This window comes from Diabrotica virgifera, chromosome 6 (genome assembly GCF_917563875.1).
Source record: "Diabrotica virgifera virgifera chromosome 6, PGI_DIABVI_V3a".
Lineage (NCBI taxonomy): Eukaryota > Metazoa > Arthropoda > Insecta > Coleoptera > Chrysomelidae > Diabrotica > Diabrotica virgifera.
Genome location: NC_065448.1, coordinates 85,596,155 through 85,728,588, shown reverse-complemented (window position 1 = coordinate 85,728,588; position 132,434 = coordinate 85,596,155). Strand labels below are relative to the sequence as shown.

Genomic DNA, 132,434 nt, shown 5'->3' with positions numbered 1-132,434 from the left:
CGAAACCTAAGATTTAACCATCAAATATCAAATTTTTGAAATATTATACGAGGTATGTCAAAAAGTTTGAAATTCACTCAAGACTAAAGTAGCTTTATTTTTCACAATATTGAAAATTGCTATTATGAAAAGTTGTTAGGAATTAAAAACTATATTCTAGTATGCAATTACATTCTTCTAATTGAAAAGATTTTTTTTGAAAAATTATGGATAACTAACATTATTTTCAGTTATTTCAATTCAGATAACTCTTTTATTATTAATTTTACAAAAAAAACTGATTCTTAATGAAAAGTCTGCATGGTCTAAAACCTAAAATACAACCATCTTATGTCAAATTTTATCAACTTTATACGAGTTATGTCAAAAATATGAATTTCGCTCAAGAGTAAAATACGTTTATTTTTCAGAATATCGAAAATTGTTATTATGAAAAGTTATTTAGAATTAAAAACTATGTTTCAGTATGTAATTACATCCTTCTAATTGGAATATTCTGAACTATAAAGGTACTTTACTTTTGATCTAAATTTATCTTGTCTAAAGAGTTATCAAAATTGAAATAACTGAAAATAATGTTAATTATCCATAATTTAAAAAAAATTTGAATTAGAAGGATTGCACATCAGAATATAGTTTTTAATTCCAAACAACTTTTCATAATAGCAATTTTCAATATTGTGAAAAATAAAGCTACTTTACTCTTGAGTGAAATTCAAACTTTTTGACATACCTCGTATAACATTCATAAAATTTGATATCTGATGGTTGAATCTTGGGTTTTGGACCATGTAGAAATTTTTATAAAGAATAACTTTTTTTCGTAAAATTAATAATAAAAAAGTTTTCCATATGGATACAACTTACAGGGACATACTGTATATAATATTTGAATATTTTATTCGCTGTGTCTAGGTACACGCTAACGTGTACGCAAATAAAAAAGTTAGGTACACGCTTAAACGTCATTAAGTCAGTGACGTCACTATTTAGCATGCACTCTGACTGGGTTTTTTTGGTACACGCTAATTTGAGGAATTCAATAGGTGGTAAGTATCGCTTGTGAGGGTAAGTGTGGTTAGAATTTGTCTAATCACGTTGTGTTTACACTTGAACTTATTTTTTATTTGTTTAGTGTGTTTTTTTTAATTAACTATGGAGTATGGACAATCATTTACTTCTTTTAATGAGTTTAACAACATTCTAAAACAGTATGAAAAAGATAAGAGACAAAAATTCGTGATTAAGGGTAGCAGAAGTATCAAGATTAACATACAGGGCGATTGATTAGTGTGATAAAGCTCAATAGATCCGCTATAGTAATAGATAGCAATAAAAGTTAATAACAAAAATTGTAGCAAACTTTAAGCTTTATATTAGAAAATTAGTTAGAATTTTACCAAAGTAGCAAGTAGCAGACCAAACTTATGTTTTCTAAATGGAACAGCCTATATTTTATTTTATGTTCGAAATCTTCTTAACTTCCCCATCAAAAAACTATAAAGGTAATCGTAACAAGTTGTAACTCCCTGGATAAATAAAGATAAACACAACATCATTGATTTATAAACTGGTATAATTAACTTATGTATAAAAAGTATAAACAGTGTTTTGTACATGGCATGTCAACTAAATATTTATTTTGTCTACCTGAATATATACTTTTATATACACATTGATTTATAAGTTTGAAACATCTAAATAGTTCTGCTTCCCTTCCCCTAATAACAAATATGTTTCTATCAAACAAACACTAAACATATCAAAATAGCGTGTACCAAAATATACAGTCACTGCGCACGCTAAATAGTGACGTCACTGGTTGATGAAATTCAATTCGCGTGTACCTAACTTTTTTATTTGCGTACACGTTAGCGTGTAGTATCTGTAAGTATCGCGAGTCTCAGAGTGTGAGTGTGCATGGTTAGAATTTGTCTAATCGCTTTTATGTTTACACTTTAATATTGATTTATAAAGAGTTTCCTTATTGTTTACTTGTTTAGTGTTTTTTATGGAGTGTGGACACTGGACAATTATTTAGTTCTTTTAATGAGTTTAACAACATTCTAAAACAGTATGAAAAAGATAAAAGACAAAAGGTTTGTTCCAACATGAACTTTTGGACGGTCCAGAAACCGTCACGAAACTACTTGTACCGTTTGTTGTGCGCATGTTCGTAATTGTATCGCCCAGTTATCGTCCCATGACGGTAATCATATATAGTATTTTTACTACAAAAACGTTATTACGTAGGTCAAAATTTTTGACGTAAGAGAACTGTCAAAACATTAGAATGTGACTTTTCATTATTGCCATGTTTTTATAAAAGTCACATTCTAATGTTTTGATAGTTCTCTTACGTCAAAAATTTTGACCTACGTAATAACGTTTTTGTAGTAAAAATACTATATTTGTCATTTTTCTTGGTGCCAGCTTGTGTGCTTTTAGTCGATCAAAGGCTCAAAAACTTTAAAGAATTAAATCCTAGTGCGCAAGTCAGTCCAACCAGCACATTATAGGTTTGTTCCAACACGACCGAGAACCGTCACGAAACGGTAACGCTCCTGCGCAGTAAACAAAATCCGTTCCAACAAAAATATGATCGTCATCGGATCATCCTTCCCACTGTTCCAACAAGAATTGTGATCTTTTAGTGACGGTTTCGTGATGATCATTTCAGTAATCGGGAAATAGGGTTTTTCATTGATTGTCATTTGTTTCGAGCTTTTGTCATGTATCACATAGTATTAATATATCTACGGCATACGTCTTTAGCTTTTATCATTGGATATACCAACAACAATATACATATTGATAGATAAATCAGTTATCAGTCAGGTAACCGTTCCAACATCGGTTTCCAAATTACCGTCATGGGACGATAAATGGGCGATACAATTACGAACATGCGCACAACAAACGGTACAAGTAGTTTCGTGACGGTTTCTGGACCGTCCAAAAGTTCATGTTGGAACAAACCTTATGCATTTGCCCGATTACTGAAATGATCATCACGAAACCGTCACCGAAAGATCACAATTCTTGTTGGAACAGTGGGAAGGACGATCCGATGACGATCATATTTTTGTTGGAACGGATTTTGTTTACTGCGCAGAAGCGTTACCGTTTCGTGACGGTTCTCGGTCGTGTTGGAACAAAATTTATAATGCGTGATTAACGGTAGCCTGAAGTAATAAGATAAAATATACGGGGCGATTGATTAGTGTGATAAAACTCAGTAGATCCGCTAGAGTAACAGATATCAATAAAAGTTAGTAACAAAAATTTTAGCAAACTTTAAGCTTCATATTACAAAATTACTAAAATTAGTTAGAATGTATAAGGCCGCGTCCCACCATCAAATAATTTGATCAAACTGGTTTGAGCAAACTGAAAGTGACAGTTAGTGACGTCACATCCTGAGTGTTCATTGTGGATAATAATGAAAAATTTTAATTTTAAATAAAGTACAAACAAGTTAGACAACTCAATAGGGCTTTTCATTTACAGTCATTTGTTTCGAGCTTCTGTCATGTGTCACATAATATTAATATATCTACGTCGTACGTTATTGATATATACCCATGATACAAACCAAAGACGTATGACGTAGATATATGAATATTATGTGACACATGACAGAAGCTCGAAACAAATGACAATCGATGAAAAGCCCTATACAAAAAATTTGATCAAACTAGACTGATAGTGAGAGCACAGATTTTTAGAATTTCAAAAAAACTGTAATTGTGACGTCACTTTGACGTACTTCCGGAGTTTGCTCAAACTGTTTGATCAAATTATTTGATGGTAAGACGCGGCCTTTACAGGGCGTTCGATAATATAGTGACAGACCAACTTATGTTTTTTAAATGGAACACCCTATATTTTATTTTATGTTCGAAATCTTCTTAACTTTCATATCCATATCACCAAAATATAAAGGTTTATTATGTTATACAGGGTATTTACAAAGTTATAACCAATTTTCTATTAAAATCGTAACAAGTTCAACTCTCTGTATAAATAAAAATAAACACCACAGGTAAACTGGCATAATTAACTTACGTATAAAAATTATTTTAGCAGTATTTTTTATATATCATGTTAACTATGGTAGGGGAGCAAAGTATGCTAAATGTGCAGTCACTCGAGCGTTTTGCGGACCTATTGGGTTGTGAAGAGTAGGTTCTAAAACCAAAAAAAGTTAAGTAAAGTTTTCCATTTTAGTGGGCGCTTGCCACTTTTTAATTTAATTTTCCAGTTACAACAATCGTTTTTTCCGATTATAACGGCATCTATCCATTATTCGGAAAAATGTTTCGAATAAAAGTTGCTTATTTTTACGTAAGAAATCCAAATATGCAATAAAAAATTGGGGCTCCTATTTAAGATTTTAAAGTAACCCCCCACCCCACCTCCGTGGGGGGTCGTGTTTGGTGTCGTTTGATAGATTTTTTAAAAATATTTATTAAATATAAAATATAATAAATTAATATTAAATTATTATTGTTTTATAATATAAAATATTTATGTGTATTTTACAGTTTTTCGATCTGATGTTCATTTCGCGAAATATCGCGGGATTCGTATTTAAAATATTAAATTTACCCCCCACCCCTTTCCGTGGGAAATCGTGTTTGGTATCATTCGATAGATTTTTAAAAGATATTAAGCACATATTTTTTAGTTTTTCGATCTGTCATTCATTTTGCGAAATATTCGCTTTTCTCTTGTGAAACTTCGGGACTCACCGATTTCCTTACGCCCTGCTCAAATTGTCAGATTTTTGAAATATACAGTCTTTTGCATGTACTTAACTTACCTTATCTTAATCTGACAATTTCGAGTTTTTTAAGGATAGATTTTTTTTTTCGGGCCCCCCTTAACGAACTCCCCTGTGTTAAGAGCCAATATATGGTAGAGGTACATCTGCAGGGTACCAGGTTTCTCCCAATATGATAATCTGACGCGCTCGAGTAACTGCAAAAATCCCCGCTTGGGCTCCCCTATCATAACCTGAATATATACTTTTATATACATATATACATATTGGGGGCTATGATGTATCGTTTACGTAAAGTGATTACGTACATGTGTAAAGTTCAGAATTACGTACAGCTGGTTCCAAAAAAAACTGATACGACTCTTAAAGCGTATTTTGTAGAAAATTGAGCAGTGTACTTTCTTCTTCTTCTTCTTTTTGTTTGTGGTCTCGGTACAAGGCAATAACCAGCACGATTTATTGGCGATCTTGATGTAGTCTGGCTCTAACCCATATCAAAATCGCTGACTATGTTCTTGTAATAAGCCTTTGATGAGGTGTGATATAATGAATATGAGTTTAATTATATTTAATTTATTATATTTTGAAGGATAAATACTTATTATTTACATACTGTCACTGTCACTGCCAAATCTTAAAATTTTTCAGATAACTTCAACCTCAAAAAATGGTTGTTTGTTTGAGTATTTCATTATTTGTCTGTCATAATAAATATAATTTAATGTCATACCAATCATACACTGCTCAAAATGATCAAATCTTACTAAGAGTCGTATCAGTTTTTTTAGGAACCAGCTGTACATCAGATTACAGTCGTCAAAACAGAAGTGTGTAAAGTGGTATGATGTATCAAAAAAATTACGTATTATGTTATTTAGGGTTCTGTCATGTCCTGACTGTCAGTTAATTCATGTTAACCCAACTTTTTGCTTTGTTTTTAACATAGATTTATAATACTCTAGATTGCGCCTTACGATCTTAAAATAGGGCTTTTCATCGATTGTCATTTGTTTCGAGCTTCTGTCATGTGTCACATAATATTAATATATCTACGTTATACGTCTTTGGTTTGTATTATTGTATATACCAATAACGTATGTCGTAGATATATTAATAATATGTGACACATGACAGAAGTTCGAAACAAATGACTGTGAATGAAAAGCCCTATGGGTGACGGTTGCGACAGAGATAAATGAGCCTATTTGGTCGGTAGTCTCTTTCTAATTCAAGGGGAGTATCGACGACGTCACTATCCTACTCTGTCGTCGAGTATTTTTAGATGGTGTGACAGTTCGAGCGGATGGCGACGAGAACTAGTCGTTTGTCTTCGGACGTGGATAATCCTGGTTCGAATCCCATACCAATCTTTACTTTTTTTATTTTTAATTTAATCAATATTGCGTTTATTAGATATTATTATAGTATTTTTACTACAAAAACGTTATTACGTAGGTCAAAATTTTTGACGTAAGAGAACTGTCAAAACATTAGAATGTGACTTTTCATTATTGCCGTGTTTATAATAAACATAGCAATAATGAAAAGTCACAATCTAATGTTTTGACAGTTCTCTTACGTCAAAAATTTTGACCTACGTAATAACGTTTTTGTAGTAAAAATACTATACATCTCTAAAATAAATCTATGCAAAGAAATATATAACAAATAAGAAAAACTGTGTAGGTACCTATATATTTTTAAAAATATAAAAGCCAATGTTATTTTTTTTTAATAAGTTAATGGTAGAATAGTATAAAGTAATTAAAAATATTCGTAAAAAATTACCAATAATTAATATCAACATAATGTACCATCGATTTATTAATTGAATCGGTCATTTCAAAAACAACACGAGTCACATATTCCTAATTTTACAGAAGAGCAAAGAAAACTTAACTATATAGTCGAAAGATGGATGAAATGGATGACATCAAAATTCAGAGTTATATTGTAGTTTTGTTCCTAATGTTTTTACTGGACTGGTGTCGTTTTTGCACACAACGTTTATCTTAAAGGAGTCTATTCCTCTCAAAAAGTTATTTTCTCAAAATTGTGGACTTTGCTGTTTTTGAAATGACCGCGATTCAATTATAAGTAATTAGACATTATTTTTATTTATTAAACTATTGTTACAATTTTTTAAAAAAGTAGAAGCAAAACAAATATTATTCACATCATTCGAATAAGGACGAATTTATATTAATAACGAATGACTTTTAATTTACTATGCAGTTCACAAATTATGTATTCCAATATTAACTTACTATACATAGGTACATTTATTATCTGCTAGATTTACTTAGGTCCATTTTTCAGATGTAAAAATATCTAATAAACACAATATTGATTAAATAAAAATAAAAAAGGTAAAGTTGGTATGGGATTCGAACCACGATTATCCACGTCCGAAGACCTAAGACCATTTCTCGTTACCACCCGCTCCAACTGTCAACACATATTACTCGATAAAGTGGGATAGTCGCGTCGTCGATATTCCCCTTAAATTAAAAAGAGACTACCGACCAAATAGGCTCATTTATCTCTGTCGCAACCGTCACCCATTTTAAGATCGCAGGGCGCAATCTAGAGTATTATATATCTATGGTTTTTAAGTTTAATGGGTTATGTTTATATTTTGAAAAGATGAATTTTGTAAATCTGTTATTTATGAACTTAAATGCTGTGGCAGAAAGACATAATTTAAATCTAGAGTGACTTCAGTTCCTCTAGATGTTTCACGATAACGCTTTGGTTAAATATGAAAAACAGCGCTCCATGCCGCTTGTATCGGAACTAATTCCAAGCGGGAATTTCAAAATGTAATTTTTGTGGGAAGAAAATGTTAGGTTAAAATATTTGTATAGTTGAAAAAAAATAATTTGGTTTTAAAATATGCAAATTATTTTTAATTTCAAATATACAAAATACCATTTGGGAAAAAATAAGACATGACAACGTATTTTTATTTATTTATTTAATACCAGCAAAACCACTTTGTATATACTTTTTTACAAATCGTATCTTTACAAATGAAATTATTAATAGTTATCTTCCAAATACTTCTACAAAAGGGTAGGTATCTCAAATGATTGAAACATGTGTGCATCTCTACTTGTTGAGGACTTTCAACTAAAACAAAAAATTAATATAATTGATTTGATAATAACCATATTCATTTCACGTAAAATAATTTGTATTAATTATATATTTTCTGTAGGGGTTACTTACTTGGTCTTGGTGTTACATTCGTTTGCTTCCCTACACCACTAACTGTGTTATACTTGTTCTCTAATAACAACTCACCATGCAAAAATGTAATCTAGGAATTTGATCTTCCTAGGGATCTTCAAATCACATTCGTTTTGTTTCAAAAACTGTATTTGAATCCATTTTATCTAAATCAGGAATTTTTATTATTGCTAACAATAGAGAGTTATCAAGTAAAATTCTATCCATCCGTTATTTTGACACGTAAACGCTATTTTTTTACGGTATAAGTTTTAACTATGGAGACCTGTAAGAAGGAGTGGAAACGCAATGCATCGTTTGTGGGCTAACTTTTCAACCTCTAATTCAACTTTCAGCAATCGCCGCTAGAGGCGCAAGTGTTCGAATAGGTGCTACAAATACATTAGCTCTTATGGACTTATTTAATATTTAACTCATTTTATTTTTGTTTTTAGCGTAATTAGACATTAATTTATTGGTGGATTGTAGCTGAATATGTTTTATGCCAAAAATAAATTATTTTAACCTTATAACATATCGACGTGTGGTAAAAAGTGTATTCTTTATATACCATTGTAGATGGAGATGTGACATCAAATTTAAATTTGTCATTACTTTAATATGTAGGACAGCTTATTTTGAAGCGGAAATATTTTGTCACATTATCTAACTGCCACATTTATATACCAATGGTATTTCAACGGCAAAGTAATTTTTTAATATCTTTGTAACTGATATTAAAAAGTTTGTTAGTTGAAAAAATTGACTTAACTGTACGTAATTGTTTTTAAAAAGTTTAAAAAGTTATTTAAATAATTTGAAGTTTATTGATCAATTTTTTTTAATTAGGTATTCTTTTTATCAAAATTTAAACTGCTTTTTTTTAATACTTCATTTATCTATATTCTGAAAGCTTACCTATCAGATGTTTAAATTTAGTTAATAAAAATATATGTCTATAAACTACGCAGACGATAGTCTGACTTTTATAAAATTAATGTTAATTTTTGTGAAATATTTTGTCTCAAAAAATGCATTGTTTCGACAGAAAAACTTTCAAGATCGTCCTACTATTATCACTATAATTTTCAGGTTAAAATAAAAACCAATAATAGGCACAAATTTTATTTACACCGAAGGAAATAACATACAAACGAATAGGTTTAATCCACGAACGTTATAAATAACATAAAGACAAATCTTTATAAAAAGTCTTTATTAACTTCGTTAAGTTCCCTTTTGAATTTTTTATCGGAACGATAACTCGATATAAATCCCGGTACGAAGCAAGTTCTTTTAGTGTAAGCTTTCTTGGCACTCATATTTAAATAATATTAACCACCAAAACCAATAATCTTATATTTTTTTTATTTATTATTCATTTACGGACCGAAGTCCATTAGTACATGATACAATTAAAATTTTTTACAATTAAAATGTCACACAAATTAGAAAAATAAGATCTAGTAGATACAAAATTGGTAAATACATAACAAACAATAATAAAGAATAAACTTACTTGCTCTCATTCAACAATTGAGAGCTAGAACATTTTGAAATTGACAAATACAACTTATCCTAGAACAAAGACAATAACAGTAGTTGACAAATCAGTCTTGAAATTAGAACATTAAGTTAAGTATAAATATAATATATATATTAACTACGAATAATTAATTATTTTCGAAATTTTCACATTCACTCCAATGCAAAAGTAGCATCTATTTCTACGCCACCGCCGCCCTAGCGAGAAACCAAGCAAACAGGCAAAATTGTGTACAAAAATTTCAAGGTCGTCCTATCTCGATTCCTCTCCTCTGTGTAGGTCTCCATAGTTTTAACGTATATGTAATTTTAGAGTTATCAAGTGGTCGAATTCCTGCTTCACGTTAATAGTTGGCAGCTGTCAGTCAAATTTCGTATTTGACAGCAAAATAATTAAATTTGTTTAATTTTTTTTCTGCTTTTGTTTTCTTTCACCCAAGATACATAGTATTTTGTAATTTTGCCTTGTTTTGTACAATTTGGATTTCAAATTTTTGTAAAACATATGGAAGAGATCTTAGAACAGGCAATGTTACTTGAAGCCAATGACAATGATATAGAGTACTTAATACTAAATCTCGTTTTAAATGATGATAACGTTCAAAATCAAAATGTACATCCTGTCTTTAATTTCGATACCTTAGAACCTGAACAAGCCAAACAGTATTTTCGGTTTGAAAAACAGGATATTCCAAGGCTTGTACAATTGTTAGGGATACCAGATATAATTGTAACAGAAACTGGCCATACCTGTACTGGTAAGTAATGCTGAGAGGAACTAAAACTTTAAACTCAACCAAACCAAAACAGACAACCAAAACCAAGCCAAGAAAACAAAAACAAAACACCTTTTAACATACAGAAATAAAATTTCATAACACAACATATTTATTACATGAACATGACAGAACTGAAATGGCCGAGTCACTCCGAGTCTTGCCGAATTGGTGCGATTCGCTGCTAACGTTACCGTATTTCAAGCCCGCTATCCGACCTACCGTAACGGAGTACGTTAACGTTAAAATCATTTCCGTTATTCAATATTCATACTGCGCATGCTCCATTGCTAAAATAACGTTACCGTATTCTCCTCGAGTTACTTGATAACTCTCTAATCAGATAAACATTTTTACTGACATAAAGATAAAAGATAAAGGCATACTGACACTGACAATGATGACAATTGACAAATTATAATGACACTCAGACTCAGTGATATAGAAGAAATCTTCACTCCAGGTGCATGGCGACATCTCAAAAAACGTATCATTACTAAAAATGACATTTAATTTAGTATGACCTTGAGATACCTGCGTGAAACATCTAACTTCAGTTACGAGATGGATTACAAGACAACCAGTAATTTAATGTTTATATTTTGAAAATATGAATTTTGCAAATCTGTTATTTATGAACTTAAATTCTGTGGCAGACTAGAGTGACTTCAGTTACGAGATGGATTACAAGACAACCAGTAATCCGTTTGAAACAGACGACCAGGTTTTTATGAGATATTTCAGTGCCAAAAACTATTACTGTGAGATAAAAATTAATAAAACATTGTAATTACTAATAGATTAACGCCCGGTTTCATAATCAACTTAAAGTGAACATTAACTAAAGTTCACTTTAACGTTGACATTTACCCATATGAATTGCATTGACAAGGGTACCAACTTAAAACTTAAAGTCCACTTTAACTGATTATGAAACCGGGCGTAACAATCTTATATTTTTTATGTTTAGTTATAATGTTTAAAATTTAATGGACTATTTAACCTCATGTTGTAAGTTTTTATGCTTCTTTTATACAATGCTTTTTCATCTTAATTTCATTGTATTTATGGAGAAAATAATTATAAATTTATTTTAGACTTGATGAAACAAATAAATTTTGCGAAAGCTTGATATTAACACATTCACCGACACAACTGCATATGAAGTAACTTACTCCATAAGAAGATGTGCCTACATGTGAAGCGTGTCCGTGAATGTGTTAACAGAGTTTTTTTATCCTGCCCTTTAACTTAATGACTGCAACCTCAAAATACAGATAACAGACTAAGAATTCAGCTACTTCAACCATTTAGTGAAGATGTTTTGTTTACAAATCTATAAACATTATCAGTTTATCTACATTTCTGTATGCTATACCTACTAGAATTTTTACAGATTTGTAAACGAAAATGTCTTCAGTAAATGATGAAGTAGCCAGATTCTTTGCCTTTATTCTCCACCGTCTATATCAAATAAGGATCACTTGAAAGTGGTGGGTTTTTCAATCAATAGGTTTTTGACAAACTTAATGTTTTATGTTTATATTTACATTTTCAATGGTTCATTTGACTAGCTACATTACTTAAATCTTGTTAGTTAAAATCTTTTTAAGGCAACAACTGTTGCATTTTTATATCTCTATGGATGTTTGTTTCTTATCAAACTCATTCGTACAAGAACTGATGACGTTTACTAATTAGTAAACATCATCAAATATATAAGAGAAGGTTAGTGATGTGAGTTAATAGTAAAAATCAAGGTAGGAAGTATATATCGGCATGTCTCGCAATGACGATGAAAAAAAACAAAGTATGTATAAGATGGAATGCAACCATAGACACATGTTTCTGACTCATTACTCGTCATCAGTACTGTATAGCCAAGTTAGAATAGGTGTATGTTAGCTTGGGAAAAGATCACTACAGGAGCAATGCAACCAATTTGTAACAATAATGTTAGAAGACCTTGACGATTCCAGAGCAACAACTAATACATCCAAGGAAGAAGCTACAGCTACCTGAGGAAAGGAATGCCGAATGTTGGAAACAATCAATGTTTAGAGTTTTTCAAACAAGGAAAGGTTAACGCAGACGTATTCTAACTTGGCTATACTGTACTGATGAGTCAGAGACACGTGTCTGTCGTTGCATATCTTAAACATACTGTATTTTTTCCATCCTTGTTGGAAGACATGCTGATATATACTTCCTACCTTGATTTTACTGTTAAGTCGCATTAACCATGAGGAAGTGGTTCAAGCACTTAAAATAAAAAAAAGGAATCAGAGGATATTCCTGGGGAAGTGTGGAAGCCATTAGGAGAGACAGGAATAAGTTGGCTAACACGTTTATTTAATAGAATTATGGAAGTTGGACAAATGCTAAACGAATGGAGAAGCAGTATATTTGTACCTGTTTATAAAAAACAAAAAAAATACAATAATGAACAAACTACAGGGTCATAAAACTACTTAGACACATCATGAAAATATGGGAGAGGCACAGTAAGTACTCAGTTCTTATTTATACTCGTTAGTTTTGGATCAGTAAACAAGGAAACTGCATAGACCTGGATCCTGCGTACCAAAAAAGTTGATTAATAGCAAGCTGAAAATTTGTTAATAGGTTAACAGTGTCTAGTCAGACAAACTTTGATGTATGGGAACACTGGAACAGGGAAGTATTAATTGTGGAACAGGTTAAAAATTTGGAACGTTTTTGAAAACGTTCCATGTATTTTGTCTGACAGAACTTCCAATTGATTTGTTACCATTTCATTAAACTCTCATGCAAAAATCAGACTGCTGTTTAACACCAACTGGGCATTTTAATGTGTGGAACAAGAAGAACATGCCAAATGACAGGAATCATGTTGGTTAGTAATATCAGTCTGATTTTTACATGAGAGTTTAATGAAAGGGTAACAAATCAATTGGATGTTCTGTCTGACAAAATACACAGGAGTTTTAGTAATCTACGTTCCAAATTTTTAAACTGTTCCACAATTAAAACTTCCAGTGTTCGCGTACTTCAAAGTTTGTCTGACTAGACACTGTTAAGCTATTAACAAATTTTCAGCTTGCTATTCAACTTTTTTTTTGGTACGCGGGATCCAGGCCTAGCAGGGTAACATTCCCTGGTACTTACTGTATCCTGATGATGTAGTGTTAGTAGGAAATAGTGAAAGCTACTTAGAACAAAAACAAGAACTCACTTTATGATATAATATAGAAGTAGGTACTAAACAACTAATTAAACTAAAAATTAAATACAGGTATAACACACAAACAACTTGGTTTCACAAAATAAAAAATAACAAAATTGTTCTGAAGCTATTTCCTTGTGGCATTTTTATAATAATTAACTATTTTTAATGGGAAATAAGCCATAATTTTACAAAACAAAATGATTTTAATGACTCATAATAATGTTAATAAAATCATTTTTTAGTAAAGTTGTGGCTTATTTTCCATTAAAAATAGTTAAAAACGTTTTAATAACATAATAATCATTAATATCATAACATAACCTAACTAAACGGCAAATAATAATTTTAGTTTAGTTAGAAATGAAGTTTAAAAAATTACGTTTACGCGTGCGTTTACCTAAAAGAAATTACATACGAAGGTAGGCAACCGCTTGGATATCATTGATACATCATACCGATTTTACGTACATGTGTTATTGGAGATTACAGCCTGTAATTCGAGTTTACCGTACGTAATCAGCTTACGTAAAGATACATCATAGCCCCCATTGTTTTATTACAATTAAGTTTAAAACATCTGAATAGTTTTGCTTCCCTTCCACTTCCCTTGATAAAAATATTTTCTATCAAACAAACAACAAACACTAAACATATCAAAATAGCGTGTACCAAAATATAAAGTCATTGGGCACGCTAAATAATGACTTCACTGGCTTGATGAATTTTAATTCGCGTGTACCTAACTTTTTTATTTGCGTACACGTTAGCGTGTACCTAGACACAGCGTATAATAAACATTAAACATTGGGTGCATTCAGCAGACTCAATCGATGACTAATCGCTTAGTGATTTTCTGCTGAATGCCACATAAATTGTCGATTAGTTATCATTCGATGACTTATCGGTCGCCATTTTAAACATCGGTTTTGAAATATGATTACTTAGCAAATCAAAATAAGATTGACGTATGACGTGTGTCTAACACGTAAATTTTAAGTTATGTATCTTAAAAAAACATGAATTGAAGGCAAGGAAGGCTGAAAGGCATATAAATCACACTGATAAATATCTGAACTGCTTTGTTGGATTATTCGTATGTACCTATTAGGTTTACCTATGTCGCAAGAAATTCAAGAATTTGAAACTATGTATGAATTAAATGGGGTTATTTATAAATTACCATTTCATAATAATTCTCATTTCTGTTCTTGGGGTGTCTTTCACGTATTTGCAAATCATTTTGAAAAATGTGACAGTTGTCATAACCTTTTTCGTATGTACATGAAAGTATACCATTCAGAAGAATCGTTAGCGATTACACATCGCTAAGTAATCGATTAGTCATCGCAGTTTTCTGCTGAATGCAGCCATTACCTTCGAATATAAAAATTTTATTCTAACACCAAATACTATGGGTGTTTTTATATCAATGCTATGGACTATATAGTCAATAGTATTTGATTACACGCAAAAAGTTAGGTTAATGGAATAACTGACAGATCACAGATCTTCGGTCATTCCATCGAGATAACCAAAGATCTTATACTCATAGATTTGGCCCATTGGCCAACTCGGAAAAATAGCGTAACGCGGAGCAGTTCGGGTCGGTGGTCTATCTATCTCCCTCTACCGGCGCTTAGCTTTCTCTCTCTAGCATATGATGGCCGCCGCCCAAGGTTCATAAATAGACAGGTTGTATGGTAACTTTCCACCAATCAGCGTCGAGAATCTAATGGCGGGAGTGACGTCACCCAGAATGCTGCATTCAAATTCATTCACTTCACTCATTGAAATGAACTCGGAAAGTAGGAATGTATTGAAAATATGTATATTAAAAAAAATACGTTTGGATTTTTAATGACTATTTATTTCATATATTCTTTAAAAAATGCGGTAGATGCCTGTAGAGTTACAAAAATCATAGAATATAATTGCAATTAAATATATGCAGTGGAATAGCATTACTACATACTTAATTAAAGCAGACGTAGATTCTTTCTTGTGTATATATGGGACTAAATCATTAAAATATCCTAGGTATATTAATAATGGGTTGAATACAATTTACTTTTTTAAATGATTTTGAGTAGGTATATAATAATTTTGAATTGGGGATAATGCATGTAGTACATTATTATAAATTCCTCCTAACATGTAAAACATGGTGAAAAAGAGATTAAACTAAAGATTTATGTATCAAAATTAGTAGTTTTTCCCTTAAGAGCATCTAATTACGTTAGGTACTTGATTATAATACCTAAAACTATGAAAACATTATGATTCCATTCAATAGGTACCTGTGAAGTTTTACGTTAACAATAAATTATTGGCTCCGTGCGTCTCCCCTCTACGTACAGTCACGTGATACGCTGTCAGATTTTGTAAGGACGTTTTAACATTGAGTCTTATGGGATTATTTTGTTAAACTTGAATATTTTATTTTGTAGTGATAATAACCGAATACAATTGTTAGAATTCATTAGTTATTAATTTATACTGTAATTTATAGTGCAACAAAATATTTTCTTTTTCGTTAATAAATATTTATTGACATAAACTGCGATAGTGAGGTTATGCATACAAAATCAAACTGATAATCAATATTGGAAAGTGAAGAATTTATAGTGCGTTTTTATTTTCTGTTTATATTAATACATAATATCACTAGCGTGACACGAATTTTTTTTAAATGTCTCATTTAAACATACACAAAGCGTCCTTATAAAATTTCAAAAAACCGCCACCATGAGCAGGTCGGTCGATTTTGCTTTGACACTTTGTTAACGCTCGGAGCGAATAAAAAAAATACAATTTCAGTGCAATAAAGGGAATTTTCCCCATTTTATATATTCATTTAGTTTATAATTGTTTATTCAAACGATCTTCAGATGGCTGCAATCCAGTAAGTAAGTAGGTACTTAACGCAACCACATTAAAATGTATCTGAACACTTGTAAAAGAGTTTTGGGTTTAAGTTATTATACTAAAAACGCTTAATGATATCTATAGATACATTATATCTCGAGATATAAACACAAATTAAAACACTAACGATATTTAATAACAAAATATAGCCTCCAAACCACGTATCCTATTATGTTTACAAGCAATTCGTAAAATTGATCGTCTGGGTGACGTCACGATGACAATATTTCATTTGTCAATGTCAAAGTTACCATACAACCTATGGTATAGGGACCTTGGCCGCCGCCTGTGTGTCACTGTCGTTCCGTTACTCCCACCTCTTGGTAGATACGCTCACACTCGCACGACAGACAAAGATAGCTAAACCACCGTACTTGATATCGACGTTACACCCCGATTCATTGAGTGGCATATCCCTAGCCGAGTCTATTTTCTTTACATGTCTCTGGAGATAACTCCTATCTCGATGGGTCATTCCTATGGGTCATATTGAAATATACCAAAAATCTACTAAAAAATATTGCCTACTAGAATTTTTTAAAAAATATCAAAAATCTACCAAAAAAGTAGAAATCTACTAAATGTGGCAACGTTGCACTAACAGCTGTGGCGAAAACCGTCAAATCTCCTCTCCTCTACCCATGGCGCGCCATTTAAATTTATCAGATAAATGCACAAAACTGCCACTAACAGCGCTGGAGAAAGCTGTCAAATCCCCTCTACCCATCGGCTCATGGCCACATTGGCAATTAAAATTACCTTCGAATATAAAAATTTTATATTGGTGGCGTTCAGCGGCGAATGAGCATAAAGTGATCTGGTAGGATCACATCTCGCTCCTTCACGCTGAACGACCTTTGCGTTGTGCGCTACATCGAATGAACATCGAAATTCGATTCATTCGATTCGAAAATGTAGCGATTCGAAAAAAATTTTGATATTTTTTAAAAAATTCTAGTAGGCAATATTTTTTAGTAGATTTTTGGTATATTTCAATATGACCCATAGGAATGACCCATCGAGATAGGAGTTATCTCCAGAGACATGTAAAGAAAATAGACTCGGCTAGGGATATGCCACTCAATGAATCGGGGTGTAACGTCGATATCAAGTACGGTGGTTTAGCTATCTTTGTCTGTCGTGCGAGTGTGAGCGTATCTACCAAGAGGTGGGAGTAACGGAACGACAGTGACACACAGGCGGCGGCCAAGGTCCCTATACCATAGGTTGTATGGTAACTTTGACATTGACAAATGAAATATTGTCATCGTGACGTCACCCAGACGATCAATTTTACGAATTGCTTGTAAACATAATAGGATACGTGGTTTGGAGGCTATATTTTGTTATTAAATATCGTTAGTGTTTTAATTTGTGTTTATATCTTGAGATATAATGTATCTATAGATATCATTAAGCGTTTTTAGTATAATAACTTAAACCCAAAACTCTTTTACAAGTGTTCAGATACATTTTAATGTGGTTGCGTTAAGTACCTACTTACTTACTGGATTGCAGCCATCTGAAGATCGTTTGAATAAACAATTATAAACTAAATGAATATATAAAATGGGGAAAATTCCCTTTATTGCACTGAAATTGTATTTTTTTTATTCGCTCCGAGCGTTAACAAAGTGTCAAAGCAAAATCGACCGACCTGCTCATGGTGGCGGTTTTTTGAAATTTTATAAGGACGCTTTGTGTATGTTTAAATGAGACATTTAAAAAAAATTCGTGTCACGCTAGTGATATTATGTATTAATATAAACAGAAAATAAAAACGCACTATAAATTCTTCACTTTCCAATATTGATTATCAGTTTGATTTTGTATGCATAACCTCACTATCGCAGTTTATGTCAATAAATATTTATTAACGAAAAAGAAAATATTTTGTTGCACTATAAATTACAGTATAAATTAATAACTAATGAATTCTAACAATTGTATTCGGTTATTATCACTACAAAATAAAATATTCAAGTTTAACAAAATAATCCCATAAGACTCAATGTTAAAACGTCCTTACAAAATCTGACAGCGTATCACGTGACTGTACGTAGAGGGGAGACGCACGGAGCCAATAATTTATTGTTAACGTAAAACTTCACAGGTACCTATTGAATGGAATCATAATGTTTTCATAGTTTTAGGTATTATAATCAAGTACCTAACGTAATTAGATGCTCTTAAGGGAAAAACTACTAATTTTGATACATAAATCTTTAGTTTAATCTCTTTTTCACCATGTTTTACATGTTAGGAGGAATTTATAATAATGTACTACATGCATTATCCCCAATTCAAAATTATTATATACCTACTCAAAATCATTTAAAAAAGTAAATTGTATTCAACCCATTATTAATATACCTAGGATATTTTAATGATTTAGTCCCATATATACACAAGAAAGAATCTACGTCTGCTTTAATTAAGTATGTAGTAATGCTATTCCACTGCATATATTTAATTGCAATTATATTCTATGATTTTTGTAACTCTACAGGCATCTACCGCATTTTTTAAAGAATATATGAAATAAATAGTCATTAAAAATCCAAACGTATTTTTTTTAATATACATATTTTCAATACATTCCTACTTTCCGAGTTCATTTCAATGAGTGAAGTGAATGAATTTGAATGCAGCATTCTGGGTGACGTCACTCCCGCCATTAGATTCTCGACGCTGATTGGTGGAAAGTTACCATACAACCTGTCTATTTATGAACCTTGGGCGGCGGCCATCATATGCTAGAGAGAGAAAGCTAAGCGCCGGTAGAGGGAGATAGATAGACCACCGACCCGAACTGCTCCGCGTTACGCTATTTTTCCGAGTTGGCCAATGGGCCAAATCTATGAGTATAAGATCTTTGGTTATCTCGATGGAATGACCGAAGATCTGTGATCTGTCAGTTATTCCATTAACCTAACTTTTTGCGTGTAATCAAATACTATTGACTATATAGTCCATAGCATTGATATAAGGTTTGTTCCAACACGACCGAGAACCGTCACGAAACGGTAATGCTCCTGCGCAGTAAACAAAATCCGTTCCAACAAAAATATGATCGTCATCGGATCGTCCTTCCCACTGTTCCAACAAGAATTGTGATCTTTCGGTGACGGTTTCGTGATGATCATTTCAGTAATCGGGCAAATGCATAATGTGCTGGTTGGACTGACTTGCGCACTAGGACTTAATTCTTTAAAGTTTTTGAGCCTTTGATCGACTAAAAGCACACAAGCTGTCACCAATAAAAATGACAAATATATGATTACCGTCATGGGACGATAACTGGGCGATACAATTACGAACATGCGCACAACAAACGGTACAAGTAGTTTCGTGACGGTCTCTGGACCGTCCAAAAGTTCATGTTGGAACAAACCTATAAAAACACCCATAGTATTTGGTGTTAAATGGGTGCGTTCAGCGGTGAGTGATCAATTTACGCTACTGATACATCGAATGAACTGCTCTTTATATTCCGCTACATTTTTGCTCCAGTTTGTTTGTCAAATATTTTATTTAGCTGTCAAGAACTTAACCAAACTTTATTTTGTAATTTTGTCTACTCTAAACTCTAAAGAAAAAATAATTAATTATCATTCTGAAAACGTTCTGAATGAACATATTTTATTCAATCAATTGGGATTTTTTAAGATTTTAGTAAATTATACATATTACATAGAGGTGGTTTTACTTCATGTTAGAATTTGTTGGGTATACAGCCAACCCAGGGAAATACCCCTTTTTAGTTTAATTAATTATCAGATATCATCTAGCTACTGTTTTATTTTCTACCAGGTAACATTATATTATACAATAGATACCTTTATAAATCTGGTTCACTCAAAATAGGAACCAAAACTGTGCCAAAAGTACCTGTTTATTGCTTTTACGCATGCGTCATTTTATGCTACACTCAAAATATTACACTCAAAATGTGCTCCAAAAGATGACGACCGCTCCGCTACATTTTCGAATCGAATGAATCGAATTTCGATGTTCATTCGATGTAGCGCACAACGCAAAGGTCGTTCAGCGTGAAGGAGCGAGATGTGATCCTACCAGATCACTTTATGCTCATTCGCCGCTGAACGCCACCAATATAAAATTTTTATATTCGAAGGTAATTTTAATTGCCAATGTGGCCATGAGCCGATGGGTAGAGGGGATTTGACAGCTTTCTCCAGCGCTGTTAGTGGCAGTTTTGTGCATTTATCTGATAAATTTAAATGGCGCGCCATGGGTAGAGGAGAGGAGATTTGACGGTTTTCGCCACAGCTGTTAGTGCAACGTTGCCACATTTAGTAGATTTCTACTTTTTTGGTAGATTTTTGATATTTTTTAAAAAATTCTAGTAGGCAATATTTTTTAGTAGATTTTTGGTATATTTCAACATTTTCTTATGACTAAAATAAAATTTGCTTTTTAATAGTATTTACCCCATTTCTAAATTAATTTTTAGACATTTTGTTACAATTTCCCAATGTCATTACCGAAAATAAGATTCAGGGGTGGGATTCTGTGTACAATCGCTAACACCAGGTTTGTTCCAACACGACCGAGAACCGTCAGGAAACGGTAACGATCCTGCGCAGTAAAGAAAATCCGTTCCAACAAAAATATGATCGTCATCGGATCGTCCTTCCCACTGTTCCAACAAGAATTGTGATCTTTCGGTGACGGTTTCGTGATGATCATTTCAGTAATCGGGCAAATGCATAATGTGCTGGTTGGACTGACTTGAGCACTAGGATTTAATTCTTTAAATTTTTTGAGCCTTTGATCGACTAAAAGCACACAAGCTGTCACCAACAAAAATGACAAATATATGATTACCGTCATGGGACGATAACTGGGCGATACAATTACGAACATGCGCACAACAAACGGTACAAGCAGTTTCGTGACGGTTTTTGGGCCGTCCAAAAGTTCATGTTGGAACAAACCTACCGCCGACCGCTTTCTATCAATGTCAATATATTTGAATTTTTAGTTTGAATTCAAATATTTTCTTGTTTTACAAGTGTCACTTCAGCATCAACTAGCAAAACTAGAAAATAATTCAATTAAAACTAAAAATTCAAATATTTTCACGACAATTGACATCGATAGAAAGCGAAGTGTAGATATCTACAGTGCACGGAATCTAGCCCCAGGACGTAGATGATGAATATTAAACAGAAATGAAACTGGATTCTGGTGTAACAAACTTGCAGATTTCAAGTAGCAGTGCAATCAGTACCTATTTCAGGTGTTATTGAAGAGTTCTGGTATTCGGTGGTCGGTGAGCCTGTTAGAAGCTAACGATGGAAAACTAAAATATCTAAGGCCCGGTCTTTTCACCTCCGAATAAAAGTTATTCGGAGGTTATTTGACAGATTTATATGTAATCTGCCGGATAAACTTCCTAATAAATATTTATTCGGAGGTGAAAAGACCGGGCCTAATTATAATATATGTAACTTTGCAAAACAACAAATGTTGTGTTTGCGTGTTTCTAATGTAAAATGCGAAATAATTGTTTGAAGAATGTGATCCAGATATGCAGATGTTAAAATCAGTGGATGACAAAATATTATATATAAATATTAAATATGAAACTGATAAAAATTAATTATAGTTGGTCATTTTGTTCCCCAGTTAAAATATAAAAAAGTTTGGTTTTTGTTTACAAACAGTCATATTAATTTCTAGTTAAACTCCCTCTGTGGCTCAGTAGTAAGAGCGCCTACTTTTGGATCGAAAGGTCCGAATGGTCGTGAGTTTGAATTTCACCAGGGTAGAGAATTTTTCGTTTATTATAAATTAATAAATGAAAATAGTTTCTATCCTTGGGGGATCGGTACCCACCGGAGGGACCGCAGACGTTCGGATACAATTAGCGTCTCTGCAAAGACAATGACATCGACTTTCCAAAGTAACAAGACACTTACTCAACACACACTACACATAAAGTCTACTTTACACTACATGATTTATCACGTGATTTATCATATGATTTTGCCCATGACGAACCGCATGACAATGCTTATGATAAAACACAATGCTTATGGCAAAATCATATGACAAATCACACAGTGTAAACATGTAAATTTTACTCCATGACCAAATCATATGACAAATCAAATGATAAATCATGTAATCTAAAGTCGACTTAACACTAGCTACCTAATTGATAAAATCCACTGTACCATCACCATGTCAATGCCCATTAGTTGTCGAGGCATTAGCTAAATAAAAAAAATTTCTAGTTAGTCAGCTGTTATTTTTATTATAAAAAGTCATAAATTATATACAAATATATTAATAAAGTTTTATAGTATATTTTAGTTTTTGATAAGTAGATTTTAGTAAGCTAAACTTACAGTAGATTTTATAAATAAAATGTGGCAACGCTGTGTTAGTGGCAGTTGGCAGTTTTGTTTTGTGCATTTGATAAACTTCACAAACTGAAATGGCGGGTAATATGGATTTTTCAAAAAAGAAAACAAGATATTGTAGCTGTTGTATTGATTCATGTAAAAATATTGAATATAACAGTACTGGATGCAGTTATTATATTCGGAAACATTGCGTACATGTCCTGTATCAACTAAATCCTTTCCTTTTTTGGTGTTGCTGATTGAAATTGGATATCATGGGAAATAAGACTGAATCCAGTATAATGTTTAATATCCATTTTGATAGAATTCAAACAAATTACAATTCATACAAATTGCAAATTTTAATAATCAAAGCCAAGGTTCATAAATAGACAGGTTGCATGGTAACTTTCCACCAATCAGCGTCGAGAATCTAATGGCGGGAGTGACGTCACCCAGAATGCTGCATTCAAATTCATTCACTTCACTCATTGAAATGAACTCGGAAAGTAGGAATGTATTGAAAATGTGTATATTTAAAAAAAATACGTTTGGATTTTTAATGACTATTTATTTCATATATTCTTTAAAAAATGTGGTAGATACCTGTAGAGTTACAAAAATCATAGAATATAATTGCAATTAAATATATGCAGTAGAATAGCATTACTACTTAATCAAAGCAGAAGCAGGAGATTCTTTCTTGTGTATATATGGGACTAAGGTCCGGTCTTTTCACCTCCGAATAAATATTTATCAGGAAGTTTATCCGGCAGATTACATGTAAATCTGTCAAATAAACCTCCGGATAACTTTTATTCGGAGGTGAAAAGACCGGGCGTAAATCATTCAAATATCCTAGGTATATTAGTAATGGGTTGAATACAATTTACTTTTTTAAATGATTTTGATTGAGTAGGTATATAATAATTTTGAATTGGGGATAATGCATGTAGTACATTATTATAAATTCATCCTAACATGTAAACCATGGTGAAAAAGAGATTCAACTAAAGATTTATGTATCAAAATTAGTAGTTTTTCCCTTAAGTTTAACATAAGAGCATCTGATTACGTTAGGTACTGAATTATAATATCTAAAACTATTAAAACATTATGCTTCCATTCAATAGGTACCTGTGAAGTTTTACATTAACAGTAAATTATAAAAAAATACAATTTCAGTGCAATAAAGGGAATTTTCCCCATTTTATATATTCATTTAGTTTATAATTGTTTATTCAAACGATCTTCAGATGGCTGCAATATTGGTTATAATTTTATATGAAACAATTACATATAATAGATCTATTATCTATACTTAGACTTAATTAGATATATTGTTCAATAAGTCTAAGCAGTCTAAGCTGAAGAACCGCAAGAGACATTCCAGAACTGTAATGTCTCTATACAAGAATGTCCTTTACTATACAATACAGCAGAAAGAAAATCCAGTAAGTAAGTAGGTACTTAATACAAACACATTAAAATGTATCTTAACACTTGTAAAAGAGTTTTGGGTTTTAAGTTATTATACTAAAAACACTTATTGATATCTATAGATACATTATATCTCAAGATATAAACACAAATTAAAACAATAACGATATTTAATAACAAAATATAGCCTCCAAACCCCGTATCCTATTATGTTTACAAACAATTCGTAAAATTGATCGTCTGGGTGACGTCACGATGACAATATTTCATTTGTCAATGTCAAAGTTACCATACAACCTATGGTATAGGGACCTTGAATCAAAGCAGTAAGCACACAAAAATAAACAGAGGTAACCTTTAAAATGTTAAATAATTCATATAAACTTATTCTTTTTCTCAATGGTATCTTGCGTAAGCAGTCATCCAGTCTCACGAACTTATATATTAAATATTATAATTATAATGAATAAAATAAAAAACATAATTAATTTTACTATTAATTCTGTGTATTCGTTTAGTAATCAGGTAACAATAATATTTCAGTTCATAATTTGTGTCTTTCTAGATAAGTATCTATTTTTCTCGTTTTGTATATTTCACATACATAAATTTTATCAGAAAAGTATAAGTTTCAAACCGCGAGATAGCGCTACCGTCGAAACTCACAGCCACCTTTACTTTACAAGCCATGAAGTTGAAACTTGGCAACATCTAAGCGTAGACCGGTAGGGAATCCAACGATCTGTCAAACTATTCCAATATGTCTGGCGATTGGCATGCAATACATTGAAGGCATATGATAGTTAAGTAAAAAAATTCTTCTAATAATTTATTTAATCTGACTCATTTATATTGTCAATTCAGACGTATATTATACATTTTAAAGTAGAAGACTTTAAAATGATATCGCCAATATTTATGAGTTGCGTTCCTGGGACAACTTTACTAAAAGATAGTTCATTCGATTACATGAAATCAATCCCAACTCAAGAATATCCGTCGCAAAAAAATCATAGCATGTGATCTGTCTTTAAAAAGACAACCAAATGCAACGATGACAGTAAAATTCTCGCGTTAGAGATTCCGTAGTAAATCACGAGGGAAAACCAGGAAAAAACCTCGTGATACTATCCTGACATCGTAAGTATTTGGCCTTACATTTAATCTACCTTCAAAAAACTAATACCAAATTCCGACTTTAATATGTTTAAATTATAAATAATATTAATATTACATAGATATACAATAAGTAATACTAAAATATAAAATTTGTACTAACTCGATATGTTATTGACTTACTAATCGTGGTATTTTCTTTCTATTGACTTCCTCTTTCAGTATGGGTAACCACATCCTACTGCATTCTACCGAGGAATTTGCGACACAATTGGTTTCATTTAGCATAATTAGAGCCGCTTCTTTGATTTTTCTCTTTTTACTATCTGATTCTTTCAGGACTATACTTGAATCTCTCCACTGAACTCTATGTTCATTATCCCATGCGTGTTGACATATCTGAGATCTATCAAATTCTCTGTTTTTAATATAAGACTGATGTTCACTTATTCTAACGTTTAATGGTCTTGATGTTTCACCTAAATAAAATTGTTCGCATTCACAAGGTATTCTATAAATGCAATTCTTTGTTCTTTCTTGTTCATTGTTAGGTTTAGTTTTAGATAAAATAGATCTCAATGTGTTTGTTGTTTTGAATGTTGTTGAAATGTTGAATTTATTTCCTATCGTTTTAAGTTTCTCGGATAGTCCTTTTATATATGGTATTGTTATTTTCCTCGTATTAGTTCTTGTGAATGTTGTAGGATCTCGTTCTAAGTTGTTCTGTTCCATTCGATCTAATCTTGTCAATTCCTTATTTATAAACGATAAAGGATAATCATTTTTTAATAAAACAGATGTTAAAAATTGTTTTTCTTCTAAAAATGAATTTTCGTTAGAACAAGTAATTTTGGCTCTATCATATAAGGATTTAATGATTCCCTTTTTAACGTTGATGTTGTGATTTGATTTGTAATTGATAACAATCCTACCAGCAGATAAAGGAAATGCAACTGTAATAATGGATAAAATACAATATGAGGACAAAATTACAGATCTAATTACAAATGGACCTTATACCAAATTAACGAAGGATCCAACGAAGACACTGGAAAACAAAATTTATAAAACTTTATTCAAATTTAAAAATGATCTAACGTACTATCAAAGAAAATTAATGACACCTCATTACAGTAAGACACCACATTTTTATGGAGTGCCGAAAATTCATAAAGCGAACATACCACTTAGACCCATTTGTAGTACCATCAATTCTCCTTGTAGTGAACTCTCAAAATTTTTATTAAATATTATAAAACCATTTGCAAATAATAATGACACATTTATAAAAAATACACAACATTTTTTAAACAAATTAACAAATATTGAATTTAATCCAAATAATATTTTAGTAAGTTTTGACATAAACAGTTTATTTACAAATGTGCCATTAGATAAAACTTTAAACATAATTAAAACGAAGTTAGAAAATGATATTACATTGACAACTAGGACAAAACTAAATGTATCAGCTATAATGGAGTTATTGACATTATGTACTAATAATACCTATTTTCAACTAAATAATGAATTCTATAAACAAAATTTTGGTCTAGCAATGGGCTCTCCTTTATCTCCATTATTGGCTAATATATTTATGGAGGATTTCGAAACTAATATCATTTCTAAACAAAATTTAAAACCCACAGTATGGTGGAGATATGTAGATGATGTGTTTTCAATATGGCCTCATAGATCAGAATTGTTGGATACATTCCTGAATATTATAAACGATCAAGAAGAGACAATAAAATTTACTATGGAAAAGGAATACAATAACACTTTGCCTTTCCTCGATGTTTTAGTCTCAAAGAAGGATACTGGATATGAGACTCAAGTGTATAGAAAACCAGCACACACCAACAGATATCTCAATTACAAATCAAATCACAACATCAACGTTAAAAAGGGAATCATTAAATCCTTATATGATAGAGCCAAAATTACTTGTTCTAACGAAAATTCATTTTTAGAAGAAAAACAATTTTTAACATCTGTTTTATTAAAAAATGATTATCCTTTATCGTTTATAAATAAGGAATTGACAAGATTAGATCGAATGGAACAGAACAACTTAGAACGAGATCCTACAACATTCACAAGAACTAATACGAGGAAAATAACAATACCATATATAAAAGGACTATCCGAGAAACTTAAAACGATAGGAAATAAATTCAACATTTCAACAACATTCAAAACAACAAACACATTGAGATCTATTTTATCTAAAACTAAACCTAACAATGAACAAGAAAGAACAAAGAATTGCATTTATAGAATACCTTGTGAATGCGAACAATTTTATTTAGGTGAAACATCAAGACCATTAAACGTTAGAATAAGTGAACATCAGTCTTATATTAAAAACAGAGAATTTGATAGATCTCAGATATGTCAACACGCATGGGATAATGAACATAGAGTTCAGTGGAGAGATTCAAGTATAGTCCTGAAAGAATCAGATAGTAAAAAGAGAAAAATCAAAGAAGCGGCTCTAATTATGCTAAATGAAACCAATTGTGTCGCAAATTCCTCGGTAGAATGCAGTAGGATGTGGTTACCCATACTGAAAGAGGAAGTCAATAGAAAGAAAATACCACGATTAGTAAGTCAATAACATATCGAGTTAGTACAAATTTTATATTTTAGTATTACTTATTGTATATCTATGTAATATTAATATTATTTATAATTTAAACATATTAAAGTCGGAATTTGGTATTAGTTTTTTGAAGGTAGATTAAATGTAAGGCCAAATACTTACGATGTCAGGATAGTATCACGAGGTTTTTTCCTGGTTTTCCCTCGTGATTTACTACGGAATCTCTAACGCGAGAATTTTACTGTCATCGTTGCATTTGGTTGTCTTTTTAAAGACAGATCACATGCTATGATTTTTTTGCGACGGATATTCTTGAGTTGGGATTGATTTCATGTAATCGAATGAACTATCTTTTAGTAAAGTCGTCCCAGGAACGCAACTCATAAATATTGGCGATATCATTTTAAAGTCTTCTACTTTAAAATGTATAATATACGTCTGAATTGACAATATAAATGAGTCAGATTAAATAAATTATTAGAAGAATTTTTTTACTTAGCAACATGTTTGTTTTATTTTAATAGCATATGATAGTATAGTGTTATTTTAGTATTTTAAAGTAATTTTCGTATTTTATGTCCATGTAAGTATTGCTAAATACTTCTGTGACATAGTAACAAATATTGCTTACGTCAATAAACTTTAATAAGTAGTTAAAAAGTTTTAACTAAGTAATTTGGAAGATTGAAGAAAGCTAGGTTAACAAATTTTATGTTTTATAAGTTTAATAAAAAATAATATTGAGCATCCCTAAAATAGATTTTAGGTAAAATCATCGGGGTAATATATATTTTATTATTTTAGGTACTTAGTAATACCACATTGTATCTTAAATTTGAAATTTTAATTTAAATAAAGTATCCAATAAAATCGCTTGTGTGCAGTGTTGCCAGAGAAATTTTTGTAAATGCACCGGAATGACTGGAATAGTGACACAAAGTACTAAACCAACACATTTTGTACAAAAACTTAAAAAAACGTCGTTTAATATTATTTGAAGCAAATTTCTTATGTCACAAAATTTTAGGTTTTTACTTTAGGAGACTTTAGTATCAAAAGTTTGGTTGTTAATTGTATCAAATTGGTACAATTTTAACAACTCTGGCAACGCTGAATTGCCTGCCATACGTCCTGTCATTAAAAATCACGTGGTTTGGATTGCCTAAATTAGTTCTGACAGTTCTCATTTATTTTTAAATGTTTTTAAATAATATTCACTGTATTTACAGAAAAACTCAAACATTTTACAATATTTCGTGCTCCAAATTATAAAGAATATTAAAAGGTATGTATTAAGATGATTTTAGTTCAATATAATATATTTTTACATGATATATTTTATAGTATAATATATTTTTATATAAACTTACGTGCATATAGAAATGCGTCCACTTAAAATTTTTGTCATTTTTGATGTCTTATATTTACTAAACCTGTTGGCCGATTCAAGTGATTTTTTAATATGTTATAGCCTGATTCTTTAACAATACCGGTGTAATAATATTGTTGCTAAGCAGTTAATTTTTTATTGTATAACGGGCATTTATAAAATAGTGAAATTAAAACCCAACTATAGCCTCAGGTTTTCTTAACATTCTGTTTTTTATTCATTCGCTTATGGTGGATAATAAAAAAAAGTTAGCTACTTTAACAACTCGATAATATGTCTTTTATCAATACAGGGTGTTTCTAAATAAGTGCGACAAACTAAAGGGAAAGTAACAAAATGCAAAATTTTGACGCCTGTCAAAATTTTCAATGTATTTTAAATGTAATAATTTTTTTCGAATCTTGAAAAATCTAATAAGTGTTTGTTGCTGTTATCATGTTTGGTAATGAAAAGTTTACAACATGAAGGCTTTCATTTAAATTTTGAATTTGAGTGTGAATGTGGGGAAAATGCCTTTAAAGTTTATTCTGCTATTATAAAAATTATGTGTAATATTGTTTTAAATAATTATACAAAAAACAAAAATAGCAGCCATCAAAGTGATGAATTTTCAAAAAAGTATAAAAAGAAAAGTAATGCTAAGGGGAATAACAAAAAAAGAAAGTTATCGACTCTAAACCCCAACACTTCACATCAAACCATGTGAGAAATTGTTGTTATAGTTATTTCTAGCGATATTTGTATATAATTTAAAATAAGATATTATTTATTTAAAATAAAGTATTTTACACATATTCTTGTTATTGGTTTTTTTTTTGTATAATAATAATAATATAGTAAAACCCAACTATAGACTCTGGTTTTGTTAATAACATTCTGTTTTGTTTTGATTAATTCGCTTATGTTGGATAATAAAAAAAGTTAGCTAGCTACTTTAACAACTAGATTTTTGTTCTTTATCAATTCAGGGTGTTTCTAAATAAGTGCGAAAAACTTTAAAGGGAAAGGAACAAAATGCAAAATTTTGACGCCTGTCAAAATTTTCAGTGTATTTTAAATGCAATCATTTTTTTCGAATCCTGAGAAAACTAATAAGTATTTTTGAAAAATTTAAACGCTGAATGAAAGATTACTTTATTACCGAGGGCCGAAAGCCCCTTAGAATGAATGAAAAGTTGTTTTTGAATGACATATTTGAAACTAAAAATCACACTAAATTTTCTTAATTTTTCGCCCCTGTAACTTATTAAAATAAACATAGAAGTTTTTAAGGCCTTTCGGCCCTCGGTCCTAACGTAATCTTTCATTCTGCGTTTAAATTTTTGAAAAATACTCATTAGTTTTCTTAGGATTCGAAAAAAATTAATCCCATGTATATTCTTGTTATTGGTTTTTTTTTTGTATAATAAACGTTACTTACAAGGAAGTACTTTTAATTTTATTTTGTACAAACTTCTAATTAATACTATTTTCTTGTTCGACTCAAAAAATACTATAAATTTTACCAGAATTTCTACTTTAAAATTGTGTTTTCAAAAGCGGTAGTCCGAAAGTCGGACTACGCACGTCATCAATTGCGATGTTGCCTTTTTCTCTTCATGGCTTGTAAAGTAAAGGTGGCTATGGTCATTCCATGTCATTCATAGTTTGTGGTTACACCCCATACCACTAGATGGCGCTATTTTGTTTGCTTCGCCAATGGGAAATGTCAAGAGTTGTACGTATTACAGTCCATAGTATTTGGTTGTAGCTATCTTCATCGGAACGTATTAGTAACAAATACAAATAAATATTGTGATCTACAGTCTACAGTAAGAATATGTCAAGAGTGTTAGAAAATTTAACCATTAATATTGGAAACATAATAAAATACGGTTGCATGGTATACTGTACACTTCGCTTCGGTGGTGATTTTGTAATATGTTCGGGTCCTTCCATGGAACCGACTTTACATTCTGATGATGTTCTATTGACTAAGCACGTCTCACCACTAAGAGGAGGCTTAAACAAGGGAGATATTATCATAGCTAAATGTCCTACCAATCCCAAACAACAGATATGTAAAAGAGTAGTGGCCCTTCCTGGAGAGAAAGTAAAAATCGGCTTCAGAACTTACAAGCATGTACCTATTGGTCATGTATGGCTGGAAGGTGACAATGTCAACAATTCTTTAGATAGTCGATCTTATGGAGCTTTACCTCTGGGATTAATAAAGAGTAAGGCTTTATGCAAAGTGTGGCCTCTTCGAGACATTACTTTGTTCACTAAATGATTTATGTTATTTAGATCTTTTTTAAATAAATTATATAAGAAACGACAAATGAGGTAACTCTGAATCACCCAAAACTAGGTAGTTAAGTGATTAATAAACTATAAAACGTTTCGCAACTATGTGCCCATGTGTTTTTACCTTTGTGGCAGTCACTTTTGTGCTAAGCAATATAGCAAGCTTGCAGCATAAACATGGTAGTTTTTAGATTATATTGGTAGTATACATCGTATCTTGTCTTACCTTTTGTAAGTTATAATAACAACTTACAAAAAAAAACTAGAAATGTTTTAAACTAATTCTTCAATTATCGAATTATCTAGGTACATCCATAACGTAAAGGAAATCCACACATAATATCTAGGGTGCTCAGTAAAAAGAGTATAACGTCGGTGATGTGACAATACCTCCTATCTGACAATACCGTGAGTTTTTTAGGAGAGCCGAAAAAGTTTTTTTAGAGCTACCTCCTGTTTTTATAAGATACTTATTGATTTGTTTTGTATTAAAATCTACTATGTATTTACTATAATAATAAGTCAAAACTTACATATGAAAACAGTAAGTGACCCTAAAAAAGGTTTTTGTCTCTCCTAAAAAACTCACGGTATTGTCAGATAGGAGGTATTGTCACATCACCGACAATAAGTCAAATAAGGTCAAAATATTATTTTTGCTGAAAAAGACTAAAGGAATATATTATCTTTACCTTGGTATCAATAGAACAAGTCAATATGGTAATATAAAATAAATAAAATTATTTGGTTGTAGATAAAATTGGTAGGTACATAGTAGATACGGCACTAAATTATCGTTTTTTTTTCTTCTTCTAAAAAGTTGACTCAATTGACTTATACTATTTTTACCGAGCACCCTAGATACAGGTTCAAATAAAGATTTAATATAAAAATATTTACAAATATATATAAAAAATATGTATGTGCAATACTAGCTTCAAATTGGCTTTAACTTAAGGTGACCAACTGTACTCATTTACTGAGTTTTGTACTCTTTTTTTCCGCAAACCGTACTCTTCAAATCCTGTACTGTACTCTGAAAGTATGTACTTATTTTTATTTCTAACACAATTTTTGAGATTATTTTATTTCAATTTTATTAATTAAAAATTTAAAATTATTTTGACAGTGATTTGAATTTCACGCTCGCATATTGCTTGCCATTTCTGGCATGTCAGGGTTGTAAAAAGAGTTTCCGTTCATTGTAGTTTCTTTGAAGAAATTCGAAGAGTAAATTTATATTTAAACGAAGATAAAATTGAAGAAATGGAACGATGAGAAAATTGAACTTGACAAAAATGGGTAGAACTCTTTCTGCATTTTTGAGTAGAACATATCCCATATGAAAATTTAAAAGTTTTAATGGAAATTTCCTTATGTTGTTCAGGCACTAATGTTGCTGTTGAAAGGGTATTTTTACTAGAGAATGATTATTGGAGCAGTGAGAAATCACAACTTTCTGTAAAAACATTATCTGCCATCTTAACAGTCAAATTTAATATGCAAAATGAAAGTTGTTCAGATGTGGCTACTTTATTAGATGAACATCCTCATTTAGCAAAAAAATCCACTCCGAAGAAAAATATGTTTTTAAAAGAAAATGAAGTTTTTATTGCTTTTTTTTTCATCTATGAAATACTTGCAATGTGTACTCTTTTTGAAAAAAATAGTTGGTCACCTTATCTCACTACACTTAATGACACCCACAGTACACAAAAACTTAATGCTTAGAGCTGAGCTCACATTTTAAATTAAATTATATTCCTTACTGATGAAAACTAAAATATAGTTAGACTGAGCAGTTATTTTTTTATTGTTTGTTATTTTCATTGTTCTTTTTATTCAATTATTTTTCATCACAACATCAATCACTCTCAACACTTTCTTGGTTGTTTGTATTAATTATAATGGGGTGTTCTTCCAGTCTATCAATTATTCTTTCTCTTTTAACAATTTGATGACTTACTTTTCACAATGTGTTGTATTTAATTCTTCCATAAGTGCTTCAGACCACATAAGTATTCAATAAGATGTGACACTTTGCCTTTTTATTGAATTCCCTGCTACTTTTCTTATAGTCAGTAATTTGGTATCCATTCTTAGTTTATAAAATAAAGCAATGCAGCATTACAACTACATACACAAGAGTTTCATTCTTCTTCTTTAGGTACCATCTCCTCTAAGGAGGTTGGTAATCATCACAGCTATTTTCACTTTTGAGATTGCAGCTCTGAACAAGTTGACGGAACTGCAATTATACGACTTTTTCAGATTGTTGAGCCAGGAAATGCATCTTCTTCCAATACTTCGTTTTCCCTTCATTATGGTCTGTAGCAACACATATTTATTCCCTCTCATAACGTGGCCGAGATATTGTAACTTTCTTATTTTAATCGTATTCATGATTTCGTTTTCATTTTTCTGAGTCCTGTTCATTTTATTTTTAACATTCTTCGGTAGGTCCACATCTCGAATGCTTTAAGCCGATCGCTTATTTCTTTCTGTAAGGTGCAGGCCTCCACCTCATACAGCTACACCGAAAATACATATGAACGTAATATTCTTATTTTGAGTTGCAAACTAAGGTCTCTACTACATTCTGCATAGTGTTGGAAAATTCTCAAGAATGAAAAATCTGAGAATATTCTCGATATGGAGAATTTTCTGAGAATGAACCTTATGACGCGCTTGTGGATATTGTTAAAGATTAAATAGAGTATTAAAAATCATTAAATTATATACAAAATTATGAGACGAAACAACAGTGTTCTTTATACAGGGTGTCCCGAAAAGATTGGTCATAAATTATACCACACATTCTGCAGTCAAAAATAGTTCGATTGAACCTAACTTACCTTAGTACAAATGTGCGCATAAAAAAAGTAACAGCCCTTTGAAGTTACAAAATGAAAATCGATTGTTTTCAATATATCGAAAACTATTAGAGATTTTTTATTGAAAATGGACATGTATCATTCTTTCAGGAACAATTTAAAACAAAATTATAGTGAAATTTGTCCACCCCATAAAAAATTTATTGGGATTTTGTTCCCTTAAACCCCCCCAAATTTTTGTGTACGTTCCAATTAATTCATTATTGTGGTACCATTAGTTAAACACAACGTTTTTAAAACTTTTTTGCCTCCTAGTATTTTTTCGATAAGCCAGTTTTTATCGAGATGCGGCTTCTTTTTCAATATATTTACGTAACAATTTGATGGTGGTTTTGTTCCTTTAAACCCCCCAAATGTTTGTATACGTTCCAATTAAACTATTATTGTGGTACCATTAGTTAAACACAGTGTTTTTAAGACTTTTTCCTCTTAGCCTTTTTTTTATAAGTCACCTTTTATCGAGATGTAGCTTCTTTTTCAAAATATACCTAAAAATGTAAATTATAAATAAATTTTCAGATTATTAACAGGTCTCTATAACCGTACTTAACCATATACAAATATTTGGTGGATTCGACAAATATTCAAAATATCTCAATAAACACTGACTTATCGAAAAAGTACTAAGAGGTAAAAAAGTTTTAGAACCATTGTGTTTAACTAATGGTGCCACAATAATAATTCAATTGGAACTTACACAAAAGTTTGGGGGAGTTTAAAGGAACAAAACCCCATAAAATTTTTATGGGGCGCACAAATTTCACTTTAATTTTTTTTTAAGATGTTGCTGCCATAAACATTCCACATGTCCATTTTCAATAAAAAATCTCTGAGTTTTCGATATATGAAAAAAAATCGATTTTCATTTTGTAACTTCAAAGGGCTGTACCTTTTTTTGTGTGCACTATTGTATATAGGTAAGTGAGGTTCAATCAATCTATTTTTGACCCCAGAATCTGTGGTATAATTTATGATCAATCTTTTCGGGACACAATGTACATATACAGTGCGTCCATAAAGTAACGCATACATTCATTATTTCGTAAACCGGCGACTTCAATGAAAAATCCAGAAACAGGTCGATTTTTATTTTTAAATTACGATTTTTGGGCATATATATCATATACTAGCGATGTCATCCATCTGGGCGTGATGACGTACCTAATCGATTATTTTTTTTAAATGAGAATAGGGGTCATGTGATAGCTCATTTGAAAGGACATTCAATTCTCGATTTAGTAATATAAACTTTAACATAATTATTTATACAGGGTGTACAAAAAAAATTTTTTAATTAAAATAATCGAGACAAAAAGAAGAATGTATGTAATTTATTTCATTCAAAATACGTTTTAAAGTTGTCAGAAAACAAGAAAAAAAAATTATTTGACAAATAAATATTGTTTTTCGCTTAAATTCAATGTTAAAGCTGCCACCCACATGCCTCTAAAGAGGTTTGAACACTTCTTTAAGCCAAAATCAATGTTAATTTTTCAAATAAAATTTTTTTCTGTTTTCTGACAGCAGTAAAATGTTCATAAAATTAAATAAATTACATACTTACATTCATATTTTTGTGTCAATTAATTTAATTAAAAAAAAATTGGCCACCCTATATAAATAATTATGACAATGTTTATATTACTGAATAGAGAATTGAATACCCTTTCAAATGAGCTATCACATGATCCCTATTCTCATTTAAAAAAATTATCGATTACGTCATCACGCCCAGATGGAAGACACTATTATGATAATAGGTAAAAGGGGGAGAAGTGTACTTTTGAAGTGTGTAAAATTAAATTAAATTAGTAAATTAATTTTACACACTTCAAAAGTAACTTCTCCCCCTTTTACCTGTTGTCATAAGTGTGTACGAAACTTTTTCAGTCTTTACATTTATTATGATAATGATTGCCAAAAAATTTTAATTTAAAAACAAAAATCGACCTGTTTCGGGATTTTTTCTTAAGTCACCGGTTTACAAAATAGTGAATTTATGCGTTACTTTATGGACGCACTGTATAAGAAAATACAAAAACAACAGAAAACAAAATTTATTTGACAAAAAAAATGAAATTTTCTTAACAGCAAATACTGGATGTGGTGAGCTAATCAGAAAAAGATGAGGCCTCAGATTCACGATCTATTTCTATCATTAGCTCATCCTGGTCATCTAAATTCTGCATTTCAGTGTACTGATGAGAACTTGTGGGATTTTGTTTTCCACTAGTCGCCAGCTCAGTCATGGATTGGTCTACGTTTAACAATTTTAAATTGTGAGCAATAAAAGTTACCTTATCACCGAAAGTTCACCAGTAAGCCGGTTTCTTTTAGAGGAGTGGATAAACCCATAAGTACTGAAACTTCTTTCAGTCGATGCACTGGATGAAGGCATGCTTACCGTCATTGGACGAACCTAACAACTGTGTTGGCTGAAAAACAGTTGATAAATGTTTCTGTTGATCCTTTTTAAGTAATTGTCTCGCTCCCACTGGACATTTAACACATTTTACTAAATGTTTTGTCATTCTTGTTGCATTTTTCAAGTATTGACTATCATAAAATTTGCAAAAGTACTTGTTTTACCTTGTACAACCTGTCTACACTCTCGTACTCGCTGAACTTCGATCGACTTCGCGAGTAGTATAGTGAGCGTTTTAGGTTTTTCAGCAAATTATGCTTTACTTCGATCCATTCTAAATATTTGCACGTTAATATAGCGCCAAAACAATAAATACTGACACTGTAAACACCCTAGCTAGTGGTTCATGGGATTCCCCAGCCCCGGCTACTTAGATTTGGAATGTTCTCGCTCTCGAGAATATTCTCTTCTTCCATCACTAATTCTGCATAATACTTTTCTCATCTTGTTAAATGCTGCTCTAGCTTGTCCAATTCTCATCTTTATTTTTTCTGTATACTCGTTATTTTCATTGATAATTATACCAAGATATCTATATTTTTTAACTTTTTCTATTGGCACCCCTCTTATGTTTAAAATGCCTTGTTTGTGTGTTCTGGAAATTGTCATAAATTTTGTTTTATTAGCGTTAGTCCGCTTTCCTCACTAGCATTTACTACATTATCTAAGAGTACCTGTAGGTCTTGTATATTCTCTGCACTTAGTATAGTATCATCGGCATTTTTGAGGTTGTCAAGTGTCTAAATTGAAGTTTAAACCAAAGAATATACAGTACGCTGGAATAAGTCCAATTTTTAGCCAATAATCAAAACGCTCGGACAGGTCGATTTTTAAAGTAATCATAGTATATTACGGCATCAATGTTTCGAACTTTGCTCATTTAAAAGATCTTGAAATACTGATGACAAAAATGTGTAATACTTGAATCCTTTTTGAGAGTATTTTTGAAAAATTTAAACTCAGAATGAAATTTAAACTCAGAATGAAAGATTACAATATTACCGAGGGCTAAAAGCCCCTTAGAATAAACAAAAAGTTTCTTTTGAATGATATATTTTTAATTAAAAATCACACTCAATTTTATCTTTTTTTTTTTCACTCCTGTAACCTATGAGAATAAACATTATAGTAGAAGTTCTATTGGTTTAGAGTTTAGACCCTCGGCAATACTGTAGTCTTTCATTCTGCGTGTAAATTTTTCAAAAATACTTATTAGTTTTCTCAGGATTCGAAAAAAATTAATGCATTTAAAAATAATTCGACCGAAATTTTGCGCCTACGCTCTCAAAAAGGATTGAAGTATTACTTATTTTTGTAATCAGTATTTCAAGAGCTTTTAAATGAGGTGTCACATGATGTACATTCCCATTTAAAAAAATTAAAGTTATGCCTGTCACCTGAAGAGGGATCGCGCAAAGTTCGAAACACTGATGCCGTAATATACTATGATTATTTTAAAAATCGACCTGGGCCTCGATTTTTGACCCTTCGCTTCGCTATCGAACGTATTCGTTTTCTATACTAAACAGATACGAAGCGAATACGTTCGATAACGAAGCGAAGGGTCAAAAATCGAGGCCCTGTCCGAGCGTTTTGCTCATGTGCTTAAAATAAACAAGTCAATAGGGGGGGGGGGTAACACTTATTCCAGCGCACTGTATATGTCGTAGGCAAGTATGAAATGCAGGCATTCTTGCAAAAGACTAGTCATTTGCATAACGACTAGGCAGTTTATATGTTTTCATTTTTACGAAATGACTTCACACACTTTTAGGCACAGATCATATTATAAGTTTAGGTTATGTTGATTATTTTTGTTATTGTTTTATAATTTTATTTTATCATTTATGCAAATTAGTGCAATGAACACGTCGTATAGCTTTTCCAGTAAGTTCAGTGAAATAATGGTTTGAGTCCAAAATATTTAATTAAGTTCCTTATGTTTAGGCAATACGTAAAGTATCCTTAACAATAGTAACCTATACTTATTGTACGGTTATAGAGTATATTCCCATAGGTAAGCTGGTTAAGAGTAGATAACGATTTTTCATATGTAATTTAAAGTATTATCTGCATAAATGGCACAAAGAATATTTGCTACGAGAGGTATATGGTTCAAAATGCATACAGTATCACGACTAATAAGTTATGTTCACATACATGTAGAGTACTTACAGTTTTATTCCTTGATGACGTGTCACATCAGAGCTCTGATTGAATTCCATAATCCATTTGGTTCATTTGTAAGGCACTCACTAATACGCTAAATAAATCATCGTCGATAATACTGAGCAGATTGAATTATCTGAGCGGTATAAAACGATAGCAAAAAAAGCCGGTAAAATGCGGCCTTTTTACGAATAGCGGGAGCGTCGATAGGTTAGAGATGATTCTCGTTAGGAAGCTTTTGACGATCTGCCCCGGCGAGGGGTTCAAATGCGAGTCTCAACAATAACCTGGAGTTTCCAGAAAGGTTACATAAATACTACTTGAATTTTAAGTAATCAGTAGTACAGGGGCGTAACTAATTATTTTAGTGAGCCGTGTATAATATATTTATTGTACATATTGCCGGGGGCGACAGGCGAGAGAGATGGCCTATATCACCTCGAAGAGAGGGGATTGGCAAAGATGTGCACAACGATAAGAAATGTTTGAAGAAATTAGAGTTTATATACACAAGGGGTAACAACGATAAAATGGAGGAAAACGATAAGTTTTCCCCCTAGGGATAGATTTTAATCTTCCAGGGGAATCACAGCGATTTTCGTAATACCACGAAGAAAATCACCGTGAGTAGTGTGAATCTTGACAGTACGAACTAGACCATCCTTACCAGGCAATACATCTATTACCCTGGCAGTTGGCCATAAGAGTGGAGGAGTACCATCCTCCTTCAACAGAACCAAATCCCCGATCTTGACAGGGTCAGTAGGGTCGGTCCATTTATTTCTTTGCTGCAGGAGGCAAAGATAGTCTTTTTTCCACAATTTCCAAAATTGCTGTTGAATTTTACTAATACGCTGAAAAAGATTCAACCTATTTTCAGGTATCTCTGAAACACTTGGTTCAGGGGGCGCGGTTAAACTTCTTTGAACTAAGAAGTGAGCTGGAGATAGGAAAGCGAAGTCATTGGCGTCAGACGACATCCTAGTGATGGGTCTCGAATTTAGAATAGCCTCGATTTGGCATAATACTGTGTTAAACACTTCAAAGGTGAAGTGGGAATTTCCTATAATTCGATAGAGGTGATACTTCACACTCTTTATTCCTACCTCATGGAGGCCGAATTGATGGGGGTTGCGGGGAACACCCATCTTGAAAGTTATGGAGTTTTGAGTACAGAATTCCTTAATCTGTTCCGAATTATTTTGATTTAAGAAAAAATCATAGAATTCGCGCATTTCATTTTTTGCCCCATGGAAATTTGTGGCATTGTCGCTCCAAATAATACTGGGCGTGGATCTTCTGGCAATAAACCTTTTCAGAGTAAGAATATAGGCTTCTGCGCTTAATCCTGTGACGAGTTCGATATGAACACATTTAGTGCTCATGCAAATGAAATAGGCTACGTATGCTTTGTAAAGCGGTGCCTTCCTCAAATGTGAGGACTTAATTAAGAAGAACCCCCCATAGTCCACTGAGACGACTTGGAAGGGTCTAGTGGGGAGTACACGATCGGGATGCATATCTGCCATCTGTTGAACAGAATTGGGTGTCATGAATCGGAAACAGTTTACACACTTACGAATTAAGCGTTTAATCTGTCTTAATCCGTCAATTGGCCAGTACTTCATTTTGACATACGAAAGTACTGTTTGCGCGCCTGAATGTAATAACTTATGATGAGCTTGAGTCAAGATTAGTTCTACAACTCGACATTTAGAAGGAAGTAGAATGGGGTGTTTTTGATTATACGATATGGGGGCGTGTCGGAGACGTCCTCCCACACGAATCAGCCCATCATTATGTTGTAGGAAGGGGTTGAGTTTACGAATGGCTTTATTGGTCACGAGTTTAGCATTTTTCAATTCAAGAATCTCTTTTTTAAAGTAGATACTTTGGATATACCTGATGATCGCGTGATCAGCGATCTCCATTTCGGGTGGCGTCAATATATCCGTATCTCGTGGAGAGTTATTTATTTTCTTTTTAATATTACTGATGAATCTAAAAAGATAAGCGACAATTCTTTGAATTTTACGAAAAGAAGAAGATTTAGCGAATAGATTTTCAAAGGTGTCGTTGAGTTCGTGATTTGTTGCTATGTTTGAGACAACTAACTTCCTTAATTCAGGAAGATCATCCTGAAAATGAGGAATTTGATGAAGAGAAAAATCGATGGGATTGTCTCTAATAAAGCTAGGTCCGCATAACCAGTCTTCGGTGGTCTGGGGATTATCAAAGACATTTATCCCTCTGGAAGCGGGGTCAGCGATGTTTTCGTGACTTCTGACGAAATGGAAATCACAAGGAAAAGTTTCCAACAAGGAATTGACCTTTTGAATTCTGTTTTGTACAAAAATGTTCCAAATGTGTTTTTTAGAAAGTATCCAAGACAAGGCAATTGTAGAGTCAGCAAAGAGATGAGATGAAGATATACTCAAATTTTTCTTGAAGATGTGAAAAAGTCTATGAGCCAGAGTGACTCCCAACACTATTCCACAAAGTTCCAATTTGGGGATGGTGAGTTTATTTTTTAGCGGAGAAATTTTGTTTTTAGAAGCGATAAGCCGCGACGATACAGAAAAGTCTGAGTATGTCGCTTTGAGATACACACAAGTGCTGTATATTTTTTCCGATGCGTCGGTGAAAATAATTAATTGAACATCAACAACTTTCTTTTGTAAAAGTAAGCATCGAGGTACCTTGACCTCTTCTATAGTTTTGAATGTCGATAAGAGGTTTTGCCAATTTTTCATAATGATGGGTGAGTCAATGGGTTGATCCCAGTCCAATTTCTGGGACCATATTTCCTGTATCAAGAGCTTAGCGTTCACAAGGACAGGGGATAACCATCCTAGCGGGTCATACAAAGTAGCAATGTAGGAGAGAATAGTACGTTTAGTAACAACATTAGCCAATTTGAAGATAGGAGTTTTAAACGAAAAGTGGTCGCGTTCTGAATCCCAGAATATGCCTAAGACTTTATCAGATCCCGTGAAGTTAAGACTGACTTCAGAGACGGGATTTAAATTGTGTTGAGACAGAAATTCTGAAGAACTGCAGTTCCACTTGTGGAGGAGGAAACCATGGGTTTCTAGCAAAGAAGTTAATTGTTCGAAAAGACAACTTAATTCATGAAGACTGTCAGCACCGCTGATCAGGTCATCCATATAGATAGATTCTTGCAGAACACTAGTAGCAAGTTCGTGGGTATGTTTGTTGTTGTCAGCGATGTGCTTGATAACTCTTTGAGCGATAAATGGGCTACTTGGGAGCCCGAAGGGTAATCTTTGAAATTGATAGCACCGTAAAGGCTGCTGAATATTGTCCCTAAAGAGAAAATTTAACAGAAATGTTTCAGTGGGACAAATGGCGATTTGTAGGAACATAGCCTTGATGTCGCCTACTAGTGCGAATTTAAACTGACGAAACTTAGCGAGAATGTCAAAAAGTTCATGTTGGACGACATAACCTTTGTCTATGACGTCACTGAGGGAGATTCCCGTAGACGATTTATTGTTTGGATCGAAAACTATACGAGTGGAAGTAGTAGAGTTGGATTTGAAAACGGGAAAGTGAGGGAGAAAGTAATTAGGTTTACCTGAGTCATTTAGCATTTTTAACGGCACTTGAATTATTTGTCCGTTATTGAGATATTCCGATATAATGTCCTGATATTTTTCCAATAAATCAGGGTTGAGTTGAAAACGTTTCTCGAGACTGAGAAAACGTCTTTTTGCCGAGAGAAACGAATTTCCCATGTCTATATCTTCGATAGGGAGTTTGAGATTGAGTGTGGACTCATATCGTCCATTGGGGAGAACATTAACATGTTTTACAAAATTAATTTCAGCGGGGTGATCATTAATGAGATCGGTGTTCTGAGGAGCGGCTTCTTCCAGCTCCCAGAATTTTTGTAAATGATCGGATAGTTCCTCGTTGGACACTACCGGCTCATTTACGGCGGAAGGAGTGTTATGAGAACAACAAGTAACGAGAGAGTTTGAATAAAATTCCAAAGCCTTTTTAGTATTTTTCGACTTAAGAGCAAAGTCTGGAACTGACCCTGATATCGTGTACCCGAGTAGAGTGCGTTGAAGAACGGGAAGACCTTTTCCCAAACGAATTATTTCAGGTTGAATGATATCGTTATACAGGTCTGCACCGAGCAGGATACCAATTGGGGATGTTACATGGAACATCGGATCACCTAATGGTATCTCTGAGGGTATGTTTAGTTTGCTCGCCGAAATAGAAATTTGAGGAAGCGGATTTGTTATCTTTGGGAGTACAGAGCACGAGATGTCAAAAGGAACGTCGTTAGCGACAGCGAAAATTGTTGTATCTACAATAGATTGAGACGAGGATGAGGTGGAGTTAATTCCATTGATCCGTAATTTTCCATCTCTAGTGGTGAGTGACAGTTCCTTTACGAGGTCAGCACTAATAAATGAAACCTGTGAGGCCGAGTCTAAAAGTGCCTTTGCGAAGACCCTCTTGCCGCTAGGAGCGACAAGATAGACCTGGAGTGTGCTTAATAACACCAAATGATTATCAAGCGAGGCTGCAGATAGAGCCATTGAATGTGGAGTCGAATTTTGAAGATTAACTTCCGTTTCAGGAGCTCTAACATGTGAGGGCCCCTGTTGTGAATTACCCTGTGTATGGGAGTTATTTGAGATAGCGGTTTTATTATGATTATTTGAGTTGTGTTGGCCAACAGCCGCGGAAGGGTTACTATGACCCGTTTTGTCGAAATGGAGCAACGTGTGATGACGAGATTTACAAACTATGCAAGAGAATTTGGATTTACACTGATCGAGCATGTGAGACCCAAGACAATTAATACAAAATTTATTTTGTTTGACAAAACTAAAACGTTCTTTAGAATTCAACTGCTTGAACTGAGGACAAGAGTAGATCGAGTGAGAGTCGTTGCAATAGGAACATTTCTTAGGACCTAAGCGAGGCGAAAGGTTACTGGTAGAAGTGTCTGAGGCTAGGTGTAAAGAGTGTCTGGAAGTAGTAGTCGATTTTGGTTTTGATTGAGATTGAATATTCTCAAGATGAACAACGCGTGTCTCGATTTCCCCTAGAAAATGGACAAAATCAGGGGTAGCTTGGCTACCACCGGATTGAAACTCAAGAGCCCTAATGGTAGGTGCGTCGAGTTTCTGAGTAGCGATATGTATGAGAAGTAAATGCAAGAGATCTGAAGGGGGCCTATTCAAGTTCAATAGGGCCTTGAAATTATTTGACATGACCGTATGAAAATTTCTTAATTGTGAGTGATTTGCGTTTCCAGAAATAGGAGGCGCATCAAGAATTTGAGAGATGAGAGTTTTGATAAGCGATTTAGAGTTGGCGTACCTTTGTGTCAGGTTATCCCGGGCTATTTTGTAATTGTCACCTGTGAGTGGGATATGCTCGAGAAGCGTCAAAGGCTCGGAAGTTAGAAAACTTTTGAGGTAAATGAGTTTTTCCAGATCACTTAATGTAGTATCAGATCCTATTATTGTATCAAAGGTCTCAATGAATGAATTGTATTCAGTAACTAAGCCACTAAATGGTTTTAACTGAATACGAGGGAGGTTTACTGTTCGTTGCCTAGCCATAGACTGTGAGGTTAGAGAAGAATTAGGGTCAAATTGGAGGGAGGGGGTAGCAGTCACATTAGAACTTTCAATGACCTCTAACCTTTCTTCCAATAGAGAAATTGTATCCAAATATTTATCAAAAACCACAGAGGAATCAGTAGAGGGGGTAGGTTCCTCGGGGATCGTCTCCAGCACATTTTGAGCATCGCGGAAAAGTCCGTAAGAATGTTTGAGTTGTGAAATTATTTCACGAATTTTATATTTGTTTAGAGAATTAAGAGTTGTGGGAACCGAATCAGCCAACTTGGTTATATCAAGTTTTGCGGTGAGCCTCTGTCGGTTATATTTTGATCGGTCAGCCATGTTGCGAGAATGTGAGATTAGATAGATTATTTGCAAATGTCTAAACCTATAAATCGATGCGAAAATGAGAGAATATGTACAATATATTATATATTACACGTTTAATAGTGTGAGATTGGCTTAATAGTATCACCCTGTATGAGCGCAGATTAGTATATGAAATGCAAAACTATAAAATTTCAAAATATATGCAATTTTCCAAAATGGGTATTTTTCAGCAAGTGTGAGACACCCTTAACAAGTATTTAAATTAATTAAATTGAAGGAAAAAACAATTATTTATTTTCTATAGTTTTCTAGAAGTGTAAAATGAGCTTAAGCGAAGCTAAATGTAGCAAAAACTTACAATTTATGCAAGAAAACAAAATTATTTTTAATAATTTTTGTAACCTGTGAACCAGGCTTAATCGGATTCAAAATTATAAATTTAATTTAAATCAAAAGGTTGAACAAACAATGTTAAAATTATAACACCCGTACTATCAGCCAAGAAATGAGTACACTTTTTGTATACTATAAACAGAAAAATATATTTACGAAAATAAAATAATGTAATATATGCAAATATTTTTTCATACAAACAAAACGACTCCTTTATTTGAACAAAGCAAGTAGTTTCTGAAATTGCACGTGTAGACCGGGCTTAACAACCTACCAGCTATTGTAGAGACGTGCTGGGTTAAATACTGAGAATTTGAGTGCAGAAAGAGAGGAATATTTTATTTTTGTGCCGGGGCGGCGTGGCTTGGAAATTTCCAAATGCAACAGAAAGACACTATAAATGAAAAACCGTTATTCTCAGAATAGAGATTATCAAAATATGCAAATACGAAGGACCTTGAGGATTTAATTAATAAATAATTAATATGATCCGGCTCGAAGGACCAGAAATGTTTAGGCAATACGTAAAGTATCCTTAACAATAGTAACCTATACTTATTGTACGGTTATAGAGTATATTCCCATAGGTAAGCTGGTTAAGAGTAGATAACGATTTTTCATATGTAATTTAAAGTATTATCTGCATAAATGGCACAAAGAATATTTGCTACGAGAGGTATATGGTTCAAAATGCATACAGTATCACGACTAATAAGTTATGTTCACATACATGTAGAGTACTTACAGTTTTATTCCTTGATGACGTGTCACATCAGAGCTCTGATTGAATTCCATAATCCATTTGGTTCATTTGTAAGGCACTCACTAATACGCTAAATAAATCATCGTCGATAATACTGAGCAGATTGAATTATCTGAGCGGTATAAAACGATAGCAAAAAAAGCCGGTAAAATGCGGCCTTTTTACGAATAGCGGGAGCGTCGATAGGTTAGAGATGATTCTCGTTAGGAAGCTTTTGACGATCTGCCCCGGCGAGGGGTTCAAATGCGAGTCTCAACAATAACCTGGAGTTTCCAGAAAGGTTACATAAATACTACTTGAATTTTAAGTAATCAGTAGTACAGGGGCGTAACTAATTATTTTAGTGAGCCGTGTATAATATATTTATTGTACACCTTAATTAATTAGTTAATATTTTTATAATAATATTTGTTCCTTTTTATAAAATAAAGGTTTGGAATCACTGGGTGTAATAATTTCATAGCATTAATTATTTAAATTTATTAAATTTTATAAACATAATCTAAATTGCAACACTGTTTCAAAATAAAATTACCGTTTGACAGAATTACACTCACCGGCAGAGAAAACGGGCACCCCAAAAAAATGGGTCATTTTTAATGTCTTGTATTTCCTAAACCTGATGTCCGATTTAAGTAATTTTTTTAATATGTTATAGCCTTATTCTTTATCAATATCGCTGTAATAATATTGTTGCTAGACAGGTACATTGTCATTGTATACAGGGTGTACGAATCAAACTGTGTTTTTTTCTCAAACTTTGGAACACCCTGTGGAATGTTCTAGCTTTTATAAAATACTGAAATTATAACCAAACTATAGCCTCAGGTTTTCTTAACATTCTGTTTTTTGATTCATTCGCTTATGTTGGATAATAAAAAAGTTAAGCACTTTAACAGCTACCCCTGTTTTTCGTTAATACAGGGTGTTTTTAAATAAGTACGGCAAACTTTAAGGGGTAATTCTGCATGATAAAATAATGACAGTTTGCTTTATAAACGTATGCCCGCAAATGCTTCGTTTCCGAGATTGGGGATGTTGAAAAACGGTTTGTGATATGCAAATGAAATTTGGTGGATTTTAAGAGGTAGTTATTGCGCAATTTTTGGCATACAATTAAGAATTTTATATTCACCATTGGCGTGCATACGGGTATAAATATTTTAGATATATCCCGTATGCACGCCAATGGTGAATATAAAATTCTCAATTGTATGCCAAAAAATGCGCAATAACTAGCTCTTAAAATCTACCAAATTTCATTTGCATATCACAAACCGTTTTAGAGCAATAAATAAATCGTCAGTTTGTAAGAACAATTTCAACACCCCCTATCTCAGAAACGAAGTATTTGCGGGCATAAGTTTATAAAGCAAACTGTCATTATTTTATCATGCAGAATTACCCCTTAAAGCTTGCCGTACTTATTGAAAAACACCCTGTATTGACGAAAAACAGGGGTAGTTGTTAAAGTGCCTAACTTTTTTATTATCCAACATAAGCGAATGAATAAAAAAACAGAATGTTAAGAAAATCTGTGGCTATAGTTGGGTTTTAATTTTAGTATTTTATAAAAGCTAGAACATTCCACAGGGTGTTCCAAAGTTTGAGAGAAAAACACAGTTTGATTCGTACACACTGTATACAATGACAATGTATACAATGACAATGTACCTGTCTAGCAACAATATTATTACGGCGATATTGATAAAGAATAAGGCTATAACATATTAAAAAAATTACTTAAATCGGACATCAGGTTTAGGAAATACAAGACATTAAAAATGACCCATTTTTTGGGGTGCCCGTTTTCTCTGCCGGTGAGTGTATATTGTAAAAACTTTCACGTTGCCGGTGGTTTTGCAAATGCCTAAAAGTGTGAAGTCATTTTATAAAAATGAAAACGTCATACAAACTGCCTAGTCTTTACGAAAATGACTAGGCTTTTGCAAAAATGCCTGCATTTCATACTTGCCTACGACATATTATATAGCTCGTAGAAGAAGCTTTTATATGGAACACATGGTCACGTTTATAAGCAGGCTTGTTGACGAGGGATGTTGCGGAAGTGCAGGCGGTGGTGACGTGTAACCTCCGTAGTCGTTGTCAGGTCTATGCACCTCCATGGCACCTACTCAGTTGGAACGCAAAATCCTATGCTAAAACGTTACAGGTCAGTACTGTGCTGTTAGGAGTTTATGAAATAGGTGCCAGAGTTAGGCAACACATGGGCCGCGGGCGTTTCCCCAACTCATCAATACGACTAACTTCACGCGTAACTTTGATACGAGAATTATAAAAAAAAATATGCATTGAAATAAAGATCCCGTAATTTTATGAGCGTATTTTAGACATACATATTTCTTTAAAGACATACATATTTCTTTTTTTGTAATTACAGCTTCAATTTACCGTACACTTCTCGTAGACTCTGCCGATAAGGTAGAGTCGTGTTGGGGAAAGCTCGCGTGCCCGATGAAAAATGGGCGCGCGACTTTTTCTTAACACGACTCTACCTTATCGGCAGAGTCTACGAGAAGTGTACGGTAAATTGAAGCTGTAATTTAATTACAAAGAAACAAATATGTTTGTCTTTGTACTCACTTTATCACGGTTAACGAATTACGGGATCTGGATTTCAATGCATATTTTTTTTATAATTCTCTTATCAAAGTTACGCGTGAAGTTAGTCGTATTGATGACAGTTGGAGAAATGTCCGCGACCCGATGAAAAATACTCTAATTTTCTACGAATGAATAAAAGTATGTACCGGGTGTCCCAATAAGAATGGCTCTCGGCCATATCTCAGGAACCGTTTATAGTAGAGCTTTGAAATAAAAAATTTTATAACAAAAGTTGCCTCAGGAAAAGCCTGGAAATTATTTTCATAATTGTGGGACCACCGCTAGAGGGAGTAATTGAATATCAAAAATTAAAAAACCTAAATTTTACAAAATTTTCCTAATTAAGGGGCACTGGAAATCCGACCGTCGTATTCTTCATAAAATTCTACGCATATTTGATTTGACAAGTTTAGGTCTACCTTTGGAAATAAGAGGTGGGGGTGAGTGGGAACCTTGTTATGAAAAACTGGCTGTGAGTCCGGTTCTGCTTAATCAAATTTTGCAAACTTGGTCTTGTTGAAGACATATCTTTTTCGTCAATGTAAAAGTTATGATTTCGAACCAACTTACTGAGTAATATGCCAGCTAGAAGGCGTTATTTAATTTTTTTCAGAAATCTAGTGTTCTTTGGAAAATATTAAATACAAACGTGCATTTTTAATACCATATTACAAAATTAGACAAAATTAGCAACAGAATAGCGAAAACCGCATGTTAATACCTTTTTTCTATCTCGAGATATCTTACAAAACGTGTAAATTTAAAAACATAACTGTTACTGTCACCGGTAAACGAAATTCATTAAGAGTAGTGTGCTATGGAAACAACAAAGAAACATTTTCCAGCTGTCAACGTATATTAGGTCTTTCAACGCTTCTCATTTGTTTCGAGCCTCGTTCATATCTCGTATATTAATATTATACACGGATTATACGGCATATGACAGAGGCTCGAAACAAATGAGAAGCGTTGAAAAGCCCTATCACAAAGAAATAAAAACAACTATTTAGTGATGACATAAACATTCAAATTTTTGCCCATCATTTTCGTTGCAAACATTTACTCTTTCAAGAGTAGATTGAACAGCAGTCTCAATTTCTGCTCTCGATATGCTTTGAATGGCGTTTAGTATTCTCTGGATAATGTATTCTAGAGTAGTGTATGATGGGCAACAATTTGAATATTTGGGTCGTGACTAAGTAGTTCTTTTTGTTCTGTGTTATCTTTAATTTTAATAGTATTGTTTCTCTTTATATTGTTGTTTTAATTAATTATATTTTTATACGTTGACATCTGGAAAATGTTATTTTGTTTTTTTCCACAGCACACTACTTTTCATTAACTTAGTTTACCGGTGATAGTAACAGTTATGTATAAAATTTACACGTTTCTCGAGATATCTTGAGATAGAAAAAAGATATCGACATGCGGTTTTCGCTATTCTATTGCTAATTTAATCTAATTTTATAAAGTATGATTAAAAATGCATACTTGTATTTAATATTTTCCAAAGAAAACTAGATTTCTGAAAAAAATTAAATAACGCCTCTCAGCTGGCTTATTACTTATTAGGATGGTTCAGAATTATCACGCTAACATTGAAGAAAAAGATTTGTCTTCAACAAGATCCAGTTTTCAAAATTTGATTTAGCAGAACCGGACTTACAGCCCTTTTTTCATAACAAGGTTCCCACTCACCCCCATCTCTTATTTGCAAAGGTAGAGTTAAACTTGTTAAATCAAATATGCGCAGAATTTGATGAAGAATACAATAATCGGATTTCCAGTGCCCCTTCATTAGGAAAATGTTGTAAAATTTAGATTTTTTTATTTTTGATATTCAATTACGCCCTCTAGCGGTGGACCCACAATTATGAAAATAATTTCCAGTCTTTTCCTGAGGCAACTTTTGTTATAAAATTTTTTATTTCAAAGCTCTACTATAAACGGTTCCTGAGATATGGCCGAGAGCCATTCTTATTGGGACACCCGGTACATTTAATAAACTCGTGAGAAAAAATGTTGATATTTCACAAACAGAAAACCGCTGATCGGCACGAAGAGTAATTATATTTTTGCCTCCCGGGTGCCATATTAATTTAATTTTGACAGCAGGTTTGTATGCCCTATCAGGCTATGTACGGATTGACTGACAGGTTGTTTATGTTTTTGCTTTTGCTTTTTGCATAGAAGAGTGGGTGGGGGCTTTTTGTTTGCTGATTGCTGAACAGAACAGCCAGGGTTACCATGTCTAGGGATTTTCCCCGAATCTAGGGATTTTTTGAAGCTTTTGGAGCTCTGGAGGGATTTTTTTTGAAATCTAGGGATTTATTAAACTGTGCTGGCGCCATTTTTTGTTGTTATTAAATATCTTTTTGTTAAAATATTATTAATATTGTCATTATTTATTGTTCCCTGACATAAATATTCCTAAGTAAACATTAAAACATTACCTAATCAATGATTAAAGTGGATTAAACATAGTGTTTAATAGGTTATAAATTAAATTGACAGCTGTCATCTGTCAATTTCTTCTTTTTTAGGTCAAATTAATACGATTTAGGGATTTCTAGGGGAAATTGAAGCTCCCGTCTAGGGATATTCTGAAATTTCATCTGGCAACCCTGAGAACAGCTGAACTGAATTCACAATCACAATAACACACAATAATTTACAGGAATTTAACCAAATGGAATATAATAAGGAGTTTAATAAAATGGAAATAAAACAAGAAGTTAGTGAGAATAGTTTTAAAATAGAAATAGACGATAATGAAACATGTTATGATCCTTCTGATACCATCAAAATTCAAATTAAGGAGGAATCCCTGGGTGAAAATACATTATATGATACATTTATTTATTCAGACCTAAAGAGATATCCTATAAAGACGGAAATACAAACAGATGAAGTTAAACTTAAATCAGACGAAGAAGAAAAACATTCAGATATAAAAGGTAAAAAGAAAAATAATTTCTATTTGGCTTGTATTTAACAGAACATCAATGTAAAGTCGATTATGATCCCCCAAACGTTTATCTTTTGCTACAAAATATCACAAGTAGAGCACCAAAATGTTAATACCAAATTATTTATTTTGTGAGCGCCAAAGTTTTGAGTTGTGAAATTTATCTATTTTAGCAGCAGCTTATTATTGTTAACACCACAAATCTTACTTGAACACTGAAATATTTGAAGACCAAAATAACCAAGAATCGGTATTAAAATAATATATTTAAGCCCCAACAACATAGGTGTACAAAATTATACATTTGAGAACTGAAATTAAAAACATCAGTAGATATATTCTGCCTGCAAGGTAATACATACTTATAAACCAACAAGAACTAGCGAATGTAAAACTAAAAATCTTCTTCTAAAGGTGCCTATCTTCTAGAGATGTTGGTGACCACATTGACCCATCTTATTCTATTCACAGCAGCTCGAAATAGATCAGTTCACATTAGACCAGTCCACTTCCTAAGATGGACCAGCCAGCATATACGTCTACATTCAGGGTTTCTCTTGCCCTCACTCTTTCCTTGTAGAATCAGCTGTAGAAGTCTAACCTCTATTGATACAAAATAACACAGAAAACACCAGCATAAGTGCCGGTGCAAATTGATCCTAAGCGAACACAACCTGGCACCGGTGAGGTGCGTAGAGAGTTCTGCGCATCCTAATATCAGTGAATACAGTGCCAGGTCTAGCATGCGAACGTTTATCATCAGCGTACAGTTTTCTGGTGTCGTGGGATGCGTGACTCAATTCTCAGTTGCGGTTTTGTTTTTGAGATGGACGTAGAAAAGCTAATAGAACTCGTTCGGAATTACTATTATTATAAACAACACTGATTGTGATAGGATTGTCGTTGCAAAAACTGCTTACCTATTACATATATTTATATCTTGTCTACATATTTTATTTTTAAGCATGAACAAGCCTGGTATGATGACACATTTTATTTGAGGGTTGTGCGATATTCACAGATATGCTTAACGGTTTTTAATGATAATGTTGTGTAGATTTAAGAAATGAATGATATTTACAAAATTTTTATACCTATAGAAAAGGGATTACACCATCATTTGTGACATTGTATTTCTAGGCCTGGATCCCGTGTACCAACAAAATGTTGATTAATAGCAAGCTGAAAATTTGTTAATAGCTTAACGGTGTCTCGTCAGACAAACTTTGATGTACGGGAACACTGAAACAGGGGAAGTTTTAATTGTGGAACAGGTTAAAAATTTGGAACGTCAGACTACAAAAACGTTCCATATATTTTGCCGGACATACCTTCCAATTGATTTGTTACCATTTCATTAAACTCTCATGGAAAAATTAGACTGGTGTTTATCACTAACTGGGCATTTTAATGAGTGAAACAGGAAGAACATGTCAAATAACAGGAATCATGTTGGTTAGTAATAGCAGTCTGATTTTTGAATGAGAGTTAAATGATAGGGTAACAAATCGATTGGTTGTTCTGTCTGACAAAATACATGGGACGTTTTCGTAATGTGACATTCCAAATTTTTAAACTGTTCCACTATTAAACCTTCCCCTGTTCCAGTGTTCCTGTACATCAAAGTTTGTCTGAATAGACACCGTTAAGCTACTAACAAATTTTCAGTTTGCCGGATCCAGGTCTATAAAATATGTTTTGATTTTAAAATAAAAGCTGTTCTTCATTTTGTGTAGGTTCATTTAATAAAAATAAAAGTTAAGTTTCTGTAATACTTAAGAGGTGGCATTTCGAAGACTTGCATCATATTGAAAAGATGTACCGCACGGCTCTGTAGTTAGTGTGGCTTTTGCCAATAAATCAAAGTTATGCGTTTACAAGAGCATATTATTTGAAAAATAAGGAGTACCATATGTGTCATAATTATAATCTCCTGTATACAGATCAAAAAATTTATTTTATTTTTTTTTATTTATTAATATTACGGGAAAACCCCATTAACAGTTACAATTAACAAATAGTAAAATGTAAGATGTATGTAATATATTGAGAAAAAAATATAATAAAAAAACAACAAAAATAATTCAACCTGCAACAATGTTCAAACAACCAACAATTAACATTACAACCCTAAATTTATAATTAAAGTTTTACACTAAACTAAAGTATTAATTATTCTATGAAATTGATTCTATTCAATTGAGCCCTGAACCCACTCTCAGACATATCAAATATTTCCAAATGAAGTTGGTTAACATATCTCGAGTATCTTTCTATAGGCAAATTCATACCATAATTTGTTCGATGATAGGGTATATGAAAAGAAGAGTAGTTATGTCTCCCATTTCGTGTGACAATCTCAATGTTAACCAACTCCAACAATTCAGCACTATCAATTTTCCCTGTAACAATTTTATGCAAAAAATTTAATCCTGCACAGATTCTCCTTTCTGAAAGTGTTTTCAAATCCAGTTGTTTTTCCAGAATTGAATAATTATGATCAGAGATCCCAATATATAATTTGAATCCACAAAATCGTAGAAACTTATGCTGAACCTTTTCTACAGTATATTTATGGACAGCTTGGTAAGGAGACCACACCACTGATCCATACTCAAGTTTAGATCTGACTAATGAAGAGTAAAGGCTTCTGACAGTGTCAACAGAAAAATGTCTACAATTTCTCACGATGAAACCCAACATTTTGGATGACTGTATTGTGACAGAGTTAATATGATCGACAAATGTTAAATTTTTGTCGAAAATTACTCCTAAGTCTTTTATTTTTGATACAGTTTTTAATGGTTGCCCACACAGTTCGTAAGAAGTGTCATATTTTCTGGAACCCTTAGAAAAACTAATTAGACAACATTTTGATATATTTAGGTTTAATTTATTAATGTGACACCACTGCGTTAATCTGTCAAGATCGTCCTGCAGCAGTTGCTGATCAGTTTGGCACTTCATTATTCTGTAGGCTTTGAAATCATCAGCAAAAGCGAGACCTTCACTGTTTTCAAAACAATCAAAAATTGAGTCCACCAACAGATTGAAAAACATTGGGGACCAGTGCCCCCCTTGGGGAACACCAGAAGTTACACATATTGCATCCGATTTAAAAGCACCTATTTTGACCATCTGTCTACGCTCTGACAATAAACTTTTGATCCAACCTACAGCCGAAACATCAAACCCTATATCAAATAATCTCCTGAGAAAAATATTATGGTCTACTTGATCGAAAGCCTTTGAAAAATCTGTGTAAACTGCATCAACTTGCTTGAATTCTTCCAAAGCTTTAATTATTTTTGATTGATATGGTAACAGATTAGTTAGAGTTGAACGACCTGAACAGAAGCCATGCTGATTCTTATTTATTAGCCCACGACACATCCAGTTTAATTGGTCGCTGATAATACTGTCAAAAAATTTTATAAGTGATGATTGAATGCATACACTCCTGTAGTTCGTAACATCGTTTTTGTTCCCACTTTTAAAGATGGGCGTGATAAAACTATCCTTCCATTTTTCAGGAAAAATTGAGGATCTTAAAGACTTATTAAATAATAAACTTAGTGGAACCACAAGGGTACATACACAATATTTTAACAGGCTACTTGGAACACCGTCGGGACCAAGGGTATTTTTACTAGGTAAAAGAGATATTTTTTCGTATATTTCTTTTGTAGAAATACCCGAAAACTTATAGTTTTGGTAAATATTTGTGGGTGTACCAAGGTCTAGTTTGTTCTCTGGGTTACTTGGGGTGTACACTGTTTGGAAGTACTTTTTGAACAAATCAACAATCTCTTGCCCATCATTTGCTTTATCCTCGCCGTATATTATTGTTTGGGGAAGAGAATGGTTGGTCTTTAAGTCCTTTATGTACCTCCAAAAGTATCTAGGATTTGATTTGAATTCTATATCCATCAATGAGATATACTGAGACCAACAAACCTCCCGAACTTTTTTGCATTCTGAACGCAGTCTAGTAAAAATATTGAGGTCAGCCTGAGATCTGGACTGAGTATAGGTGTAGTGTGCTCTCCTTTTTTGAGAAATAAGCTGTCTTAGTTCCCTTGAAAACCACCTAGGATAAGTGCTGGTTTGGTATTTTTTCACAGGTACAAATGAAGCAATACCAACAGCTAAAATTTCATAGAAGTAATCAACAGCTAAATCTAAATCAAGACGAGACAAACACTGCTCCCAGTTAATTCCAGCTAAAAAATTATTTAAACCCACATAATTGGCGTTATTGAAATCATAGTACAGATCCTGGCAGAAGAGGCTGTCGTCTACCTGTTTTTTGTGAATATTTCTTAAACTACACTCATAACTAGCATGATGTAAACTGCTGTTTAGAATAGAGTCATTTCCTAACAGTACCTCAACACTTTTATCGTTTGTGAACATAAGATCCAAGAAAATATTTCTGCTGTTAGGAATACTTATCCTTTGAAATAACTGAAGAAAACCAAAAGTTTGGGCAATATGGATAGCTGAAGAAGTTCCAGGACACACAACCTGCAAACCATATTCATCGTTTGACCATGTAGCTTCGGGAAGATTATAATCTCCAAAAATATAAAAATATTGTGCTGGAAATCTTTGTAGAACATCCTCTACTGTTTCACAATGAGATGTGTCTACTAATCCAGGCATGTTTGGTGGAATATAAACTCCCGAAATGATAAATTTTGATGCATTGTACTCACATGAAATAAACAATTGTTCCACGTTTTGATGTGATATGTTTATCATTTGGGACCGAATAGATCTTCTGACGTAGATCAGTACACCACCACCACTCAATTTTTGACTTGTTAAGATTGACCTATCACTACGATATAAGTTAAAATCTACACATTCTAGTTCACTGTCCAAAAAATCACTATTTAGGTTACTTTCAACTAAAATTATAATATCATACAAGCAACTACTCACAGCCAGTTTAAGACGGTCTATTTTGGTTCGCAGACCGCTGACATTTTGGTAATATATTGTTAATGGGGTGGTTAAAAGTTTTCCTGGGTAATCTGCCTTTTAGGTATTAGGGAAGGGACGCCTTTAATATATTTTATGATCAAATCCTCACCTTCATTATTTCTCTGTGTTAGCTCCTCTTTAACCGCTTTGTATGCATCCTGTTGCATTTTTGTGTAATCATACGCTATTTTGTAGGAACATGACTCCATTTGTAGCTTCTTTCTAGAACGAAGAGCTTTATGTATAACTTCAGAGTTGTTGCAAATAATCTTAAGTGGTCTTTTCTTCCCATCATTCTTTTTCCCTACAAGGACAACTTTGACTATTGCACTCTTGTCATTCTCACATCCCAACTTCTTAAAGATATCTATTGCTATATTGGTATCATATGCTATTTTATCTTCTAGCTTTGTATCTATAGACTCTTGAACATTATACACCATAAGGTTTTTAGAGCGTACAAATCGTTCATGGGCCTCGTAAAGTACTTCCTCTGTATTTAGCATTGGGGACGATTTTAACTGCTTGATCTCTTTTTTAAGGCCAGCCACCTCTTGCTGGAGCTCCTGGACTTTTCTGACCACCATGGGCGCTGACTTAAAAGCAGTACGACATTCCACACAAAGATATATAAGGTTCCTTTTTTGTAACACCACAGCCCTCACTTCTGAGCTGGAAAGGCCAGAACATCCTTCTGACAAGTGGAACACAACCCGGCAGCAATCGCAGTATAAAGGTTTCTCCTCACCATCAATGGAGTGATTGCATATTGCACACAAATCTAAAGGCATGGTTAACCTCACTTTATGAAATCACAATGTGCAAAACTATCAGTTATTTATTCATTCACTAACAAGTACTTCCAGACAGCTTTTCTAACTTCAGTATCCACTATTGGTTCCTTTTATTTAATTAAAACTCAAAATTAACATGGAGCAAAAATAAACAACAACCCATTCAACATAACCTCACAACATGTATGTAAATTGTTTAGTATGTATTTCTAAATCCATACAATCATTGGAAAATTATTCATGGTAAAAAATATCTATTAATGACACTGTTATCGACAAAGTCGATCAATTTTAAACTTGTCATCATATATTTATTAGACTTTTGTTTATCGTTAAAAATTAAATGATGGTTGTGAATTGTATTTTTTGTGTTATTTAATATTTTAGCAAAACATAATCAGCAAAAATCTTATTTAAAACATGCGAACCGTTTTTGCAATCACAATCAATGCAGTGTTTAACTTATGCTTGTTATTATAAAGGTATGTAGAAATATAATACTCAGTGTAAGATATCTTTTTATGCACCCCGCTTATGATCAAATTGGATGTTTTCGAAAGTCATACCGCTACGACTACTAGGGACGTGTAAGATATTTTTAAAACGTTACTAGTTACATGTACGGAACTACCGTTTTTTAGTTGCCTACTCAATTCAGTACAAGGATCAGATACATCAGTATTTTGTAATCAGTATTTGTACTCAATACCACTGAGAACCGGTATCAATAGTAACCGTTACACGTTTCCACTTATTTTGCCCGTCTCTATTCGTTACAGCGACAGCCGACGGTCGGGTTAGCTTGTGTTTAATATGCGGCACGCTAGAAAAATAACTGCACAGGTCACCCGTCCCACCGGCGCAGGTTGTGACTCACTTAGGTTCAATATGCGCCGGGACTAATTATACACACACCGGCAAAATTAGCTGAACACCTTAAAAATGGGACATGTTTGATGTCACGAATTTCGTAAACCAGTGGTCTGATTTGAGTGACAGCTAAATATCAGTTTATACCGGGTGTAACAATAATAATGTGTTTTTTTTTTTAAGTTTGGAACACCCTGTGGAATATTCTAGCATATATAAAATATTAAAATTAAAACTCAGTTATAGCCTTAGGCTTTCTTAACATTTTTCTTTTTTGATTCATTTGCTTATGTTGGAAAATAAAAAAGTTATGGGCTTTAACAACTAGCCATGTTTTTCATCGATAAATCCTCATAGTAGGGGAGGAAAGTATGCTAAATTTGCAGTTACTCGAGCGTTATGGAGACCTATTGGATTGTGAATAGTATGTGCTAAAACCAGAAAAAGGTTAAGTTAAGTTTTCCATATATTGGGGACTTTTCATCTTTTAATTTATTTTCCATTTGAAACAATCGTTTTTTTCCGATTATAGCAGGATCCATCCATAATTCGAAAAAATCTGCAATAAAAATTGGGGGCTCCTATTTAAGATTTTAAATTAAATCCCCCACCCCACCTCCGTGGGGGGACGTGTTTGGTACCATTCGATAGATTTTTCAAATATATTGAATACATGTATTTTGCAGTTTCACGACTTGATGTTCATTTCGTGAAATATCGTATCTAAAATTTTTAATTTACCCCCAAGCGAATCGATTTTTTAGATTTCTAAGAATAGATTTTTTTCTCGGTCCCTCTTAATGAATTCCCCGGTGTTAAGAACCAATATATGGTATAGGTACATTTATAGGCTACAAGGTTTCTCCCCATGTGATAATCTGACGTGCCCGAGTAACTGAAAAAATCCCCGCTTGGGCTCCACTACCATCATTATCTGCTTAGCCTAAAGTAGCTAAACAAGCCTAAAGTAATTCCAGAGATGTATTAAATAAACAAATTAATAAGCGATGTCACAATGACGACCTCCCATGGATTGCAGCTGAACTAGCTGAACATCAGATCGAAAAACTGCAAAATACACTTATTCAATATTTTTGAAAAATCTATCGAATGGCATCAAACACGTCCCCCCACGGAGGTGGGTGGGGGATTTAATTTAAAATCTTAAATAGGAGCCCGCAATTTTTATTGCAGATTTGGATTCTTTATGTAAAAATAAGCAACTTTTATTCGACACATTTTTTCGAAAAAAACGATTGTTTCAAATGGAAAATAAATTAAAAAATGAAAAGTCCCCCAATATATGGAAAACTTAACTTAACCTTTTTCTGGTTTTAGCACATACTATTCACAATCCAATAGGTCCCCTTAACGCTCGAGTAACTGCAAATTTAGCATACTTTCCTCCCCTACTATGAGGATTTATCGATGAAAAACATGGCTAGTTGTTAAGCCCATAACTTTTTTATTTTCCAACGTAAGCAAATTAATCAAAAAAGAAAATGTTAAGAAAGCCTAAGGCTATAATTGAGTTTTAATTTCAACGTTTTATATATGCTAGAATAGTCCACAGGGTGTTCCAAACTTAAAAAAAAACACAGTGTTATTGTTACACCCGGTATAAAATGATATTTAGCTTTCTAGCAGCAACAATATTATTACAACGATATTCTTAAATAATAAGGCTATAACAAACTAAAAGAATCACTCAAATCGGACCACTGGTTTAGGAAATTCATGACATCAAACATGTCCCATTTTTAAGGTGTTCGGCTAATTTTGCCGGTGTGTGTATTATTAAACTATAAACAAGAGCTGCTTTGGCTTGTGTTGGTCGCCCCTGCTTTCTTTTTTATTGCTAGGTTTATTGCTAAAAAACATAGAAGGGTTTTTTTGCTTCATAAGGTGGTGTAGCATATTTAAGCTGAATGGTCATGCCAAGACATGCTTGCACATACAGTAAAAGCTCCTTTACCGAAATATTTTTAACCGAAACAGCTGACAGTTTCAATAATTTCTCATCAATAAAAAATAAATTTATATCGCAAATGGGAAACAATTCGATGTTAATCTGTCAACATCGTCAATATTGCTTTCATACAACTAAATATCACAATTAAATATACATATACAACACATGTCTTTATTACTGTAGTTATTTAACTCTAGGATGCATATCATGGGAATTTGCGACCCAGAGCGTTTTTTCATATGATTTTGGATATAATTAGTGATGACTAGACTTAGTCAAATATGCAAATTGCATATTTTGCATATAATGCATAAAAAATGCAAAAATTTCCAATTTTGCATATTTTTATATAAGCGTGCATAAAGTGCATATAATTTTAAATTTTGGTTGTAACTATACATATATTTTTATATTACTGTAACAAATAGCTTGGAAATCTCAATATTTAATTTTGTTTTATAATCTCTTGGTACATATTCAAATTTTGGGTACCTGAATGTAGTACATAACTAATAAAAGAGCGGCTTATTATATTGTACACAGTTTTGTCACGTTTTGGTTACAAAGGTTCCAAAATCAGTGGTTATTGCCAGATTCTTTCTCAAGTGGTTCAAGTACTAGCTGGGTCATTTTTCGAAGCACTTAATTTAGAACCAACTATTATCGTAAATTTGAACAAGTTTTTCTATGTAATCAGATAAAAGCCATAAATAAGTATTTGTTAGAAAATTTTGAACAGCATTTGATAATTATTTATTGTTACCACAATTCAAAATAATATCAATTATTTATTTTTTAAAATACTTAAATATTTAATTAATTAGCTTAGTTAGTAAAATATATATACAGTATTTCTCATGATCATCTTTCAGTGCGTCACAGTTTTTCGATTTCTTTCTAACGCATTAAATTGTATGTGACAGAAAAAAAGGCATGTCGTTGATTACATTTCGTCGGTGACATTTTTATAACATTTATTCTAGTTATTCTAGTTGTCGATAGATGGCGCCATAATAAAAAAATATTTTTTTTAATTAGATAATAATATTACAAATATAATCTGTATAATTTATAAGACTATACAAATCAAAGAAAATATCATTTTATAAATGCAAGAAACACATTTGATTTGTTTTTATTCCAAATTGAAAATAAAATGTGACAACTGTATTATCACGGACTTACCCATTTTCCTATCATTTGTTACGCACTGAAAAATGATTATGAAAAGGACAATATGTTAATTAATACACCGTGTGGAGATATTGCAAATATGTTGTAAATAAAAAATACTGTACATAATTTTTTTTTAATTACATGCATATTTTCTAGATAAACGTGCATATTTTTGGGTAAAATACTGCATATTTATGAGCATATTTCATACCTTTTGATTTGAATATTTGCGTAAGTCTAGTGATGACTTAATGTGTTCCTCCATAGATATAGCTGCAAAATATCGTTGTCAACAGAAAATACAAAAGAAAATAGAAGATTTCTTTAGAGAATGTTCTTTAAACTTGTTCATTTTCCTTAATTTTATTGCTTTAATTAATTCTGTATTTCTTCTGTATTAATTCTGTATTTACATATTAAAGAAAACATTACCAAATCTATACTTAAAAAATTAAAAAATACTCATAGTATTTTTTAATACCAACTTTGACTGGGAATACTATGTAATTCAATACAAGATGAATACAAAAAACAATGTTATTTTTAATCGAAATTCTTATTATCTGAAACGTCCTCCCCCCAATTATTTTGGTTAATGGAGGTTTTACTGTATATTCCTTCATGAACATTGAACAATTACAAGTAGCTCGCACCCAATCATCTTTTTTCTTCAGCAAAGACAATTCACTTTCACTAAAACAGTGTACATATGAGGGTGTTAAAGCCAAAATGGTGTAAGTAATTTTTGTGAAATTATGTAAGCCTTGCTTTATAACCTTGAAAAATAGACCTATTTTCATCAGGAAAAGTGGTGTAAATATTTACAGTAATATAGTAAGTAATACAATAAAACTTACACAACTTTTTCTTTGAAGAGGTCTATATTTATCAAGATTATAAAGCAAGGCTTCAAAATCAGGCTATCAGTTCAAAAATATGACTTATACCACTTTGGTTTTAACCCATTCATATCTTGTAATCATAAAATTTGGTCCATGATTCGTCAAATGATTGCAATTCTAATGCATCCCCACTCAGAATTCTAAAATGAATTTTATCTTCGTAATCAGGTTTTTTAGGCACCCTCTTAGGCATTTTAGCCCACTGATAGGCATCTGTCTAAAGTCAAAGTTGGCTGGTCAAAGTTTTGCAGTTTATGTATATTTGTTTGACCATTCAGTTACTATTTCAGAAGTGATAATTAAAGAATGAGAAAGAATGTAGCGTTTGTGAAACATGTTACTGTCTTTAATACCATTGTTGGTGGCCGGTGTTCCAATTGCAGTACATAAATACCAATTCGGATTCTGAACAAACCATTCTTCTTTTAAGTATTTCAAGATTTTTTTTCATTTATCCAGAAAGGCTCGGGATGCCTTATTGAATATTTCACTGCCAAAACACGAAGACAACTAACTACTCTTCTGTTGCATTTTAGGAGCTTGCGTGTTGTGTGCACATGTGTATAATCCGTTCTTATTTTTTGGTGCGCAGTATTATTCTCAACCATTATTTTGGGGTTTGCATAGTGATCATTTAATCTTCCAGCTCATTGACTTTTATTGGATATAATTCGTTAATTTTGGAGATTTTTTAATAATTTCGATGTTCATGTATTGCTTTAGGTGCGGCTTAAACATTTACGTCAGCTTCATTAACATTTTAGGGGTTCATAAATTCTATTTCTAGTTGAGGTTTTTTGGTGTCCGTTTATTATTTTTGGTTGCCAAATGTTATTTTGGAGACAGTAGTGTTGGAAAATTCTCGAGAATGAAAAATCAGAGAATATTCTCGATATGGAGAATTTTCTGAGAATGAACCGTATTAAAAATCATGAAATTCTATACAAAATTATGAGACTAAACAACAGTGTTCTTTATATATAAACAAAATACAAAAACAACAGAGAACACAAAATTTATTTGATAAAAAAATGAAAGTTTCTTAACAACAAATAATGCAAGTAATGGATGTGGTGATTAAATCAGAAAAACATGAGGCCTCAGGTTAAGAATCTATTTCTATCATTAGCTCATCCTATGAGGGGATTTTATTTTTCACGAGTCGTCAGCTCAGTCATGGATTGGTCTACGTTTAAAGGGGCATTTAGACGGGCTAGTTTTTGAAGCAATATGTTGCCGAGAATATATGTTTGGTATGCTTCTGGCAACATTACAGCCATCTAATGAAAATATCGCCGTTTGGCTGAGCCATGTGGCCGAAATCTTACTGGTATTTGAACACTATTGCAGTGCCTGATGCGTTGCCGATAAAGTCGAACTGTTGTGGAATAATTTGCATGTTGCTCTGTATTTCCTCTTTATTTCCTGTACTCTGTTGAAATTTAATTTGGTTTTGTCAAAACATACAAAGAAAAGATGAGTATGTAGTCAAATGAAATCACAGTAAAGTTTATTAATGCAGTACATTTACGTCCAAAGTTGTGGAACTTGGCATACTTCTGGAAATATGAGACAAATGGAAGAGTAGTGCACCCTGAATAAATACATTAAACTAAAACTGTTATATATAGTATATTATATATAAATATCAATTGATAATGTTGAGATTGGTATTGCGTTTCTCGTGTTTGATCTTTCTTCTCTATTCTTGGTTCTATCATACAGTCAAACCCGCTTATTAGAATACCTTTTAAAGGAATATCCCAGCTTAAGGAATAGAAATTTGAGGTCTCGAAACGTTTCTACTAGCGACCAATGATCGGTTATTAGAATATCCAGGTTATAGGAATAACTTTGATTGACACGAAGGCTATTCCAATAAGCGGGTTCGACTGTATTTATTAATAGTTCGAAATCACTTTTTGACATTCTTGTAAAATTCTTAAACAAATAATTGTCTAGCATTATTTCCATAGTTAAATTACTCATTGTTTCGCGTTTACTTAGAAAAGCCGTATCCACATTTTCCGTTTTTCATTTTTCTTTGTTATGTATCGTCTTAGCACAAATATTCTCTTGAGAATATTCTCTTCTTACATCACTAGGAGACAGAGTATATAACTTGGTAGGTAATGTTGGGGCCCAATACAATAATTACTTTGGTGTTAATTTAAAACATAGCATTTTAATTTTATATCATCCAATGCTGGTTTCAATTTTATGATGAGAAGCTATATTTAAAGTTATAATTTTTAATACCCTATTAAAAATGATAATAGTGTAAAAGTTGCTATTGTTTTGGATATTAACTACTTGTTAACATATGGATTTTAACTAAAAACCTAATTAGTCCTTCAATAAAAAAAGGATTATTCTGCTCAAGTCAGTTCTCTCTTTTTCTCTGGTTAAGTCTCTTTTTCTTCATAAGGACTTGTAGGTCTTTGGCAGATAAGTAATATGGTGTCATCTGCATATCTGATGTTATTGAACCAATACCTGTTTATTAGAATGCATTTTTAATTCCATGCAAAGTTTCACTAAGAGTAGATATTGAACATTAGATGAGATAAATTCCAGCCTTGCCTCACTCCATGCATGAGTTTTATTTGGTGTGTTCACCTTCAATTTCTTATGTACTTCGAGGTTTCATGTTAAAATATCTGCGTTTGTCTATATCACTCCTCTTCTCTCCAATATCTTTTCAATTAGGTACTTGATTCCATGTCTGTCTTGGTTTTTTTCTTGAAATTTGATTCTTTGTACAAATATTTTTTGTTAAATATTATATTGCATATATGCAAGACGACTCTGTACCAGCCCATAGTACATAATAACGTCATTTTGAGGTGGCATAAATTTTGAATTTGGGTATAAGTGCTCTTAGTTTAATAATTAATTTTTGTACATGAATGTTCCATTGAAGGTAGGTGTCTATATGCCTATAAATATACCTAAATACTTTGAACTGGAATTCGTGCTGACATTTCTATATTGCTGGATTGTATGAATAAATTTTAGAATTTTAGTAAAATAATGTGACTAGTTGCAGATAAAAAAAAGTGTTGTTGATATATTTATTGTCAAAAAATTACTTTTAAATTAAAGAAAACTATTATTAGAGGAAAGTGAAATTCAACTTTACTTTTTAATTCTTACCAGATAAAGTCTTCATAATACACTTACTGCAGTATCATCTGCTAAACTCATATCTCCTAAACTTAAGTTATACATATAATTTATATAATATAGATATATTAAAAAATAATAATGGTCTCAATACTATGCCCTGAGGTACATATAATTCTCTCGTTTCTTCTAATATTTAAACACATTGAGTTTTGTTTTGAAGATACCTAATACTATATAAGTTCAAAGTAAGCAGGGTTGGCAAAAACCAAATTTTTTTCGAAAAAACCAAAAAACCAGGTTTTTTGGTCTAAACCAGGTTTATTTGGTTTAAACCAGGTATTTTTGACACAAAGTATTATAAGTCTAAAACTTTAAAAATGAATAAATTATTTTTTCTACGGCCGTGCTAAAAGAGCAACTTTCACGCACGCATTTCGTTTCCGAAAGTTGCACTTTCCCGCACGGCGTGCGTGAAAGTAAATATTTTCCCACGCGGCGTGCGGGAAAGTAAAATACCTTGTAATATGGCATTATAATATATTATAATGCATGCAATAAACTAATATTTAGATATTATTTACTAATTTATTTCAAATTTATCTTATTGTGTTCATGTTTTAATGAAATTAGCGCGATTATTTCATTCATAGGAGATTCTGACCAATAGAAAGCTACAGAAATAAAAATTAAACTGATAGTTTTTGATAATATCCCGTCTTCAAGTATATTACGTCAGATGCCCTTCGTTGCTACGGAAAATTCCATTCAGTGACATTAATGACAATTAATGTTTTAAAAATTATAAAAGTGATGACTTTCAACCGTTAAATATTTATAACAACTGTGTGTTTAAATGTACTAATTTGTACTTACATAAATTCCAATAAAATTTTGGTTTGACAGTTTTATTCATGAAATAATCGCAGCAAATTGCACTCGATCTCTAAAATTATTATCGAATTTTTGCCCTCGTGACACTTTGACATAATTTCATTAACCTTCGGGTCGTGAAATTAAAACTGTCAAAGTGTCACTCAGGAAAAATTCGATAATTTTAGAGCTCTTGTGCAATTACTACTGATAATTCGATGAAATAAAATTATTTTGACATAATATTTAAAAGTCAGATCAGTAGACAATTACAATGGTTTTGAATCGTCGTCATGGAAACCAATATCGTCGTCGTGGTAACCCATTATATTGAAAGTTTGGTTTTGACAACCTTGTCAAAGAATTAATTTGTGTATTTTCACCTCTAAATAAAAATTGATATAACTCTATTTGGCCCTAGAAAAAATATTGTTCCTAACTCATGCGGAAAGTGTTTTCCGCGCACTCGACTGCTTGCCCGAACTCCGCTCTCGCATCGTTCGGGTCAACGGCAGTCTAGTGCGTGAAAATATTACTTTCCGCACTAGTTAGGAAAATAACTATTATAAAATTAACTAATAAACAATGACAAAAATGAATAAGACAACTTTTACTTTTATTTACACACACAAAAATTAATATAACTAAAAAAACATCATCAAACGTTATAATATTCAAAATAGTTCGAAAGTAAAAAATAGAAATTATTTATCTTAATTTTCTTCCTTTTCGGCAGCTGTAGTAAAAACTTCAAATAAAAACTCCAGTTTGGAGGCTCAGTAAAAAAAATAAAAATAAAAACCAGATTTAAACCAAGATTTTAAGCATGTTGGTTTAAATCTGCCAACCCTGGTTCAAAGTACAAAGATACACGAAGCAGACTTTTTTAGCAACTTGTGTAAATTTGGCCTCACGGAAACCAAATTGTTGAAATTATTTATTCGTTTTATATACCGGATGGTGAATCATCAAGCGGGCCATAGGAAACTTAATTGGAAATTCTAAACTGTTTAATTCCTGCTTTCCTAATTATTTTACACCAAAAGTAATGAGAAACTATTTGTAGAGGGCTGAAATCTGTATTAAAAACATATGTTAAAATTGTTCTACGAATTGAACACATTCCAAAATTTTACAAAAATGTAATACATTTACCATAGTATTATCAAAGAATATATGCACCTCCATAGGACCTACTCAGTTGGAACGCAAAATCCTAGGCTAAAACGTTACAGGGCCGTATATTTAGGGGTGGCCAATTTCTTGAAAATTTCAATATCTTGTCTTGATTTCAAGACAAGATCATTTCTTGATCAAGACAAGATGTAATTTTAGATTTCAAGACAAGACAAGAAATTTTATGTCAATACCAAAATTTCTTGTCAAGAAATCAAGAAATCTTGACTAGATAATAATGAAAACTCTAAAACGTATTTATTTGTGAAAAATATATATAATATAATATTTTAACATAAAATAACGTACTTTAATGCATTGAACACTTTTTTTGTTAAAACGATTTACAAAAATGTAAATCATGTAAAGGTAACATAAATTTTTTAATCGGAATTGATAAGCCATGAATTAAGGGAGATATACTTCTTATGGAGTCAACGTCTAGCTGATTTCTTGACTTTGAATAAAAAGCTGTTCTTGAAACTAGCATTTCCGCAGGTACAGGTGTTGCTAGCGTTCCGAGAAAATCCTTGGCCATTTTCGATAATTACGGGTAGACATTTTCGTGTCTTCTATATTCTATTAGTCCAGAGTAATAAGGATTTTCTCGGGACACTTAAAGATCAAGGTAGCTGACTACTTTTTTAGTTATTGTAGACCTATAGGAAGAAAACCTACCTGTTTCCTGCCTAGAGTTCGCGTCCGTTTTTTAATTATTAACAATTTAGTGCAAAAATCGCGATTTTTTCGATTTTTTGCACTCCATTCAAAAGCTAAATAGTTAACATAAAATTACAAAATTCAGTTTTTTAGAAAATTGAAAAACCTTCAAAGTGCCGATTTTTGAATGTTAAAAAGTTAATTTGTTGCGACGCAAACTTCAAATAAGTGAAAATCGTTATTTGTTAATAACTTTTACTAAAGCTACCTTAGAACTTTAGTGTTTCACCTAAAGTTGGGTATTGGCGTACTTAACAAACCTTCAAAATTTGAGACCGATCCATTAATTAGTTTAAGAGTTATTCTATTTGTTTATCCCAGAGACCTTTATTTTGCAATAAGATAATTAGACAGAAAATAATAAAGATAGGGCAATTCTGAGTATGCCAAATGAAAGTAGAAGAGTGATAGTATCAAAATGTATTAAAAAAAAAAAAAAGTAATTAATATAGTCAAAAATCCTAATGCCAATTTTTTCAATTTTGTAGTTTATAAACATTTAGAATAACTTTAAAAATGTTGTCCGTAGAAACAGTCTTTTTATACAGGGTGTCCCGAAAAGATTTGTCATAAATTATACCGCACATTCTGGGGTAAAAAATAGTTCGAATTAACCTAACTTACCTTAGTACAAATGTGCTCATAAAAAAGTTAAAGCCCTTTGAAGTTACAAAATGAAAATCGATTTTTTTCAATATATCGAAAACTATTAGAGATTTTTTATTGAAAACGGACGTGTATGATTCTTATGTCAGAAACATCTTAAAACAAAATCATAGTGAAATTTGTCCACCCCATAACAATTTTATGGGGGGTTTTGTTCCCTTAAACCCCCCAAACTTTTGTGTACGTCCCAATAATTTCATTATTGTGGTACCATTAGTTAAACACAACGTTTTTAAATCTTTTTTGTCTCTTAGTATTTTTCGATAAGCCAGTTTTTATCGAGATGCGGCTTCTTTTTTAATATATTTACATAAACATTTTCTGTGGGTTTTGCTCCTTTAAACCCCCCAAATGTTTGTGTACGTTCCAATTAAACTATTATTGTGGTACCATCAGTTAAACACAGTGTTTTTAGAACATTTTTGTCTCCTAGTCTTTTTTTGATAAGTCACCTTTTATCGAGATGTGGCTTCTTTTTCAAAATATACATAAAAATGTAAATTATAAATAAATTATCAGATTATTAACAGGTTTCTATAATCGTACTTAACCATATACAAATATGTGGTGGATTCGACAAATATTAAAAATATCTCGATAAACACTAGCTTATCGAAAAAGTACTAACAGGCAAAAAAGTTTTAAAAACATTGTTTTTAACTAATGGCATTGTTTATGTAGGGATAGTTGGTCAGCCCAATAGGAAAATTTGTTTGATTCAAATTGAGACAGTCACCAGATGTCTCCACAATTTCTGTCAGGGTCGCAACGTCAAAATGCATAGACACCAAGTTGGATACGATCCTATTCATAACACCCCAGCCCAGCTCGCATACATATTAAGAAAAATAAATATATATGGAAGAATATATTTAGAAATTGAAGTAATGATGTCACGCAATTACATATATAATATATAGTAGCATGACATCATTAATTCAATTTCTAAATATACTCTTCTAATGTATATTTATTTTTCTTAATATGTATGCGAGTTGGGGTGTTATGAATAGGATCGTATCTAACTTGGTGTCTATGCATTTTGACGTTGCAACCCTGACAGAAATTGTGAGGACATCTGGTGACTGTCTCAATTTGAATCAAACATATTTACCTATTGGGCTGACCAACTATTTCCCTATATAAACAATGCTAATGGTAATACAATATTAATTTAATTCGAACGTACACAAAAGTTTGGGCGGGTTTAAGGGAACAAAACCCCCATAAAATTTTTATGGGGTGCACAAATTTCACTTTAATTTTTTTTTTAAGATGCCACATGTCCATTTTCAATAAAAAATCTTTAACAGTTTTCGATATATGAAAAAAAAATCGATTTTCATTTTGTAACTTCAAAATGCTGTAACTTTTTTGTGTGCACTATTGTATATAATATAGGTAAGTGAGGTTCAATCAACCTATTTTTGACCCCAGAATCTGTGGTATAATTTATGACCAATCTTTTCGGGACACCCTGTATATTCGAAAAGATAGTATTTTAACACAAATTTTCAAATGAAAAAATTTAGCATGGGTTCATTTGGGACAAAGTTAGCCATATGTTTTTTTTTAATTCACAGCTAATTTGTTTATAATAATTAAGGAATCTCATTAATGCCATTTTAAAGAATGGGATTTGTATTTTTTCTTAAAAAAATTGCACAAACATTGTACCTCCACAGCACCCTCTACGATTTTTCAAAAATGTAGTTAAAACGATTACTAGGGGGAACCTACAAATCCACCGAGTTAAAAGTTAAAATACCGAAAAAGCAATTTCAAACGAATATAATTTTCTGTATCTCCGGATAAACTCAATGGATTTTGATCTTTCTTTTTTTAATTTGTATGTAATTTCTACGTACATTATAAATATGCATTTTGTTTCTAAATTTATTAATTAATAAACAGCCTAATTTGTTTAAACAATCCTTGAAAAAAATTATTTTTTTACAAAAATCTATTTTTTTAATTATATCATTAATGATCATAGAAAAAGTTCAAGTACACTTTAACGAATAAATGATTTTTATTAGATAATTATTTATTGAAGATAATTTATTTATTAAAGTATGCCTTAACTTTTTCTATGATTAATAACGATAATATGATTAAAATCATGCATTTTTGGGAAAAAATTTATTTTTCAAAAATTGTTTAAACAAATTAGACTGTTTATTAATTAATAAACGTCTAGAAAAATAGAATGTTTGTAATGTACAGAAAAATAACATACAAGTTAAAAAAAGAAAGAAATATATTCAGTAGATCCCGAGATATAGAAAATGATAGTAGTTTTAAGTTGCCTTGTTTAGTTTTTGAACTCATTTTGAGTGCATTTGTCGGGTCCCAGCTCCACTTACCACGACTAGTCACCAATTGAACTACATTTTTAAAAGTTCGTGTAAAATACCAGCTTTTCTAATATGCAAAATGATTTTTTCTACGGACAATATTTTTAAAGTTATTCTAAATGTTTATAAACTAAAAAATTTCACAAATTTGGCATTAGGATCTTTGACTATATTAGATAATTTTTTTATCTTTTTTTAATACATTTTGATACTATCACTCTTCTACTTTCATTTGGCATACTCAGAATTGCCCTATCTTTATTATTTTCTGTCTTGTCTTATTGCAAAATAAAGGTCTCTTGGATAAACAAACGGAATAACTCTTAAACTAATTAATGGATCGGTCTCAAATTTTGAGGGTTTGTTAAGTACCCCAATACCCAACTTTGGGTGAAACACTAAAGTTCTAAGGTAGTTTTAGTAAAAGTTATTAACAAATAACGATTTTCACTTATTTTGCAGTTTACGTAGCAACAAATTAACTTTTTAACTTTAAAAAATCGGCATTTTGAAGGTTTTTTAATGTTCTAAAAAATTAAATTTTGTAACTTTATGTCAACTATTTAGCTTTTGAATGGGGTGCAAAAAATCGCGATTTTTGCAATAAATTGTTAATAATTAAAAAACGGAAGCGAACTCTAGGCAGGAAACAGATAGGTTTTCTTCCTATAGGTCTACAATAACTAAAAAAGTTGTCAGCTACCTGGATCTTTGAATGTCCCGAATATGGTCTATTTCTAGCTTATTACCCTGGAGGATATACCAATCAAGTATATTCTCAGCATCTTCTGACCTAGGCTCATTTAAGTATTTTTCGGCTCTGGTATTGGATTCTGTAGGTCATTCTGGGATCTATTAGGCCATGTTAGTACGCAACGCAATAAAAAGGTCGCAGGGGAATCACCGGACCAGGTAATCAAGAAATTTCAAGATCTTGAAACTTCTTGAGTCAAGACAAGATATAAGATGGCAAGAAAACGTCAAGAGAAGATTTTTTTTTAATTTCTTGATTGAAAACGGATCGAGACCCGTATGAATTTGAGTGAAGTCAACGCGATAAATAACTTCGATAAGATGCTGGTAAAATTATTAAAACGTGTGAAGAGATATCGACTTTATTATCTAAGACACTAAAACTAAACAGCAAAAATATAGGATAAGTCCTTTACACTTGAACTGTCGAAAGTTTGACAAACACGACGCGACACTTTGAATAAATATGCACGATAAGATGGGAATGTTTCGCCCAATGTCTTTGCCGTGGTGTTTGAAGACGCGTATGCCCTTACGAACCTTTTCTTGTGCGAACGTGCCTTGCCGACTGCCTGTATGCGACTCTGCTTTTCGTATGATGATATGTGAATATATTGGTATAAAACTTCCACGTTGCCACGTCATAAAAAAGGCAAAATAAAGGAATTAAGAGGGCATAAACATGGCCCCCGCCTTGGCAAACATTGCCAACAAATACCGCTAAATAAATGTTCAAATGTCTTAACTAACTTAGTCCGAAATAGGCAACGGACACACTTTGCCGTAATAGGAACGAGTAATAATACCATTGTCTGTCTTTATCTTAAAAACTCTTGCTACACCATCGCTGCCGCGAATCAGTTCAATCACGCGACCTAATTTCCACCTTAATGGAGGCAAATTGTCCTCCTTAATAAGCACTAACGCGTTTTCTGTCACTTCACCATGAGTAGTAGTCCACTTGGTACGCTTCTGTAGTTCGGAGATGTATTCCTTGTTCCAGCGTTCCCATATGTGCTGGGAAAGCTGCTGGATATGTTGAAACTTCGAGAGACGATTAACTGGAATATGACGAAGATCTGGATCTGGATTAGTAGTAAGTGGTCTTCCGATGAGAAAATGTGCAGGAGTCAAGGGGGAGAGATCATTAGGATCACAGGATAAAGGATGAATAGATCGGGAACTTATTATGGCCTCAATTTGCACAAGCAACGAATAAAATTCCTCGAACGTTAGGTGGGCACGTTAGGAAATCTAAGACTCTATGTAAATGATGCTTAACTGTTCTTACCCCGCTTTCCCACAAGCCGCCAAAATGAGGAGAATACGGAGGTATGAAAGACCACGAAATATTATCCTTTAGCAAGGATTCTCTTATTGCTGGAGTGTGCTGCTCTAAAAACTCTTTCAAAGCTCTCAATTCCGAACTAGCTGCTATGAAATTGGTCCCATTATCGGAAACCGTCTTTTGAGGCTTGCCTCTACGCGCAATAAATCTTTTAAAAGCCAACAGAAATGATTCCTTAGATAATTCTGTAACTAATTCTAAATGTATGGCCTTCGTACAGAAACAAATGAACAAACACATATAACTCTTTATTAATCGGCAACCTCGACCCTTTCTATCGCGAATTAAGAAAGGTCCCGCATAATCCACACCGGTCACGATGAACGGTGGACCATCTGCGATGCGCGACGCAGGTAAATTTCCCATTATTGGCTGAATGGGCTTAGATTTCAAACGAAAACATTTCACACATTTATGCACGGTATGTCGTGCTAAGTTTCTACCCGATATGGGCCAAAAAGTTTCTCTTATTGTAGAGAGTAAAAGTTGAGGACCCGCGTGCATTAAGTCCTTATGAAAATGATTAAATATCAAAACCGTAACTACATGATCTGCCCCTAAAATGATTGGGTGCCTTTTATCATACGCAAACTCCGAATGTTTTAAACGACCGCCTACTCTCAGAATGCCCTGACCATCAAGAAATGGAGATAAGTTTATGAGCTTACTGTTTTTCTCCAGAGGCCTTTTCTGACTCAAAAGACCAATTTCGCTAGAGAACGTTTGTGCCTGGCATATTTTTAAAATTCGAATAAAAGCGGAATTTATTTCTTCCGCCGAAAGGGGATCGGAAGTCTTTTCTTTGCTTTTACAAAAGTGAATAAATCTGAACACATACGCGGCGGTTCGCTTCAATCGCACAATATTGGAAAAGCGCTCAAACGAAAATACTTCACGATTGTGTGTTGCGTCCAGCTTGTTGACAAAAACCTTTATGTTTTTTCGCTCTTCGCTTATTTCAGTAGGCGCAACTTGTAAATTTGGCCATTTATCAGATTCTTGCATGAGCCACTCGGGTCCATGCCACCATAAGTTGCATTCCATTATTTTTTCTGGCTCCACGCCTCTGGACACTAAATCTGCAGGATTATCTTTACCAGGAACATGCCGCCATTGCGCAAATGACGTGGTTTCTTGTATTTCGGCTACGCGATTGCTCACAAACGTCTTCAATAAATTAGCCGGGGTTTTCAACCAGCTAATCACTATTGAGGAGTCTGTCCAGAGGTAGCATGCGTTAAATTGTACATTTAATGACATTTTGACCTTATTGGTCAAACGCGACAAAATTATTGCTCCGCAGAGCTCTAAACGCGGCAAGGTAACGGGTTTTACGGGCGCAACCTTGCTCTTCGCACACAATAAAAATGAATGTGATCTACCTAACGTATCGGTAGATTTTACGTATATGCAAGCGCCGTATGCTCTTTCAGATGAATCACAAAATCCATGCAGTTCAATATTGACCTCACGAGAGCATATGACGTGCCGCGGTATTTTTAACTTATTTAAATGCCGTAGTGCGCTCCTGAATTGCAGGTAATTTTTCGCTAAATGCGCGGGTATGGGAGCATCCCACGAAACACGCTCCAGCCATAACCTTTGCAGCATAATTTTCGCGGTAATTGTACACGCGCCTAACAGACCCAAGGGATCGAAAATTTGAGCTATTTCCGATAATAAAATTCGCTTCGTAACGGTACGACATAGAGACGAATTTATACTATAAAATAAAGTATCCGATTGAGGTGAATATAACAAACCTAAAGTTTTCGCGTTTTCATTTTCGCCGAATTGAATAACCGAGCCCGCTACAGTAGTATCCTGAATATCTCTTAATACTTCCGGTTCATTTGAATAAAATTTACGCAATGTGAATCCTCCTGTCTTGAGGACCTCAAAAAGTTGCTTACAGGTTTCGCGCGCCTTTCTCTTTGAATTAAAACCCATTAATAGATCGTCTACGTAAAAATCGTTCCTTATAATGTTAGCAAGGTCCGGGTTCTTAGCTTCTAGCTCCTCACCCAATGTCATTAGGCACTTTATCGCCAAATATGAAGAGCATTTCATCCCATACGTCACTGTTTGCAATTGAAAAACCTCAATAGCCTCTTTCGGAAGATTTCGCCACAAAATGCATTACAAAGATTTCTGCTCGTCTTCAACCAATACCTGGCGGTACATCTTTTCTATGTCGGCACTCACCACATATAGATGGGTTCGGAACCGCAATAAAATGGAGTGTAAATCATTTTGCAGGGTTGGCCCAGCCATTTGAATATGATTTAATGAGACGCCGCTTGTTGTTGGAGCGTTACAATCGAACACGACGCGCAAACGTGTGGTCAGAGAACTTTCCTTTAGAACTGGATGATGTGGCATAAAATAAAATGTGCCCTTTTCGCTAAAGTCTGTTACCGCTTCCGAAACTTTACCCAAACTTTTCATATGACCTAATTCTTTATATTCCTCAATGAATGTGCTAAAAAGAGTTCTCAAATCAGCGTCTTTATTAATTTTCGCTCGAGATTTAAAAAACGATATTTCGCTTGCCGGAAAGAATCTCCGAGTGAACTTATCGGTTCCTTGAACGGTAAGGATACTATGAATTTTCCCGCCGCATCGCGTTTTACGGTATTCGCGAAATGTTTCTCGCACGCAACTTCTTCGCTTGAGAAGGCCGGTTTTTCGCTAAAAACCTCCTCTAGCTCCCAGAACTTACTTAACTGCTCTGTGACCTCCATAGTGTTGGCAAAATTACACTTGGTTGTTCCGTTTCCTGCTGAGTTATTTCGGGTAGAGTAAGGCCCTGCTATGATCCAACCAAATGAAGTTTCCTGCATAAATGGCTTATTCTTCCCTAAACTGATACTATTCGTGCCAAGAATTTGCCAGAACAGATCACTTCCTATTAATAATTCGACCCGTTGTGGTTTATAGAAGTAATCATCCGCTAACTGCAAATGGCTGGGTATTCCTAGATCGCTAATATCTATTTTAACCGCTGGTATGAAGCCTGTAATTTCCGGAATTACGAAACAGTTTAACATTGTACAAAAGCTCATATTGCTACGGGATTGTACTTTTATTGCGCACCTGAAACGAACGGGAGATGACGCGTTGTTTATCCCTAAGACAGATATGTCCACTCTGCTTCGTTTAATTCGAAGCCGATCGCATAAATTCTCCGTGATAAATGAACTCTGCGAGCCGCAGTCTAGTAGCGCTCGCACCGCGTATGAGTTGCCCTGGCCATCGACAATATTGACCAATACTGTAGATTGTAGATAATATGCTTTGTTCAGGGCTGGCCTTGCTGCTAACAGCAGAAGCTGTCAAATTGGTAGTATTTAGAGTGCCTTGTAGGTCATCGCATTGAAGGTGCTTTCGCTCGCTTGACCTATCGGGGTGCAAATACGTGTGATGTTTAGAAGAACACCTCTTGCACGTTGATTGTTTACACCTCCTGTAGTAGTGCCCCCCTTTAAGGCAGTTCGTGCAAAGGTTCATCTTTCGTACTTTATCGAATCTTTCCTTCGATGAAAGTGTTCCCCCAATGAAAGTGAGAACGTCCCAATATTCTGTAGGTAAGCCTAGTTGCTTTAATGCGTATAAATGTTTTGAAAAAATGTCAACTAGTTGCCGCAATCTACCAGATGACTCTTTATTTATCGGTTCTATATTGAATAACGAATTGACGTGATTGTATATTAATAATCTATTATTATCGTACCTTTCCCTAACTAATTTCCACGCAATCTCGTAATTTTCCGCGGTGAATTCCAAAGTTCGTATGATTTGGGCGGCGCTGCCTTGTAGAGAACTTCTTAAATAATGAAAACGCCTAATATTTTCTAAGTACTCATTCTTGTTGACTAAGGACTCAAAGATATTAGCTTAATCAAGCCAATTATTCATATCCCCGTTAAAATGTCCTAATTCTATCGGTTTCTGCTCAATACAGTGACCCGCGTATGAATTTTTAGAGCGCTCACTAGCTTTATCGCTCCCATAATCGCGGATGATTTTTCTCGCGATCGCTACTACAGAAGAGTGCTTATTATAAAATTCCTCGCGCTCAAGAACCTCCGTAGCTAACTGATCCGCTTTGACTAAAGTTTCAATTTGATCTTGAATTTCATTAAATTCAACTAAGCTCTCAATACCGTTCAACATTTCGACCGTCTGTAACACCTCTAACTCGGAAATGCTGTCACCCTTTTTTATTTTGTCATGTAATGGAGAGATGTATTTGTTAAAGATTGTAACCTTGGCTTTCTGAGAACCTCGTCTACGAATAAGACCTTCCATATCGCAAATGATTGTTTAACAAATTGCTAAAGTAACCTATTCAAAATAAAAACCCAAAATGATCATTCAATAAAATGATAGTATACCTAATTTATTCAAAATAAATCCGCCAATGATTAATCAATGTAATTTGTTTAAAATAACCCGCAAAAATGATTATTCGACAAAATGACAATATAATTTATTCAAATAAATCCGCAAATGATTAATAAATGCAATGCTAAATGTAATTTGTTCAAAATAACCCGCGAAAATGATTATTCGACAAGATGACAATCTAATTTATTCAAATAAATCCGCAAATGATTAATAAATGAAATGCTTGTAACTTATTCAAATTACCCACAAAACGTTCATTCAAATATCTTCGTTGACTATACAAACAAAAACACGCAATAGATGTCATAAATTATGGTAGGTAATAAATCTAAGGATAAAGGAGGTCTCACCAAATCTGCAGGGCTGTCATCAGTTCTCCTCAAAACCACAACACAGATAACGCAAAAAGTCTATTTACACGCTTGTCCTTTGAAATGAAGAAATACGATAAACACTTAAAAACATGTGGCTTCGCGTCGTCAGCGCTCTCCTGGTCGCAACGTTGCTTAAGAATTACAGTCGGCCAGTTGTATACTGTTCTTGCACTTAAAAAGGTCCGTTTGAAAAGTCTTTTATCTTCTTCTTTCACGTTGAATATTTAATTGGCTTAGAAGGACCATGAAAACGGTTCGAAGACCATTGAACTTGACTGAAGTCAACGCGATAAATAACTTCGATAAGATGCTGGTAAAATGATTAAAACGTGTGAAGAGATATCGACTTTATTATCTAAGACAGTGGTTCCCAACCCGTGGTCCGCGGACCACTTGTGGTCCGCGCCGAGTTTACGTGTGGTCCGCGGGCTGTTTCAGAGTACGTCTTATAATTCACGGTTTTCTTCATCAATACGAGTATAACAATGTTTTTACTGGCTATATAATGAGACATTCATCCTCGGAGATACGTTTGTTATGAAAGTATGCCACATGAGTAATGCTGTTTTTATTTCTGATGTTAGGCGTGGAGTGACAGTGGCACAGCGCGAGCGCGGAGAGGGTAGGCTATTAATAGTCACTGCGGGGCGGGCGGACACATGTTTCCACCACTCTCAAGCTCGGTCATTCCCCTCCGCCGCTGTGTAGCCGCACCCCCGCCCAGCATTGTCTACCTTCTCCTGAGTTCCATGGCCATTTGTCTGTCGTAGTGTCTAGTGTCACGTACCGTATGTACAGAGTGAGAGACTGCAATGAGTAAGCAAGTGAATTTGTTTAAGTTTTTAAAAAGAGCACATGATGAAAGTGAACCCGGACCTAGTGCTAGTACGAGTGTTAGTGACAGGTTTGTTTCAAGTGAACCTAAAAGTAGAAAACCAGCCAATCGTAAGTACAGCCCAGAATACTTAAAATATGGATTTACTTTTAAAGAAGATGGAGATGTTCATTTGCCTCAGTGTGTTGTATGTTCAGAGGTTTTATGCAATGAAGCTATGAAACCGGCCAAACTCATGCGTCATTTTGAGACAAAACACAAAGAACTTGTTCAAAAACCATTGGATTTTTTCAAGCGCAAGGAAACTCAGCTTAAAAGTGCAAAACAAGTAATGAAACAGTATTCTTCTCAGGATAAGGCTGCTTTAAAAGCATCTTTTTTAATTTCATTGAAAATAGCAAAAGCAAAAAAAACCATTTACAATAGGAGAAGATTTAATTTTACCCTGTATTTTTGAAGCCACTAAAGAAGTACTTGGTGAAGAGTCAGCTAAAAAAATGAAAAACATAGCTCATCAAATAATACAGTTACTAGAAGAGTTGAATCGATGGCAGCAGATGTTGAAAACCAACTCATAATAAAGCTTCACCAATCTAAGTGGTTTTCTTTGCAATTAGATGAGTCTACCGATGTTACAAATAAAGCAATTTTACTGGTGTATGTAAAATACATTGATCATGAAGAAAAGAAATTAAATGAAGAATACATGACATCTACTGAACTGCCAGGTCATACAAAAGGTCGGGACATTTTTAATGCTGTTGATGGGTATTTAAAGTTGCATAAACTATCTTGGAAAGACTGTGTTGGATTGTGTACTGACGGCGCGGCTGCTATGACAGGCTCCAAACAAGGCCTTAAAAGTTTTGTACTGAAAGAAGCGGGAACCGAAGTACAAATAACACACTGCATTATTCACAGAGAAATGCTAGCAACCAAACAGTTGAACTCAATGAAGTCCTCCTTACAGTTGTAAAGGCTGTGAATTTAATCCGGAGCAAAGCTCTTAATTCAAGATTGTTTGCTACGCTTTGTGATGATATGGGCTCGCTTCATTCCAAACTTCTCCTCCACACTGAAGTACGATGGTTATCCCGAGGGTGTGTATTGGCCAGATTTTATGAACTTAGAGAGGAGGTTTGTATGTTCCTTGACAAAAACAATCCAGAACTAGCGGCTGTGTTTCGGGATGGACAATGGGTGGCTAAACTTGATTTTTTGACTGATATATTTGAAATTATAAATGTGCTGAATCTTGGTCTTCAAGGACCCTCACACACAGTATTCGATATGTGGAAAAAAATTGCTGCATTCAAACAAAAGTTAAAGTTATGGCAAACTGAAGTAGAGAAAGGATCTTTTGCTATGTTTAATCTGTTTTCTGAATTTATAATAGAAACGGAAGGTATGAATATAAATAAAGAACAGCTGTCATCTTTGGTAAAGGCTTACATAGCATCGCTTCAAGGGTATTTTGACAACTATTTCCCTGCCAGTTCTGACGTCAGTTCTAAAAACTTGTGGGTGGCAAATCCTTTTTTACCACTCAAGGATATTGATCTTACACTTAATGAACAGGAAGAACTTATTGAGATATATCTTCTGATCCTCAGCTTGAAGTTGTCAAAATACAATGTGACAATATTGCAAGCTTTTGGATCAAGTTACTTGATGAGTACCAAACCCTCAGCCAAAAAGCCTTGAAAATTCTACTTCCTTTCAATTCTACATATCTTTGTGAAACAGCATTTTCAACACTAAATGTTATTAAGAATAAGCATCTTAACAGTTTGTTGAAATTGGATGCTATATTCAGGTTGAGTTTGACCTCTTTGAAGCCAAATATCGAGGATCTTGTCAGTAAAATGCAAAACCAAGGAAGTCACTGAGAGACTTAGTGTCATATTTTGTAAGCGTTTTACAATAGATTTATAATGTTTCTATAACTATATTAAGACTATAACTATGTTTTTTTTCTAATTACTTACTCTTAATACAATGTATATTAAAGGATTTAAAATATATTTCTCTAGTTCTCAATTTAATTTACCTAGTTATAAAATCATGTGGTCCGCAGACGTTTTCTTATAGATCTTGTGGTCCTCGAGGGAAAAAGGTTGGGAACCACTGATCTAAGACACTAAAACTAAACAGCAAAAATATAGGATAAGTCCTTTACACTTGAACTGTCGAAAGTTTGACAAACACGACGCGACACTTTGAATAAATATGCACGATAAGATGGGAATGTTTCGCCCAATGTCTTTGCCGTGGTGTTTGAAGACGCGTATGCCCTTACGAACCTTTTCTTGTGCGAACGTGCCTTGCCGACTGCCTGTATGCGACTCTGCTTTTCGTATGATGATATGTGAATATATTGGTATAAAACTTCCACGTTGCCACGTCATAAAAAAAGGCAAAATAAAGGAATTAAGAGGGCATAAACATTGATTTTTTCTCAAGACAAGTTGTTGTCAAGACAAGCATAATTCTTGTCTTGTCGACCCCTACGTACCTTTCTATCAGAGTATATATTCGTCGGTATTATTGATCCATTCGACCTCTAAAAGTCAGATTTGACCTTAAAAATCATATGAACAAGCTGAATTTTCCTGAAAATGTCAATTTTGAAACCACAACAAAGATACAAAAAAAGTTTGCCACTCCTATCCCCAGACTTCCCCCTAAACCCCCTCTCGTAAAAGAGGAAAGCAAATATATCGTATTACCAGGAATCTGTTTACACCATATAAACAAATGTTTGAAACAACAAAAAATGAGGATGGGTTTTTGAAAAAAAAATGTTTTCTGGCACTTTTTGTGTAGAATGAACCGGTTTCTCATAAACAACGCTTGAAGCGACCTGCGATTTTGAATTTCAGTTAAGCGCGCGAAATCATTTTTTTTATAAAATTTGTATCAACTGGACGGTAAAAATTCTTTTAATCAGAGTGTCCTATTGTCAAAAATTAAAATGCATTTTAAAGATCAAAAATGTGTGCAGCTTTCGTATCCAATCGCATATTGTCGCAAATTAAGTCAGTCTCTAGAAAGCTGTTAGATAAATAAAAGTTACTTGATTTTTGCTATTTTTTACGATTTTCGAGGGAGCAATAAAATTTATTATTTCCATTGACTAGTCACTATAGAGTTTATGTTATTAGAGCATAATCTTCAAAACCTATGACATGATATTGCGACATTGACCTTTGGCAACAAATATGAGGTATTTGAAATATGCCTAAAAAGGCTGCATTTAAACTATCACATATATAACATCCACAAGAAATAATACGAGGAAAATAACAATACCATATATAAAAGGACTATCCGAGAAACTTAAAACAATAGGAAATAAATTCAACATTTCAACAACATTCAAAACAACAAACACATTGAGATCTATTCTATCTAAAACTAAACCTAACAATGAACAAGAAAGAACAAAGAATTGTATTTATAAAATACCTTGTGAATGCGAACAATTTTATTTAGGTGAAACATCAAGACCATTAAACGTTAGAATAAGTGAACATCAGTCTTATATTAAAAATAGAGAATTTGATAGATCTCAAATATGTCAACACGCATGGGATAATGAACATAGAGTTCAGTGGAAAGATTCAAGTTTAGTCCTGAAAGAAACAGATACTAAAAAGAGAAAAATCAAAGAAGCGGCTCTAATTATGCTAAATGAAAACAATTGTGTCGCAAATTTCTCGGTAGAATGCAATAGGATGTGGTTACCCACACTAAAAGAGGCAGTCAATAGAAAGAAAATACCACGATTAGTAAGTCAGTAACATATCGAGTTAGTACATATTTTATATTTTAGTATTATTTATATAATATCTATATATTATTAATATTATTTATAATTTAAAATAGCATATATTATATTAAAGTCAGAATTTGGTATTCGTTTTGAGAGTAAACTAAATGTAAGCCCAAATACTTACGATGTCGGGATAGTATCACGAGGTGTTTTCCTGATTTCCCTCGTGATTTACTATGGAATCTCTAGCGCGAGAATTTTACTGCCACAGTTGCATTTGGTTGTCTTTTTAAAGACACATCACATGCTATGATTTTTTTGTGGCGGATATTCTTGAGTTGAGGTTGATTTCATGCAATCGAATGAACTATCTTTTAGTAAAGTCGTCCCAGGAACGCAACTTATCAATATTGGCAATATCATTTTAAAGTCTTCTACTTTAAAATGTATAATACATGTCTGAATTGCCTATATAAATGAGTCAGATTAAATAAATTATTAGAAGAATTTTTTGCTACGCAACAACATTTTTGTTTAATCTAGTATTATTTTGTATTTTGACAACGACACCCGACTTGGGCGTCGAAACGTTAATAAAATCATCTTTTTGGTAAAATTGTGACTTCCCATTAAAAATAGTTTATTATAGAAATGCCACAAGAAAATAGCTTCAGAACAACATTAAACTATCACGTTACAAAAATGATCTCACGTCATGTGAAATGTTTCTACGAAGAAGGAATTGAGTGGAATTTGTATCTGAAGTTGTTTCATTTCGAAAAATTTACTTGCTATCTAAAGAAGCATTAAAAGTTTAAATTCAGTGTTTTTAGCCATATTTCAAATGCGTCACATTTGTTTCCATAGCTCAAAATCGAAATATTATGTTACACAGATTTTAGAGATTATGTTCTATATAATAATGGAAACCTCATAGTGACCAGTCAATGGAAATAATAAATTTTATTGATCTCATGAGAATAGAAAAAAATGGCAAAAATGGCGTAACGTTTATTTATTTAACAGCTTTGTAGACACTGACTTCATTTGCGACAAAATGCAAAAATTGCACACGAACGCTGCACATTTTTGATAGTTAAAACACATTTTGATTTTTGTCAATAGGACACCCTCATCAGAAGATATTTTTATAGAAGAAGAATTTTTACTGTCGAGTTGATTCAAATTTTATTTAAAAAATTGATTTCGCGCGCGTAACTGACATTCAAAGTCGCCGGTCGCTTCAAGCGTTGTTGCTGAGAGAACGTTTCAAACATTTTTGTTCAAAATCTCAGCTACATTTGTTGTTTCAACCATTTTTTTTATATGGCGTAAACATATTCTTAGTAATACAATGTTTTCGGTTTCCTCTTTACGAGGGGGATTTAAGGGGAAACCCGGGGGTAGGAGTGGCAAACTTTATTACACCTTTTTGGGGGTCCCAATATTGATATATTTAAGCTACATTCAGCTTGTTCGTGTTCGTATGATTTTTAGAGGTCAAATCTGACGTTTAGTGGTCGATTGGACTAATAATACTTTGGCAAATGTAGCATAGCGTCGGTGATACTGCAATATGTCGTATGTCGCAATGAGGTAATATTTCATAAGAGAAAAAAAACTCTTCTCATCGACCATTTTTAAATTTGAAAATGCGATTATTTGTGTATGATGTATCCTTTTATTTGGGTATTAGTACAGGAACACGATTTTTTGTTCAGTGGAAATGCCGTTACATATGACATATTGCATTGAAAGTTTAAATATTTTATGTCACATACGACAATTTTGTAATGCATGTACACCTCAGAAAAACAATTAATTATTTTCAAACCTTTTGTTTATTTTATTTAAATGGCGGAGAACAAAACAAAAAATTCTAAACTAATAAACTGGAAAGAAGAAATTATCATACACATTAATTTTTTATATGTGAACAGACTTGGAGAGACACACAGGTATGTTTTAAATTATCATAAAATGCATGATAATCTAATTCTATAACAGATTTTAATTGTTAAAGATGTAAGAATTTTGAATCCTCAATTGGGCGTGGCGATAAATATAAGGGTTCGTGAATTACAGACGTTCTAGTACGACTTGGTCTTCGTGGCAGTTCGAGCCATTCATCAGTAAAATTGATTTTGTATTTTATCAGTCCTTGAGGAAGATCTTGCAATGCACAAATATCTGTGACACAAGGATCACCTTTTTTACTTCCAGGTCGAATTTGTGTGTACATTCCTTTGTTGTATTGTAAAAAATCGCTGTAATGCAAAGACACTACTTTGTAAGAGGATGGGATTCGCCTGGCCGCTTTTATAACTTTAGTATAATCTGCGGGAACAGCAATATCATTTTTTCTTCCTAACTTTCTCTCAAGCACACTGTGGACCGAATCCACCTCCATCTGAGTATGTCCTACCTCTAGGTACTTTTGCTCTATAATAATATTTTTCTCCATAGCTATCTCCAGCAAACCATTTGACATATTTACATTTCTGTTTTGGTACGCACAACCGTCGCTCCATAGGATTATTGTCTTCGGGTTGTGTCTTCCTATCTCTTCATTAAGAAACTTCACTAAAATGGAAGCAAACACATCGCTATCTAAACCTCCATTTCCCTCGTGCCGTAAATAACAAGCCACATCTTTGTTAATAAGATTAAAAAATGTTTGGTTGTGAACCTTCAGTTTTTGTTTATAGTACATAGCAGAGGCTTGGGTTTATGGACAAAGAAGAACGGCTTTAAGTCCATAGTGTAGACATAACTTGAGTTTTCTGCCTCTGACGAGATAGCTTTTGGTTTGTCTTGTTCTTTTTCTGAACGTGCCTGTTCTTTTTTGGCAACATGTCTATCATAATGTGATTAACTTAAATTTTCCTTCTTAAACATCATACATGTGTTGCACTGGTCCTTACGAGGAGTGTAAATTTCAAGATTTCTTGTCTTAAAAGTTTTAAAGAAAAGTCTCCAAGTACAAGGTCTTATGTTTTGACGTTCACAGTAGTTGCAAATGTCTGTAACTGTTCCAAGTGGGTTCCAAATAAAGTTTTCTACTGGATGCTCGACAGTAGTGCGATTCAACTTTAGGCAGACTGTCTAAGAATGTATTAACATTTTTTGTGCATTCAGAATCCTGCGTTGGCTGTACTAAAACTGGTCTAATAGCTTGCTCTTTATTTGGTAAACATTTCTTTGAAACCCATTCGCTTACAGATCTTTCGCCAACACCTAAAGTGGTTAAAAACATTTTTTTTTTGCATACATGATATTTTTTTGAAGACTCCTGATTATCTCTAGCCATTAAATAATATTTAAAACCTGTTTTCTTTCGGGACTCCTCTTCTACAGTGTTTCTTCTTCTGTGCTTGGGCTGAGAGTGCAGTACAAGACTGCTTACATATAAACTTGTTTACCTTCCCAAGAATTAATTTCCCAGAAGTAGTGAAATATTTGATTACGCATTTCATTCGTAATTTGCGAACTTTCAAATTTTTGTTGCGGCCCCTTAGATTCATTTTTGTGCCCCCACATGATGGCGTTAGTTGGCGCCTACCTTTATAGGCAGTCTGCTGGTACGTTCCTTCACTATTTTTCTGAAATCCCATCTAAGCATGTCCTTTAAGTCTCGCTTGTGAATTTTTTTCTCGTTTCCACTGTGATGGATCTCTTTGTTCTTTTTTACTCCTGCGTTTTTTTGCTCTTCCGTCCGGTATTTGATGATCCTCTTGGTTTCCAACTACATTTTCTGAGTCAGTCTCAGTTTCTGTTGGCAGATACTCGCTGCCACTGTCACTTTCATGAAATGTATCTGGTTCGTCCGAATGTGTTTCAGTATCTGAATTTTCTGGTGTTGCATCATCGATATTTTCTTCTTCTATTGTCATTTCTTCCTGATAGTCAATTATTGGTATATCAGTGTCTGTGTTCTGTTCCAAATAATATGATTTTTGAGCTATATCGGTTTTGGAATGCGATGTTTCTTTTGGAATTTCTGCCACTTCCAGGGGTGTTAAAACTGGATTCTCTTCCAATTCTGCATTTCCTAATAGATCTTCCATTGGCTCTGGAACCGTGCTTTCTGTTCTTTGAGGACTTGATGCATCGTCCAATTGATATGTCAAATGTTGATATTATCGTCTTCAGGTACTTGGTGAGAGGCGACTGCACTTGAAGCTGAATTTAAAGCTAATTCCACCAACAGCCGTGCTCTGTTCGACATTATTGATTCACTGAAAAGAAAAAATAAAAACATGCAATATGTCGTATGTCAATACCTAACTTGAAGAGGAATAACACTAATGCCCGGTTGCATATACGTAAACTGCAGACGCACAAGGCATGGGCGAACGATTCGGCTTTTTCCGATTAGCGGGTAGTAGAGTGCAGACGTACTTAGCCTTTATACGTCTGCTGTTTACTACGATTGATCGTGATGCCAATATACGTCTACAATTATTTAAGCCTGTTTAAAAAATGTAAATAAAACACAGTATATATTCGTATTATCAACGTTTTTAATTATCTGTATGTACAAATATCGAATTTTACTAATTCGGAAAGGAGGAAGACCCAACCCTTCGGTCCTATCTTAACTTTCGGGTATTAGAGTGTAGCGCACTCTACTACCCGCTAATCGGAAAAAGCCGAATCGTTCGCCCATGCCTTGTGCGTGTGCAGTTTACGTATATGCTGCCCGGTTGCACCAACAGATCTTAAGCTTAAGTCAAGAATATCGTAAGAATTAATATAATATTATTATAATAAATATTTTACAATAAGAATACCATAATATAATAATAGATATAATTGATAATAAGGTAAGAATCTAAAATTATGGTGCAACGTAAGTGATACTCAAGGAGGCCCTATCTATAAGTAGTAGAGATTAGCTAAGCTGAAGCTTAAGATCTGTTGGTGCAACCAGGCATAAATAAGCTAAATTTTGAATGCAATGTGTCGTATGTCGCATAGTAGTATTCAATTAATTAGTGTAGTAAATCAATAACACTAAAGAGAGAATGAATAAGTAACAACCTACTTGCATTTTATGTATTTGAAAAAACGTAAATCTCATTATAAGAACCTAAATATTAAAATAATTTATTTATGTACAAAAAATTGAGGTTATACTGTTTATTTTTTCAATTATTATTGTGTTTCTCAACTAAAAATTGGACTATATATAACGTTTTAGTATTTTAAATTCAAAAAAGAACAAAAAACTTACCATATACAGGGTGTCCCGAAAAGATTGGTCATAAATTATACCACACATTCTGGAACCAAAAATAATTCGATTGAACCTAACTTACCTTAGTATAAATGTGCTCATAAAAAAAGTTATAGCCCTTTGAAGTTACATAATGAAAATCGATTTTTTTCAATATATCGAAAACTGTTAAACATTTTTTATTGAAAATGGACATCTATCATTCTTATTTCAGGATCATCTTAAAACAAAATTATAGTGATATTTGTCCACCCCATAAAAATTTTATGGGGGTTTTGATCCCTTAAACACCCCCAAACTTTTGTGCACGTTCCAATTTATTCATTATTGTAGTACCATTAGTTAAACACAACGTTTTTAAAACTTTTTGCCTCTTAGTATTTTTTCGATAAGCGAGTTTTTATCGAGATGCGGCTTCTTTTTTAATATATTTACATAAAATTTTTATGGGAGTTTTGTTCCTTTAAACCCCCCAAATGTTTGTGTACGTTCCAATTAAAATATTACTGCGGTACCATTAGTTAAACACAGTGTTTTTAAAACTTTTTTGTCTCTTTGTATTTTTGCGAGAAGGCACCTTTTATCGAGATGTGGCTTCTTTTTTAATATGGTTCAAAATATACCTAAAAATGTAAATCATAAATAAATTTTCATATTATTACCAAGTCTCCATAATCGTACTTAACCATATACAAATACAGTGGAACCTCGATAACCCGGATTAATCGGGACCGCGGCCGATCCGGGTTATCGAAAATCCGGGTTAGCCGGAGAATATAGTAAAAATTAATAAATAACCTCCATTATAATTACAAAAACATGAAACACATATGCACAGTACACATCTAAATTACGTATAGTTGTATAGAGTGTAGAGTTTTGTTCATTTCTTGGTAAAAAACTCAGTCATACTGTAGAGATGTACCGACACCATAATATGGTAGGTCTGGATCCCGCGTACGAAAAAAAAGTTGATAAATAGCAAGCTGAAAATTTGTTATTAGCTTAAGGGTGTCTAGTCGGACAAACATTAATATATGGGAACACTGGAACAGGGGAAGTTTTAACTGTGGAACAGGCTAAAAATTTGGAACGGACAGACCACGAAAACGGCACATGTATTTTGTCCGACAGAACAGACTTAAACTCTCCGAACAGAGATTAAACTCTCATGCAAAAATCAGACTGCTATTTATCACCCAATTGGCGTTTTATTGAGTGGAACATGTAGAATATGTCAAATGACAGGAATTATGACAGGTGATAAATAGCAGTCTGATTTTTGCATGAGAGTTTAATCTCTGTTCGGAGAGTTTATGTCTGTTCTGTCGGACAAAACAAATGTGCCATTTTCGTGTTCTGACCGTTCCAGATTTTTTACCTGTTCCACAATTAAAACTGCCCCTGTTCCAGTGTTCTCATATATCAAAGTTTATCCGACTAGACACCCTTAAGCTATTAACAAATTTTTAGCTTGCTATTAATCAACTTTTTTTTCATACGCGGGATCCAGACCTATGGTATCATAATATCATATTATGATGCTGCAATAAATTTATTTTAAAGATTCGCCTTGTTTTTTACGTTTTGTTAACATTCTTCTTCTTCTTCTACGGCACTACAGCCCAAATTGAGCCTTGGCCTCCTTTATTTTTTGCCTCCACCCTTGCCTGTCTGTGGCTGCTCTTCTCCATACACGGACTCCTAAAAGGGCTTGTGCGTCGCTGTTTACTGTGTCTTCCCAGCGCTTTCGTGGCTTCCCAACCGGTCTCTTTCCTTGCATTCTAGCATTCAGTGCTCGTTTTGGTAGCCTATCCTCTCCCATTCTTATCACATGTCCGGCCCATTGCAATCTTTGTAATCTAATGAAGTCTGACAGGGGCGTTTCCTTATAAAGTTGATAAAGCTCGTTGTTGTATCGACTTCTGAAGATTCCGTTTTCCCTCACAGGTCCTAGTATTCTCCTAAGTACTTTCCTTTCGAATGTGTCGAGTTTGTTTTTGGATGTTTCTTTCAGCACCCAGACTTCACTGCCATAACATGTTATTGGTCGAATTAAGGTTTTATAGATTCTCATCTTTGTATTTCGGTGGACACTTTTTGACCGAAATATATGGGAGAGGGCAAAATAAGCTCTGTTTGCCTGCGTTATTCTCTTCCTTATTTCTCCATCTTCTGATCCGTCGGCATATATTTCTACTCCCAGGTATGTAAACTTTTCAACCGTTTCAATGTCATCTTCATGTATAATGTTTTCTGGGACTATATTTCTTCTCGTCTGAGTCATTATTTTTGTTTTTTCTGTGTTAATTTCCAGACCTAGCATTTTTGTTTGTGTTTTTAACTCTGCATATGTTTCCTGTGCTCCTGTTGATGTTCTACTCATAATATTAATATCATCAGCATAAGCGGCCAGTTGAACCGTTCGGTTGATCAGTAGATTTCCTCGTCCAGTTTGCATTTGCCTAACCGCATACTCCAGTGCCAGGTTAAACAATGTTGGGGCCAGCCCATCTCCCTGTTTTAGTCCCTGCGAAATGTTAAAAAAGTCTGTCCGGTGGTTTTGTATTCGTACACATGCCTGAGTTTCATCCATTGTGGCTTTAATGAGTCTTATTAACTTGTGTGGTATTGCCAATTCAGCCAATATATAGTATAGTTTGTTCCTTTTGACTGAGTCGTATGCCTGTTTGAAGTCTACAAACACGTTGTGAACATCAATATCGTGTTCCCATGCTTTGCTCAAGATCTGTTTTGTTAACATTGCAGTTTTGTTACCATTACGTAGACAAAAATCAGGCAAACACAATCTGAAGCACGATTACAGAACGGAAGTGATTAAAACAATGTTGTTATTTAAGAACAGACTAAGGCCATTGTTTTAAAAAAGAATTTTTAAATAGTCACGTCTATTTTAAAAAATGCTAAGACAGTTTGACATAAATAACGGAAAAGGAATACAGACAGGTGCCTGTTCTTTCCGATAAGCTGAGACGGTCGCTCTGCCTGCCGCCGTGTGCATGAATCATTTTTACTGTTGTACATACTTATATGTGTTCAAATTACACAAATACACATTATCTCTCAAATATTATTTGACCTACATACATTTTTATTTGATAAAATTGTTAAATTGTTTATTTGTTAAATTTTTGTCTGATGAAAATCGGTCCGGGTTAGCCGGACTTCCGGGTTATCGGGGGCCGACTTATCGGGGTTCCACTGTATGTGGTGGATTCGACAAATATTTAAAATATGTCGATAAACACTGGTTTATCGAAAAAGTACTAAGAGGAAAAAAGTTTTAAAAACAGTGTGTTTAACTAATGGTGCCACAATAATAATTAAATTGGAACGTACACAAAAGTTTGGGGGGGGGTTTAAGGGAACAAAACCCCCATAAAATTTTTATGGGGTACACAAATTTTACTTTAATTTTTATTTAAGATGCTGCTGCCATAGGAATACCACATGTCCATTTTCAATGAAAAGTCTCTAAGAGTTTTCGATATATGAAAAAAAAATCGATTTTCATTTTGTAACTTCAAAGGGCTGTAACTTTTTTTGTGTGCACTATTGTATATTGGTAAGTGAGGTTAAATCAACCTATTTTTGACCCCAGAATCTGTGGTATAATTTATGACCAATCTTTTCGGGACACCCTATATATTATGTATTATTCAAAAAACAATCACAAAATTCACTTTTATCACTTCTAACTGCTATTTTTAAGTTTACAGCTCACTACCTAATGAGTAATTTAAGTGACATACGCCGTATCGAAATATCCAATTGTGCGGCGTTGCCACATACGGAGATAATGATTCTAACATACGCCATACTGAAGTATCCATTTTAGTCAAGAAAAACTTACGACATAATTTGCACGTATAAAAAATCATGGTAACTGTTAAACTTTCACCTGCGATATTTTGCAGGGGCATAGAGGACTGTAATTTGGTTACAATGGATACATAAACGGAAAATGGCCGTATTTGTGACATACGACAAATTGCAGTATCACCGACGATAGTCTAAGATACGATATTATAAGGTCGATCTGCACCGATCTGTTTAATAGGGCTTTTCATTCACAGTCATTTGTTTCAAGCTTCTGTCATGTGTCACATAATATTAATATATCTACGTCATACATTATTGGTATATATCAATGATACAAACCAAAGACGTATGAAGTAGATATATTAATATTATGTGACACATGACAGAAGCTCGAAACAAATGACAATCGATGAAAAGCCCTATGGATAATAAAAATGATTTGATATGTAATTTAGTATGATAACAATAATTAAAAAACAAGGGATGCCCAATCTAATTTTGTTCTAACTATAATTAATTAATAATTAAAATGACTTTTTTTTAATTAAAAAAAATTCGACTCGGCAGACATTATTTCATATTTTTTGGATAATTCTAAACAAAAAGGTGTGTTTTGTAATTATTTTTCTCTTAAGTTGATCGTTTTCGAGTTATAATAGTATATTATTCAACGACCATTTAATGACGGCTATTACTCACTCTGATGAATTACGACACTCGCCTTATAGCCATTAAATGCGAGTAGAATACTATACTTTTTCTACGACATTTTTTTTATTCTAATTAGTAAAATAATATAATTATCAACTACTCGAGATTGAAATTATAATTTACAAAAATAAATGTTGTTTACTAATATTACGCGGCTGAATAATTGATTGCCTACTATTAGCAAATGCTGTCTTATGCTTATGTATTGTAAAAATACAGCAATAAATAGTCAGTTCAAGTTATATTCGTGTCCGAAAAATGATAAGCACAAATTTGTACTTACTTACTGTCAATGTATCTAATAAATAGGAAATAGCTAATATCGTGTGGACGTGTTTCACAAAGTTATAATGTACATTTATGTTTAACTTTATAATATAATATATTAATATTACTATTATATTATATAAAATGTTATAACATATTTAATACAATATAACTGTATAAAATAAACACAATATTAGTTATAAATTCCAATTAACAAAAACAAAATGCTCTAATGCCACTGTCACTAAAAATGATAAACGTCAAAATTTTTAGTAAACTAGATATAAACATGATATAAATGTAAAAAATATACTGACCTATTGTTACTGTTACAAACCCTTTAAAAATGTTCGAATTTAATTATTGATATAAATTACAGTAATTATTATATACAGCTTTTCATTCACAGTCATTTGTTTCGAGCTTCTGTCATATGTCGTATAATCCGTGTATATTAATATTATACACAGACTATATAACATATTATGATAGAAACTCGAAACAAATGACAATCGATGAAAAGCCCTATTTAATAATAAGTAATTTTATTTTCAGTTTAAATACAACTATGGTGTGTTTTTCAACCAAGAGAAGTAATTCAAATTTACCGCGTTGTAATGCTTGTTTGTAATTGGTCCAACCTCAGGCAACTTCACTCCACTGTTATGAAATTTTGACGCTAATGACATTTATGAAATTTTGACACTTCTGGCATTTCTTAGGTTAATTAAGCAATATCGGAGTTTTTTTGTGTTTTCTGTGTTATTCCTTTAATTTTTAGATTCTTAGTCTAGTTTTATATAAAAAAATAGTTGTTTTTAGAACTATTTAGCGATGTATTAGTATAAAATAATATGTATGGATTACCGTCGAAGGCCAATATGATCAACCAAAAAAGAAGATGTATTTAGTGATTCTTTTAGTGACTTTCTTGGGTGTGAATCTGTCTTTTTAGTTTACTCCTCCTGGTTTAAAAAAAACCAAAATATATTAAAAGTGGCATGAATCACTTGAACCTAACTTCAGCCCGTGAGTTATGAACTATTACCTACTTACGGGTAAAGTAATGAGTGTTAACTATTCAAAAATAGTGAATAATGAACGTGTTATTAAACGGTCGTAGAAATACTATTTAAAAGTGAAAAAGAACCAAAGATGACGATTTTTAAGGCTCAAAAACAAGTAAAAATATCATTTTTGAAATTACGAAGTACCTAAATTCAAGTTCAAACCTTGTTCTATCAGTTCTTGATAAGCATTTTGGACTTAATTCGTTTTAAAACATTATTTTTTAGTTGTTAATGACCGTCTTTCCGTAAGGGACCTTCCTCATTAACAATTCAAAAAATTTATTTTAGAATAAAACATGGCAAAAATTCTTATCGGCATCTGATAGAAGGTTTGAACATGATTTTAGATACTTGATGATTACAAAAATAATATTGCCTTTGAAAATCGTCATCTTTCGTCTTTTTTCAGTTTTAAATTGTTTATAACCCGAAAACTACCAACTTAAAAAAATACAAAGGGTTTTTTTGTTTAGAATAATCCAAAAAAGTTAAAATAATATCTGCCCCGGTCGAATTTTTTTATTTATAAAAAAGTCATTTTTTAATAAATTATTAATTAATTTATAGTCAGAAAAAAACTAGATCGGACACCCCTTGTTTTTTATAATTGGTAACATACCAAATTACATATAACCCGATCAGGGAACACAAAATTTTACTAAAACCTCCAAAAAAATAAAGGAAGGATGAAAATTTGGCAATAGGTAGTTGAAATTGTCTATTATTATATAAGAAATAGTTTACAATTCTACATCCCCTCCATTTTACAAAAATTGGGAAATACGGGGTGAAAAATATTTTCTCGGGAGTGAAAAAATATATGTTCAAAATAGGCCCGGAATTGGATAAAATGACTAATTCTAAGCAACTTTTGTTCTATAGAGTTTTTTCACTAAGTCAATACTTTTCTCGAGTTATTTGCGAGTAAATATGTTCATTTTTAACAAAAAAAAAAACATGTGTTTGGACGGTTTTCGCAGATAACTCAAAAAGTAAGTAATTTAACGAAAAAAATATTCTTAGTAAAAATATAGCTTATAAAAAATTTAAAAAAAGGGTCTATGCGTGAGGTCTGCAGACCCAGTAGAAGCAGAGTTGTAGCTAATGAAAAGTAGGTTCTTCTTCGTCAAATTCCAAATCGATTATTTCAATGTGAAATAACCAAAAAACACAGCACTTTTCGGGGAAAATTCATTACAACTTTTTTAAAGTGTTTAAAAAAAGGTTTATTTTTGTTTAAAAAAAAACTTCTAACATTAAAAATAAGTGAATTACGCTCAAAATATTGTTGGTCCATTTTATTTTTTGGTACAAAAATATCGAAAATCACCCCCTAGTTAGCTTCCCAAATAAAATTAATCGTTACCGCTTCACAAGTTACTTTACTTATGAATTGTTTATATTATCTATAAGTTTCATTGGTTCAAAGTGCTCATTTTTGAAAAAAATTGGGTTTAAAATAAAACATTTTTTTTTTAATTTTGAAAAAAAATGGAGTTGTTCATGGAACTAACTTAAAAAATATTAGTAATACCAAAAATCTTAAAGAGTAATAAAATGTACGTTTTGCTTTTCTGAATATTTTTGCTTTTTTGTTGTCTTGTTAGACAAAAATTGGTTATGCTCTGGCTGTTCAAAATTTGTCTAAACTCGTGATTAGTTACTCGTTCAAGCCATTTTAACTACAGCTTTTTCAACTTTTTCAAAAATGAGCACTTTGAACCGATGAAACTTACAGATCATAGAAATAATACATAAGCAAAGTAACTTGTGAAGTGGTAATAATAAAATTTATTTGTAATGCTAATTAGGGGGTGATTTTCGCGATTTATTTATCAAAAAATAAAAGGGACCAACAATATTTTGAGCGTAACTCACTTATTTTTAATGTTAGAAGTTAAAAAAAACAGAAATAAACCTTTTTTTTAAAACACTTTAAAAAAGTTGAAATGAATTTTCCCCGAAAAGTCCTCCGTTTTTGGGTTATTTCACATTTAAATATTCGATTTGGAATTTGATGAAGAAGAACATACTTTTCATTAGCTACAACTCTGCTTCTACTGGGTCTACAGACCTCAAGCGTACAGCATTTTTTTTTCAGTTTTTTATAAGCTATATTTTTACCAAGAATATTTTTTTCGCTGAAATACTTACTTTTTGAGTTATTTCCGAAAAACCGTCTAAAAACATGTTTTTTTCTGTTAAAAATGAACATATTCACTTGCAAATAACTCGAAAAATATTGACTTAGGGAAAAAACTCTATAGAACAAAAGTTGCTTAGAATTAGTCATTTTATCCAATTCCGGACTTATTTTGAATGTATATTTTTCACCTTCGAGAGGGGGTATTCCCCTCCATTTTTGTGAAATGGAGGGGATGTAGAATTGTAAACTTTTTCTTATATAATAATAGACAATTTCAACTACCCATTCATAAATTTTCATCCTTCCTTTATCTTTTTTGGGTCAGATTGTTCTTTGATCGGGCTAATAGGTATCCAATAATTTTTATCCAGATTGGTGCAGATCGACCTTATATCCTTTACTATTACATTTTAAAAAATTTTGGAATGTGTTTAATTCGTAGAACAATTTTAACATTATATGTTTTTAATACGGATATCAGTCCTCTACAAATAGTCTCTTATGACTTTTGATGTAAAATAATTAGGGAAGCAGGAATTCAATTGTTTAGAATTTCCCATTAAGGTTCCTATGGCCCGTTTGACGATTCACTACTCGTCATTTATTAATGTATTGCTATTTTTTTACGTAATATTCGTTTACTATAACATAATTTTAGGTTTTTCTTGTGAAGATAAACAAGATGATACTACCGATGTATTAAAAGAGGAAAATGTGGAAAGTGACGGTAGCTTGAAACAATCTTTAACTAACTGTACAAAAACAAAAACCGGCAAAAAACATTTTGCGTGCAAAACTTGTCTTAAACACTATACAACAAAGAAAAATTTAAAAATACATATGAGCGAACACACTGGCAAAGAAGTATTCACATGTAAAAGTTGCTCTGAACAATTTGTAAACAAATGTCACTTAAAAGAACACAAAAGGAGACAGGCTGAAAACAAGCCTTTTACATGTCAATTTTGTTCCAAAATATTTAATGTTAAATGCCGGTTAAAGAAACATATGTTAGTGCATCGCCAATATAGATCTATTGAATGTGGAATTTGTGGCCACAAATTTTCCAGAAGACACTACTTAAATGTGCATATGAGATCGCATACTGGAAAAAATCTTGTTAATTGTACTGAATGCCATAAATCGTTTGTAAGGAATTCTGAGCTGACAAAACACATGAGAGTTCATAACGGAGAAAAGCCTTATGAATGCGACATTTGCTCCAGTAGGTTTTCACGGGTTAATCATTTGACAGTACATATGAGAGTGCATACTGGAGAAAAACCGTATAAATGTGAAATATGTAATAAACAGTTTTCACAAAATTCCAGTTTAGTAACACACATGAGGATACATACTGGGCAGAAGCCGTTTACGTGTGAAATTTGTTTTCAGGAGTTTAATACAAAACAGTCTTTAAAACGTCATCTAACAACGCACACTGGGGAAAAACCTCATGAGTGTGAAGTTTGTTTTAAACAATTTGCTGATTCGCAATATTTGAGAGCGCATTATTTGCGGTTGCACACTGGAAAGAAACCTTGTCAAGTGTGAAATTTGAATGAAACGCATTTATTTTAGAAAACATTTGGTAATGCATACCAGATACAACTTTTTCCGTCAGTGAAAAAATCACACTTGTATGCCATTTATGTGACCTCTGTTTGTTATTTACAGAGCCTATTTTACTTCAAATCAGGCCTGAGGCACGACAAAATTTTTGGGCTCCTAAATATAATTTAATAATAATTATAATAACTTTTTTAAATGTACATATTAATTATTTAATAAAAATATAGTTAATAGAAATATAGTAGTTATAATTTGGAATGAGGTGTGAAAGTTAATGGAATTCTGATAAATACAATCAGATATGCAGACGATACAGTTATTTTAAGTGATGATATTAATGGATTACAATGCCTTTTAAATGCCATGGACACAGTAGGAAGAGAGTTTGGCCTAAACATGAACTGTTCAAAAACAAAATACATGATATTTAGCCATCTCACCCATCATGATTCACGGTTATATGTTGATGGTCATATAATTCAAAGAGTACCCAGTTTTAAATATCTTGGTTGCCATATTACTGAACAACTAGATCCAGATAAAGCTTGTAATAGAGCTTGTAACTAGCAGACTAGATAAAACCTTGTAACTCCAACTTCGAAAGCGAATGATTAAATATTACATTGTGGTATTATAATATCACCCTGTACAAAATATGTTTAAAACTCATTCAAAGTCATTAATCCATGTAGTATCTGTTCTTGTATCAATAACCGCAAGTAACATTGAATTGTCATGTTTTGTTATTATTTAAATGTGTATATAAACATTAACTCGGTGGAGAAAGATTATTGTACGCAGTATTTAATTAATGTAAGGTAGGTCGCTACTGATATATGTAAACAGATTGTTATGGTTAGTCATTGATGGAGTTGAGTGTAAATAATATAATGTATTTGAACTAAGAAGAGAGTTTTAATTAATTACGACCTAGAAGACAGTAACAACACACTATTTAATACATGGCTGATCCTGCAGACTAGAGGAGGTCTTCTGAAAGGAGCAGGGATGGCGGCACCAGCTTGGAAACGGAGACGGCGAAGATGGACCAGGACGAAGATGCAGAGAACCCAGGGAACAAAGACAAAGTGATAAAATGTAAGTAAGAATGTCTATCTTTATTAAAAATGCTTCCCTCGTTTTTATATTATTATTGAACATTAAATATTTATCTTTTCTGATTTTTGAATAATTTATGAAGTATCGATTTTTTTTTTAAGAATATCTATGAATTTTGAAACATGAAGTGATTTTTGAATTGAATATTTTTATCAAAGTTTATTATATATGTTATTATTGAATTTTTATTGAATTTTGAATTTTTATTGAATTTATTTGAAAAATCTATCCGATTTCGATTTTTAGTCCGGTTATTTTTGAATATTTTATGGAATCTCGAATTTTTTTTCAAAAATTTCTATCGAATTTTGAGATATGAACTGATTTTGAATATTTTTATCTAACTTTTGCATATGCTATTTTTGAATTTTTATTGAATTTTATTAGCAGTTGTTTTTGTTATTGATCTTTTAGATACATTTTTATCGATTTTGTGTTAAATTTTGTATGATATGAACCTGAATTAATAATTTTTGTGTGACTAATGATATATAAATGATTTTTTTTTAATGAATAATGATTAGGGATGACATACAACAAACATTGCTATAAGCAAGAGATATATTTTTAACGAACCGACCTGATGAGTCGAGATAAGGAATTTGAAGAAGAACTATATAGATAAGAAGAAGAACCAACAATATTATAAGCTAAATATTATGAGGCAACTAGAGACAATAAGAAACCCACTGCTCTTGTCAAATTAGGAAGGTACTAAGTGATTTATAGAAGCTTGAAAGCTTATTAGAGACCCACTCTGTGTTTTGAAGGGTACCTATTTTATTCATGATTATTCGTGAATAAACAACGGCCTCAAAGCAAGGGATTGAGGTTGATATTTTTAGAAGAATTTGAACCGCATAAAATACCTATTTCGTGTTTTGAGTTAACTATACCACCTTAATGGTGCGTACAGATCAGGGCGAAAATTCGGGTTAATATTGGCGGAGAACTAAGACATCCGAGTGAAACCTCTTTTATTAAGGTAAAACGAAGGTATCGGAGCTAGTATATGAAGGGATGATTATGATGTTATATGAAATGATATATGAGATAAATGATATATGAGATAAATGATATATGATTGTTATATGAAATATGTATATGAAGATGAATTATGTACACTGTAGAAGTGCTATTATATGAAGAAAAATGAATTATATGAGTTGTAGTACCAGACAAGAAGAAGAAGAGAAAAAAAGATAATTTTTTTATTAAAATATGTGGGAAAAATGAAAGAAGAAACATAAAAAATGCCAAAATAAACAAGCAAAATTAAGAAGATACTAAGCAAATAAGTAGCTAATCATTGAAATATGTCTAAGAATTAAAGCTGTAAATTTTTTTCTCTAAAGTAACGTAAATTATAAATAACTTATTTTTAAATGTATATAATGAATTCAGGTTAAATTTTCGCGGAAAATGGAAGTGTTTGAATTAAGGATAGACAATATCTTACAATAGTGTTAGTAGATAGTAAGCAAAGGGACACAAAAAGTGAAGTTCTTAGAGAGATTAAATCTTTATTATAGGTACAAGAGAGTTATTAGAAGTTTTTTTTAGAGACACATATTAAAAGTTTTAGAGAGATTACATTTCTATTATAGGTACAATATTTTAAAGTTAGTAAGGCGTATATAAATAAATCAAAATAAGACTGAAATAATAAGATGAAATAGTAAAGTAACGTTAAATTCTTTTTTTATATACCATTTAATAGAAGTTTAGGTAATATTTAGCTTAGCTTAGGAAGTATTAAAGTCGAGATTTTATTACAATTAGATTAGTTACGGCTTATAGGCACTAAAAGACTATTTAAAAGTTAGGATCAATTTCATTCACTGTGGACACTGTTTTGATGAAGTGAATTAGTGAACGGAAAAAAAAAGGACGAAAAGACACGACGTGAAAGTACGTGAACTAGTAATAGGTTATAAAATACCAGTTTTAGTATAGGGAAAATATGAACTTTTGTGTAAAATAGGAAAAAAAATATACATGTTTAGGGAAAAATTGATTGATCTGAAATGTACCATGTTACAGTTAGTTAGCATAGTTAGGAAATTTAATTTTTCAAAATAGTATTAGGTAACCATAAACATTTTTGTAAAAGGGAAAGAGGAGCATCACATTTTAAAAATATGTCATTTTAACAAAACGGGGAGGTGTGGTATTATAATATCACCCTGTACAAAATATGTTTAAAACTCATTCAAAGTCATTAATCCATGTAGTATCTGTTCTTGTATCAATAACCGCAAGTAACATTGAATTGTCATGTTTTGTTATTATTTAAATGTGTATATAAACATTAACTCGGTGGAGAAAGATTATTGTACGCAGTATTTAATTAATGTAAGGTAGGTCGCTACTGATATATGTAAACAGATTGTTATGGTTAGTCATTGATGGAGTTGAGTGTAAATAATATAATGTATTTGAACTAAGAAGAGAGTTTTAATTAATTACGACCTAGAAGACAGTAACAACACACTATTTAATACAACATTTGGTCAGTCCTCTTGTATGGTGTCGAAGAATGTACAATAAAAATCTCCATCATTATTCGTTTGAAGGCCTTTAAAATGTGGCTGCACAGACGTACACTGAAAATAGCATGGACGGCTATGTTGACAAATGTGGCAGTCCTTAAGAGAGCAAATGCTGCCCGCGAGCTGCTTGATAACATCAAATATAGAAAGATGGCCTATTTTGGACACGTAGTAAGAGGAGACCGATATAATATTCTTCAAATTATTATGATGGATAAAATCGAAGGACGCAGAGGTTGCAAAGATGCTCTTGGTTGAAGAATATCTGGAAGTGGACAGGAATAAAGAAAGCAGAACAACTATTTAGAATAGCTCGAGACAGAGATAGTTTCGCCATGTTAATCACCAACGTCAAGGTAACTTGATAGGGCACGTTAAGAAGAAGATATTTGCACCAGAAATTTAAATTTTTATTAAAAATAAATAAAATTTATTTTTACGAAATTACACATTGTTTAATTATAACTCTTCTTGTTATCATTTCCTGTTCGTAAAATGAAAGAATTTTTAAAATTCAGTTTGTTGTTGAATTAAACCTGATTTTTGGGTAATCTTTTCGGGCCCCATTAAAATACGGGCCCAGGCAGGTGTCTCACTGGCCTAGTGATAAAATAGGCCCTGGTTATTTATATATGTTCACTATTGTTTCATGTATTTCATTTAGTAAAGAGTGTTTATATTTACTAAAAGAAAGAATTTATACAGGGTGTCTCCGAAAATAGTGCGTTCTTTTAAAGTATGGATATACATAATACATAGTATACAGCATATACTACAATGTTAAGTCGAAATCCATCTATTTAAATCCTCCAAATTAATATCTCAATGCAAAAATTGCCAGGAACTACAAAACATGAGGAATAGAGCCATAGATAAAAAAAGGGTGGTTAATAAACATCCTTCAATAAGCAGGCAAGTTAATGAAAATCTATCAATTGCCAATGCAGTAAACAACGAAAAGGAAAGTAGCAAAAAGGAGGAACGAACTAATAATATTGAACAAAGTCTGCAACTCATATTAGCGAAGCTAGAAAATCAAGAACAAATCATAACAACACTGGATGAGAGGCTAAAAAGATTAGAATATAGTGCCAAAGGAGCTATACCTAAATCGAAACAATATTAATACAATTAAGGTACTAGTGTGGAATGCAAATGGACTCCTGAACCACCAGCAGGAGCTTCAGTTAGTTCTACAGACAGAAAATATAGATGTATGCCTCATCTCAGAGACTCATTTTACTAAACACTCATCAAATTTCCCGGTTATAGAGTATATCATGCGATTCATCCTGATAATAATGGAAAACGAGGAAGTGCAGTGATAATTAACGAAAATTTACAACATTACGAAGAAGCAAACTACGTAACAGAAAAAGTGCAGTTAACTGCAGTAACACTTAGAACTAACAGATACCCACTGATAGTGGCAGCAATATATAGTCCTCCGAAACATGCAATAAATAAGGAGGAATATATTGACCTCTTTAACGAGCTGGGAAATAGATTTTTCCACCTACCTCTACCGAAAGTATACTTTTCCGGATCTGATTGTAGGGAGCAAAGTTGTACTTTTCCTCCCTAGGGAGGAAAATATTTTTCCTCCCTAGGGAGGAAAAGTAAAAGTGACGTCATGGTATTCCATTCATAAAATATAACTTATTGACGCCCTGTATAATATCTATTTTCTATTACGTAAGTATCTATACATTTTAACGTTTATTTATAAAACACCCTGTATTTTGCAGAATGGTAAAAAACAGTAAATTGTTATTTTGATTTAACAATGTTTACATTAATAATTTGACTTATATTTGACAGTTGACAGTTATATTGTACCTACTTGTTAGTTTTAGTTCTAATAAATTTTGTTGGTTAGTTACATAAAATAAATTAAATAAAAATGAAAAAATGACTTGCTATTTGAGGAAGGTGGAAAAATCATATGTATAACATGGGAGTAAAGTGTCTTTTCCTCCCTTGAATGATTACTGCCCTCCGCTACGCGTCGGGCAGTAAACTTCATTCTCGGGAGGAAAAGTAGCACTTTCCTCCCTTGTTATACAAATAGCTATATAGTAGGAGGCGATTATAATGCTAAAAATACCCACTGGGGCTCAAGGTTAACCACAACAAAAGGCAGAGAACTTTTAAAAGCTGTGAATGAATACGGAGCCACTACTTTATCAACAGGGAAGCCAACTTATTGGCCGACAGATCCCAACAAGATATTTACCAGACCTAATTGACTTTTTCATAACCAAAAATATATCACAAAACTACCTGCAAATAGATGAATGCCATAAATTATGTTCTGACCATTCAGCAATAACACTAACACTAAGCGAAAACATAATATACAAGGAAAATAACCCTTCGCTAACTAATAAGTACACCGACTGGATAAGCTTCAGCAGGCCTGTTTTACACCCTGCCAGCGCCCTAGGCACAACGAAGAGTAGCGCCCCTTTTTATACCCCTTACAGCTGATTACGCCCCTCCCCTTCCCCCCACCAGCCCTACCATAACGCGCCTACACCCCGTAAATTTAGATTTAGTCTGAAATGCCAGTTTTGGTTCGGGAGGACTTTAGACTTAATGTCCCTTAACTCTCCTTTACAAATTATCCTGATTCTTTTCGAGAGCCTTCCCATTATCCACCACCTATGGACCCGCCGTGTCCCGGACTGGCAACCGGTAGCCGTGAGGTATCTACTGGCCTCCGGTGGGAATGCGTGTAACGTACCTCACGGCATCACGGACCACCCACCCTCCCTTCTTTACATTTGAAGTACAGTGGAACCCCGATAAGTCGGCCCCCGATAACCCGGACCGATTTTTATCAGACAAACATTTCAACAATAAAAATGTATTGCTGTTACAAAATCTCGTGAACCTAATTCATTCATTTGGTGACGTCAATATACGAACGAAACGATTGATGAATCCGACATTACTGAAAATATCAGGGTGCAGATGGGACCCTGTCGCGCAATTCGCAGCAAATAAAATAGTCGTATGTTTTTGGCTTCATTTTATTTCGGTTATACATACGCATTTTCAAGGTTCACGAGGTTTTGTACCAACTCTATGTAATATAATATTTGAGAGATAATGGAACCGGATTGAACTACATATAGCATAGTAAAAATGACTCATGGTACACCACATTCATTGTCGAAAACAACAGGAACCTGTATTATCCTTTATTTTTTTGAAACTGTCTGTGTTAGCGTTGTTTAGAAAAGACTATTAAAATTCTTTTTTTAACAATGGACTTAGTCATCACTCTTATTAAATAACATAACATCAGAGACGGTATTGTGTGTAGTAAAGTCGTATTATTGTTCGCTTCCGTTTTGTAATCGTTCGTAAATTTATTCAGATTTTGTGTTTGCGTGTCTTTTGTCTATAAGGGCAACAAAACGTAAAAATGCAGTGACAATGGAAAAGAAACTAGAAGCATTAAGTAGAATTGATAAAGGTGAATCTTGCAGCATTATATTATGGTGTCGGTACATCTACAGCATCGGATTAGAAGAAAAATAGAACTAAAATCGAAGAATTTTTTTTTCAAAATGATAACAAAAGACAGTTTAATCGGTGCAAAGCTAAGAATGAGACTTTTGACGACGCTTTGTATGTGTGGTTTTGTGTGGAATGCGAACGTGGTTTACCAGTGTCTGTGTGACAATTATAACGGAGTTTATCTGTAAGCATACCATATTTTATTAATTTTTACCATTTTCTCCGGCTAACCCGGATTTTCGATAACCCGGATCGGCCGCGGTCCCAATTAATCCGAGTTAACGGGGTTCCACTGTATTTACATTATTTACAGTATTCGTTTAATCACATTTTCTTTGGATTATTTTTGGTTTGTTGGCTTACCACTAGACTGACTAGAGATTCATACAATAGCTTTTTTTCTGGTTTTCCGTGTTGCAAAGTCGTCAATAATGTTTTTGTAGTCTAATTTTAAAGTAATGTCGTTTTGGGTGCACAGCAACAATAAGCCATTAAGCTTTTCATCAACCATCGACGATCTAATTTCTGACTTCACTCTTTTCAAAGCTGAAAAGCTGCGTTCAGCTGTGCAGTTCGTCACAGGTAAGGTTAGAAATATCCTGAGAGCAACCTCCAAATTGGGGAAAGTGTTCTCTAATCTGTTTGATTTTATGTAGGCGTACATTTCTTTGATCTTAGAAAGGTTCTCCAAAACCATGTATTGTTTGAAATGGTTACATTCCTGGGCAAAGTCTTCCCCATCAATATCATTCTTGTATACTTCTCCTAACAGTTTAGCTTCACAAGCCACCTCATTGGAATTTTTCTCTTCTAGATTTTGTAAGATCTTAAATCTTGTGTCGAGATTTTTATAGGCCTCCCTTCTTTTGTTGAGCTGCGAAGCTATGTTGTCAACAATGGCAATAAACACCCCAGTGCGAAATCTTTCTCGAGAAGATGTTTCTTCCATGCTTCTGTCCTTTTCATCGGGCAATAACTTTCTTTTTCTTACTTTGTCGTATACAGCTTCTTTTTTTTCTGCAAGTTTCAATGCTTTGGACTCGAAATCATCAAATAAATCTCTCTTTTCACTCAAAAACGAAGATAGTGTTTCAAGTTCCTTTGTGGCACCAAATAGGTCTAAATCTTGATTTTGAAGAGTCTTACTTGTTTTATCAACTCTCTCGAGAATTTCGTCCCAGATCACAGTTAATAACGTGGTTTGGAAATGTCCAAGTGTTTTTAGAAACCCAGCGGCTGTGCATTGTGTTGCTGGTGTCTGAGTATTGTCTTTATTTAGCTCTTCAAGAGCATCTTTTAATTCATGTCGACTTATTTTTAAAGCTCGAATGGCGTCTGCCCTAGCAGACCATCTTGTGTCACTCAGGGGTTTTACCATTAGCTTTCTCTGATCTTTCTTTGATTTTCCTTCGTTAATCTTTTCAATATGACTTTTTAGGATGTTCCACCTGTAAGTGGATGCCGAGAAAAAAGCATACAGCCCTTGTACGAATGTAAAAAATATTGTGGCTTCTGGACACGCCTTCTCGGCAGCAAAACACCCAGCAAGGTTTAGTGAGTGGGCTGCACATGGTACATAGTCAGCAAGATCATTTTTGCTTTTAATCCTTGCCTGAAGACCTGAGTATATGCCCGACATGTTTGATGCATTGTCGTAACTTTGTCCACGACAGTTATCGATATCCAGCTCAAGTTTCTCAAGTAAACTGAGGGTTGCTTCTTCCAAACTTCCAGATTTGTGGCATACCGAAGGTATTTCATTGGGCAATGAAACATACCGAAGTACTACAGCCAATTGGTCTGTGTGCGACACGTCAGGTGTGGAGTCTATGATTAAAGAGAAATAGCGAGCTTGCCTGATTTCATTCAAGATTTGTTTCAGTACTTCTTTACTCATAATCTCAATAAATTCATTGCAAATGTCAGACGAAAGGTATGATACACTACCTTTGCCTTTGTTACCATGTGTTGCTATGTGTTGGGCGAGAAACGGATCAAATTCACTTATCAGCTCAAGACAGCCTAGAAAAAGTCCGTTTGATGTAGATCCAAACGTTTGGTTATCACCTCTAAATGGGAGACCTCTACTCGACAAAAATTTTACAACAGACACAACTCTTGTCAATATTTCTCGCCAATATTTCACTTCTTCCTGGTATTGACTTTGAATTTGTTTGGTGACATTAGATGTGGTCTTTTTACTCAAAATAAATTTCAAAACATTAGCCCTGTGGTCGTCAGATTTTTCATGTTTCTCAGCTAATGCAAAGGAATTTTTCCAATCATTAAACCCTTTGTTAAAAGATGTGGATTTGTCCTCTGGTTGAAAAATAAGGCAGAATTTACAAAATACCTGACCTGTTGATTGCGAGTAAATAAGCCAGTCTCTTTGATCTTTTCTCCGTTCGGAAGCGTGACAAGAAATAAGTTGACCGAAAGCTTCCGTTTCACCTTACTTTTTCCATCGCCGTGATGTTCAGACTTTGAAAAATCAGCTTGCAGAAGATTTTGATCAAATTCAGAACTTATTATTTTATTTACTTGCGATTCATTTTTGATATTCCATGATGCCGGGTCTTCAAGCTCAAAATCGTATTGGTCTTCAACTGGGTCTTTGGGCTTCACACTTTCTACTACGAGATTTGTGTCTGAGTTTGAGTTACTGTCGTGCTCGTGCACAATTGCAATAGTTGTATCTAATTCGGCCGACGTTGGAGAATGAATAGGGTCTTTCTCTTTAGTCTCAAAATTATATTGGTCTTCAACTGAGTCCGTAGGCTTGATTTTCGGTCGTTCTACTTCCAGGTTTTTTTCTGAGTTAGGTATGCTGTGTGTGATTGCAGTTGTTGAATCTACTGCGGCCGACGTTGATGGATGAATGAGAATTCTTAGGGGGTCATTTTTTACTGGATTACACGAAGACGGATTTTGTAGGTTTATCTGTGGTTTTGGCGCAACCTTGAAAAATCCGGATATTTTGGGGATCTTTTTCAAAACATTTTGCTCTTTTTGGTGTTTTTCAGCCGCTCGTTTACGAAACTCGGAACCACTTGGCTTTGAAGAACTCATTACGATTCCTTTGAGAAGCTCAATAACACACGACTTTATTAAAAAACCGCCCTATCAATAAAATTAATACATTATTATAATGTTGTATATGAGCATAACCTTTGGAATGAGTTTTATTGCTTGTATTTTACTTTATAAAATTAGATCACAATTTGCTGTGTTACTTCTATTCAATTTACTTACGCGCAAATAAATTGTCCCTTCTTCTTGATCACAGAATTTGTTTCACAGTATATTGTTCAAAATACTAAGAGGGTCACAACATGGATAAAAGAACTTCTTTTATCTGTGGTCACACTATACTATACCGATATTAAACCACACCACTACCACAGTCTTCAGTCTTCACTTCAGCACCTACAGATATCACATTGACTAGGACAAAAGAATATACTTTCAATTCATAATGATACACGTTGTCACAAATCATCCAAAAAAGGAAACAACAACAACTACAGATTTTCAAGTTGTGACAGGCGTAATCAATCCACGGTAGGAAGTGGGGAGGGTGGTCGGGGTGCGGGCGGAGAGAGAGGCCGAGCGTGGTTGACTAGCAACCAGTGGCGGTGGAAGGGGGCGCGAGGCGGGCTGTGTGGCTGGCACACGGCCACAAGTGGCACGTAAAGTCGGCTTTCGGCAGTGGCGCAATAAATGAGGCATGCTGATACAACCACGGCAATTTTTTTTTGCGCCCCCCAAAACCTAGCGCCCTAGGCACGTGCCTATTCGGTAAAACGGGCCTGAGCTTCAGACAAATGCTAGAAGAAACAATTAATTTAAACGTATCTCTTAGAACCGTAAATGACATTGAAAAAGAAGTTGATCAATTCAATAAAGACATCCAAAGAATATCTTAGGAATGTACTCCAGACATCAAAAGACGCCTAAAAGGATGCAACTACCTTGCAGAAACTAGAACGCTGGTATACGAAAAACGGAAAGCACGACGAAAATGGTTACAAAGTAGAGCTCCTCAAGATAAAACAATTGTAAATAATCTCACCCAACAACTAAAAAGAGAGATAAAAGAATTTAAAGAAGAATCCATTAGGACCTACCTAAACAACCTAACGAATGATAGATCCACAGAATACTCACTATGGAAGGCAACCAAAGGATTAAAAAGACCAATAATGCAAATACCAACCATAAAAAAGAAGACGGCTCTTGGGCTAGAAGCAGCGAACAAAAAGCAGAATGCTTTGCTACACATCTAGAGAAAATATTTCAACCGCATCAACAACAACAAGAAGAAGAAGCATTACAGAGCAACCATTTGCAAGAAGAAGAAAACATAATGCCAGTAACTGTAGAAGTAATAAAATAAATCAAGTATAATTTAAACCCGAGAAAAGCTCCTGGCTTTGATTTAATAACAGGACAAATATTAAAACAGCTCCCAAGAATAGCAATTGTCAAGTTGACCTATTTAATTAATGCTGCGATCAGATTAAAATATGTTCCTTCATTGTTGAAAGTGGCGGAAATAGTAATGATACCAAAACCAGGCAAACCACCACATATAACCTCCTCCTATAGACCAATATCACTGCTACCCACAATGTCTAAATTATTTGAAAAGCTTCTCCTCAGAAGATTGCAACCAATTATAGTAAACAAAAAATTAATTCCAAATCACCAGTTTGGCTTTAGGCAGAAACAGTCAACTATAGACCAACTCCACAGAGTCACCGATATTATAGAAAATGCACTAGAGGAAAGAAAAGTCTGTTCAGCTTTATTCTTAGATGTTGCCCAGGCATTTGACAGAGTTTGGCATAAAGGACTATTTCATAAATTAGAGGCTACTCTTCCAAAATCATACAGACATAATTAAATCGTACTTAACTGATAGATATTTCAGAATCAAGCAAGATGATGCTTATTCTGAAATTAAAGAAATAAAAGCCGGAGTCCCCAGAATTCGATAACTACTGTTTAGCTACCTTTGCCGACGACACCGCAATATTAGCAGTAGGTAAAGATAATGTAGAAACAGCCAACAAACTGCAAAATGCGATGAGCAAATTCCAAAAATGGACTAAGACGTGGAAAATTACATTGAATGAAAGCAAATCAGTACATGTTGATTTCACTAATAAAAAAATTCTCTACGCACCAATAAAAATTAATGGACAAGACATTCCTTATGCCAACACAGCCAAATACCTGGGCTTAACCCTAGACACGAAGCTTCGCTGGAAAGCACATGTAAAGAAAAAGAAAGAAGAATTAAATATCAAATATAAAAAATTGTACTGGCTACTGGGAAGATACTCAGGGTTGTCAACGTATAACAAGATGCTAATCTACAAACAAGTTATAAAACCAGTGTGGACGTATGATATCCAACTATGGGGATGTACATAAAAGACAAACTTGAAAATAATACAGACTTTTCAAAACAAAGTATTAAGAGACATAGTTAATGCACCCTGGTACATCCGTAATGACGACCTCCACAAGGATCTACGAATGGAGCCCGTCGACAAAGAAATCAGAAAACACGCAGAAAGTCATGAAAAAAGACTTCTTCTCCACGAAAATATTGAGGCCATCCAGCTCCTGGACAACTCAAACCAGAAAAGAAGACTGAAGAGGACCAAACCTCACGAGTTGGTGTAGTGCGACAAAGCTAATAGCGGAGCATTGCGCGACTAGTGTGCAGGCAACGTTTTGGTGCAGTGCGTGATAAAGTGAAAAGCAGCGCTTTGTGTGATAGTGCGCAAGCAAAAAGTGCCCCAGTAATAATAAAGACAACTAAGAAGACATCAAAGGGTGACTCTTAGATATTAAGTAGTTAGTAAGATAGGATAGATAAAAAGTTACTCATTGGTCAAATACCAGATTGTAGCACTATGTAAAAGTTGTTCTGAACGATTTGTAAAGAAATGTCACTTAAAAGAACACAAGAGGCGACAGTCTGAAAACAAGCCTTTTACATGTCAATTTTGTTCCAAAATATTTAATGTTAAATGCCGGTTAAAGAAACATATTTTAGTGCATCACCAAGATAGATCTGTTGAATGTGAAATTTGTGGCCACAAATTTTCCAGAAGACACTACTTAAATGTGCATAATATGAGGTCGCATACTGGAAAAAACCTTGTTAATTGTACTGAATGCCGTAAATCGTTTGTAAGGAATTCTGAGTTGGCAAAACACATGAGAGTTCATAACGGAGAAAAGCCATTTGAATGCGACATTTGCTCCAGTAGGTTTTCACGGGTTAATACTTTAACAGTACACATGAGAGTGCATACTGGAGAAAAACCGTTTGAGTGTGAAATATGTACTAAACAGTTTTCACAAAATTCCAGTTTAGTAACACACATGAGGATACATACTGGAGAGAAGCCTTTCACGTGTGAAATTTGTTTTAATTAGTTTAATACAAAACCGTCTTTAAAACGTCATATAACAACGCACACTGGGGAAAAATCTCATGAGTGTGAAGTTTGTTTTAAACAATTTGCTGATTCGCAATATTTGAGAGCGCATTATTTGCGGTTGCACACTGGAAAGAAACCTTGACAAGTGTGAAATTTGAATGAAACCCATTTATTTTAGAAAACATTTGGTAATGCATACCAGATACAACTTTTTCCATCAGTGAAATGATCACATCTGTATGCCGTTTATGTGGCAGCTGTTTGTTATTTATATGTTCACCATTGTTTCATGTATTTCATTTAATAAAAAGTGTTTATATTTACCAAAAGAAAGAATTATACAGGGTGTCCCCGAAAATAGTGCGTTCCCTTAAGGTATGGATATAATACACAATTTAGAACAAAAAACTCCTATAACATTTTTTTCTAAAGTTAACTGTTTTCCAAAAATACATTATTCTTCATAAACTCCTGGACAAAATTAACGCACCACTTTAATTAATCTAAATATTTACAATATGAACACAAAATAAAACTAATCTACATTGAAATAATAATAAACACATACAAATAAGTCCAACATGACGTTATCATGACCTTAATTTGCCTTATTGTTTCTTTAAAAAAATTGTTTTTGCCGGAAATGCGTAAATAAGCTAGCATAACTCCAAATTGCAAAAAGAAAAAAATCAGTAAACTAACACAATAAAATGCATCTGGGTCAACACTAATACCGTGTAGGCCCTCCTCTACTTCTTATGACTGCATTTATGAGTCGAGGCATGCTTGATATCAAATGTTCAACAAAAGCTTGCGGAATATTCTCCCACTCTTCAATAACGGCCTCAATGAATTGGTTGTGATTGGCAATAGGGGGTCCACGACTTCAAATCTTTTTTTTGAGATAGTCTCATAGATGCTCTATAGGATTCATGTCCGGACTGTTAGGTGGCCACTCTAATAATGGAATATCAACATCATTTAGGTAGTTAATAACCTGTCGAGCCACATGAGGACGAGCGTTATCTTGCATGAATAAAAAATTAGGTCCAAGAAACGGAGCAAAAGGCATTACATGTTCGATAATAATGTTGTCTAAGTAATAATGGGCATTCATAGACCTCGTACGTATGGGGACCAACTCCGTACGAGCTTCAAAACAAATTCCCCACCAAAACATTTTAGAGCCACCACCAAAAGGTACTTTAGGAGAGATATTGCAGCTGGCAAACCTTTCTCCTCGCCTTCGCCAGACACGCTCACGACCATCTGGAGCTTTTAGGCTTACTCTAGTCTCATCGGAGAAAAGAACTCGTTTCTAAACATCGATGGTCAAATTTTGATGCAATCTTGCAAAATTCAATCTCTGAACCCTGTGTTCTCTGGTAAGCCAGGGTTTTTTGGCCGGTTTCTTGTTGCTCAATTCTGCTTCATGTAAACGTCTTCTAACTGTTCGAGACGATATCGCGACATTTCGAACATCTGCTAGTTCATTTTTTAGCAAATTTCTGGTGACTCTCCTATCTCTGAGAGCACGTTGTCTCAAAAAACGATCATCAATTTGATTAGTGCAACGTTTTCGCCCTTGCCCTGGTCTTCGATGGTACGACCCTGTTTCATTATATCGCCTCACCTTGCGACTGATGCTGGAATGATGTCTTCCTAACAAACCTGCTAGGTATCGCATTGAATATCCTTCATCTAGGAGAGTCGATGCTCGCATTGCTTCCTCCATTGACACATTTCTTTGGCGGTTCATTTTTTTATTTGATTTTTATGCAAATGAACTTCCAAACATGCATGTGATGAAAAATATCCCAATAAAAAGCTTGTTTCTCACAAGCACTTTGCTTTAATCGGCACTTTTTATGAAAAGTTTAACTCACTTTTAGTCTTAAACGGAGTTTAATACAAATTATTGTTAAAACAAGACATTTCTCTATGAACAAGACTATTATTGGCTTACATAACAACTGTCACTGTCAAACAAGGTCCATAGGCAACTTGTCGTACAGTAAATTATACATAAATAAAGATTATTGAGAGAAATATGAGTGGTGCTTTAATTTTGTCCAGGAGTTTATAAGTGAATTTTTATTTTCATTAAATTAAATAGTCTGGCAACGTCCTACAAGAATTCGTTTGTGATTTTGAAAATTTAACGTAATCGAACCCTTTGTTTATTTACTATTTGAGGTGTGATTTAAGGTTGTTGACATCGGGAATGTAGGTACCTACCTGCAAAATAATTATTTCTTGTTTTAATAATGTAGCATTATTTTTCCAGTATATTTTTTTGTAAATTAAAAGAATAGTCATTCACCTATTCAGCGATATAAAGTCTTAAAATCGGTTGTCAAATGACAGTAATTAATTTTTAAAATGAGAGGTGCAACGTAGATATCACATAACTAAATAACATAACTAAGCAAGTTGATATTATGTTATGTGATTTCCACATTGCATATCTCATATTAAAAATTAATTGCTCAGTCATTTGACAAAGTCAACACCGTTTTTTTTTTCAAAAATCCGCCATTTTTTATTTAAAAGCGATATCAAAAATTCAATCCATTCAAACAAAACTTTTACTAAAATAAAACATTTCAGCGAAAACCGCACATTTTTATCTTGAGTCGTTTAGAAGTTATAGGCAGTTAAAATGGGGGAAAATATAAGTGGACACCCGGTATTTACATATCAGGCAACAAAACTCTCAATTTTGCTGATTGGGGATGGACAAAAGTGAATGGCACCTTGGTACCAAACAAAATCACGAATATTCCTGCACCAGAAGAACTACTTAAAATGATATTTTGCAATTATTGCAAAAAAAGAAGTGGCTCAACTTACGGGTGTCGCAAACTTGGATTATATTTCAATCAAACTTAAATGACACTACTTAAATGTGCATATGAGATCGCATACCGGATAAAACCTTGTTAATTGTCCTGAATGCCTTAAATCGTTTGTAAGGAATTCGGAGTTGACAAAACACATGAGAGTTCATAACGGAGAAAAGCCTTTTGAATGCGACATTTGCTACAGTCGGTTTTCATGGGTTAATACTTTGACAGTACATATGGGAATGAATATAGTGCATATACTGGAAAAAACCCTTTGAATGTGAAATATGTAATAAACACTTTTCACAAAATTCTAGTTTAGTACAATACATGAGGATACATACTGGAGAGAAGCCTTTCACGTGTGGAATTTGTTTTAAGGAGTTTAATACAAAACAGTCTTTAAAACGTCATATAACAACGCACACTGGGGAAAAATCTCATGAGTGTGAAGTTTGTTTTAAACAATTTGCTGATTCGCAATATTTGAGAGCGCATTATTTGCGGTTGCACACTGGAAAGAAACCTTGACAAGTGTGAAATTTGAATGAAACGCATTTATTTTAGAAAACATTTGGTAATGCATACCAGATTACAACTTTTTCCGTCAGTGAAAAAATCACACTTGTATGCCATTTATGTGACCTCTGTTTGCTATTTATATGTTCACCATTGTTTCATGTATTTCATTTAGTAGAGAGCGTTTATATTTACTAAAAGAAAGAATTTATACAGGGTGTCTCCGAAAATAGTGCGTTCTTTTAAAGTATGGATATACATAATACACAATTTAGAACAAACAAGCTGAAAATGCGAGCATTATCATAACGAAAACTTTGTTTATTTACGTATTTTAATTCAAAATATGGAAAATTGCTATTATGAAAAGTTGTTTAGAACTAAACATTATGTTTTAATGTGCAATTATATCATTCTAGTTTAAATTTTGTGAACTATAAAGGTACTTTACTCTTGATCGAAATTCATATTTTTTATATACCTCGTATAAAATTAATACTTAAGATTTTCATTAATTCTTGCCATAATTCTGATTCAAAATTTCAACCTTGATCAGAATGCAACTCTAAAGGGACTCCATGTCTTGATACGACGTGTGTTATAAATGCTTCTGCTACAGTAGTCGCTTCTTGATTAGGAAGGGGTGCAATTTCAGGCCATTTCGAAAAATAATCCATTGCAACCATTAAGTACTTGTTTCCTCTCTCTGTCAGCGGGAGTGGACCAAGAATATCTACTGCAAGCCGTTCAAAAGGCTCTCCGGAAAGATATTGTGCCATTTTACCACGACTTCTTGTTCTAGGGCCTTTTCTACCGTTACATAAATCGCATTTCTTACACCAAGCTTCTACATCTCGGCGACAGTTTATCCAATAAAATCTGTCTCGAATTCTGGCCAGTGTTCTTTTTACTCCAAAATGTCCTCCAGACAGGCTGCTATGAAGTTCTTGCAACACACTTTTAATGTGTGATTTTGGTAGTATCACTTGTTAATACTACCTTGTTGATATCTGTAGAGCCTGAAGTTCTAGGGAGCATAGCGTATGCGGATGATTTGCTGCTTATCATAGATGCTAATTCAAGAAGAGAACTAGAAATAAAATCAAATGGAGTACTTGAAAATATAAATGAATGGATGAAAAAAGTTAAACTAACTATATCAGAAACAAAAACAACATATAGCCTTATAAAAGGAAGACTTGAAAGAAATCCAAGTATACAAATAAGGGGGAAGGCAATAAAAAGAACAAAAATAACTAGATATCTTGGTATCATAATCGATGAACCAAGACTCTTTACAAACCATATAAATAGCGTCTGTGAGAAGGCAGCGAAAGTCATGCATTGCATTGCAAGCCTAGCACAAAGGGAATATAGAATTCCGTTCCAGCATATGCGCGTATACCTGAGTACGATACTTGCCTCAATTGTAGGGTGCTGTGCAAGTGTATGGGCACACAGACTAACAAATAATACAAATATTGAAAAACTGAATAAAGCACAAAGAGGTTTCCTTGTTAGAATGACAGGAGCCTTCAGTACTACAGCAACATCAGCTTTAACAGTCTTGACTGGTGTAATGCCCATGCACTTGGAAGCACAAAAACGTGCATGTAGATATTGGCAAAGAAAAGAAAATTATGAAAAAATAATACAATTAATGGGAATAGAAATCAGAACAAAAAGAGAATTAGAAGAAATATTAAATAGAAAATGGCAAAACGAATAGGATAATTCACCTAAAGCAAGACGTCTCTATAATTTCATTCCAAATTTAAATAATATACCAAATTATTTTAGCCCAAAAAAAGGATTAATACATTTTCTTACAGGGCACGGTCCGTACCCTACATACCTACATAGATTTAACTTAAAAGACAATGAATATTGTGAATGTGGAGAAATAGGCACACCAGAACACATAGTATTTAATTGCGAAAGACAAACAAATACACAAGAACTACAAAGAATGAGAATAGACCTTGTTGGCATAAATATAGAAAATATAATACAAAATGAAGAATTATTTAATACACTAAACAATTTAGCGGACATAATATCAAAGAAACAATTAGAATTATATAATATTAGACGAAGAAGACATCAAGTAAATAATATCCAACCTCTGTGAATTTGAATAAGAAATTATACAAAAAAAAATTAAAATTACCTATAAAAATATAAAACAAAATATTGGAATAATTAAATAAATATTTATATAATAAAAAATTAAAAATTAATATCAAATATAAAATAAAATAAATCAAAAATCAAAAAATTATTAATCAAACAAAAAAAAATTAAACTTAAAAACCTGAAATTTTAAAACTCAATGGTTTGAGGTTCACCGAAATACCATTAAGAATATCATAAAGTCGATTAGACCTGCACTTAAAATTATTCGTGACTATTTTTAAATGAAGAGTGCTGGCATTTCTCATCTGAGAATGAGAAATGGAAGCACTTTTATAAAAATTATATGTTCAAAAAAAAATTAATAATTTATCTTTTGTTTATTAGTTTTTGTTTATTTGTTATTATTTGTTCATTAGAATTGTTTACAATTTGTAGTTTTCATAATTAGTATTAGATTAGGGCTATTGTTAATTAGTCAAATATAGAAAATTCTTAAAATAATAATAATGTAAAGATAAACTACTGTAATCCCATCAGGACGACCTGGATTAGTCCCAAGAGGCCAGGTCATTTGTATAGTACTATAAATACTTAAATAAAAAAAAATACCACTTGTTGAACTATACGTACTCCATCAGGAGTTTCCCACTTCCGATATAACAGACCATTCGAAAGATATAGAGATTCCCATTGAGCCCAGTACGCCTTTATAGTTCCACTGTATCTGGATATTTCCTGTCAAATAGGTCTTACTCCATTTTTAACCCATTCTCTTATGACTCTTAAGTCATTATCCTTCTTTTGACTCTTCTTAACGTTTTCCAGGGAAGTCTGATCATTATCTTCATCCTTTTCAACCGTATTCATGCAGAGACTTACATCTTCGGAAACACTCTTTTTCTTCAAATCTTTTACAGTACTGACATTGTCGTTCAAAACAGGGTCGTCTAGAAAGAATATCGGCATTGTTATGGAGACGCCCTTTTCGATGTACTATGTCGAAGTTATACTGTTGGAGTCTCTCTATCCATCGAGCCACTTGTCCTTCTGGCTTTTTAAAATTCATTAGCCACTACAAAGCACTATGGTCAGTTCTGATTGTAAAATTTCTGTTATAAAGGAAGATATTAAAATGTTCTAAGACTTTTATGATAGCTAAGAGCTCTTTTCTGGTAACGCAATAATTCTTTTCTGCCTTTCCTATTGTTTTACTAAAATATGCAATAACTTTTTCTTCGCCTTCCTGTTCTTGTGATAATACGGCGCCAGTACTATGCTGAGATGCGTCACAATCCAACAGAAATTTTCCATCTTCTTGTGGATAGGCTAGGATAGGTGCTGTCGTAAGTTGTTTTTTTTAAATCTACGAAAGCATTTTGACAATCCGGTGTCCAGTCAAATTCAATATTGTTTTCGGTTAGTCGATGAAGGGGCTTAGCGATGCGGCCAAAATCTTTAATACATTTTCGGTAATATGAACAGAGTCCAAGAAAACTTCTGATCTCCTTTTTATTTCCTGGTTTGGGCCAATCTTTAATAACTGAAATCTTCTCTGGGTCAGTTTTAATTCCTTCTGCTGAAACAATATGTCCTAGATAGTACGCCTCTCTTTGAAATAGTGAACATTTCTTATAATTTAGCTTTAAATTGGCATTTCTCAATCTGTCGAATACCTCGTTAAGTTTTTAAGATGGTCATCAAATGATTTGGACATAATCATTATATCATCAAGGTACACTAGACATGTTTTCCAGGTAAGTCCCCTTAAAACCATCTCCATCAGACGTTCAAACGTAGCTGGAGCATTACAAAGACCAAATGGTAGAACCTGGAACCTGTAGAGACCACGTCCAGTTGAAAAAGCTGTTTTGTCTCGATCATCAGGATGTACTTCTACTTCCTAGTAGCCGCTTTTTAAATCTAATGTTGAAAACCATTTAGCACCCTGATAAAGTGTTTAGTGTATCATCTATTCGTGGCAATGGATAACTGTATTTTTGTGTAACTTGGTTTAATCTTCTGTAGTCTACACAAAAACGAGTAGATCCGTCTTTCTTAGTTACTAAGACTACTGGTGAACACCAGGGGCCCGAAGCTTCTTCGATGATATCGGAGTTTATCATATCTTGTATTATGTTTTCAACTTCTTTTTGTCTAGCAAACGGTAATCTCCGTGGGGCTTGACGAATTGGTCTTGCATCTCCAGTATCAATTCTATGTTGAACTAAACTAGTACGCCCTGTAGCTTTATCTGATTCAAAAATGTCGTAGTTCTCATTTATAAATTCGTTAACTTTTGCTAATTCTTCAGTTGTTAAGTGATCAATATTTTTGATGAATTGTTTCGCGAGGTTAGCGTCAACTTGGTAACTTAAATCTGTATTCATTCTCTTCTTTCCTACGTTTCTCTTTCAACTCTTCCATTTTTAAAAACCAGTCTGGGGGTCCGGATGTATCCATTTCTTTTTTAAATTTAGTAGATCTTGTATTGACCATACAAAAATTACTTAGATAATGTCTTCTTATCCCACCGCTGTCACCAATGTTACAACTTTTCGAAAGTAACTTTATTCAAACTCAAATACAATATTATAAACTTTAACAAACTGACAACTGTCGACTACTAAATCTGAATTACAACTGAACTAAAATGCCAAACACATATCTTTATATAGATTTCTGGCGTTCTGGACGTCACCAGACATTTCTGGGTTATTCCATGACATCCAGAACATTCTCGTACGTGACTACTTCTTCTTTTACGTCAAGGGACTTTTTCTATGAAGGATCAATCTACGGAACTGTCATAACAATACAATTGTTTATCTTTTAATAACATAACCTCATCTTACTTTTTCTTGTAGGAGGTCACGTCAACTGTCCAAATCTATATATTTCTAAGTAAAAATAGCATTTTTTATTTCGCTGTGTGAATTTAATTTGGGAAAATAAGATGCCTCAGGGTTGTCCTATACCTTTGTGCTCATCTAGAATATCAGCACAAAGATTTCCCAAAGATAATCCGATGAGAAAAAAGTGGATTATACCAGTGGTGTAGTGGTAAAATTAGCTGTGCCGGAGCTATACCTCTACCGGAAAATTTTTGAAAATTAGCCTACTACCCAAATCGTGAGTTTTAAGGCCCTTTGGCAAATGTTTTGAAAAGTTTAATAATTAAACTAATTAATGATCTTTTAGAGTGATAGTAGTTACAGTAGGGCCTCCTACACATTCTCCTCCAAAGAATAATTTTAACTTTAAAATATGGTAAGACTTTCTTAAGGTAGATTATTACAGTTTGATACCTTAAAAACTGTTTTTAAGGTATCAAACCATAATAATCTACCTTAAAAACTCTATAATTTAAGTTGGAAGCCTTGCTGACAAAAATTTAAAAAACACTGGTGTAAGTTAGGCAAATATTGTAAATGACTAAGTTTTCATTTTCAGTAGTATTAATTTATTATTGTGAAAAAATACACCCACAAGTTACATTAGTATATATATTTTTTATTATTTAACACACACAAACATTATAATCTGTGCCAAAAAAATTAAGAATTATTTGAAAAAACTACATACAGTACAAATAACTTGTGTATTTAACAAAATACATATAATAAATACATCAGATTAATTATAACATACTGTAGCGGAAGAGAAATCTTGGCCGATCCCCGTATAACAGTAAACACCTCAAGAATGACGTAATCGGATGTGCTAGGCCTCGCCGGAGAATTCTGGAAGGTACGTCACGTAGGCGGAACAAGCCGATAGCTCGAGATGGGAGTCGATTGTTCCAGAATAACAACTGGGTATAAATACGGGCATATTTTGTGAATAAGTTTAGTGTATAAGATAAATTCGTCTGTAACTTATATAAATAAAGTCGTATATAAATTACGAACCGCTAGTTTTATTGTAATTAGAAGTAATTACACTAATCACGCTACAGTTGGTGTCGGTGTTCGGTAAACTTAGTGCGATATAAATAAGTGAATTACAGAGAGACTTTAAAAGACTTTTGAACTTTATTCGTCGGGAATAACCGGAGTGCGTTAATTGTTCGGTATTCGGAAAGACTTTAAAAGACTTTTGGACTTTATTCGTCGGGAATAGTTAAAGTGCGTTGATTGTTCGGTATTCGGAAAGACTTTTAAAAGACATTTTGGAAAGTACGTGTGTGCCGACCAAAGATGTTGCTACGAGAACTTACAGTAAAACAGCTCCGTGAACAGCTAGAGGAACGGGATCTGGACAGCAGTGGGCTCAAGATAGTCCTACAAGAACGACTCGAGGAAGTCCTAACGAAGAACGGAGATGATCCAGAGACGTTCCACTTCCAGTCAGCAGAACAAGCAATCTTATCGAAATTAAAAACTGTTTCTGAAACGATTGATGATACTTCTAAGATAAGCAACGAGAAATTTGAAAGTGTTTCTCAAAAGATCGATGAAACTTCTAGACAGAACAACGAGAAACTTGAAGAAGTTAGTAGAAAAAGCGACGAGAAATTCGAAAATGTCGCTAAAAGATTCGATGAGACTTCTCAAATAATTAAAGAGGTCTGTAGGCAAAACAACGAAAAACTAGAAGAAGTTTGTAAACAGAACAATGAGAAATTTGAAGAAGTTTCTAGAACATTCGATAAGATGCAGAAAAGTGTAGAGACCGTAGAAGAAAAGATCAAACAACTAGAGAGCATGATAACTGATACAAAAGTACAACCATCAGTTAATGCAGTAGCTTTAGATCTTGTAGTGAAGGATGAAACACCGAGAGACGAAACATCGCATCATATGAGATTTAAATTACCACCATTCGATGGGAAGTCCTCTTGGTCCATATACCTTAGACAATTCGAAGCTATTGCGACCGCCAACCATTGGACCGAACAAGAAAAGGCTGTTTCCTTGACTGCTGCTTTACGAGGTGATGCTGCAGATATATTAAGGTCAATTCCCAAGGGTCAAGAAAATTGTTACCAGACCTTGTTCACTCGTCTAGAAAAACGCTATGGAGATGCCCATCTACAACAAGTATACAAAGCACAACTGCGAAGTAGAAGTCAACGAGCAAGTGAGAATCTGCAAGAATTTGAAGCAGATGTGGCTCGTGTGGTGCGGTTGGCTTATCCAGAGGTGCCAGAGAGCGTTTTAGAAGAAATTGCAGTAGATACCTTCGTCAATGGGCTGAAAGATAATGAACTACAGAAAGCTTTACGACTAGCAAGACCGAAAGTTTTAGATGAAGCACTTGCTATTGCCTTGGAACACGAAGCAGCTAGCCAAGCTTCACGAAACAATCGAGTAATAACCGTGGAAAAAGGCGATAAGAGAATAGATGAACGTTTGGTGGAAATGGTACGGAGGGTGATTCGTGACACGATCCCGAAGAGACGCGTGAAGAGGGCTGGAAGAGTTGGTTCAAATACAGATGCTTCCTCAATACGGCCATGCGGTGAAAGTTGTAATCACCGGCTTAAAGTAGAGGAGCAGCTTTGCCCTGTGAGACGAACCACCGTCGTTAATGAGCAATGGCAGCCCGAACAGTTACAAGACGCCCAAGAAGATGACCCATGTATAAAAAGAGTATTGGATTGGATGCGGCAAGGTGAGAGACCTAGTTGGCAGAACATTAGTGCATGTAGTCCAGAAGTCAAGGCCTACTGGAGCCAATGGAATTGCCTGGTACTAAAAGATAATCTTCTGTACAGAACCTTTAAGAACGATGATGGTACAGAATCAAAGCTTCAGTTGATTGTACCTAAAAGTAAAGTGTCAGAAGTATTGCGTCAGTTGCATGACGGTACATCAGGTGGACACTTTGGTATTACGAAGACTCTGCAAAAGGTTCGAGAACGGTTCTATTGGGTGAACTGTAAAGATGATGTAAGAAGATGGTGCCGGAAATGTGAACTGTGTGCATCCGGTAATGGTCCAGTTAGTAAAAAGAGAGCACCCATGAGACAGTACAATGTTGGAAGTCCTATGGAAAGAGTAGCAATCGACATTGCAGGTCCATTTCCAGAAACCGATGCTGGAAATAAATACATTCTGGTAGCCATGGACTATTTTACGAAATGGACCGAGGCCTATGCATTACCGAATCAAGAAGCTGCTACCGTTGCAGAGGTACTTGTTAAAGAATTCTTCAGCCGATTTGGTGTTCCCTTGGAGATCCACTCCGACCAAGGGCGAAACTTTGAGTCAGCTCTTTTCCAAAACGTTTGTAAATTGATTGGTGCCAATAAGACCAGAACAACACCCCTGCATCCTCAATCAGATGGGATGGTCGAGAGGATGAACCGAACGATGGGTAAACACTTGTCCAAAGTTGTATCTGAACATCAGCGGGATTGGGACCAACACATTCATTTATTCCTGATGGCCTACCGCTCGGCCGTAAATGAAACTACAGGTCAAACACCAACCTGCCTGATGTTGGGTCGTGAAGTTCGGTTGCCCTGCGACCTAGAGTTTGGCTGCGGACCTTCCGAGGAACATGTTGCAGGCGAAGACTACGTTGACCGCCTGAAATTACGAATGAACAACATTCATGAACTTGCCCGACAACACATCCAGATAGCCAGTGACAGAATGAAAGATCAATATGATTCTCGATGCAAGAATGAAAGCTTCGAAGTAGGTGATCTTGTCTGGCTTTATAATCCGCAACGTCGTCGAGGCTTGTGTCCTAAACTGCAAAGACAATGGGAAGGTCCGTATGAAGTTAAGAAGAAAATAAATGACGTAATATATAGAATTAAGAAGTTGCCAAACGGTAAACCAAAAGTTATTCACATAAATCGTCTTGCACCATATGCTGGCTCAAATGAAACAGAAGAAGCACGAGTCCTCCAACAGGAGATGAAAGATGTCGCACAGCCAAGTTTTAATCAATTTATGTCAAATTACGCAGCGAGAAAGAGTGCTAGATTCGGCGTGACCACAGAAGTTCAGCAAGATCTGTTTGGTGTTCCAGAAAACGTCTCTCTGGCCCACTGTGTTGCCCAAGACCTTGAGATGACTAAAGGAATATCGTCCGTATTCAATAGAAAGTTCGGCCGCCTGGACGAGTTAAGAAATCAGCAGCCTAAAATTGGAAGAGTACTGCGATTGGAAGATGGTCCTCGATCTTTGCTGTATATGGTGACCAGAAAGTCTTATACGGACACGCCAAGCTACGAGAACATATGGCGTGCTCTAACTAATTTGAAGAAAATCGTGTGTAATTATGACATCAAAAATTTGGCTTTACCAAAAATAGGCCATGCAGTAGAAAATCTGGATTGGAAGATTGTGAGAAGCATGCTTGAAGTGGTCTTCAGAGGAACTGGTGTACAAATCACTGTGTGTTGCATGAACCCGAAGATGTCGTACCCTTCAAAGACAGTAGACTGTTATTTCTTCTTGAAGGGTGTATGCAGAGCTGGAGAGTCGTGTAGATTCCGCCATCCTGGGCCTTCATTTAGAGTTGCTGATCGAGACGCTCAGATCTTAAGAGGGGAGCAGTGTAGCGGAAGAGAAATCTTGGCCGATCCCCGTATAACAGTAAACACCTCGAGAATGACGTAATCGGATGTGCTAGGCCTCGCCGGAGAATTCTGGAAGGTACGTCACGTAGGCGGAACAAGCCGATAGCTCGAGATGGGAGTCGATTGTTCCAGAATAACAACTGGGTATAAATACGGGCATATTTTGTGAATAAGTTTAGTGTATAAGATAAATTCGTCTGTAACTTATATAAATAAAGTCGTATATAAATTACGAACCGCTAGTTTTATTGTAATTAGAAGTAATTACACTAATCACGCTACAATACATACTCAAAGTAAGTGCCAAAATGCATCCTTCTTTGCGTTCTTTTTTGGGTTTTCTGCAACTCTTGTCCTGGAATCGTCTGCAGACCGGTGGCTCCTCAGCCATTTAGTGACGTACGTCTCAGGCTGCCATTCTTGGAGAGGTGGACCTTGGATTTTTATGAACATCAATGATGATACATGAGCAACAGTCAAAGCGTTTCTTGATGGTGTAACCATATTGTTCATACAACTGAAACCCCGTTCACAATCAGCTGAGCTGCAAGGTATTATTTTAGTGCAGTTTAACAGTTCTTGCAATCCATCAGGCACTTGTCGGCTGTTGTCCAAATAGTCTCTGTAGGCAGAGACAGCTTTGTTGACGTTCAATTTAAATCTCTTGCACAGTTGCTCTACTTGAGTTTGACCAAAACTTGGTGGAATGCAGGTTGGCCAATACTCAGGTTCTAATACTTTAAAAGAGTTTATAAGATCTTCATATTGGGCTTCCCCATCAAATGTGGTGACAAACATTCTTTGCTTTAGGTTATTTATAACACTAGAAATAAGTTGCTGTCCATTGAACGATACAATTTTTGGATTAGTTTTTAACACAACTGATGCAAAATTTCCTTCTTTTATGGCGATTTGTGCTTCCAGAACTTTCGTGCCTGGCTTCTCCTTTAAGTGCTCTAAATATCTTACGGATCTGTTTATCAGTTTGTCTGCATACACAATAGAAGTGTTTCTATTCTCTAAGCTCTCTGATAACAAAGCCAATTCAGCAAGAATGTCAAACATAAAGGCCAAGTTTAGTAGAAAACTCTGAGATGTTAGCCTATTTAATAAACCACTATATTTGCTTTTTTCAGTCGATGTTCTGTCAGGATCGTTTATGGCTTTAGAGAAATGGTTTGCCAAAGCTTGAAAGCCAAACCACACAGCCGAAACGGTACGAAAGCTACTGGCTACCCATCTTGTGCTCAACACTCTTCCGATTTTGTTCATCTGAATGTCAAGTTCTTGTGCACAGTCTTTTAACTCACGCTTGTTTTTTGGAGAGGCGCTGTACAGCGAGTACAGTTTGTCCATAAATATCTGGAAATGATTCACTCCGGCCACTTCGCTGACTGCGTCCCCAATAGCCAATTCCAATCTGTGATTTAAACAGTGCCAAACGATTATATCAGGGTACAAAGTTGAAAACCTCTTTGCCACTCCTGAGTGTTTCCCTAACATAACACTAGCCCCGTCACTTGTGAAAGAAACTAAGTTCTGTTTTAAATAACCATTGTCAAACCCATATTGTTCAAGGCACTTAAGTGTACTGTTAATCAACTAATTGCGTAATAGGATTTTTATGAGAGGATTCAACAATGGCCTGAGCAGTACTATGTGCTTTGGACTGTTTGTGCTCTATAATTTTTTTTCTAAGTGATTTGAGCTGGTTAGTTCGGTTTGAGCCGTAACAGCTAACTTGAAATGTGCGCCACTCATGACTTAAAGAAACGTGTTCTTTCTTAAAAGCACCCATAGTTGTGACTTCAAAACAAACTTTGCAGCCTAATTTACCTTCTTTGCAATCTATCCAAGGATAAGTTTCCTTCTTACGAGTCCACATCTCTTCTGTCCAAACGTCAGGCCATTTTGTTTCTTTTTCCTTATTCGTTGATGTGCTGGGTTCACTTATTTGTTCGTTTTTATTTAAAGAGTTTCCAATCGCTAATTCATCAACCGAAACAACATTGGATTTATCTTGCTTGGTTCCTTTAGGTAGGCCTAACGTGTTTAGTTCACGTTTCACCGACGCACTAAAAAATGAGGTTAAAGTTTTTTGTTTAGGTTTAGAGTTATCCATAGCGATACTACAGGTAGCTTATGTCAACAGATTTGGACGTTGGGCAAAGATAACACAACTATTAAAACTATTTCACCTCTTCCAGTAGGTATCCGCGACACGTAACGTAATCATTGGAGCAGAAACACTAAATTAATATACAGTGCACGTGCACTATGCAAAGCAGACGAGACGCAACTACAACTGAGCAGGATTAGCATGGCCGGGTGGGCTGGAGATGCGCAGTAGCTACGGAGTGGATTTCAGTGGTGGGGGAAGCGACTCCGGCGACTCAGTCTGTTGCCGCTCTCACTGCCGTGTGTATCGCTCCAGTCTACAGTGTACAGGGCCAGCTCGCTCCGCTACCGCTCCTCGGGCGGGGCGCGGGTGATCGGAGCGTCGAGTGAGCTAGAGAGAAATCGAGGGGGAGAGGCGAGAGATAAGAAGGACACAATATTTCAATATTGTTGTGGCTATTCCTCCTTCCGTGGTGGGGGGAGGGTTGTGGTGACACGGACACGGTAGTGCTGGGCGCGGACCGCTGAGATGTCTATCATGTCTATCCATCAACTATCCCGTCTGCCAGTCGCTCGCTCAACTTTTGCGCTTACAATTACGAACTACCTAATCGTAGCTGCGTATGCCTTAACTGATTAACCACGATAACTAACGTGTAAAAATTACTTAGTAAAGGACAAAACAATATTTTCTAAATAAAACAATTTCAGATCTATTTTTGTCCTATATAAAAAATTCGATTGAAAAAATCGTAGCCGGAGCGCCGCTCCCCCTTCAAAAGCTGTGCCGGAGCGACGCTCCGGACCGCTCCGGCTCCACTACACCACTGGATTATACTAATCCACCTAATAATAATAAGAATAGATAAATATGTGTGGACAATAAGTGCACGTATCTGCAATAAATATTTTGTTGAAACAGATTACGTATTGTCCCTGGATTCGACTGCAAAACATTAAATACTATTTATTTGTCTTTTATTTTGTTATCTTCTTCTTCTTGATGTGCCTGTCAAAAGATGCACAGATATTGTGTTGAACAAGGTTCTGAGGTTCTTGAACCAGGATGTTCTTTTTTCTGCACCTCACTTTGGGGGCGTGCAAGTATTACGTAACGCGATTTTTGACATCCTCCCCGCCCCTACGTAACGCGTTGTAATGGGCGTTTAACTATTACGTAACGCAATTTTTGAAGATTTTTTACCCCGACCCCCCATCCCAACCTGCGTTACGTAATACTTCAACGGCCCCTTTTCAAATATATTTGTTTGCAGTATGGCTTGTAGGAAGGCATATCTGGATTCATTTCGCAAAATGCGTCCAAAGTTTGCCAACTTTCGAAATTTGATGATGGTTAGTACCTCTCGGTTCTTCCCCATTATTCTAAGGACCTCCTTATTTGTGACCCGATCAGTCCGTGGGATTTTAAGAATTCTCCGATATAGCCACATCTCAAATGCTTCCAATTTTCGGCGCATATTTTCGTTCAAGGTCCATGATTCAACGCCATAAAAAAGGACAGAGAAGACGTAGCCTCTCAGCATTCTTACTTTTATATCGAGAGAAAGGTGGCTCATGAAAAAGGTCCCTCATACGGTTGAATGTTGATCTAGCTTTTCGGATGCGCGCTCTTATCTCTTGGTTCTTAGTCTCATTTTTCATTTATTATGGTACCGGAGTAGCTGTAGTGCCTCACTCTTTCTACAGGGGTTTGGATGATGTAGAGTTGACCTTCTGCTATCTTTTTCTTGCTAATGATCATAAGCTTTGTCTTATTTACGTTTATATTGAGTCCATATTGTTGACTGTAATACGTGATTATGTTCATGGGGACTTGTAGGTCTTCTAGGTTGTCCGCAAACACTATGGTGCCATCTGCATACCTCATGTTATTTAACCGGTACCCGTTTAGTATAATACTTTTTTCAGTTTCGTGCAAAGCTTCGATAAATATTCTTTCAGTAGAGTAAAGATTGAAAATTAGGGGGGACAAAATGCAGCCTTGCCTCAATCCACGCATGAATTTCACATATTCGGTGTGTTCACCGTCAACTCTGAGGTTTGCAGTCTGATTCCAGTAAAGATTTCTAATTATTTTCAGATCTTGGTTGTTAATTCCTGCTTCTTTTAGTATTTTTGCATTATCTTGGCTTGCTGTACTCGATCAAACGCTTTCTCGTAATCAACCAGACATGCGTATACGTCGCATTTGACGTATCAGCATCTCTGGAATAAAACTTGTATTGAAAATAAAGCCTCTCTCGTACCAACAGCATTTATGAACCCGTACTGGTTGGGCGAAATTTGACATTCACACAGCTTGGAAATTCTTTCATGAATTATCTTTACGAACAATTTTAGGAGATGACTCATCAAGCTTTTATTTTTTCATATTTCTTAACCCAATCTGTAGTGCTGGAGTTTAAAAGTCTTAGTTCAATAGTAAATTTACAAAGGATTAAATTTTCCCCTCTCTGTCATGTGAATAACTTTTTTCCAGTCATTCTTGCATTTCTTCTCAATTCGTTTTTCAACTCACAAACAGTTCAAGATTCGTATTTTTCTGCCGTAATTTATTAAATCGCAATAATTAAAACAAAACTACCATACAAGCTTAAAGAACTGTCAAAACGTTGACCCCCAACTACACTAGCGCCGCTAAGCGGGAGCAACGGCGTACGTAGCTGCCAATATCCAGCAACCAGGATTAATATAATTGGCCAATATAATTAAAAGTGCGAAAAATATTGCTGAGCTATGAAACCAGGTGTCGCTTTTCCGAACTTGCACGGTCCCAATACTATTTTTAATGATATTACAAATCGGCACTTTATTAAAACCTTAAATAGAGCAAGGAACAAACATGGTTTATATCCAGTCCACAAAAATAAACTAGGGTTGGCCACTTCTCAAAACTGCACTTGCGGGGAGTTGGGTACATTACAGCATGTGATTTTCGATTGCGCAAACTTCCAGATACTGAATCAACAGTTATATAAGAATCTACAAGCGGTAGGAGTTACTCTCCCCACCAATTTAAATTCCATTATATGTACACGAAATATAAATTTGTATAAAATTTTGTATTTTGTAATTTGTATAACATTTACTCTGATTGGAGTACGAAGGGAACCATTCTCGTTGGCACTTTACCGCGCTGAGCAGATGGGACGTGAATTGTAAATTGTAGAATTCCCTCATCTTCCTTAGTCTCAGCATCCGTATGGCTTGCAAATTGTAGAAGCCTCGGAGGTGTAACCAGAGAAGGTTCCCATTGTTTTCATTCTGGTGGGATATGGAATATCATTATGTTGTTTTATATGCCATTAGAGTGAAAACTTAGTCTTTTTGCTAGCAGTTGCCGCTAAGGCATCTATGCCATTTCGTTCGTTGCAATCCGGGACTGCACGCTGGGGTTTGTTTTGGTTGGATCGGGTAGAGCTGCATATGTGCCTCCTGATGAGAGACTAATAAGTTTCGAAACCGGTAGAGGTGCTTGCTGCACTCTCTGATTGGACTAGAATATGGTTCGGCTGTATTTTCGTTTTGCAACGAAATTGAAAATGGTTATTCATTTTTGTATAAAATTGTTTATAACCATTTAAAAAATATAAAAATTGATATTTAAAAAAAATATATAAAAAAAATAAAAACAGAATAAAAAAAAGAAATAAATATTAAAAAATCATTAAAAAAACACAAAAAAAATCACAAAGAATGCCTAAAGCTCCGAGAGGTTGAATCGGGTGTAGGTCTTAGCGCTGAAAAAAAAAATATTTTAATATCAATTAGTGGTTTAGTATAAGTATTTAGTAATAGTGTTTAATATTAGTATGTATTTTTAATGTAATGTATGTAATATATGTAATTATTAAAATATAATGTATATCAGTTAAAATTAGGAAATTGTGTCTATGAAAAAGATAATAAAAAAAAAATTTGAGCTGGCCAATTAGTTCAAACCAAGGTCATTCATCTAAACACACACACATACTATTGTATGGAGGTGAATGGCAGTAACTTTGAACAATTTTATTGTAAAAATTTTTGGTAGTGAAATGTTCATTCTAAATGTTAGTAATAAAATTGTTAAAATATTGAAAATATTTGAAATATGTGCAATTTTTTCAATCATTTTTCTTGATTTTGTATTTATTTTTTTCATAAACTAATCACTATAAGCATCATGTGTTATACATTTTTGAAATCAGTACAACGAGAAGAATCCAAATATCAAATAAAAAAAGGTGGTGGTAATTTAAAAAAATTTAAGGGATGGTACGGGGGTGAGAGGGTGCCTTTCCCGGCAAGCTTGTATTGACATTGTATTGACATGAAATTTGGCATACGCATAGCTAACATGTCATAGAAAAAAAGTGATATGGTGCCGATGTGTGCTTTTGCCCTGGGGGTGAATTTCACCCCATCTCGGGGGTGAATTTCACCCCATCTCGGGGGTGAACGGAAATCAATACTTTTCGAGTTATTTCCAAGTGAATATGTTCATTTTTCAACAAAATAACCACGTTTTTAGACGGTTTTTCGCAAATAACTCAAAACGTAAGCATTTTGTCGAAAAAAATATTCTTATCAAAACTATAGCCTATAAAAATGGGAAAAAAATGGTGTATATATTAGGTCGCTATACCTAGCAAAAGCAGAGTTATAGCTAATGAAAAATAGGTTCAGTCAAAAAATTCCAAATAGAATAATTCAATGTAAAATATCCAAATAATGAAGCATTCTTCACCCCCAATTAGCAACTTAAATGAAATTAATCGTTACCGCTTCACAAGTTACTTTACTTATCTTGTGTTCATATGATCTGTAAGTTTCATCGATTTAAAGTGCTTATTTTTGAAAAAAATTGGTTTTAAAGTAAAATTTTAAAAATTTTAATTTTGAAAAAAATACTTTATTTTCAAAATAACTTAAAAATTGTTACAGATACCAAAAGTCTTAAACAATAAAAAAAGTCGACTTTGCTTTTCTGAATATTTTGTATTTTTTCGTTTTTCTGTAAGACAGAAATTGGTCAAGATTCGGTGTTTCTAAATTTGCATACATTCGTGATAAGTGACTCGTTCAAGCCCTTTTAACTACAGCTCTTTCAAAAATAAGGACTTTGAACCGATGAAGCTTACAGATCGTATGATCAACACATACGTGAGTAAAAAACTTGTGAAGTGATAACAATTAAGTTCATTTGAAATTCTAATTAGGGGGTGATTTTCCCGATTTCTTACCAAAAAAAGGGACCAAATTTATTTTGAGCATAACTTGTTTACTTTTTATGCTAAAATTTTTTTTAAAAAACAAAAATGAGCATTTTTTAAACACTTTAAAAAAGTTAAAATGAGTTTTCCACAAAAAATTGCTTCGTTTTTTGGTTATGGCACGTTAAAATATACGATTTGGAATTTGACGAATATGAACCTATTTTTCATTAGCTATAACTCTGCTTCTACTAGATACAGTGACCTAATATATACACCAAGTTTTTCACTTTTTTACGTGCTATGTTTTTGATAAGAATTTTTTTTCCACCACATACTTTTTCCACTTACTTTTTGAGTTATTTGCGAAAAACCGTTTGAAAACGTAGTTATTTTGTAGAAAAAATAACATATTCACTCGCAAATAACTCGAAAAGTATTTTGAAAAAACTTTATAGAACAAAAGTTGCTTAGAATTAGTCATTTTATCCATTCCCGGTCTTATTTCGAACATATATTTTTCACTCCCACAAGGGGGTGAAACTCACCCCTAGGGCAAAAGCACACATCG

At 33.7% G+C, this 132,434-nt stretch overlaps 2 protein-coding genes across 2 annotated transcripts; one reads left to right on the top strand and one right to left on the bottom strand.

Moving 5' to 3' along the window:
- The first annotated feature begins 51,136 nt into the window (after positions 1 to 51,136).
- LOC114342270 (gastrula zinc finger protein XlCGF8.2DB) lies at positions 51,137 to 98,068 on the top strand. The gene is made up of 2 exons (XM_028293057.2): positions 51,137 to 51,856; positions 96,918 to 98,068. Exons 1-2 carry the CDS (start codon positions 51,589 to 51,591, stop codon positions 97,811 to 97,813), a joined length of 1,164 nt encoding a protein of 387 aa, XP_028148858.1. The 5' UTR covers positions 51,137 to 51,588; the 3' UTR covers positions 97,814 to 98,068.
- A 26,752-nt stretch (positions 98,069 to 124,820) lies between these two features.
- LOC114340059 (E3 SUMO-protein ligase KIAA1586-like) lies at positions 124,821 to 126,032 on the bottom strand. The gene has a single exon (XM_050652962.1). The coding sequence runs from the start codon at positions 126,030 to 126,032 to the stop codon at positions 124,821 to 124,823; it is 1,212 nt and encodes a 403-aa protein (XP_050508919.1).
- Between the last annotated feature and the right edge of the window lie 6,402 nt (positions 126,033 to 132,434).

What these genes read in the sequence shown, in the direction of transcription:
- LOC114340059 (XM_050652962.1), bottom strand. Translation starts at nt 126,032, where the DNA reads ATGTTAGGGAAACACTCAGGAGTGGCAAAGAGGTTTTCAACTTTGTAC.
- LOC114342270 (XM_028293057.2), top strand. Translation starts at nt 51,589, where the DNA reads ATGGAATATAATAAGGAGTTTAATAAAATGGAAATAAAACAAGAAGTT. An exon ending in AAAACATTCAGATATAAAAG is followed by an intron (nt 51,857 to 96,917) that starts GTAAAAAGAAAA and finishes ACATAATTTTAG; the next exon opens with GTTTTTCTTGTGAAGATAAA.